We start from the raw sequence: 107,190 nt of genomic DNA, 5'->3' as shown, positions 1-107,190 counted from the left end.
CATATTGTGAGTAAATTCTGATTAATAATGTTATGGCTGGCTGCTACTGCTCTTTACATAAATACACACTGGTACTTTATAACAGTGTTAATTTCATACAAGTCTATTATAAAGAGAGAACAGGTTAAGAACCCATTGTACAGCGCTGCAGAATTTGTTGGTACATTTCAGATTGCTTGGTTGTATAGGGAGAGGTATTAGCAGTAAAAAGAGGGAAGTGCTCATGCCATTGTACAGAACACTGGTGAGACCTCACTTGGAGTATCGTACGCAGTACTGGAGACCGTATCTTCATAAGGATATTGATACTTTGGAGAGAGTTCAGAGAAGGGCTACTAAACTGGTTCCTGGATTGCAGGATAAAACTTACCAGGAAAGGTTAAAGGATCTTAACATTTATAGCTTGGAGGAAAGACGAAACAGGGGGCATATGATAGAAACATTTAAATACATAAAGGGAATCAATGCAGTAAAGGAGGAGACTATATTTGGTCTGACTAGATGGGCCGAATAGTTCTTATCTGCCGTCATATTCTGTGTTTCTATGTTTATAAATAATAATAAAAAAGGGAGATATATAGTGATTTAAAAAAGTAGCAAGCAATAAATGAAATAAAAATATTTAACCTATTTAATATTTTATGTAACAAAGTCATTCTGTCATGGTTGTCCTGTATTTAAAGTTATGCCGTCCCACTGGGTGTCTTTCCCAGCTATCTTCCTCCCACCTCTCACAACACTGGCTGACAGTCAGGATGGCGAGCCGGGTCCAGCCTGGAAGGTCCACCTTGATGTTTCAGGTGGGCAGGGAAGTGTCCTGGCAGCAATGCCACCCTTTCCTATGTGGTACAATGCTGTGAGAGGACAGTGACATCAGAAGAGGATCCAAAACTGTCCATGGGGCATAAAAAGTCAGTTTAGTGTTAGTGCTATGATAACCATTAAGGGTTACTACAGTCAGGGCCGGCCTTAGGCAATTAGGCGCCCTGTGCGAAAAGTCTTCACGGCGTCCCCCCCCCCCACCTAGTTGCCTGTATACAGTCACATACACAGGCACAGGCAGACAGTCACACAAACAGTTACAAGCAGACAGTCAGACACGCTCAGTTACAGGCAGACAGTCAGACACACTCAGTTACAGCCTGACAGTCACACACACACACACAGTTACAGGCAGACAGTCACACATGCTCAGTTACAGCAGACAATCACACGCAGTTACAGGCACACAATCACGAACAGCTACAGGCACACAGTCACACACACAGTCACAAGCAGACAGTCATACACACTCGGTTACAGGCATGCAGACACTCACGCACGCTAATAGGAACACACATACTCAGTTAAAGGCAGATCGTCACACATACAGGCACAGGCACACACAACAGCACAGCTACAATGACACACACAATTGCAGTCACACATAGTCAGACAGTCACACACACACACACACACACACACACACAGGCAGACTGTCACACACAGGCAGAAAGTCACACACACGCAGGCAGGCAGTCACACACACACACAGACAGACAGTCACACAGACACACACGCAGGCAGGCAGTCACACACACACACACAAAGACAGACAGTCTCTCTCACACACACACACACACACACACAGGCAGGCAGTCACACACATACACACAGAAAGACAGTCACACACACACACACACACACACAGGAAGGCAGACAGTCACATAGACAGACAGTCACACACACACACACACACAGGCAGGCAGTCACACAGAGAGACAGTCACACACACAGGCAGGCAGTCAGACAGTCACACACAGGCAGGCAGTCACAAAGACAGACAGACAGTCTCACACACACACACACAGGCAGGCAGACAGTCACACACACACACACACACACACACATAGGCAGGCAGTCACACACACACACAGGCAGGCAGTCACACAGACAGACAGTCACACACACACACACACACACACACACACACACACAGGCAGACAGACAGACAGTCACACACACACACACAGGCAGACACACACACAAGCAGGCAATCAGACAGACAGTCACACACACACACAGTCAGGCAGATAGTCACACATACACACACAGGCAGACAGTCACACAAACAGGCAAACAGCCACAGTCACACACACAGGCAGGCAGTCACACAGACAGACAGTCACACACACAGGCAGGAAGTCACACAGACAGACAGTCTCACACACACACACACAGGCAGGCAGTCAGATAGTCTCACACACACACACACACACACACACAGGCAGTCACACACACAGACAGTCACACACACACAGGCAGGCAGACACACAGACAGACAGTCACACACACATACAGGCAGACAGTCACACACACACACACACACACACAGGCAGACACACACACGGGCAGGCAATCAGACAAACAGTCACACACACAGTCAGGCAGACAGACAGACAGACACACACACACACGCAGGCAGACAGTCACACAAACAGGCAAACAGTCACAGTCACACACACACAGACAGACAGTCACACACAGGCAGGCAGTCACACAGACATACAGTCACACACACAGGCAGGCAGACACACACACAGGCAGGCAGTCAGACAGACAGTCACACACACAGGCAGGCAGACAGTCACACACACACACACACACACATACACACACAGGCAGGCAGGCAGTCACAGTCACACACACAGAAGACAGTCACACACACACACAGGCAGTCAGTCACACAGACAGACAGTCACACACACAGGCAGACACACACACACACAGGCAGTCAGACAGTGTCACACACAGGCAGGCAGTCACACAGACAGACAGTCACACAGGCAGGCAGGCAGACAGTCACACACACACACACACACACAGGCAGTCAGACAGACAGACAGTCACACACACAGTCAGGCAGACAGTCACACACACACACACACACAGGCAGACAGTCACACAAACAGGCAAACAGTCACAGTCACACACACAGTCAGGCAGACAGTCACACACACACACACACACACACAGGCAGACAGTCACACAAACAGGCAAACAGTCACAGTCACACACACAGACAGACAGACAGACAGTCACACACACAGACACACACGCAGGCAGGCAGTCACACACACACACACACACACAGACAGACAGTCTCTCTCTCACACACACACACACACACACAGGCAGGCAGTCACACACATACACACAGAAAGACAGTCACACACACACACACAGGAAGGCAGACAGTCACATAGACAGACAGTCACACACACACACACACAGGCAGGCAGTCACACAGAGAGACAGTCACACACACAGGCAGGCAGTCAGACAGTCACACACAGGCAGGCAGTCACAAAGACAGACAGACAGTCTCACACACACACACAGGCAGGCAGACAGTCACACACACACACACACACACACACACACATAGGCAGGCAGTCACACACACACAGGCAGGCAGTCACACATACAGTCACACACACACACACACACACACACAGGCAGACACACACACAAGCAGGCAATCAGACAGACAGTCACACACACAGTCAGGCAGATAGTCACACACACACACACACATGCAGACAGTCACACAAACAGGCAAACAGCCACAGTCACACACACAGGCAAGCAGTCACACAGACAGACAGTCACACACACAGGCATGAAGTCACACAGACAGACAGTCACACACACACACAGGCAGGCAGTCAGATAGTCTCACACACACACACACACACACACACACACAGGCAGTCACACACACACACACACACAGGCAGGCAGACACACAGACAGACAGTCACACACACATACAGGCAGGCAGACAGTCACACACACACACACAGGCAGACACACACACGGGCAGGCAATCAGACAAACAGTCACACACACAGTCAGGCAGACAGACAGACACACACACACAGGCAGACAGTCACACAAACAGGCGAACAGTCACAGTCACACACACACAGACAGACAGTCACACACAGGCAGGCAGTCACACAGACATACAGTCACACACACAGGCAGGCAGACACACACACAGGCAGGCAGTCAGACAGACAGTCACACACACAGGCAGGCAGACAGTCACACACACACACACACACACACACAGGCAGGCAGGCAGTCACAGTCACACACACAGAAGACAGTCACACACACAGGCAGTCAGTCACACAGACAGACAGTCACACACACAGGCAGACACACACACAGGCAGTCAGACAGTGTCACACACAGGCAGGCAGTCACACAGACAGACAGTCACACAGGCAGGCAGGCAGACAGTCACACACACACACACACACACACAGGCAGTCAGACAGACAGACAGTCACACACACAGTCAGGCAGACAGTCACACACACACACACACACACACACACACACAGGCAGACAGTCACACAAACAGGCAAACAGTCACAGTCACACACACAGACAGACAGTCACACACAGGCAGGCAGTCACACAGACAGACAGTCACACACACACACACAGGCAGGCAGGCAGACAGTCACACAGACAGACATGAGGTGTTGTACCCCATGTTATTATAGAGCTACAAAAAAAATCCAGAATACAGCTCAGAGTATACTGAGGTACCTGGGGTATCTATATTTGCAAATGGTGTGCAATAATGGGTGCATTTGAAATTGTGAGAAACTACAATACCCAAAATGAGACAAAGATCCAGCGCATTACTCTAAATTCCAAATTTGGGAATTAGAATTGGCAGGTATCTAATTTAGCCCAAATTAAACTGTAGCAGCGGAATACACAGTGGTATTGGTGTATGCGCATGATGTAGCCAAACAGAATTAACGATCTACTAAAATGCCCCAAAATGAGACATAGGTCCAGATAATCAATCTGTAGAAATTCAAAGACTGAAAACTAATATGGGTAGATATCAAGTTTGGCCCTGTTCTGTGGAAAATATATATATGAAGGAAATTGCTGTTATCTGGTGATGTAGCTGAGTAATATTTGTCTATATATTTGTTTAATTCAGTTGCATACATTGGATTATTTAGACACACTGCAAACATCCACAGAGTGTGTGTATATAAAAAAAGAAAAATATGCAGCATTGCAGCACAATTTAGCAGGTCTTGATGGCAAAATACCAAATGAATAGTTTACATTTAGATAAATACCCATCATTAAACTTCACCAAACATACCCTGATACTTTGACTAGCTATCATCCAATCTATCTTCTTCCCTTTGCCTCCTTGAAATAAATATTCATACTTGACTTGCAGACTATCTGAATCCCACTTCCTTATTTTACCCACTTCAGTCTGGCTTCTGCTCCAAACAGGCCCGGACTGGCCATCGGGCACACCGGGCAAATGCCCGGTGGGCCGCGGTGGCCATGGGCCGAGGCCGGCAGGGGAGGTCCCAGGATCTCCCCTGACGGTCTATGCAGGGCCGGCACTAACCGAGCGCCGGCCCGCTGTGTGCCATGAAGGGCCGGTGAGGAGATCAATGATCTCCCTCACCGGCCCACTTTAATAGACCTGCGGCTGGGGAGGGAGGGAGAGGACCCGGCGGAGCTCTATCTTGCAGCTCCGCCGGGTTCCTCTCGCGAGATCCGGCGCGTTGCCATGGCAACGACCGGATCTCGCGAGAGTGAACTCTAGCCTCGCAGGCTAGAGTTCACTCACCCACTGGACGACCAGGGAAGATACCAGCGTGCCGGGCTCTCACTCACCAGCGTGCCGGCCCCCCCCCCCCCCCCCCCCCCCACCTCCCAGGCTAAAGGTAAGAAGGGAGGAGGGGGGGGGACATAATACCTACTTATTTTATTTTATTTTACCCCCCCAACACTCAATGCCTTCTAACATGCACACACAGCACACCCAGCACTCTCACATCCATCACACCCAGCACTCTCACTCCCATCACACCCAGCACTTTCACTCCCATCACACCCAGCACTATCACTCCCATCACACACAGCACTCTCACATCCATCACACCCAGCACTCTCACTCCCATCACACACAGCACTATCACTCCCATCACACACAGCACTATCACTCCCATCACACACAGCACTCTCACTCCCATCACACACAGCACTCTCACTCCCATCACACACATCACTCTCACTCCCATCACACACATCACTCTCACTCCCATCACACACATCACTCTCACTCCCATCACACACATCACTCTCACTCCCATCACACACATCACTCTCACTCCCATCACACACAGCACTCTCACTCCCATCACACACAGCACTCTCACACCCATCACACACAGCACTCTCACACCCATCACAGCACTTTCACACACAGCACTCTCACACCCATCACAGCACTTTCACACACATCACACTCAGCACTCTCACACACATCATCCACAGCACTATCACACACAGCACTATCACACTCAGCACTCTCACACACATCACACTCAGCGCACTATCACAAAACACATCATACACAGCACTCTCACGCACATCATCCACAGCACTATCACACTCAGCACTCTCACACATCATCCACAGGACTCTCACACACATCACCCTCAGCACTCACACACATCATCCACAGCACTATTACACTCAGCACTCTCACACACATCACACTCAGGACTCACACACATCACACTCAGCACTATCACAAAACATATCATACACAGCACTCTCACACACATCATACACAGCACTCTCACACACATCATACACAGCACTATCATACACAGCACCCTCATACACAGCACCCTCATACACAGCACCCTCATACACAGCACCCTCACACACATCATACACAGCATCCATCATACACACATACTGCACCCCTCACATACACACAGAACCTCCCCAACACACTGCACCACACACATACACAATACTTCCAAACATATATATATATATACACACACACACGCACACACACACTACATTCCTGACATACACACTCTGGATCCCCTATACACACACTAGATTCCTTGTAAGCAAACACATACTACACCCCTAAACACACACTCTCTACAAACACTACATCACATATACACACACACACACTATAGCCTGCATGCACACACTTGCTACATCCCCTATACACACATTCTCTACAGCCCCTAGCCACATATGCATTAAATTACACCACAAACACAACACGACTAAGACCGACCTTATTACACAATACCACACCACAATCAGCTCACTCTATACACACACACACAATCCCACAAGCAGGCTCCAAACACAGCACAATATGCTTTCCTGGCATTTTTGTCTCCTGGTATCCATTTATAGAGACACCAGAGACAAGTTGCAAGGAAACACAGTGCAAGCATGTTATTAAATTTGCTTGCACTGTGCAGAACAAATACAGGGCTTTTTTCTCATGCTAGAGCTCTTTAGCAGAGCTCTGCGCATGGTCTGCCCTGGCCTGCACTTTGAGAAAGGGGCGTGTTTGTCGTTAGTGACGACAAAACACACCCTCTCTGCCCCGCCCCTTCTTAGTGGGCCGCTGTGATAAAAAAAATGCCCGGGCCGAATTTTTATCCCAGTCCGGCCCTGGCTCCAAACATTCCACAGTGACCACCCTGACCAGACCCCTGATCTCCTGGCTGTTAGGGTACATATGCTCCCCCTGTTCGGTAGTTTATGCCCCCCGAACACCATTCTCCTAACTGTTCGGGAAGTTGGATGGGCAGCGGTACCAGTTTCCCAGGTGTGTTCATGGGGTCGCATATCCAAAAACAGTTCCACGCTGTCGATGACTATGTACCGCTGTCCGCGTTCGGGAGACAAAATGGCCGCCAATTGTTTGAACATGTGCGTTCGGTTATACAAACGGCGGCTACACAGGGAAAACACTTGAACTAATAACCAATTTGTGGTTAACAGCCAGGGGTGGTCGGTGGTTTAAAGGTGCAAACAAGGGGCCACACAGAGAGGGGGTTTGGAAAACGAACAGGGGTGTACGGACAGCCGAATAAAGGGAATGAAAGTGTATTTGGGTTCTCCACTACAACTGCTTCATCTACTTGAGCTTTCTGTCACTTTTGACACTGTTCACATCCACTTCTTCTCCTCGCCCTTTGTACTTTGGTATTGGTGACACCACTGATTCCTGTTTTTTTTCTCTGGGGCCACTAATTAATTATCTCCTTCTCTGGTTCCTCCTACTCTTCTATACCTCTATCGGTTGGAGTTCCTCAAGGCTCTGTACTGGGACCTCTTCTTTTCTCAATTTACACTGCCTCTCTTTGTGATCTAACCTCATCCTATGGCTTTTTAAAATATCACCTGTACACTGATGATACCCAAATCTTCCTCTCATCACCTGATATTTTTCCCCGTCTGCGGGAAGATGTCACCAACTACCTATCCTCTGTCTCTTAATAAATGGATTCACGATTCCTAAAACCTAACCTCTCCAAGACCAAACTCCTTGTCTTTCCTTCCTCAAAGGCTCCATCTGTCCCTGTTTCCATTCAGGTCAGAATTTCTACCCCACAGACCCAATGTCCTGGTGTATTCTTTGACTCTGCACCAAATCTTGTTATTTTCACTTTAAAAACATTTCTCGCGGGGGGCGGGGCCTGACTACCATGGAGGACAGACGTGCTCTGGCAGAGCTCCTCTGAAAACAGAGAGACTGATGCCATTTCTAGCCCAACCAAACCTTTACCTGGAGACACCAGTCGATCTTCCTGACCCACAACAGGGCAGGGATCCAGTTCAGCGGACTGTGTCCCTCCTGAAGCCTGCTGGCCGCAGTCCTCGAAGCATGAGGCCTAGCGCGTGTCGGGCGGGAGAGGCGGCCGATCTCCCGGTCCGGCGCTGTGCGATGCCGACTCACGACAAGCAAGAGCCCCGTTACTCCCCCCCCTGGACCGACGGGGGTGATCGCGGTCCACCCCGGGGAGGCAGGCCTGGAACAGAGGGGGTCCATGGTGATACACCACCCCAAAGCTTCCGACCCAGTGTGGCACCCATCATGGCGGACGTCATGTGTCTCCCCGACCCTGCTGACTCATTGCATGGAGTCTTACAACAGCTAGACACACTATTCGCCAACTTCTGGCTTGAGCTGGAGAGCAGGACACAGCCACTCACCTCACAGCGACCAAGCAGCCATCCACCTGAGAGGCAGCCTTTAACCCGGCAGCACGCTCCACAGATCCAGCACGCGGGACAAGCCTCATCATGGCGGCGGAACACGCTGCTCACTCGACCCCAACACGGAAGGGTGAAACCATATAGGAGACAAAGGTGCAAGATACGCCGGAGAAACATAAAAACAACGCCTCATCCACCTCACTTGAAGGCGCCTGGGTCCGCAGTGCAGCGAAATTCTGCTCCTCAACAGCTCTGGACCCGACGATCAGACCGGTCTCTTACACTGTCAATCTGGCGCAGAGACCCGAAAAGCTTTGCTGGGATACAGAGGCACAGAATAACCACGGAGGGCATCAGAGGCATGCAACACCAGCCGGAGCAACCAACTCTGTCAGGGACATTTTACTTCCCACCAACACACCCCTGGCTTTTCCCGAGCCTAGGAATCGGCTGACCGGTGACTTTCTGATGGGCATAGGCCTGCTGTTTACTATTTAAGCCTCAAAAGTGTTTAGATAGCCACCATTAACTCTGATTAATGTTACTCCTCTCTTATATGCCATGCTCTAGTGTTTATGTTATCATTCATTTACTAAACCTTTTCAGCTATCATTGTGCAGGGACCAGTGATGAGATGAATTTTAAGCTTTACACCTAGCCTGTTCTCTGTCTCATATACTATATAATGCACAGGTCTGCTAGATCCTACATATTATTATATTGTTGCCCCGCGTTCTGAATGTCGCCAGCCTGGGAACTCCCTGGGGGGCCTACTCTTGTATTCAATCGTTACTTACCAATCCTATTAAATTGCCTTTGACCTTCTTAGACATAACTATATTTGACTTAACTCACTGTTGAAAGCAGGTCTTAAGATATAAACTGTTGTTCTTAACGTGTTTTCCCTATAATATAAAAACGTGCTGTTTTGATATGCCATGTAAATTATTGTTACTGCATTGCTTGCTTCAGCTGTCGTGGCGAAGTAAACCTGTTTGTTATCCTCAGCACAACAAAATAAAGAATTAAAAAAAAAAAAAAAAAAAAACATTTCTCGCATTTGCCCCTTTGTCCCTTTCTCCCTTTCTCCCTCAGGACATGACCAAAATGCTTGTCCATGCTCGCATTGTTTCCCATCTTGTTGTAACCCTCTGCTTATTATCATTAGCACATATGTTCCAGCCTGGCCTATTCACTCTGCTGAAGACCTGTTACTATAACTTTCTTGTACCTGCTCCCCAGACTCTAACCTGCAGGACTTCTCCGGGGCTGCCCCCTCCTTATAGAATGCCCTCCTCTCCCATACAACCTTCCTCCGCTGTCTGCCTTTTACCTTGCCCCCTCCTCGTAATCACATACCCTCAGATATATCCAAATCATTTGATTCTCCCACTTCCCTCCTTGTATTTGTTCATTATCCTTTTAGATTTTAAGCTTGTTTGGGCATGGCCCTCTTCACCTGCTGTTCCCACATGTCAAACATATTTCATTAGCATTGTTTGTCTTGGTTTATATATTGTACAGCACTGGGGAATATGTTGGTGTCATATTAATAATTGTAACTGGGGGGAATGAGACACATTAAGGGAACCGGGGAATGAAACAAATGGGGGAAGCTGGCGGAATGAAACTCATTTGGGGCTGGGGGAATGAGACACATGGGGAAGCTGGGGGAATGAAACTCATTTGGGGCCTGGGGGGTTGAGACAAATGGGGGGAATAGGGGAATGAGACACATGAATGGAGGGTCTGGGGGAAGAAATGAGACACGTGTAATGGAGGGGCTGTGAGGCACACAAAGAGACATAGAGAGGCTGGAGGAGAAAAAGACAATGTGCTTGGGGAAAGAGATGCACAGATGGGCTGGGAGGAGGAGAAAGAGACACACAAAAGGGGCTGTGGAGAGAAAGAAACACACAAAGTGGCTGGGGGTGCAAAAAGGCATAGAGAGACTGGGGACAGGGCAAAGGAGACAGGCTTGGGAAGGGGTAAGAGAGCCTATAGTGTCCCTTTAATATAACCCAAAAAATGCAAATGACTGTGCCATCTTTGTTGCCTAAAATACCTAGATATTTTTTCACATGTGAAAGGATGAAATTGTAGCAAAATTATTTAGATTAAAAATAAAAATAAAAGCATAGTACCCATGTGTCAAACACTCAGCTGTCATACAGAACAGGTGGAGGCACAATAGCAACTAGTCACATTCCTCCTAGCGGAACTGTGGATCCTCATCTGCCTAAAATATCTTCATTGCAAACACTAAAGCCAAACAGCAACAGCGTTAAGAGGACACGAAGGAAATGGATTTTACTGTCATACGTATAATATTCCTATTGATATCAGGTATGTTTATCAGTCACTTTCTTGTTTAATGTTTGTCTAGTATATATTATAGTAGTTATAGAGTCAGTGCATCAGCCTATAATTTCTTAAAGATTTATTGAAGAATTGCAAATAATTTTATACATTAGTGTTGAGTTTGGAAACGTAAACTGAATAAATACCTTGCACTCACAGTTCATGTAAGAAATAATGTATGTGTACTTTGTATAACACTTTAATGGGTTGTTCGTATATTTTCTTTTAGACTTGTTAGCAATATATGATATGCCACAGCTAAACAGTAAAATGTATTGTGTATATAGAGGAGTATAACAAACATAGACAATAACATGTTTTAAACATATATAGAATAAACAGTAAACAATATTATGCGCTGGTGACAAATAATCACAATGGCTGTTTTTTTGTAAACTACACAAACATCCAAACGTACAAAACTTTTGAAATCCCATGAGAGCTGAATGCAGGTATAAAATCATACTAGTTAACTTATACAAAAGCTTGGTATCTGATAGCTATTTATTATAAATCTATTACACGGTTTGCCTATGTAGATAATAATTGCAGGGATCTGCACATGCAAGTTCTTGGAAATGCACCCCCTGCAGTGACAGAGATTCACAAAGTGGATCTGGTTTATTTATGCTGAACACTGAATTTATATAGGCTATAAGTGGAGTTCAATAATGTCTAGTGCCTCTTTCATGTTGAATAACCATTTGTATTGTGGATGTGATGCTGTAAATGTAAACTATGTCTCTATTAAAGGAACACTATAGTGTTAGGAATACAAAGCTGTAATACAAAGCCCCCTCGTGTTCATGCTTACTACAGACACACTCACTGACACACACATGCTTATTGCAGAAAAGCTGGCTAACACACGCTAATTGATACACATGCACATGCTGACTACAAACAAGCTCACCGACACACACATGCTCCCTACGGACAACCTCATTGACACACACATGCTCACCACAGACAAACTCACTGAGATACCCACAAACTCACAACAGACAAGCTCACTGACACACATGCACAAGCTCACTGACACACATACTCACTAAAGAGAAGCTCACTGACACACACATGCTCACTACAAACTCACACACACAGGTTCACTTCAGACAAAGTCACTGACACACACATGCTCACTACAGAAAAGCTCACTGACACACGCATACTCACTACAAACTCACACACACAAGTTCACTACAGACAAGCTCACTGACAAAAACATGCTCACTACAAACTTACTGACACACACACACACACACACAAGCTTACTCACTATCAGGCGCACACACAAGCTCACTCACTATCAGACACACACACACACACACAAACACAAGCTCACTCACTATCAGGCACACACACACAAAATGAATCACTGTCATGGGCCTACAAGAAGGCTGTGAGAGACTGGGAGCACTGGGAGGCGAAGTCTGTCCTCTTCCTTCTGGCCAGGTCAGCAGCGTGAGTGCGGGGTGGAGCATGTGAGGGGGCAGGGCTTGAATAGGGAGGTGGGGTCTGAATGGGAAGCGGAGCATAGAGGCATCAAATTGCTTGGGGTTTGGAAGGGAGCCTCACAGTGCCCCCTGGCAGCCTAAATGTGCTCTCCCAGCACCTCCCTCCTTCTTTCCCTCAGACTGAGCTGTCACAGTCCGAGGGAAAGTTAGCTGTGGGGAGGGGGCATGTTGAAAAATGGGGGGGGGGGGTGCAAGTGCCCCTCTTGCCTCCCCCTGCGGACACCCATGCGTCCAGCGTCGTTTCACAGAGTTAAACTCTGTGAAACCGCAGGAAGCTCCTCTATTGGCCGTCTGACAGGTCTTAACTCAGGTCTTAACTCTTTACATTGGAGGGGTAAGAGGACAGGGACACTGCACACCACTGGTGTATTTAGCCCAAGGCAAACTAGGCATTTCTTGCCACTCCCAAATGCCCACTCGGGCTTCCCTGGTGTTCCCCCTGTCTCTGGGGTCCAGTGAGGCTACTGGGAGGCATCCTGCTGTGTTCGAATTAGAGGCGGCGAGGGAGCAGAGTTGATGCCGCGGGACCCCAGAATATGATGTCATTCTGGCTCCCGGCATCAGTAGACAACCCGCGAGGCGCAAGGGAGCAGAGCAGGGAGATCAGAGCTCCCTCACCACCTCTGATTCGAACACAGCCGCACGCCTCCCAGCAGCCCCACTGGACCCCAGGGACAGATCCACACCAGCTTTCCAGGTAGGGAGGCAGGGTGGAAAATGTTAATTTATAATAATTGTAATAATTTGTGAGTGTGTGTATGTGTGTATTAGTGTGTATGAGTGTATGTGTGTGTGCAGTGGTGTTTTTTGTTGAATATTTTTATTGGAGTCTAGTGATGTCCCGAACGGTTCGTCGAATAGTTCCTGGCGAACATAGCTTGTTCGCGTTCGCCAAGGATGGCGAACATATGTGATGTTCGGTCCGCCCCCTATTCGTCATCATTGAGTAAACTTTGACCCTGTACCTCACAGTCAGCAGACACATTCCTGCCAATCAGCAGCAGACCCTCCCTCCCAGACCCTCCTACCTCCTAGACAGCATACAATTTAGATAATTCTGAAGCTGCATTCATTTTTTTTTTAGTATTCTTTTTTTTTTGTGTTTGTGTTTATGATACATTATCCTCCATAGCCAGTAACCTGTGTTTATTATACATTATCCCTCCCATAGCCAGTAACCTGTGTTTATTATACATTATCCCCCCCATAGCCAGTAACCTGTGTTTATTATACATTATCCCTCCCATAGCCAGTAACCTGTGTTTATTATACATTATCCTCCCATAGCCAGTAACCTGTGTTTATTATACATTATCCTCCCCATAGCCAGTAACCTGTGTTTATTATACATTATCCTCCCATAGCCAGTAACCTGTGTTTATATTACATTATCCTTCCATAGCCAGTAACCTGTGTTTATTATACATTATCCCCCCCATAGCCAGTAACCTGTGCTTATTATACATTATCTCCCCCATAGCCAGTAACCTGTGTTAATTATACATTATCCCCCCACAACCAGTAACCTGTGTTTATTATACATTATCCCCCCACAACCAGTAACCTGTGTTTATTATACATTATCCCCCCATAGCCAGTAACCTGTGTTTATTATACATTATCCTCCCCATAGCCAGTAACCTGTGTTTATTATACATTATCCTCCCATAGCCAGTAACCTGTGTTTATTATACATTATCCCTCCATAGCCAGTAACCTGTGTTTATTATACATTATCCCCCCATAGCAGTAACCTGTGTTTATTATACATTATCCCTCCATAGCCAGTAACCTGTGTTTATTATACATTATCCCTCCATAGCCAGTAACCTGTGTTTATTATACATTATCCCCCCATAGCCAGTAACCTGTGTTTATTATACATTAACCCCCCCCCCCCATAGCCAGTAACCTGTGTTTATTATACATTATCCCTCCCACAGCCAGTAATCTGTGTTTATTATACATTATCCCTCCCATAGCCAGTAACCTGTGTTTATTATACATTATCCCCCCCATAGCCAGTAACCTGTGTTTATTATACATTATCCTCCCATAGCCAGTAACCTGTGTTTATTATACATTATCCCCCCATAGCCAGTAACCTGTGCTTATTATACATTATCCCCCATAGTCATTTATCGTTGGACCTAGGCAGCATGATGTCTTAGGCCGGCTCAGAGAGTGAGTGAGTGAGTGAATAATATAATATATATGTTCAGAAACATATTAGTAATATATGTAAATCAGGTTCATGCAAAGAGGGTGAAAAGCTATTAAAGAAAAACACACTTATTGCATCAAATTTACAAAGCCAAACTTTTAAAAGCTTTCCTCATTTCTTTCTCGAGATGAGGAACATATCGGTTGTAGACTGAGGATTTCCATCTGCCCAATCTTTTAATAATATGCACTGGAGTGTCAGTGTTGAAGGAGACCGAAGCTGCCCCTATTCTAAATGAAAGACCCGAGACATGGATACAACCCAATCTTAGGAGTATTGTTCTGATGTAGAAGATAAATTTAGCCGTAGTCAGAGGGATTCAGTGAGAGTACTGGTGAAATGTGTGTGGCATGACTGAGTGTGGGTAAGTAAGAGTCAAGTATTTTAACTGGGCACTAGTTCTAGGTGGGATAAAGTGGTATAGCGCATGGATGAGTAGTTTGGGTCGTTTTAGAGGTTTGTAGAGAAAGTATATAGTGATCATGATTTTAGCGATATCCAATATTTTTAAGGTGGTCTCAAACAAACATAAAATGCTATATAAAATTTGTGGCAATATTGAATAGTCATGTACAGTAAATCAGAGAGGGCTCAGAATATCGAACCATCGATCGGTATCCTGGATGAAGTAGGGGGTCTATCTGTTTTATTAAATACGCGGAAATATGCTTTTAATGGGATAGGACGTTAGGAAAGGTGTGTGATTGGGTAAGTGGTTGTGGCTGTATTTACCTTATCCTGGGACCGACCTGGCTCCTAAGCTTGAGCCGCGCGTGGCTGGATCACTCCTGCCTCCACACGAGCCGCATGCGGCTTGATCTCCTCTTCTGACTTAGCCGTGTGCACTGACCACAGTGATCGGTCACGTGGCCCGCCTGGCACTAGGAGCACGGCTCGAGTCACGAGCTCGCTCTTAAAGGGACAGTGGGAGCCAAAAGTTGATTCAGGCTCCCATTGGCCCACGTCATTCCAGCACCCCCACACACGAACATTTTGGGAGCGTAGACATGACGTGGGCCAATCAAATGTTAAAGGATATTTAAACGTCCCTAGCCCTATCCACTTTGTCCTATCGTGGTTTCTGTGTCAGTACCCTTTAATGCGTTCCTTGATCTATTTTGTTTATTTTGGTATTGACCATGGCTTTGTTCTTGACTCTGAATTTATCTTTAACCCTTTTCTGTCTTGTTTGCCCGTGTGACTGATTACCATCTACCTGACTCTGGCTTGTTCTCGTTTTCGTAGTCTCTCTGTTACCATGACCTCGCCTCGTTTCTGATTACGCTTTATCTCTGTCCGACGTTTAGTCTGGCCATTCTAAGTCCAGGTAATAAGTTATATCCTAGTCTTGTCCCTTGCTATCCTAAACTCTGAGTGTTGGGGTATTACATCATGACATTATGATAGGACCATGGGCCCTGCAGGTTTAGGACAGCAAATGGCCTCCTATGAGGCAAGATTTTAAGAACAGCATCACCGTATGGACCAGATTGCCCAGGCCCATCAGACACTTTTGTCCAGAAATGCTTATTTGGCCCCTGAGACACTGGTATGCGTACCATCTCAACCCGTACCTCCCATTCCAGAGGCATCTATCCTGACTAGAGATATCCCGAATAGTTCGCTGGCGAATAGTTCCTGGCGAACAGAGCTTGTTCGCGTTCGCCACGAACAGCGAACATATGCGATGTTCGGTCCGCCCCCTATTCATCATCATTGAGTAAACTTTGACCCTGTACCTCACAGACAGCAGACACATTCCAGACAATCAGCAGCAGACCCTCCCTCCCAGACCCTCCCACCTCCTGGACAGCATCCATTTTAGATTCATTCGGAAGCTGCATTCTTTTTAATTTTTTTAAATTTTTTTTTAGACAGAAGTGTGTTATATTTGAGCATGCTAGGCTGAACGTGCGTATATCATGGCTAGTTGCACTGAGGGTATGAGTATATAGCAGTACATTGTTGTGAAAGATGGCTGTCATGTTTAGGGTGTAGCTTGCACGTTATCAACTGTGTATTTATATCAGCAGCTCCACCACTAGTTATAAATCAAGTGTGAGTCGCCCCATGAGATGAGACTAGTGAATAACATAATACATGAACGGCTAAGGTAAAGGCATGTAAGGAACTACGACAATAAACTCTTTAGGAGGTGAAATAATGACATGTTTAAACGCTTGCTACTTGACGATTAGTTAATGTGCAGAGAGCAGTTCATATGATCCAAGGCATGGTGTGGAGGATCGGCTATAGTGGGACATGCTTGGCAGGCTGCTGTTTACTGCTTGTGCTCATCCGATCCCTTCTGGGCACCAGGTGCAGACCCTGGGAGTCCCTGATACCTGGAACAACAAAGGCAAGTCTCTGGCTGAGTGCCGGGTTCGCGGCTTGAGGTGGTGGAAGCTTGTTTTGTCGGGTGGTCGGATCTGTCCCGGTGGTGCTTCACGTCCGGTGCGGGATTGTGGTGGCTTAAGGTGGAGGCGAGTGCTTGATGTGGGGCAGGCTCTGCATTTCTGTTTGTGCCTCCGGTCCCGTCTCCAACGCCTTTTGCGTTGGTGGATTTTAATGGGGACTGCTTCGCTTAGCTGTGGTGGAGCTTTTTGGGGCTGTGGTGGAGCTTGTTGGGGCTTCCTGTTTGTTATTTGCTTCCAAAATTGATTAAAGAGTCTGTCCAGCTTAGACTCAATATCCTGACATGCTTTGCTGGTACCAGGAGGACACGCGGCTGCCGCCATATTGGGAGAGTCACAGATGAGTATGTCAGCCTGGGCGGCTGTGCTCTGTGCGTCCATTAGCTCCAGACAGCCTCTCAGGGGTGGACCGGGATAACCCCCACCGGTCCGAGGGGGAGGGTAACGGAGCTCTGAAGTAGCTGCTCCTGGGCATCCCAGGATCGGGAGATCGGCCGCATCTCCCGCCCGGTGAGCACCAGGCCACACTTGCCACGTGGAGGTAAGTAAGACTCTGTCGAGTTGCTGACCGCTATTAAGCATGTCGGGTCGGTCATGTAGGAGCAACATTGCTGTGTCATCCCCTTCTGGGGTGAAAATCGCTTGTTGATAGCTGCTTAAAGTGAGATATTGAGGGAGCTCACGCGAAGTGCGTCTTTCCTCCATGACAGCTAGGCCCCGCCCCCCAGAAGCTGCATTCTTAGTGAGAGGAGGGACAGTGTAGCTGCTGCTGATTTAATAGGGAAATCAGTAGCTAGGCTAGTGTATTCAGTGTCCACTACAGTCCTGAAGGACTCATCTGATCTCTGCTGTAAGGACAGCACCCCAAAAAGCCCTTTTTAGGGCTAGAACATCAGTCTGCTTTTTTTTTTCTGTGTAATCTAATTGCAGTTGCCTGCCTTGTATACTGTGCCCACTTGCCCAGTGCCACCACTCATATCTGGTGTCACACTAGCTTGCATTTAAAAAAAAAATTAACTTTTTTGACTGTAATATAATAGCAGTCAGTTTCCTTCACACGTGTGCGTTTCAGGGCCTGCCAGGGCACAGTGTCACACCAGTGCAACTCATATCTGGTGTAACAGTAGTGTACATTTAAAAAAAAAAATACAGGGGGCTTGTTGTCACCTTTCGGGGACCCTTGGTGTTGTACGTGGCTGGGTGGAGGAAGAGACCTTCAATGACATCAGTGAGGACAAGGAACGGGACATGGCTAGCTTGGTATCCAACCTTGTGCAAATGGGGAGTTTGCGGTTGTGCAAATGGACTGTTTGCGGTTGTTTGCGGTGCGTTAAACGGGGAGTTTGGTCTGTCACTGTGAAGCGGGCGTAACCCTTACACTACCTGATCGATACAACATCATACCTGATGTTTTAAAGCACGTTATTCCAAACAATTTAGGAATGTTAGGTGATTTATGCCCTTTATGGATTAAAACCAGACTCTGCATCAACTATGTAATTTTCCATGGGAGTTTTGCCATGGATCCCCCTCCGGCATGCCACAGTCCAGGTGTTAGTCCCCTTGAAACAACTTTTCCATCACTATTGTGGCCAGAAAGAGTTCCTGTGGGTTTTAAAATTCACCTGCCTATTGAAGTCGATGGCGGTTCGCCCGGTTCGCCTGTTTGCGAACATTTGCGGAAGTTCAGGTTCGCCATTCGCGAACGGAAAATTTTATGTTCGCGACAACACTATTGGAGTTGCAATAAAGTGTGAGTAGGCATATTGTGGATTCATAGAAATAGCATTTGGTTGCCTGCGCAGAGGCATAGATATCAAAATAAACAAGCAGTTAATTAAATGTAATGAACCAAAACTATGCGAGAGTTAAGATGTCATATGTATTCAACAGGCATATTTACGCATTGTGCTGGCTGTATATTCCTCCTAGTCATGCCTAGTCGTATGAGGCTCTTATTGCATAGGTTATTAAAGGTATCTTATGGTTGCCTGCGCAGAGGCCAATAATTCTCAGCAATCATGTCATGTTGTAGGTTAAACTTGTTTTAACTTTGCGAAAATGTCTAGGTTTCAGACCAAGCGTGAGAAAGCAGTATACTAGCGCTGTATTCCAACCATTATAACTATATGTAGGCCATTAGTAGCATTTATCTGGTTAATTACTCAGGCAACAACTAGAAGATGCATGCAGGCAGAATCCAGTAATCATTCGGTAAGGAGTATAAACATAGCATTAAGTCCCTGCTGCCTGGTCTGGTTCTTATCAGTCTATTTTGCGTATTTATAATCAAATCAAATATATTAACTAGTACGTTACGCTAGTTGTATTGTGATCGCCTAGTCTGTTATTAATCTGATTTAGGATCTTTTATGGAGCAGTGTACATGCGTATGTGGGCCATCTAACAGATCCTGAATTCTTTAAAGACGTGTTTATGCTAGCGGTCTAGGGAGTAAATGCTTGTAGACTGTTGCGAGCAATGTGGTGTTGGTAGTAGATTATATAAACTAACATATTGTATAACATGCTGTTTTCAGTACAGTTCAGTTAGCGTAAAACTGTAATATTAATAACTTTAAGAGTTTCAAAATGTACTTAAGAAAAAAGAAGAGAAGAGAAAAAATATATAAATAACTAAATACATTTTTTTTTCAATTGTGAGTCGCTTTACTGGAGCGGGTGATATGGCTCCCTGTGTGAGAGGACTGTCCAGTGCGAGGCTTCCAGCTGCCTAATTGGTATGTCCGCAGGCTTCTCTCCAGTACGGCTGCACCGTAGGTTATTCTGGGGTATGTGTGCGCTCAGTGGGTCAGCTGTTCCCACCTGAGTCCCCCCAGCTGATCCAGTCACGGCAGGTCCCCCTCCTTCCCACCCAAGGCTTGCGTCCATGCCTGCGGTAAGTTCCACCGTTGCTGTATTGATATGGAGCGTCCGTCGGCCATTTTAGCTCCATGTGGGCATACCTTGTGTGTCTGGCATGTCCCCATCTCCAGTTTCTGAAGCATGGACTCTTGGGCCGGAATCACCCCCCCAGGCTGGGTGGGGGGGGGGGAACGGGTCCGGGCCGTATCTGCTGCTGATACCGGAGAAACTGACGGAAGCCAAGCACAGAGAGATGGACACCGGTTTCTTCAGGAAGGAAGAGATTCTTTATTCGGTTCACCAATCGGGACTCAGAGGGACTAATGTCACCAAAATACAAGTTCTGAGCCCCGGACAATAGTGCAGGCTCCTTATATAGGCACATAACTCCTCCCATATTAAGCTCCACCCGCACATTCTCTTGACCAATCAATACAAATAAGAATTAACTTCCTGCTTGACCGCATGGCCTGTCCAGCACAATGGAGGAGGGGAATACTACATCCTGTATTCTTGCACATGCTCCGTACACTACTGATCGTATCTTGCCTCGTGCAACCAACTGATCGATACGTCAGCATATGCACGTACACATGCCACGTGGTAATCTCGGCCTACTAAATTTATTTTTACCGAGATTCCACCACATTCCCCCCTTTGATGCCTCTTGATATTTCACAATTACCATGAGGCATCACTTAACCTTGGTTTGCATACACCGCAAGTTACCATGAACCAGACCAGACTTATCTATGATGTGAATCTTCAACACTCATCTTCCTGCATTGGTTCTCCCTGATCTAGAGCCTTATATTTATAAATTGCCATTATCTGTGCAGCAGCCTTCCTCTCTGCTATATTTTCTATCAGGCTTTGCACAGACCTAACTACTAAGGGTATAAGACATGGCAGGAGTAGACACAACATTAAAATCAGTAGGACTCCACCTACCAATGCCTTAAGCCCTCCAAACCACTCATACCAGCTACCAAACCAACTACTTGGATTGTACCCTTTCCATACCTGAGTAGGCACATGTGCTAGTTTAACCATATGGCTAGTAAGCTCAGCTATTGCTTGCCCTTCGTCATCTATTTGAAGACAGCAATTGCTCAGGTTAAACTTCCCACATACACCTCCCTCTACTGCCAATAGGTAATCCAAGGCTAATCTATTTTGGTATACTGCTGTCCTCATCCTGGTATTATGCTTCGCTAGAAGATTGAGCGCTTGTGAGGTCTCATTAGTAATAATCTCAACCACTGCCTGTAATCTTATAATACGGTTGAGCATATAAATTGGGGTTCTATAACCAAAGGTACCATCCTCTGCCCACGTGGCTGGCCCATAGTAATCTATAATACGCTGGGGAGGCCATTCATCATCTTCCCAGGCGCCTATCTCTATGGGTCCCCTTTTCTTCCTATGATTCACATCATACACTTTAACACCTAAAGTCTCACCTGTTTCGATAGGTAACAAGAAGAAGGATGGTTTGAGCATACCCAACACACATGCCCCTTCCCAGTCCTGTGGCAACTCCGAATAGGCTTTCTTACCACAGATCCAGTACAAATTTGCTGGGGCTCTCCAATTAGATGTGATGGATAGATCAAACCACACATCCTTTAAATTGGCGTATCTTGCAAACGGGTTAGATGGTTCTGAGACATTTGAAGCCGACCACCAAGTTGTATTCTTTGTATCATCATCATAAGCTTTTTGCCCTAGACAAGTTAATTCTCCTACAGAAGTATTATACATCATTCCTTTCCTCGCTATGCAAACATAACCTATGATAGAGGTCTTTAATCTCCACTCAGATTTACCTCTAACACTCATATGATAATCGGCTTGTGAAGATATTAATTGGTCAACTGCCTCAGAACCGGACATTACCTCCTTTGCTTCCCAAGGCCATTGGTCTCCCATGTTAGTACCTCCACACACATAGCAGTTGGTAACATTAAGACTACCGGCAATACTTTCAGCTAAATCAATGAACAGATTTTTAGCATTATGGGGGATCTTATTATCTATACTCATTTCTTCATAGAAGGAATGATATACCTGATGAGTCTGGGAGGTTACCGTATCAGTCTCTATCCCTATAAACAATACTGTCCCAGGGTCTAAACCCGTCCCATATATTTGAAACCCAAATAAATTACCATATTTATCTAAGAACTTGTCGGGGTTATTTATAAGTATATGGATTGGATTGCATTCCATAGACTTACAATATGGATTAGTAGGCAACTTAGTCACAATCATGTCCTTGTCTGCTGTCTGTCCCCAAGTTGCCCACCCCACACAAGACCAATATGGGCAAAAGTTATAATCTCTATTTGGGCATCTAGGACTCACATACTTATTTTTACTACTGGGACAAATATATTTATCGTTAGACCCATACGTTCTCTCCCATCTAAGATCCCCACATACATTCCACGGCTTTCTACCACTTGATATCGCTTTACACGCATCAAATAGCAGAACACCTGAAGAATATACGGATTCTAACACCGTTTTATTAATTAGGGTCCCCTGAGGATCTCCATTCCTGAGAGTCAACCAAATTGTACGAGGTTGATACTCTGGACTGAAGCACTTAGGTTCTCCTACTCCTAAATGGCACACACTATATTCTATATTTAAGTATCTACATCTTGATACATCTCCTTTACACTCGTATTGCGAATGCCAAATTAGGGTCTGGGAAATATGGTTACCTGTTCTTGTAGTCTTAATGCATACCTCACAGCTAGGAGTGTCGGTACCTCTACCTTCCTGAATATAAAAATACACATATAAAAACATTATTAAAAACACATCTTTCGTCGTCATCCTCAGTCTTCGTCCGTGCTGCAGGGAATGGAGTTCTGCTCGTCTTCACAGGGGTCTCTTCGAGACTTTTCCTGACTTATATACTACACGTCGGTGAGCGGACAGGCTTTATTATGGCCTTCTCACTCACTTACCAATCTCTGAAACAATAAAATTTGTAATCCACAAGGTTCCTCGTCACTCCGACTGAGTCATGCGCTTTAACCGGATCTTGCAGGGATTCTCTGGATCTGCTGTAGCTTGCCAAGAATCGACTGCTGCTGGTTTAACCCTGGAGTGATGTATCCACGGAGTCACTTCGGCTACTTTTATCGCTGTAGGGGTAGACAAAAGAACAACATAAGGACCTCTCCACTTGGGCCCTAACGGTACATTATTCCACTCTTTAATCCACACTTGGTCTCCTGGGTGGTAACTATGAACTGGGGGATAAATATTCACAGGTAATCTATCTTGTACCCATTTCTGTACCTCCTCCATAGTCTTACCCAACTCTACAACCTGCTGCCGGGTAATTCCTTCTCCCAACTGACTCAAATCCCCCCTTAAGTTACCAAGTACGGGAGGTGGTCGCCCATACATGATTTCAAAAGGAGAGAGGCCCATCCTTCTGGTAGGTGTACTGCGGATTCGCAATAGAGCTATGGGCAAGAGAACGTTCCACTTAAGTTGGGTTTCCTGACACATTTTAGCCAACTGATTCTTAATAGTTCTATTCATTCTCTCTACCTTACCAGAACTCTGGGGTCTATATGCCGTATGAAGCCTCCACTTTATACCAAGCATATGAGTCAGTTGTTGTAGGCACTGATGAACAGAAGCTGGACCATTGTCCGATCCTATAGAGCAGGGTAGTCCATATCGGGGTATTATTTCTCGTAGTAGGAATCTCACAACTTCTCCTGCTTTCTCCGTACGAGTAGGACATGCTTCTACCCAGCCTGAATAGGTGCACACAACTACCAGTAGGTAGCGATGTCCACCAGATTTAGGCATTACTGTATAGTCAATTTGTAGATCGGACATAGGGAGTGCCCCCATAAACTGGACTCCTGGTGGCTTTACTGGTCCTTGCCTTGCATTATTTTTAGCACACGTTACACATCTTCGTACAATGGCCTGAGTCAAGTTGGACAATCTTGGTATGTAGAAATGTTTTCTGAGAGATTCTTCTGTACTATCTCTCCCAGAATGTGTCCCGTTGTGATAGTTTTGGACAATTTCTACCGCTAGTGATGCTGGAATGACTATTCTTCCATCTTCTAACTGATACCATTTGTTCTCCAAATACTTTCCAGGTTCAGTCTTTAACCACTCCTCTTCTTGAGCTGTATAAACTGGAGTCCATTGAGACAGTGGAATTTGTATAAGAGCAGCTATATGCTCCACATATTCCTGTCTTCCTGATTCAGCGGCACGCTTAGCTGCACTATCTGCCATCCGATTTCCTTTGGTTACATCACCATCTCCTCTCAGATGCGCTCGACAATGTATAATACCGACTTCTTTCGGCTCCCACACTGCTTCCAGTAGTTGTAGGATTTCAGCTGCATATTTGATTTCTTTGCCTTCTGAATTCAATAGTCCTCTTTCTTTATACAAAGCTCCGTGGGCATGAGTGGTTAAAAACGCATACTTGGAGTCCGTGTAGATGTTCACTCTTAAACCTTCAGCCAATTGTAACGCTCGTGTCAGTGCTATCAATTCTGCCTTTTGTGCTGATGTTCCTTTTGCCAGTGGCCGAGCTTCTATCACCTTGTCTATTGTTGTTACTGCATATCCTGCATAGCGGATCCCTTCTTTCACATAACTACTGCCGTCGGTGTAATATTGAACATCGGGGTTCTGGATGGGAAAATCACGAAGATCTGGTCTACTTGAAAATACTTCATCCATCACTTCCAAACAATCATGTTGACTTTCAGTAGGTTGTGGCAAAAGGGTAGCTGGATTCAAGGTATTTACAGTCTCTAAATGCACTCTTGGGTTTTCACACAACATTGCTTGATACTTGGTCATACGGCTGTTACTAAACCAATGATTTCCTTTGTAATCCAACAACGTCTGTACTGCATGTGGGACTCGTACATAAAGTTCTTGACCCAGAGTGAGTTTATCGGCTTCAGCTACTAGCAGGGCGGCTGCAGCTACGGCTCTTAGACAAGGTGGAAGTCCGCTGGCCACTGCATCCAGTTGCTTAGACATGTAGGCAACAGGTCTTTGCCATGATCCCAAGTACTGTGTCAATACTCCCACAGCCATTCTTCTTTGCTCGTGTACATACAGGTAGAATGGTCATGTGTGATCAGGTAGACCTAATGCTGGGGCACTCATCAAAGCCTTCTTCACATCTTCAAATGCCGTTTGCTGTTCTTGAGTCCATAAGAAGGGGTCGTGCTCTGTACCTTTGATAGCTGCATACAGAGGTTTTGCCAGTATCGCGTAGCTGGGAATCCATATCCTACAGAAGCCTGCTGCCCCCAAGAATTCTTGCACTTGTCTTCTATTCTTGGGTATTGGTATTTGGCACACAGCTTCTTTTCTCTCTGGCCCCATAATTCTTTGACCTTCAGAGATATGGAATCCCAGATATTTGACAGTTGGCAAACACAACTGAGCCTTCTTTCTAGACACCTTGTATCCTGCCTTCCAGAGAATGTGTAGTAGATCGTGCGTTGCTTGCTGACATATTTCCTTTGTAACTGCTGCTATCAACAAGTCATCTACATATTGTAACAATACACACTCTCCTGGGATGGACTCGAAATCCAGTAGATCTTGACTTAGAGCTGAACCAAATAGGGTAGGTGAATTTTTAAACCCTTGGGGCAGTCTTGTCCAGGTCATTTGGCGTTTTGAGCCCGTCACAGCGTTTTCCCATTGGAAAGCGAAAATACATTGACTTTCTGCTGCAATTCGGAGGCAAAAGAAGGCATCTTTGAGGTCTAAGACTGTAAAATAAGTAGCCCCGCCCCGGAATTAAAGCAAGCAGGTTATATGGATTGGGCACAACTGGATGTATACTAACAACCGCATAATTGACTGCTCTCAAGTCCTGCACAGGTCGATACTCATCTGTACCGGGCTTTTGAACAGGCAGCAATGGGGTGTTCCAGGGGGAAGTACAGAATTTTAGGATACCATACCGTATGAACTTATCCAGATAAGATTGGATGTTCTTCTTAGCCTTCTGCGGGATGTGATATTGCCGTAGGCTCACTGGATAAACCCCAAGTTTTAGTTCGATTTTAATAGGTGGAATATTGCGGGCCTGTCCTGGTGGGTTGTTCTCTGCCCAAACTCCTGGTATGTTGAATAAGGATTCATCACTCCTAGGGTTTTGGCTAGTCAACGCTGTATAAAGTCGCCACTCTTCTTCCTTTGGTACGGATAATGTCATAATACCTGAAGGTCCATTAAACTTTAAGGATGTTGTTCCATTTGGTAGGAACGTAATCTGCGCTTGTAATTTGGATAGCATATCACGTCCCAGCAATTGGACTGGACATTCAGGCATGTAAAGGAATTGATGTTTTACTACGTGGCCTTCCAATGTACAGAGTCGACTTTTAAGAACCGGTTTTGCAGCACTTCTCCCAGTTGCTCCTATTACAGTAATAGTTCTTCCAGATGGAGGAGCAACTAGATTAGTCACCACCGAATGTTCAGCACCAGTGTCGATCATGAACGCACTCCTTTTTCCCCCTATTGATACATCGACCATAGGCTCCGCTCGACCAAGGGGGATGGAGCCCGGTCGGTATCAATAGTCCTCCATGACCGTGTCAGCCAATCCTACAAAGTCCCTACCTTCTCTATCGCGGGACCTTTGCGCTGCTGGATAGTACCTGTCTTCCCTTACACTTCCTCTGTTCCCATTACTTCCTCTATTACCATTGCTCCCTCCGGGGCCTCCTCTACCTCTCGCTCTGCCTCTAAAGTTTCCATAACCTGCCCGGGGTGGGTCTCTCTCGTACTGCTCTCTTTGCGGACACTCGCTTCTCCAATGCCCTTCTTCTCTGCAATACGCGCACTGATTCCTACTCAAGGGCTCCCTATTCCACCTACTATCGCCTCTATCTGGGCCCCGTCTATCTACGCCTGCGATCGCTACCGCTAGCATATCAGCCTTTTTACGCATCTTGCGCTCTTCCTCTTTCTTACTTTCTGACTCCCTATTCATATACACCTTATTCGCTACCTCCATTAGTTGGGTGATAGACATACCTGCAAACCCTTCTAACTTTTGTAGCTTGCGCTTAATATCTCCGTAAGCTTGGCTGACAAAGGCGGAGTTTACCATTCGGGAATTATCAGCGTCTTCCGGATTAAAGGGGGTATACAAGTGGTATGCCTCCAATAATCGGTCAAAAGACACTGGGCGCTTCATCACTTTTCTGAATCACCTCAACTGTCTTCGACATATTAATGGCTTTCTTCCCTCCGGCTTTCATGCCAGCAATTATAGCATCTCTATAGGCTTTTAGTTGAACCATATCTGCGCCATTAACATTCCAGTCGGGATCGGTGTTAGGATAATGTGTTGCGGCCCATGCTGCTGGATTGGCTTGATTTAAAGCACGGGCTTCATCCTCTAGCGCTTTAATGGCCGCTTGGTTAATCCTAGTCCTTTCCTCATTATTGAACAATGTCATTAATAACTGCTGGCAATCAGCCCATGTCGGATTATGTGTCTGAACTATCGAGGTGAACAGATCGGTCATAGTTTGTGGTTTCTCAGTGTACGAGGAATTGTGGGTCTTCCAATTCAAGAGATCGGTAGTCGTGAACGGGACATATACGAAGACTGGGTCAGCATATACCATTTGACCTGCGGCATCGAGATAGGCTGACCCAGGATTCAGACGAAGAGGCATCTGGTAATGTTTGGGTCGTTGGGTACCGGTCAGTTGTCGGGTTGGTATAGGGCTACGTGAAGGGGCGTCGGTTAAAGGTTCCAGTCGGGGGGTGGTAAGGCATGAGGATGTGGGAGCTTGATTTTGGGAAAGGTCGGTGAATAGAATATTCCGAGCCGAGCTAGAAGAAGCTTGACCGGAAGTTTGAAGTGGCGCCAAACCAGGATATTCAGATCTAACTGGGGTTGGTTCCGGAAGGGAAGGTTTAGTACGACGGGGGGTGGATTCTGCACTGGAGGAGGAAGCGGAAGTGGATGGGGGCAATGGGGGAAGGGGTGTAGAACTTCCTGTACTCGTATCACTTCCTCCTAAAGGGAAGTAAGGGGGCGGCAAAGGGATCTCGGACTCAGGGGGCGTGTCCAAAATGGGCCTAACCATAGTCCTAGTGGACAAACAAGTCCAGGCCACCATGAGGCGACATTGCTCCTCGTGGCATATCCGAATCCATCTTGGCGAGTCGTTTACGGCCTGTCTCCAACAATCAATATATGGAAACTGTCCGTAAAGTTCAGGCCTACCTGATACAGTCACGTGTACACGCTGTACCAGAGTTGGATCCAAACTGCCACGTGGCGGCCATGCCGCAACCAAAGTAGGCCACTCCCTAGTGCACAAAGTGACCAAACGTATAGGGGACATTTTAACCCCAAAATCACATGTTGTAAATCCCTTTTTAAAATTCTTTACCATACAACCTAAGGGATCCAAAATCGTCGACTCCGACGCGCCCATACTTATCAATGGAGCGTCGTTGACAACGAATACTATGCACACGTTCTATTCAACAGTCACACCCGTTTCTTCCGGCAACAGCACCACGTGGTACGGTTATCAAGTGAAACGTACACAATAACACAATAACCACTCAGGGAATTCCCGTACACACACAGCTGTTACACCAGTCACTAAATAATCAATATTATGCCTTTTGGCGAAACTATACAGTCACCCACGCTATAATTCTCTATATATGAATTACCCGTCTATAACACACCCCAGTAACATCGTCTTTTACAAACAGCGGTTACAGTACGGTTAGCATAGGTCAAAGCACAATTTAAGGTCACAATACAATTATTAGTGGTTATGGTGTAAAACATGCAATAGACGACAATGATTAGTACTTATATACAGTGTCAGTAAATATACAGGGTTATGGTACCGTGCACTATAATACAGCAACACACTATTAACACTCTCGCTAGACGGCTGAGCTCGCGCTATCTAACAAGATATACACTTTACTAACAATCTTTAACACATATACAATCCCAACTAAACTATTGGCCAGTACCTTGATGGACTACCTAAAACTATCTACATCCGTTTTGGTTAGCCACACTGCCCAAGCACCACATATAGCGAACTAGAGGGCGGAATTTACAACAGAACCCTTTTAGTCTTTCTACTCTATCAATAGTCTAGTGGGTTCCAAATTTACACGCCTTCCCACTTAGCCAAGATAGGTTGAGATCTAGCAAACGATAATGTACATCAGAGTCTGCTTAGTCTCCCGGTCCCTCCGACCTAGCGAACGAATTGTACACCCTAGAACGCTAGTCTAGACAAGACACCGGTGTCCGGCTAGGGCTATTTACACCAGAACCCCGCCTGACTCCAAACCAAATCAAACGGTCTTACTAAAGAGCGTTCGATTGAGCGGTGCGCCTTCGCTCCTTCCCTCCGACAGAGGGGGCAGATTCCATACACAGATTTAAACCCCTTATGGGCCTACCGCACAATCGGTATACCCCTAGTGGGTCCGCCGTCTAAAACAGCAGTCGTCTTACCTCCTCGTTCCTGAACCTGAGTTCACACTCATCGACGGAGACACCCCAGCACTTCTTACGTAGAGGCCGATGATCTCCTGGACAACAGACCAGTGGCGCCGAGACGAAGGGAGGTCCACGCAGAAGTTCAGGGGTGCAGCCGTAGAGAACGTGGGCAAAGATAGACCGTCTCACGCCTCTGCCTCTCAGCTACCGTTGAACGATGAGCTTCCCGGCCAATGCACCAAATGATACCGGAGAAACTGACGGAAGCCAAGCACAGAGAGATGGACACAGGTTTCTTCAGGAAGGAAGAGATTCTTTATTCGGTTCACCGATCGGGACTCAGAGGGACTAATGTCACCAAAATACAACAAGTTCTGAGCCCCGGACAATAGTGCAGGCTCCTTATAAAGGCAGATAACTCCTCCCATATTAAGCTCCACCCGCACATTCTCTTGACCAATCAATACAAATAAGAATTAACTTCCTGCTTGACCGCATGGCCTGTCCAGCACAATGGAGGAGGGGAATACTACATCCTGTATTCTTGCACATGCTCCGTACACTACTGATCGTATCTTGCCTCGTGCAACCAACTGATCGATACGTCAGCATATGCACGTACACATGCCACGTGGTAATCTCGGCCTACTAAATTTATTTTTACCGAGATTCCACCACACTGCATCTCCTCTCCCTGTTGCCTGCTCGTGTAGCGTGCCTCAGGCTTCCTGGGCTTGCCGTGCTCTGATGGCGTTGCCTGTCGGGTCAGCATCACGGCTCTGTGCTCCCGGGTTCCTCACCTCTTGATTGCTCGTCTTTTCGTGGGTGTCGTGGTCGGTTTTATGCCCGTTTGCCTGCGTTTTGTATCGCTTGTTGCCGGAGCCGGCGAGGATGGCTGCGGCTCGGCGGTCCGGCCCCGCCCCCCAGTGGTGTTTTTGCATCTGTGCTGCCCTAGGCATGACGGAACTCAGGCACCCCCTAATTTAGATTTGCCCACCCCTTCCTATCAAGGCCACACCTCTTCCTGTTAAAGACTTACGCACACTTTGACTGACTCTCTCACTCACACTATCTCAATCACTCACACTCACACTCACTCTCACTATCTCACTCACCCACACTCACTCTCTCTCAATCTCACACACTCACTCTCTCTCACTCACTCTTTCTCACTCACACTATCTCAATCTCACACACTTACTCTCTCACTCACACTCTCTCTCCCACTCACACTATCTCAATCGCTCACACCCACTTTCACATTCACACTCACTCTCTCACACTCACTCTCACTATCTCACTCACCCACACTCACTCTCTCTCAATCTCACACTCACTCACTCACACTCACTCTCTCAATCTCACACACTCACTCTCTCACTCACACTCTCTCACTCACTCTCTCACACACACTCACTCTCAATCTCACACTCACTCTCTTTCTTACTCTCTCTCACTCACACTATCTCAATCTCACACACTCACTCTCTCACTCAAACTCTCTCACTCACACTCTCTCACTCACACTCACTCTCTCTGAATCTCACTTTCACACTCTCTCTCTCGCTCACACTCTCTCTCACACTCTCTCACTCACTCTCTCACCGCACTCACTCTCTCTCAATCTCACACACTCACTCTTTCACTCACACTCTCTCACTCACCCACACTCACTCTCTATCTCACTCTCTCTCACACACTTTCTCACTCACTCTCTCTCAATCTCTCACTCAATCTCTCACTCACACTCTCTCACTCAAACACTCACTCTCACTATCTCACTCACACTCTCACACTCTCTCACTGCACTCACTCTCTCTCAATCTCACACACTCACTCTTTTACTCACACTCTCTCACTCTCTCACCCACACTCACTCTCATGACAATCTCACACACTCACTCAATCTCACACACCCTCTCAATTTCACACTCTCTCTCAATCTCACTCACTCACTCACTCTCTCAATCACACTCACACTTCCTTACTCACTCTCTCACTCACACTCTCTCACTCACACTCTCACCCACACTCTCTCAATCTCACACACTCACTCTCTCTCTTAATCTCACACACTCACTCTCACTCACTCTCTCATCCACACTCTCTCAATCTCACACACTCACTCACTCACCCACCCACACTCGCTCACTCACTCTCACTCTCTCAATCTCTCAGTCACTCACTCTCTCTCGCACTCTCACCCATACTCACTCTCTTGCACACTCTCATCCATACTCACTCTCTCTCAATCTCACACTCACTCACACTCTCTCACTCACACTCTCACACTCTCTCACCCACACTCACTCACTCTCTCTCAATCTCACACACTCACTATTTCACTCACACTCTCACCCACACTCACTCTCTCTCAATCTCACACACTCACTCTCTCACTCACGCACTCTCCCTCAATCTCACACACTCAATCTCACTCACTATCTCACTCACTCTCACTAACTCTCACTCTCTCGCTCTCAATCTCTCACTCTCTCGCTCTCAATCTCTCACACACTCTCTCACTCACCCACACTCACTCTCTCTCAGTCTCACACTCACACTCTCTCACTCACGCACTCTCACTCTCTCAATCTCTCACTCTCTCACTTTCACACTCTCCAACTCTCTCATTCTCACACTCTCTCACTCTCACACACTCTCACTCTCACACTCTCTCACTCATTCTCTCACCCACACTCACTCTGTCTCAATCTCACACTCTCTCACTTGCTCTCACTCTCTCAATCTCTCACTCTCTCATTCTCACACTCTTTCACTCTCAATCCCACTCACTCTCTCACCCACACTCACTCTCTCTCAATCTCACACACTTACTCTCTCACTCACTCTCACTCACTCTCTCACACTGTGTGTGTGTCAGTGTGTGTGTCTGTCAGTGTGTGTGTGTCTGTCAGTGAGTGTGTATGTGTCTGTGTGTGTGTCAGTGAGTGTGTGTGTCTGTCAGTGTGTGTCGGTCTGCGTTGCGATGGCTGCAGCTGGACAGTGGAGTACCTGGAGGTGCCCAGAGGCATGCAGCGCCACGTCACATTCCGATGTGACGTTGACGTGCTCCACCTTCACAGAGTTTCAAGAAGTAGCGGGAGGATGCCCTTTGGCACAGGGTGTGGACGGCGACATTTGAGGTATACCAGAGGCCGGACTCTGGAGTCACATACTGGCAGCAGCAATGTGAGTAGAGTCTGCTTGGTGACTAGAGGGGGGTGCTGGAATTTAGTAGAGGGGGGGCTGGGATTTAGTGTAGGGGGAGGACTGGGGTTTAGTATATGGGGGGACTGGGCTTTAGTAGAGGGGGGGACTGGGATTTAGTAGAGGGGGATGCTGTTTTTTTTTTATACTGTATAAAAATAAACCTACGTTTCTATGAAAATTAAAGTTTGGTTTTTTTTTGCGGCCCACATAAACTTAAACCTTGTTTATTTGGCCTGTGCCAGCCTTTGAGTTTGACATGCTTGGTGTAGGTTTTCCTGCATCTGGAGCTATTTTGTTTCTCTACTTTAGAATGAGGTTGATACTAAATGTTTCCTTCTAATTAGCTCCTATGTTTCAGCTTGTTTGATGAATTGGGAATGCTGTCTATATTCCTAGATCGGTCAATGCATTGGTCGGCTAGTCTGCTCGCCAATCTTTTTTACAACAATGAACAGCCACTGGCTGCTTAAGTAGACATGTCACTACTCATGGCACAGCGGGTAGGGGAAGAATGGAGATTTTAAACTCCCTTATTTACTAATAATAAGTTTTTTTTTTTTACTGAGTATTAGTAAAGATGGTTGAAAAACCAATTTTTGTCTTTCAGCTTTTTAGTAGATAGCTCCATAACACTTATCCCACAGGGTATCAATTTAGCGGGCAATTTAGCTGCAAGATACACCCGCAGCCCGGAATTTAATTCTTCCAAATAAAATTCCGAACCAAAAATAATACAGAATATCATCCGAACACGTATGGACAAACTGTCCATTGTCCCATTCAGATGAAATGCAATAATTTCCGCGCTGTCCTTGTCTACACAACAGGACGTTTGGTTGCAGCGAAAGGAAGCAACGTGAGAATACAGACGCGGGGTGAGCATTATGGGTAAACTTTCTTTGACACAGGAAGTTCAGCTGACTAAAGCTCCTCCTTGTGTCAAAGAAAGTCAAGTGTAGAAAAACTACATAAGACAACGTAGTCTTTGTCTTATGTTTTAAAGAGAACTAGACCAGAAATAAAGAAAATAACTGATTCTGAGAGAGGAAGAGAAGAGGAAGCAATTGGGAAGAGGTCATCTCAGCATGACAGTGCCGCTTTAAGCACACAACTCTTTAAAATTCGCTGTTTCGTTTGGCCGCTGGTTATTGTAAGAAAGTAACTTCAAGGAAGAGGTATTAGACTATACATAAATATTAACCAAGGTCCATTTTAAAACCAAAATTATAAAATGTTAAACTTCTCCGGGGATGGACCATCTTCAACGATATGGATTCCTCCAATTTGCAGGAGACCATAACAAGGACCGTTTAAGAGATATTGATATACTTCCTCAAAGTCGCAATGGAATGTCTTGGAATGTAATGGAATGTCTTGTACAGAGAGTGTCTGGCCAAAGAAGGCTCACTTACAAGTGGTGTCATAAGGAAGCTATCTAAAATCTGTAAAGCTGATATATCCTGGGATTATCGATTTGGCAAATGCTCAAGTACCAGCAGAGTGAAACATTTTAGTGAGTGTATTTATATCTTTAACAGGGTGCTGTGACATTACAGGGAAACAAGTCCAGAGCTTTTATTCCATTTTATATTTTGTTTAATTTCTCATTGGTACGCAGTCTTATTTCTTTCTTACATGTCTCCATTTCAACATCATGGGAGCCAAAGAAGGGTGTTTTACTGGTCAGATAATTATATTGGCATTGACTACCCTTCTTCACCATTGCAAACTCCATTGGCTTGTTCTGTTTCCAATCACCTGAAAAGCATATATTTACACTTAGACAACGATCAACATACATTCTTAATGCAGTTTTGAAAATAACAAAACCATTAAATGACAAGTGAACAGATTAGTGAATAAAAAAAAAAAATCAATACATAAATATAAATAAATAGACAGTCCCTAAGCCTATATTCGCTCAATGCCATTCCTAGCAAAATCGGTCTATCCCCCAAATAAAAGTACCTTTGCAGTAGGTGATTTCCCAAGGTGTCTCATCCTGTACGCAACAAATAAAATACTCTCAACTGGGAAGGTCGTGACCTTAGAATTCAGGTAGGGCTTTGATGGTTTCTGTAAAAATTATTTTATATACATATTATTCTATTGCATTGTCATTTAATGTAAGGGCGTGCATCATTTTTTTGACTTTCATTTGAAATTTTGTTTCAAAGTAAATATCCACATTTCTCTAAAAACAAATGCCCTATATTTCCTACGGCAGCTGGAACTGTCCTCTCTTCTGAAGATGAATCCCGGTTGATTTTAGACCTGTTCAAAACCTACAACAAAGTTGTTCGACCTGTTCAGAAATTTAAAGATAAGGTTGTGGTAACAGTTGGACTTCAGCTTATACAACTCATTAACGTGGTATGAACAATAAAACTCCATTAATATTTTCCATGCAAGGCTTCATGTATGTGTTATATTATGTGCCAATAACATTTTTTATTTTGTTGTTTTTTTAAGGATGAAGTAAATCAAATCGTAACTACTAATGTTCGTCTGAAGCAGGTTGGTGGCATAAAGGTTTTTGAAAAAAACAGCAGACAAAGTATGTTGTTGGGCAAGGTTTAGAATTAGCTTGAATTAGCATGTTTAACAATTTAGGGCCTGACAAAAAAAGCTTAGTTAGAAGAATTTCTCTGACTGACAATGATTATACCGAGTAGTGGTTAATGTGTTATTAGTTTTTTTAGTTCTTCTGCTGTTTTAGTTCTTGGATACATATTGTGCCTTAACCATTACCAGTGCATAAAGCAGAACTGTCATTTCCCTTCCTGCACCCCATTAAATGCTTTTGAATCGCAGGGGGGAGGGGGAGGCGGTGAATACTTTTGCATAGATATGTAACAAAAATACAGAAGGGGTGTGTGATGTTAGACTGACTGACAGCCTCCTGGCCAGACACAATTCAGCACAGAGCAAGCACATTATTAAACATTTTTAAAGTGCTCTGTACGTGGTCGTAGAGCCCCCAGCACTGTGCAAGCATGTCTGACGATGCATTGGTACTGTACTGAATGACACAAGGTAAACAAGCTGAGAACAGGAGTCAAAATAGGGACTGTCCCGCTAAACTCATATTAGTTTGGATTCCTGGGAGAAGTGTCATGCAAGTGCTTGCATTCCTAAACATTAATTTAATAGTGCAATAGACACATATGCAGGCACGTTCCTCTTAAATATATTCCTAAATATACATTGTGATAATGCAAGAAATGATAAATGCAAAGCTTTAGTTATTTTATATGGGGAATGTATTTCTAAGCTCCCAGTGCTGACGGGTTGAACTCCCAGACACAAAATGTTTCCTACAGCAGCTAAGCAGACACCTGCCAGTTCCCAACTGACTCATGTAGCAGACATTGAGGGATGCCATGTGTAGAATTTCTTTGGCCACACCATGTGTTCACCGTGGCCATCTTGAAGGAGGCTGAAGTAATCTTGTGGTAATTATATCTTTTAATCTCACTGGAAATGTTATCAGTACAGAATATAGATTAAATATATACATGTAGATAAATGATGAAGATAAAGTGCATTTCATCTTCTTATTATGCTAAATTGGAAATTGCAAAAAATAAATGTTTTATTGCAATAGATTTTTGTTTAATCAAAAGAGTATTTAATTTTTCATAGGTGTTAAAAAATAGTTTTGCTCTTTTACTGATAATTTGACAAATCTGTACTATCATTTTTACAATTGCTCAGCAATGGGTGGATGTAAACCTGAAATGGAATCCAGAAGACTACGGAGGAATAAAGAAGGTTCGCATCCCTTCTAGTGAAATTTGGCGGGCAGATTTAGTTCTTTACAATAAGTAAGTCCATTGGATTCGAAGTGTAGACAGGTACTAGTGTTTATAAAGTGCAATTAATTATTAATCATAGAAAATGTGTAAAAATTAAAATACGTGAGTATATATAAGAATAGGATCACTCACAAGCAGAGAGCTATTAAACCTAGCTCAGGTTTAAATGGCATTTGGGTCCGTTAAGGCGACCCACCCCTGGTTTAGGATGTCTTGCTTCACCAGTCCTAATGTAGATATATTAAACAGGAACATAGAGTAGCGCAGTACTGTTCGATATGAATATAAGAGTAAGTCAATTAGATACTCACAAGTCTGGAGCCTATGTATGGCTCTATTATAACACCAAAGAAAAAAGTTACCTGCGCTCTTTCCACATCCCTGTGTATTTTTAAACAAATGGAGGTTTTTAGTTACCTCCAATGCCCATGAGAGGGTAAGCCCACCTGCCACATCAAGGCAGACCTCTTAGGTGGGTCCTACTCTAACCATTTGCCTTGCTTCCTTGAGCTTCTGGCAAAAAAATCTCTAATGAGACAGAAAGGGGTATTTTTTATATACATCCCTACATGCTTATTAACCCTTAATAGAGAGCACATGGGATGGGCAGCAGTGGGGGTGCTGTGAGTGTTAGGGGTGCAGTGTGTGTGTGTGTGTGTGTGTGTGTGTGAGAGTGAGGGTGCTGTAAGTGTCAGGGGTGCAGTGTGTGTGTGTGTGTGTGTGTGTGAGAGTGAGGGTGCTGTAAGTGTCAGGGGTGCAGTATGTGTGTGTGTATGTGTGTGTGTGAGTGAGGGTGCTGTGAGTGTTAGGGGTGCAGTGTGTGTGTGCGTGTGTGTGAGGGTGCTGTGAGTGTCATGGGTGCAGTATATGTGTGTGTGTGTGTGTGTGTGAGTGAGGATGCTGTGAGTGGCAGGGGTGCTGTGTGTGTGTGTGAGGGTGTGTGAGTGTCAGGGGTGCAATGTGTGAGTGATGGTGCTGTGAGTGTCAGGGGTGCAGTGCGTGTGTGTGTGTGAGTCAGGGAGCTGTGAGTGTCAGGGTTGCAGTGTGTGTGTGAGTGAGGGTGCTGTGAGTGTCAGGGATGCAGTATGTGTGTGTGTGAGGGTGCTGTGAGTTTCAGGGGTGCAGTGTGTGTGTGTGTGTGTGTGTGAGTGAGTGAGTGACTGAGTGAGTCAGGGTGCTGTGAGTGTTAGGGGTGCAGTGAGTGTGTGTGTGTGTGTGAGTGAGGGTGCTGTGAGTAATTATATCACCCCTCCCTTCTTACCTTTAGCCTGGGAGGGGGGATCGTGCTTCTGCTGCCATCCATCCCTGGTGGTCCTAGTGGTGACTCGCGAGACCCGGAGCGTTGCCATGGAATGCCCGCAATGGAATGCAGCCAGGCTGGACCCCATAGACTGTGATCTCCCCTGCCGGACTCGGCCCATGACCACCGCGTCCCACCGAGCATTTGCCCAGTGTGCACGATGGCCAGTCCGGACATGCCAGTAGGTGTTTGGTGTAGTGCAACAGTTCATCTGGTGAGATTTCTGCGTGGATGCCCTTATTTTTATGTTTGTGCGCCATTGACGTTCTTCCATGGCTGTCATCTGTGCAGTCATGGCTCTCTGGTGTGTCCAGACTTGCTGTACTGAGTCTTGGCGCACGGACAGGTGAGACAGTAGGTCCGTTATGTCTTTTTCGGATGCCTGCACTCATTCTGTGATTGCTTTCACATCCTTCTTGATGAGAGCTAGTTCCACTGCCAAAATTTTGTGAACGTCCGACAGCAATACTTTCAGGTCATGCCTGATGGTTGGTGTCATGTCAGTGTAATTTTCAGGCTGCAGTGGATGCTTTATTTGAGCGTCCAGGGAGGTCTCCGGCTCAGTATGCTCAGGTTGATGAGTGTGGGCAATGGAGAGCGGGGTTTCCGAGGGAGCCGGTTTAGGTTGAGTGGGCCTCTGTAGCATGGCCCCGATGTCCCTGCTGTCTGCCACGGTTTGCGGTTTCTGTGAGTGGCGGCCCATGGCTGGCATGTGGGCAGGCGGACCAGACTTCATAGGGGAAGATTCTTCCCTCTCTCTTTTCGCCGTGGTGCCGCTAAAGAGTGCCTCCAGGCCTGGAAGTGTCAGCATGGGGTATGCCCCGGTTTCCACCTCTGCTTAGGCTGGTTGAAAGTCGCAAAGAATGGCATCTATGCTTCAGGATGTATTGAGGAGTCTTGCTGGTAACATTTTGGAGCTTAACCCCTAAATGACCAAACTTCTAGAATAAAAGGGAATCATGACATGTCACACATGTCATGTGTCCTTAAGGGGTTAATTTGGAGATATTCAGTGGATTATGGCTTTTGCAGAGGAGCATGCAAGAATGGCGTCTTTTCAGGTTGATGGTCAAGCCAGAAAATAATTTTTAATCCTTAACAATTGTTGTTCAAAGGTTTCTATATCTGTACAATTTCCACAGACCCTTAAAAACTGTCCTCTAGGGGCATTCTCCAGCCAAGGGGCAAAATGGCAGCTGAGTCTCTCAATGAAGCTATTTGAATCAACTGGTTTAAAATGATTCTTAGTTTTAATAATCTCATTTTCCACATAAATATTTAAACTTAAAATAACTACCTATTTTGCGCTCTAAGTACTAGTTAACTAGTTAGTATTGATGAAATCCAGAAAATCATTTAATTCCTCTACATTTCCTTTCCAGATAAAAAAAAGTTTGTCAATGTAACGGCCATAGGTGACCAAGTTATGCTCCCAGTCATGGTGGATCTAAATATAAAATTCTTCCCAATGTGCCATAAAAACATTGGCATAACTGGGAGCAAACTTAATCCTCATAAACGTTCCATTGACTTGTAGAAAGAATTCTTCCTTAAATTAAAAAAAAATAAGTTAATTGGATTGTTTACGGTCAGAAAAAGTCCTGCAGCTGTAAAGGTTCTGTCAAACAGGAATAAAGTCACAGTTAATGCCAAAAATTCTCAATTAAAGGGTTACTCCAAGTACCATGACCACTTCAGTGGCATTGAAAGTCATGTTGCAGTTTTTGCGGATGGCAGAATCTGTAATGTATTAAAATGTGAGCAGGATATCACTTTAGTGCAGAGGGATTTATTATTTTTAATTTTTTTTTTCATTCAGAGGTTTTATTAAGGTCATACATTAGGTACAGGTGAGTGTGATCACACAGATTTCCGAGTACAGTGACATGAAGTTCAGGTTGGTATACAATGAAATAACAGGTTGAAAGCGTATCATGCCTACATAGTATATTACATGTCTAACATCGGTTGTTAAGGGAGGTTTTTTTTTCCAAGTAATAAGATACTGGTGAGGTTATGTTATGCGGCGGGGTCAAGTTGCAGTTCGCCGCCCTCGCGAGCGGCGGGGTTGGTCTGTCAATGAGGTTTTGGTGAGGCCGCCTGGGGCCTTTCATTCAGGGGCAAGGAGGGGGGAGGGGTTTGCAGCAGGGGGGCTGGTTGACGGGGGCCTTGCTGCGCCCGGTATGTGGGGGGGGGAGGCAGGGGGTTGGCAGTCTGTTAGCGTGTGGTGGGGGGGCCGTCTCTGGGGTGTTGTCGCGTGTGTTTGTGTGTGTGTGTGTGTGTGTTGGGTGACGTAGTTGTGTCACCGGGGATTAGTGGAGTTGTATGTATCCTTCCCATGTCCAGGGGGATAAGGTGGGGGAAGGGAGGGAATGTGTGTAGCTTGGTGCGTTGGTTGTCTAGTGCAATTACTTGGTTCGGTGTTGCTTCGTCTCTGGTGGGCTGTGTGTGGTCAGAGCCAGTCTGAGGAGGCGGGGAGGAAGTGGGGGGAGAAGGATAGGGAGGGGGTGAATGGGTTTAAGGTAAGCATGGTAAGGAATGGCGGGGTGGTGGTGGGCTAGGGGGAGGTCCGGGTCCCGGTCCCGCCCCAGCTCTCCCCGTCCCCGGTCCGGAGTCGGCGGTCGGGGCGGAGGCCAGCCATCTTAGCCAGTGGTACCAGGTGTCGTGATATCTCTGTATACGTCCCGCCGCCGAGAGGACAAGCTCCTCAATACATCTGATGTCCTCCACAGTGCAGAGAGATTTAGATAGATTGAGGAACTGGGCACTCAAATGGCAGATAAAATTTAATGTAGAAAAATGCAACGTTATGCACTTCGGGGTAAAGCAACTTACACCCTAAATAGTAGTGAATTAGGGATAAAAACACACGAGAAGGATTTGGGAATTGTTATAGGCAACAAACTAGGCAACAATGTGCAATGCAATTTGGCAGTTGCTAAGGCCAGTAAGGCATTGGCATGTATAAAAAGGGCATTCATTCTCAGGATTAAAATATAATTTTGCCTCTTTATAAGTTAATGGTAAGACCAAACATTGCTCATCCATGCAATCACATTGTAGGAAGTGTAGTTAAACAACACTGGTAGAACTCCCCGTTTCCCATCTTTGATAAGGCCCTGTAAAGAGCTCTATGTTTTGTGAAACTGTTAAGTGAAAATTGTACCTTCAGCAATAATTTCAAAGCTATTCAACACTATTTTTTGTTTTCCTGTAGCGGTGATGGTGACTTTAATATCGCCCCAGTAACTAAAGCCCTTCTGGATTACACTGGAAAAATTACATGGACACCTCCGGCCATTTTCAAAAGCTACTGTGAAATGATAGTCACACATTTCCCATTTGACCAGCAGAACTGCAGCATGAAACTCGGCACATGGACCTATGATGGCGCATTAGTGGTTATAAACCCGGTGAGTAATGTTTGGAATGATTCATGAACAAATTCCATAAATTTGCAGGAAGGGGTAAAGGAGGTCACCTCGTCAAGCTATAACTGCTACAACCACAGTTGACAATACTCCACTCCACTAGTGTAAAGTTGTAAAAGTGATTGCCATGGAAACCAATTAAATGTTCCTGTGATTGCTACACTTTTGGAACATAATTTTATACGTAATTTCCCATGTGTTGTAGAAACGATCAAGCTCTATCAACCATATTCCATGTCATTTATGATCTACCCTTTTTTAGTTGCTGGGTTGCGGTTAGGTAACTGCTTTATAAGCAGGAGATGAAGCAAGGTTACTCTCACACCTCACAGAGCCTCCAATGATGTTAGGAAGAAGGTATCATAATGGACATCATGTCCATTACAATAAAACTCAACAACTAATTTATACTAGTGACATGATGCAAGTGTTGAGTTCTACAAGTTGGATCGATTAATGTGGCTGCTTATAAGGAGAAACCAAAGAAAAACCTCATGGCAACACTAATAAATTCTAAAAAAGATATATATGAATTTTACATTGCAGGAGAGCGACCGTCCGGATCTGAGCAGCTTCATGGAGAGCGGAGAATGGCAGATGAAGGACTATCGTTGCTGGAAACACTGGGTTTATTATGATTGTTGTCCTGACAAACCTTATCTGGATATCACGTATCACTTCCTCTTACAACGTCTCCCGCTTTATTTCATTGTCAATGTTATCATACCATGTCTGCTTTTCTCATTTCTAACTGGATTGGTGTTTTATCTGCCCACTGACTCAGGTACAAAGTTTCTGGATGCGATATGTGACTCTGTATGACAAAACTGAACAAAAATATATTAAGCTGAAAGTCTCAATAATTTGAGCACCTTCTGTTACTTTTCATTACGAGATATTTTGTGTGATGTATAAACCTATATAAAAGTGATGGCCTTGCTGTGTCCACACTGGAAGGAGACCTGGGCAGCAAAAAGATTTGTCTGTAAAAAAGTTGTCGTACTCAGGTTTCATGCAAATTCACAGATTGTTTTGCTAACTATATTTTAGTACTTCAAGTGTACATAAACTTTGAATTTTTTTTTTTGTGTTTCCAAATTGTTAGGCGAGAAAATAACACTCAGCGTTTCTGTCTTGCTGTCTTTGACTGTGTTTCTTTTGGTCATTGTTGAGTTGATCCCTTCCACCTCGAGTGCGGTTCCTCTAATTGGAAAGTACATGTTATTTACCATGATGTTTGTTATTGCATCAATTGTAATAACTGTTATTGTAATCAACGCCCATCATCGCTCGCCCAGTACTCATATTATGCCTCAGTGGGTAAAAAAGGTGAGTTTCGCTCCTGTACTTCAATTGGTTTTTGTTTGATTGTTTTTTTTTAGCAATATACAGTAGCATCTGAATATATTGTAGTTCAGTAGCATCCAATGGCCAGTCAGCACAATCTTCTATAAAATCCCTGTGATACTCTTAGTGTACAATATTCAAAAAGCATGTCCCTTATAATAAGAAGCCATTAGGTGGTAACTGCATCTCCTTTTATCCACGATGAATGGTTTGAGTTACAGCTGGAGCTTGCATTGTAGAGGTCAATTTTTGATCCATGATCCACTAAAGTTTAATAAATTTACAGCATCATGAATGTTTAGGGCGCCAATGTGAATTCCACAGTAGGACATTTGTACGTATCCAATTTCAAGAAGTTAACATGGTTTTAGAAGTATATCCTGACCAGGAAAATTGGGTCGGGGGGCCAGCCTTAGGGGAATGTGACATGATCTCGTAGGATGCAGACTGAAAAGAATGGCAGCAGGTGGCTTGACATTGTGTAGTGCCTCCGATACAATGCCATGAAGTAATAACTTGGTCTTCTTTTATCCACGATGCATGGTTTGAGCTACAGCTGGTGCTTGCATTGTAGCGGTCAATTATTGATCCATGACCTAATCACATAGGGCACAAACTGAGATGTATGGCAGCAAGTGGCGTGATATTGTATAATGAGACTGTGCCTCCGACACAATGTCATGTTCCCATTCTTTAAGCTCTCCGCATGACTCCTGTTTTGTGCTGTCAAGGAAGGCATGGCCATTGTACAGTTCGGCCACACTATGAGAGGTGGAGAGATGGTGAGAGACACATGGGGTGGAGAGATATGAAGAAAGGGCATAGAGGTGGGCACTCACAATGAGGACATGAAGACTATCATACAAAGGCATATGTAGAGAAAGATTCACAAGGGGCATAGATAGGGGCACGCACAAAGGTGCCATAAAAAGAGGCACACACAAGTGGGGGCATGGAGAAGGAGAGTGAAGCACAAGACATGATGGACGGACACACACTGTGACTTCTGTCACCCTAGCAGTTTTGTTAATGCATTTTGTTAATGCATTGCTTCAAGTGCTAAACTACATATACAGTCAGGGCCGGATTAACATAGGGGCTGATGGAGCTGCAGCTCCAGGCCCAGGCCCATGGAATAGGCCCATTCTAAAAAAAAAAAAATATGTTATTGAATACAAGTACGAGTTTACTATATTTAGGGAGGCAAGAGGGGGCCATGGGGGCTAAATAGTGGTTTTAACATAATAAGGTTAGAAATACATGATTGTGTTCCTTTAAGCAAGAGTATGTGAATACCAGCCTTATACATTTGTATAATTAATTAGTTATGCGTGACATCACATGATGTAAATCAAAAGGAGTGACATAAGAGAAAATTCTGTAAAATCACCAACAAACTACTCACAGTTTGATTCTGCTGTATAGATGGACTGCTCCCAGTGGGGTCTCCCTGTCTCCCAGTGTCTCAGTCTCGCAAGTCACCCAGTCTCTCAGTGTCCCTATGTATCACAGTGTCAGTGTCCTCATGTTGCCCAGTCCCCTAGTCTCCCAGTGTCTACGTGTTCTCATTTCTCCCAGTGTCCCCATGTCTCACTGTGTCCCCATGTCACTGAGAGACCCGGAGACACTGAGACACTTGGGGACACTGGGAGACATGGGGCACAGGGAGACATGGAGACACTGAGTCACTAGGGACACTGGGCGACATGGGGAAACTGGGACTAAGGGACACATGGGGACACAGACACTAGGGGATACTGGGAGACCTGGGGACACTGAGACACTTGGGGACACTGGAAAACAGGGGGGACACTGAGACACTAGGGACACTGAGACACTAGGGACACTGAGACATGGGGACACAGACACTGGGAGACTAGGGGACACTGAGAGACTAGGGGACACTGTGTCCCTAGTGTCTCCATGTCCCAATGTCTTAGTGTCTCCAGGGCCGGCGCGTCCATAAGGCGGCACAGGCGGCCGCCTTAGGGCGCACCGGCTCTGTGGGCGCAAAATTCCAGTGACCGGCAGGAGGGAAGTGCTCCCTCCTGCCTGGTCACCTCCTGTATCCCCGGAGCTGCTGGGAGGCGTGCGGCTGAAGTTGATTAGGAGGCGGCGAGGGAGCTCTGATCTCTCTGACTGGCTCCCTCGCGCGCCTTTTGCTGATGCCGCGGGAGCCGGAATATGACGTCATATTCCGGCTCCCGCGGCATCAGAAAACAACCTGCGAGGGAGCCGGTCAGAGAGATCAGAGCTCCCTCGCCGCCTCCTAATCAACTTCAGCCGCACGCCTCCCAGCAGCCTCACTGGACCACCAATGAGAGACCCACGCCAGCACTCCAGGTAGGGAGGCTGGGTGGGACATTTAAATGTAATTTATTATTGATTACTATATTAATTACTCTGTGTGTGCGCATGTGAGTGTGAGTGTGTATGTCAGTGTGTATGTGTGTGAGTGAGTGTGTGTCTGTCAGTGTGTGTGTAAGTGTGTCTATGAGTTTGTGAGTGAGTGTGTGTGTGTGTGTCTGTCAGTGTGTGTGTAAGTGTGTCTATGAGTTTGTGTGTGAGTGAGTGTGTCTGTCGGTGTGTGTGAGAGTATGTCAGTGTGTGTGTGCGCGCATGTGAGTATGTGTCTGTGAGTTTGTGTGTGTGTGAGTATGTATTTTTCTGTATGCCTGTCTGTATGTATGTATCTGTATGACGGTATGCCTCTGTATGTATGTATGTAACTGGATGTATGTTTTTCTCTGAATGTCTGTATATATGTCTCTGTATGCATGTATGTAACTGTATGCCTTTATGTCTCTGTATGTACGTATGTGTGTGTCTGTGTGTCTCTGTTTGCCTGTATGTCTTTGTATGCATGTTGCTGTATGTTTGTATGTGTCTGTATGACGGTATGCCTCTGTATGTATGTATGTGTCTGTATGACGGTATGCCTATGTATGTATGTGTCTGTATGACGGTATGCCTCTGTATGTATGTATGTGTCTGTATGACGGTATGCCTCTGTATGTATGTATGTGTCTGTATGACGGTATGCCTCTGGATGTATGTATGTGTCTGTATGCCTGTCTATATGTATGTGTCTGTATGACGTTATGTCTCTGTATGCATGCATGTATCTGTATGTGCGTATGTCTTTGTATGCCTGTAAGTATGTATATATGTGTCTGCATGCCTGTATGTCTCTGTATGTATGTTTCTTTATGCCTGTATGTCTGTATGTATGTGCCTGAATGTCTTTGTATGTATGTTTCTGTATGTATGTGTCTGTATGACGGTATGCCTCTGTATGCATGTATGTCTTTATATGCCTGCATGTCTCTGTATGCATGTATGTCTCTGCTTGTATGTCTCTGACTGTATGTGTCTGGATGTCTCTGAATGATTATTGCTGTCTTTGTATGACAGTGTACCTGTATGACTTTGACTGTGTGACTGAAAAATTATGCCTGTGTGCCTGTGGCTTGGGAGGAAAGACACACAGGTGAAGATGAATTTATTTTTTTTTAATGAGGGTTGGGGGCACCAAAATGCATCTTCGCCTGTGTAACTAAAAATCCTAGCACCGGCCCTGAGTGTCTCCCAATGTCTCTATGTCTCAGTGTCCCCATGTGTCTCAGTGTCCCTAGTGTCTCAGTGTCCCCCTGTTTTCCAGTGTCCCCAAGTGTCTCAGTGTCCCCAGGACTCCCAGTATCCCCTAGTGTCTGTGTCCCCATGTGTCCCTTAGTGACTGTGTCCCCTAATGTCTGTGTCCCCATGTGTCCCATAGTTTCTCAGTTTCCCCTAGTGTCTTAGTGTCCCCATATCTCCCTGCTGCCTTACCCCCCACCCCTTACCTGAGCTGTAGAGCTGTTGTGTGAACTCTCTGTGCTGTGTAGCTGCTCCCCCACGGGTCAGTGAGTAGAGAGAGGCGGGGAGGGATATGCTGTTACTTCCTGACCCTGCCTCTCTCCATACACAGTGCTGGGATATACCGGTGCTGGTATTGCAGAGTAATTTCCGTTTATACAGAGAAAAATACCTGCATTTGTATTGCCGGTATTACTGCAATACTGGCACTGGCCAGGCAGCCTCAAATACCAGCTGTGCCAGTAAAATACCAGTCAGGTGGAAAACCTAAGAGTAGTGTGTGAAAAAAATAAAAAAAATAAAAATTGTAAATACATTTTTGTATTTTTTTTTAAATGGGCCTATTCCATGGGCCTGGGCCTGGAGCTGCAGCTCCATCAGCCCCTAAGTTAATCCGGCTCTGCTCATCCTGCGGTTTTAACCAGTTGGAGATAGAATCCTGCCAAATTTTATAAATGAATATACACAGGATTCTGAATGTTTATTAAATCACTCTTTTGATATAGGTTTTTATGGAGACCATCCCAAACATCATGTTCTTTTCTACAATGAAACGGCCTTCAGAACAAAAACAAAGGAAGAACATTTTTACTGAAGACATGGATATATCAGATATTTCAGGAAAGCTCGGACCTGCAGAAGTGGCTCACCAATCTCCAGTATTAAAGAGCCCAGATGTGAAGAATGCAATCGATGGAGTGAAGTACATAGCAGAGACCATGAATGCAGACAAGGAATCCAATAAGGTACAAATACAAACCTCTAGAATAAATAGGTGTCACGTACAAAGCTGGCCACATTTCTCAACTAATTAATATAACATTTTTAAACCAACTAATTTTTGCCCAACTTGTTAAAAAATAAAATAAAGCAAAAGCGTGCATTGATAAGGTTTGAAAAAGTACACATAAACACGTAATCACTCCTTTAATTAGCAGTAGTAATTTAATAACAAATAGGTAGTTTTGAGAAAAGTTTGTAACTGTGCAAATATATTCACAACAATTTTTTGGCACATGAGGTAAATTGTGTAGGTTGCTGGCCCTATATCTTAACCCCTTAAGGACCAAACTTCTGGAATAAAAGGGAATCATGACATGTCACACATGTCATGTGTCCTTAAGGGGTTAAAGAGACAATACGGACTCCTGAAGAAACTTATCTTGTTGAATGCTTTATGTGTGAAGAGTGTGTACTCTTTTTTTTCATTTTATATAAAGTGCATATTGCATTAGAAATTGGCACATTTATAAATTAACCCTGTTACACACCCCAGCTTTTAAGATTCCGTTACTTCCTGGTTGTTTAGTTCAGTGAAGCCAAACTCAAGAGACAGTAATTGTCCAGGGCACCTGCCTTGCAAAAATTTCTCATTGAGCTGCATTGGGAAGTCTGTGATTGGACAGTCACAGAAAGCCTGGGCGGGGTTAGAAGAGGAGGGCTTTCAAAGGCTGCAGACAAGAGATATGCACCATTTAAAAAAAAAATAATATTTATTTTTGGTAAGTTGTTGTGGTACATAATACATACTGTAATAACACTACCCAATACATGCATCAGTAACATAGGTACGAGCATGCTCTGTTTTACATTAGTAGGTTACTTTGCCTCTGTGGGAGGTTGCTCGCTTACTGATGACTTCAGGTTTAGATCTACACCATTTTAACCCCTTAAGGACACATGACATGTCTGACACGTCATGATTCCCTTTTATTCCAGAAGTTTGGTCCTTAAGGGGTTAAAGATGTTTTTAGATTTACTCCCAATGGAAAAAAAATGTAGGCAGTGGATTGTCCCATTAAGTACAGGAATATGTTACATAAAATATAATACAAATGACAAACTTTATTTTTTAACAAATGAACTGTATTACGTACAGTTTCAATACTTTGGGTAACAGACCTACTTATGGCCAAGAAAGCAGCCGTTTTAGAGGTCTTCAAAAATGATCCCTCATTCAGTATTTTCCGAAGTACCATATGTTATAGAAATATAACTTCTCTCTTATGTTTGATTTTAGGGTTCCGAAGAATGGAGGTTTACTGCCATGGTTCTGGATCACATCCTGCTTTTGGTATTCATGATAGTTTGTATAATTGGAACAGCGGCTGTGTTTGCTGGTCGTCTCATTGAGTTACACATGCAGGGTTAAAGTAAAACTGAACATAATAATAATAAAAAAAACATTGACAGAATTATCAATTCTTTATCATCAATTGCAATCAACATTGGATATAGACAAAAGAGTGTGTGATAGTGGATTGCTTATGTCCATGATAGTTTGTAGAATTGGAACAGCAGCTGCGTTTGCTGGTCGTCTCATTGAATTACACAGGCAGGGTTGAAGTAAAACATTGATTTTCACTAATCGCAATCACCATCAACAATTGTTGCCTTAACGACCATCACCAGCGTGACAAGGTGGTAAGAAACTGGATTCTGAGGACATTAGAAAGTGCACTCATGACCTGTTATATCACCAGGTTGCATTATTTGGTTACTAGTATATTGTTTTTGTTATGCTGTAACTCTGAACATTGTCTTCAAATACCTATTTAACCCTAATCTATCTATGTATCCATCTAATCTGCCTCTCTCTCTCTCTCTCTCTCCCCATCTTTTTAACCTTGATGTAGCTCAAGACGTTAAGAATGTTTGGTGCATATTATTGTATCTTGACATTAAATTGAACTTGACAGTAATAAATATTGCCTTACTGTTTAAAATAGTCTTCCTCTATCTTACAAACCTAGTATAAAGTTATATATGGACCATTCAATGGGAACTCATCAAGCGTCTCAATAAAAAGTATGAAGTTGAATAAACCTAAATTCTCCTTGATGAAGAATTGGATTTGCATCATATATGATGTTCCTGGATAGAATACGTATCAAAATGTAATTTACAAATGACAAAATAAACAAAAAAATTCCAAGAAAAGAAAAAGATAAATCATATATATTTCAGGATGGTGGTATTTGTATTTCCAGCCTTATATTCTAGTTTACAAAGGTTTTGGGAGGTCTGAAGCAAATTCCAATTATTTTCACCCATCAGCCACTTCTCTTTTATTCATATTTGCATATCATCAGATGAAACGTATTTTGTTATCCATCCCATGCTTAAAAATTACTGAATCTGTTTGTGGTCTTTGCCCCAAATCCTGCATACATATATTCCTACCTGCTATCATAAAATACAAATTATACCCTTTTCAAATAGTTTTATTGAAAGATTTAACATTTTACAATAAAATTAACAATCAATATGAGATAAGTCAAATATTAATACAACAAACAATTGTAGTATGGTTTTAATTGTATATTAAATTCTAAATTAATTAATAAAATGGTTCCATGTATCAGTTTATCTGCAAACCAAATCAGGTATGTGAGAGGCATTGTAAAGTGATGTGTATGATTTGTGGTGATCATTTTGCCCCTTTAATTTGAGACAATTAGAGCACACTTCCTGCATTGCCCTGCTTGTCGATGAAGATTTCCATTTTCTATAAAAAAGAAAAACAAAGTGACATGAGATTGTGCTTATTACATGTTGATTATTAATGAAGATGCAGAGGAAGCAAGAGATAGAGGGGTAGAGAATAATTTAACAAAAATAAATGGTACAGCAACATTATGACAAGAAGGTGACAAGGAAAGAGATCTCCTCTAAAATCAGGGTCTCTTTAACTAGAGGTAGAGTAATATCCAGAGGAGTTATTAGAAATGATCAGTACAAACACGACAGTGCAGAGGAAACAAGTAATAATTCTTGGAGGTTCACACTGGATGCTTATAATGAAAACAAGAAGCTGGGATCAGAGGCGTACCTGGGGAGGATTTGTGAATTGTGAAACTTTGCAATCAGTGCACAGACTGATTAAAGCAGCAATCCAATATAAAAATCGAATGTGTGTGTGTGAATGTATGTGTGTGTGTATATGTCAGTGTGTGAGAAGTGTGTGTGCATATGAATGTAAATGTGTGTTTATATGAAAGTGAGTGTATGTGTGCGAATATCCATGTGAGTGTTTGTTGGTGAATATGCATGTGTGCAGGGCCGACGCGTCCATAAGAGAGGAGTAAGTGTAAAAATCCCAATCCTCTAACTCTGGCTGAGGACTCAAATTTTTCTAATTACTGCAACATACTTCTCGCTGTCCCTGCTTCATTAAAGCAGACAGACACACAGTAGCTTGGCAGTGATGTCGGCAGGCCTCTTCTGATGATGTCAGCAGTAGGATGTGGCATCCACTGCTCTTCCCGCAAACTCCCCAGAGGAGCTGAATGGACCTGCAGGCTCTAGCTCCTGTCCTGGTTTCCCCCCTCCCTGGCCACTGGTAAGCCTCAGAGAAGGCGGAATACACTTTTATTCTTGATATCGTTTTTTTATTAAAACTTTTTCTATTGTTGTTGGTTTGTTTGTTTGTTTTTTAAGCAGCCCTTGTCTTCCCTCTGCAGCCCCTGTACCCCCTCTTCTGCCACCGTGCCAACCTCTTCTGTCCCGGTGAAAACCTCTACAGCCCCTGTGACCCATCTACTGTATTTGTGCCTCCACCACAGCCCCAGTGCACTCTCTACTGCTCCTGTCCACCCATTCTTCTCCTGTGCCAACCTCTACAGCCCCTGTACCCCATCACAACCCATGTGCACCCACTACCTCCCCTGTGCCCCACCACAGCCTTTGCACCCCCCTCTACAGCCCCTGTCATCCCTCTACAGCTCCTGTCCCAGCCCTGTTCTACAGATCCTGTCCCCTCTATGGCCCCTGTCCCCTTTTCTACAGCACATATGCCCCCTTCTACAGTCCCTGTGTCCCCCTCTACAGCCCCTGTCCCCCTTTTACAGCTCATGTGTCCTACTCTACAGCCCCTGTCCCCTCTTCTTTTTTTTTTTAATTCTTTATTTTGGTTGTGCATTTATGACAATCACATATAAGCATTCAGTATGTCACAGCATCGTAAGCAAGCTTCAGTACAATATATTTAGAGCTGGGAGTGACATTTGAGGAACATGCACATTTTTATATTAATATTTAAACAAGCTTAAACCATTTAGTTGCGAAAAGTCCCGTTAGGTATAAATTAATGATGGGTAACACAAAATGTTAACGTAGAGCTTCTTTAAATGATAAGAATAATACGGTAGCTTAAACTCTGCGGTTAGGTACAGGGGGCACATTACAGATTGCTATGCGCATAGGGAGAGAGATTATCTGGTGAGACAGTGTTATCAAGGCATATTAGGTAGGCAGACATGGACACCGGCCAAGTGGGCGACTAAACATCAAGTTGTTAACTGATCAGGCTCATATTAGTAGTACCTTTGCTTGCCATGAGATATCTATGTGCATGAAAAGATAGTATTATCTTAACCGGCATACAAATGAAAAAAAATAAATAAAAATAAAAATAAATAAATAACATGAGGCATGTGTTACAACTTTACAGGTTGTTAACAAGTGAGAGCAGTTACATAGATTGTTAGACAAGGTAATGAAGGTGTGTGCGCTCTAGTGTACAACGGCCTCTTTGTTTGTTTTTAACATGGGATACCAAGGCTGGTTGGACTACCAATGGTGGTAGCATTACGTCTGTCTGGGTACAGAGGAGAACAGAAATTACAAGAATAGCGAAATAACATTATTGCTGTACTCCTTTTTAAGCATGTAGGTTGTAGTGTAATTATACAGGTGGTGGTGTTGGTTGGGTAACATGTGTGTGAGGGTCTCTTCAGTTCTGTGTATACAAGATGGGGTGGGGGGGAGGGTGCTTTTAGGGAGAGAGTCCCCGTTGTGCTTTTTAGTGCTGGTGTTGCTTTCGCCATGAAGTGTTGCCTTGTGTGCTATATATGCTTCCTCAGGTGTGTGATGGGTGTGGGTCTGGAAGAGGGGCCTGCTTGGATATATAGGGGGGGGGGGACAAGTGCGTGTCGGTGTGGTGTGTGTGTGTCCCTTAATCTAAGGGGATCGGGGGATTTTCAGTTAATGGTGAGTGTGTTCGTGTGGAGTGCTTCACTTTCCCAAGACTTAGTGGGCAGGTGTGTCTGGTGTACGTGTGTTCAGTTGGGTGGTGTGTGTATGCACTGCAAGAGAGTAACGGCTGGTGTCTATAACAAAAACATAACTTTAACAGAACCTAAATCAGAACTGCGAGGTTATTACTAATCCGAGGTGCTCGGACATGGGAGTCTCTCTTGGTGACTATCATTCAGGTGTTGGTTCCTGGTTTCCCTCTCGTACGTGGGACAAAGGGAACAATTTGTGCTGGGTCCCAGTTGGGCGACGTGCTCTGTGTCTCAGGGGTTGCGGGTCCCATCGAGAGTCCCAGGGCTTGGAGAAAGGCTTCAGCGTCGGTTAGTGACTGGCAGCGGGTGGTAATGCCATTTTTTTCTACTGTGAGTGTTCTTGGTTGTGTCCATCTGTACTCCAAACCTGCCTCCCGAAGACTCTGGGTGACCGGGCCAAGGGATTTCCTCCATATTAGAGTGTTCTTAGTTAGGTCCTGGTAAAAGCTTAATTGTGCCGATTCAAATTCCAACGGGGTTTTTGCTCTGGCCGCGGCCATGATGTGGCTTTTGTCAGCAATGGAGTGGCATCGGACGATCACGTCCCCGGGTGCAACTGTTGGTGCTCGCCTGGGTTTACTAATACGGAAGCAGCCTCCTAGTGTGATTTTTTTGGTTAGCGTGTGGGGTAGTAGGGTGGCGAGAAGGCGTCGAAGGTAGTGTGGTAATTCAGTAGGGTCAACCGTTTCTGGGATGCCTCTGATCTTTATATTTGCCCGGCGGTTTCGGTCATCTGCTAAGTCGAGCCGTGTTGCCATCTCTTTGTGGGCAGTTTGCAGTTGCATTACTGTGTCTCTTAGCCCCTTTACCTCTTGCTGCACATCCATGATGTCCTCCTCTGAGGCCTGCACCCGGGCAGTCACCGCTTGGACTTCAGTTTTCATTAAGTCCATCTCTGCTGATGACATTTGTTTTAACTCCTGCAGCAGGTTTTTTATGTCCAGCTTAGTGGCTGGGGTCAGATCATCTGGGTCTGTAGTCATGGTGATGGCTGTCTTTAGGTTCGCAGGTTCCCCCTGTTCTCCGCATGCAGAGTCCGAGCTGGAGCCAGGCTCATGTTCTGGCGGGGCCGCCATTTTGTGAGGTGGTGGGCGCTGCAGCAAAGCTCCTATGTCCTGGGAGTCTTTAGTTACGCTGGCCTGAGCTTTTTGGGATTTTCGGCCCATCGTTTCCCCGCCCGGCGTGTGTTGTCTGGTTTTGTGTGGGTACCAGTCTGCTTCGTCCGGGAAGCCGAGGAGGGCTGTTGCGGCTTGTGAGGCCGATAGCGTGCAGTAGGCCCCGACTCTGCGGCGTACCTTTCTGCCTGTTTGTGGGAACAGAAAGGGCATCTAAACTCTGCCTGTACCGCTGGGGTGATGGGGTACGTACCCTTGTGTGTTTGTGGTAGTTTGCCTGCAGCGGTGCCCCAGTATTTCGTGGTTTTATTTGTATTTGGCAGGAGCTCGGAAGATTTGCGTCCGTCCAGTTCAAGCGTTAGGCTCCTCCCTCCCCTGTCCCCTCTTCTAAAGCCCCTGTCTCCTTCACTACTGCCACTGTGTCCCCATCTACAGCCCCTGTCCCCCCTCTACAGTCCCTGTGCCCCCTTCTACAGCCCCTGCACCCTTTTCTGCTCCTGTGCCCTCCCTACTGCCCCAGTTTAAACCTCTATAGCCCCTGTGCCTCCTCTACTGCACCTGTGCCCTCTCTTTTGCCACTGTGCCAACCTCTGCAGCTCATGTGCCCCCTCTAGTGTCACTGTGCCAACCATTAACAGTCCCTGTGCCCCCACCACAGCCCCTGTGTCCCCTCTACAGCCCCTGCCCCCCTCTTCAGCTTCTGTCCCCCTTCTAATGGCAAGTTCCCCTTTTCTACAGTCCCTGCCACCCCCTCCCCCTTCTACAGCCCCTGTTTCCACTTCTACAGCCCATGTCCACCCGGTTTTGGTGTATAGATTATCTCCATGCAGTCTAACTGCTCAATTATCTGACATGTAGGAGTTAAATCACTTTCTTTATGCAGCCCTAGTCACATCTCCCTGCATGTGACTTACACAGCCTTCCTAAACACTTCCTGTAAAGAGAAATCTAATGTTTACACTTCATTTATTCAGACATCCCAAGTCTCCCAGTAGTTCTGTGAAACTCCCGCATATTTAATGGGGCTCCCTGACACCCGCATACCATTTGTAATATCACGGAATTTAAAGATAGCCACATGGGAGGGAGGAGGCTGGTGTCAGCACCACCACAGGCAGCATGGAGAGGCTGGAGTAAGCAGCTACATGCTCACTCCCATCAGCTTCAGCCCAGACCCCAAAAGGTAGGCTAACAGATGGCTGCAATGTATGTCAGATTGTGTGTGTGTGTGTGTGTGTGTATCTGTGTGTCAGTGTGTATCTGTGTATATGTGCCAGTGTGTGCATCTGTATGTCTGTATGTATGTGTAGGTCACAGTGTGTATCTGTGTATATATGCCAGTGTGTGTATGTGGTAATAAGGAATAGTGAGTGCGCTTACAATAAATAAAATACAGTGTTAATCACACCTAAAAAATCTGAAGGGCATATAACACATTTGATTACAATGCAATAATACCAAAGTGCTATAGTGCTTTAAGAAATTTACACAATATGTGGAGTGCCAAAGTGCATATATGTGCAGACAAGGGATATCCAATATAAATAAAAAAAAGGACTGATATACTTGCAGAGCTTCTGGAACAAATAATACACGGCTCTGTAATACAACACCTAGTGCAATATGTTTGTACAGTGCAAAATTAACAATAAATAAATAGGTATCTCACTCACAATGGTGGAGTGGTTGAAGTACCACCCCAAACTATCAGGCTCCAGGGAGGATCAGCCCCCAGTGATCGTGGGATCCACTCAGTGTAGAAAGAACGTGGGCCAATCCGGATATTTGTAAACCAAGAATTTCTTTATTACCAATGCATAAAAAGATATAAAACACCAGTCTCCTGCAACCTGCTACCGATAGTCCGAGAAAGAGAGAGAAGGTCTATAATCAGAGTGTCCTCCTCGCAGCTCAATCCTCATGGATACACGGATACACGGTGTAGGTGCAAAAACTTCCGGATTGTTCAGATGCAATGCATTTCTCCCCTCCCACGGGGCTTTTTCAAGCATAATCCACGTTCCTTGGGTCTTTCTTTATATAGGCTAACTAATTATTTAATTTGGAGCAGTCCATTGCAATTAAGTCCAGGAGTATACACATAAACTCCAAACATTATAATAAAAGGAAGGAGTGAAAGAAATAAAGGAGAAATTAAAAAACCTCAAATGCAAATATTCAATAAATATATACATATCATTCCCGCACAAATACATGGTTAACTAGATGCATCGTATAGTTATATTCACCTCATCTGTTTAACACCCAATTGTGTAACAAAAGTGCAATGTGCGGTGTACATAGAATATACCTTCTTAAAATCCATTATATATCTATCAGAAGATCTAAAAAATTATTATATAACTACATATTTAAAGCTAAAAACTACATATAGAAAATGTATAGAGAAAAATTTATAGAGAAAAATATTGTTGGTTAAAGTGCAAGGCTTATTATTCCCAATTGCAAGACACAAAATGAGAAAACAATTATTTATTGTATAATCACTTATGATGGAGATATGTATCCACAGCTTCCATCTAGATACTTAGTAGTAATTTAAGTGAATTCTCTTTTAACAAAATCAGAAACTAATTATACAATTTAGGGAAAAAGCTTTCCAAGTGGTATATCCGCTAAACAACGGATTTCTCTTTCCCCTTTTTTTCTTAAAAGTTCAAAGACTATAGAGTGATATTGTGAGGATACATAGAATTCAGTATCTTATAAGATAATTAGAAAGAGATGACAATACAATAACTTAAAATTACTAAAAAACATCCTAAAAAATTACTTTTATAAAAATGTCTATAAATGTCCAAAAATGTCTATAGAAAGCTACTATAAAAAATTAAAAAGATCGAAATCAATATTTAGGCCAGTAGGGGACATAGTATCGAGGTAATAGACCCATTTCATTTCCTCTTGGCCAATTTTTCTAATGAAGTCACCTCCCCTCCAATTAGCAGTAACCTTCTTTATGGCCATGAAGGAGAGAGCCCTAGGGTCTCCGTTATGTACTTTATTAAAATGATCGGAGACGCTATGGCTTGTTACTCTTTTACGTATATTATATATATGCTCTCTAATCCTTTTGAACAGTGGTCTTGTAGTTCTACCAATATATTGCAAATTACATGTACACTGTAAGAGATATATTACATTACTACTGTGGCATGTCATATGTTCCCTGATCTTATAGGAAGTTTTCGTGCTCTCTGATTGGAACTCAAAGAACCTACCATTCCCTACTTGTTGTGTGCTTTTGCAGCCTAAACATATCTTGCATTTATAAAAACCAGAGATTTCCCCAAATGCATTAATACTTTTTTGTTTTGGTTTGTCTTTAATGTAACTATTAACCAGAGTACTCTTGAAATTGGGAGCCCCTCTAAACGTTAAGAACGGTTTTTCAGGCAACAAGGGTCCCAAATCTTTATCTGTCTTGAGTATATTCCAATATTTATTGATAATACGTCTAACGTCTCTATGACGTGAATTATAATCAAAGACTAGTGCGTCTTGGGCTGAAATAGGTGCTTTTCCCTTATCTTTGTTAAGTAGTGTATACTGGGTCATTTCTTTAACTTCTTCCCAAGCTTTTTCTAAAATATCCTCTGGGTAGTTCTTTTCTCTGAATCTATCCAAGAGTTCTTGGGACTGTATATGAAATTTCTGATCCTCTGTACAATTACGTCTAACCCTAAGAAGCTGTCCCTTAGGGATGTTATTCAGCCAGGGTGAGTAATGTCCACTACTGTACATGACATACCCATTCGTGTCGACTTTCTTAAAGAAGGTCTCTGTTTTTAACATAGTCCCCTCAGTGTATATTTTCAAATCAAGATATTCTACACTGGTGGGGCTAATATTGGAGGTGAGATGTATACCCCAGTCATTATTATTAATAAATTTAAAAAACTCATTAAAACTGTGTTCTGTGCCTTCCCAAATAAAAAACAAATCATCGATGTAACGGCGATAGGCATGTATCTGCGACGCCCAGCTATGGTTCCCATAAATAAAAATCTCCTCCCAACTAGCCATAAAAATATTAGCATAGCTGGGCGCATAGGTACTTCCCATCGCCGTACCTCTACGCTGTAAATAAAAGGAGGCATCGAACCAGAAATAATTATTACCCAATGTCCATTTTATACAATCAATTAAAAAATTAATTTGTTCCAAAGGCAATGTATTATCCTGAATTAAAAACTGCTGAACCGCCCTGCATCCTTTTTCGTGAGGAATGCAGGTGTATAGTGAGGTGACATCACAAGTGACAAGTAAAAATTCTTTTTTCCAAGTCACCCCTCTAATTAATTGTAAAACGTCTGTGGTATCTTTTAAGAAAGAGCGTGTTTTAACCACTATGGGTTGTAAAAACCCATCTATATACTTAGACAGATTGTATGAGATGGACATAATGCCCGACACTATTGGTCTTCCTGGTGGATTCTCCAGACTCTTATGTACCTTAGGAAGTACATAGAAGACCGGAGTTCTGGGAGATCTGATATTAAGAAACTCGTATTCTTTTTTGGTCAATATACCTTGCATATGACCCTTGTCTAACAAATGGGTTAGGGTTTTCTTAAAAGTCCCCAAAGGATTATTTGATAGTTTCTCATATACATCTAGATCCCCCAGTTGTCTCTTACATTCCGCAATATATTTGGTTGTGTCCATTATTACCAAGCTACCGCCCTTGTCTGCAGGCTTGATGACAATGTTCTCATTTTCTCTTAGTCCCTTAAGTGCTTTAATCTCATCACTTGTGAGATTACTCTGTCTATTTCTAGGCTTCAACTTTCTAAAATCTCTGGTTATTGCTCTTTCAAATACCTCTATGCTTCCCTGTTTCAAATAGCTTGGATAAAAATTTGATCTATTTGAGAGCTTAGAGTGTTTAAAATCATTAGCTTCTGGTACCACAGTTCCTACATCTAATTCTCTGGTCAAAAATAATTTTTTAATGCACAGTTTCCTACTGTATTTAAGGACATCTATATGTGCCGAAAAAGCATTAAAATCCCTTGAGGGTGCAAATTTAAGTCCCTTATTTAAAAGTTGAACCTCCATATTACTTAGGGGATAAACAGAAAGGTTATTAATCCAAATAGGGATTATCGATTGTATTTCCCTTCTTTTCTTATGTTTTCCTCCTCTGCACCCTCGAAACTCACATCTCTCCGTCTTTTTATTGGGAAGTCCCTCCTCTTCGGAGATTCCTCTAAAAAATCTGAGTCCTCATTTTTGTCATCTCTACTTAAAACCTGAAATCTATTCCTATATGTAGTAATTCCAGAATCTTTTGGTCGGGCTCCTTCACGATAGTATCCATTCCTATATGTCTCAGAAGGATATGTTTTGGAATCACTGGGTCTTCTAGTGTGATGTGGTCTAGGGTCATTGGGTCTTCTGCCTTTCTTGACCACCTGCGACCATCCACTATTTCGATCAATTCTATTGTCATAAAAGTAACTCCTCTGTGGTGGGTTGTCCCTCTGATTTAATGGGGATCTGTCATCACGTTTTGGGGAGCTGGGCCTCTTTCTTGTATAATCCCTGCTCCTTTGTGGAGTTCTAGGAATTACTCTGGTGTTAGTCTCACTCCTATCATTGGAATTTTTATTAAAATTCCTCACTCTCCCTTCTTCATAGTCTTTCTTATCCCTCCTAAACTTTTTAATCTTAATCTCCTTAATATCTTTCTCTATTTTGTCTAAATTCCTGGAAGTTCTTGTGGAGAGATCTTCAAAATCCCTAGACCCTATACAGGGCTCAAGCTGTTTTTGTATCGTGTTAATCTCTCCATCAATTTTCTCTAATGACTCAGTCCTACAGTTAATGAGTATATTCATACATTCAATTGAGAAGCGCTCAAGGGCTGCATCCCAGATTGCTGTATATTTTGTATTTTCCTTCTCAAAGGTAGGTCTCTTAAAAAAACGTAAACCTCTTGGAGTAATGTTTTCATTAATATACTTCTCCATTGTGGCTATCTCCCACTTGTATTTAGTTTCTTTAACCAACAATTTTTCCAAATTTCTAAAAACAAATTCAATATCATTATCATTTTCCTCATTTCTAACCGTATGTTCACTTTCCCTATCAAAAGTGCATTTCTTTTTTCTATTCTCAAAAACAGACATGTTTACTGCAGCCTTTAACCAAACACCAGGAGAAAGCAATATATATCGACGGAAGGTTAAATGGCGCACAAGGAGGAAAATATATGTATAGCGAACATACACAATATAAATCGAAACAAATAGCTGCAACTCACTGGGAGTCCTGGTGAGATCTCCTAAGTGCTAAATAGGTAATAAGGAATAGTGAGTGCGCTTACAATAAATAAAATACAGTGTTAATCACACCTAAAAAATCTGAAGGGCATATAACACATTTGATTACAATGCAATAATACCAAAGTGCTATAGTGCTTTAAGAAATTTACACAATATGTGGAGTGCCAAAGTGCATATATGTGCAGACAAGGGATATCCAATATAAATAAAAAAAAGGACTGATATACTTGCAGAGCTTCTGGAACAAATAATACACGGCTCTGTAATACAAATAATACAACACCTAGTGCAATATGTTTGTACAGTGCAAAATTAACAATAAATAAATAGGTATCTCACTCACAATGGTGGAGTGGTTGAAGTACCACCCCAAACTATCAGGCTCCAGGGAGGATCAGCCCCCAGTGATCGTGGGATCCACTCAGTGTAGAAAGAACGTGGGCCAATCCGGATATGTGTAAACCAAGAATTTCTTTATTACCAATGCATAAAAAGATATAAAACACCAGTCTCCTGCAACCTGCTACCGATAGTCCGAGAAAGAGAGAGAAGGTCTATAATCAGAGTGTCCTCCTCGCAGCTCAATCCTCATGGATACACGGATACACGGTGTAGGTGCAAAAACTTCCGGATTGTTCAGATGCAATGCATTTCTCCCCTCCCACGGGGCTTTTTCAAGCATAATCCACGTTCCTTGGGTCTTTCTTTATATAGGCTAACTAATTATTTAATTTACACTCTACACTGAGTGGATCCCACGATCACTGGGGGCTGATCCTCCCTGGAGCCTGATAGTTTGGGGTGGTACTTCAACCACTCCACCATTGTGAGTGAGATACCTATTTATTTATTGTTAATTTTGCACTGTACAAACATATTGCACTAGGTGTTGTATTATTTGTATTACAGAGCCGTGTATTATTTGTTCCAGAAGCTCTGCAAGTATATCAGTCCTTTTTTTTTATTTATATTGGATATCCCTTGTCTGCACATATATGCACTTTGGCACTCCACATATTGTGTAAATTTCTTAACGCACTATAGCACTTTGGTATTATTGCATTGTAATCAAATGTGTTATATGCCCTTCAGATTTTTTAGGTGTGATTAACACTGTATTTTATTTATTGTAAGCGCACTCACTATTCCTTATTACCTATTTAGCACTTAGGAGATCTCACCAGGACTCCCAGTGAGTTGCAGCTATTTGTTTCGATTTATATTGTGTATGTTCGCTATACATATATTTTCCTCCTTGTGCGCCATTTAACCTTCCGTCGATATACAGTGTGTGTATGTGCCAGTGTGTTTATCTGTGTGTGTACGTGCCAGTGTGTGTATCTGAGTGTGGGGGCTTGCGTTGGGGGGACGTGTGGGGCACATGGCGTGGGGGTGCAGCCAAAAAACTGAAAAGAATGTGCCAGTTTTCTCGCCTGTAATACCTAGATATTTTTTCACATATGAAAGGATGAAATTGTAGTAAACATCATTTAATCATTAAAAATAAAAGCATGGAGCCAGGGTCAAACACTCAGCTGTCGTACAGAACAGGTGGAGACACAATAGCCACTAGTTACATTCCTGTGAGTGAGGTTTCAGATCTTCATCTGCCTGAAATATCTTTAGTGCAAACACAAAAACCACACAGCAACAGAGTTAAGAGGACACGAAGGAAATGGATTTTGCTGTCATACGTCTAATATTCCTATTGATATCAGGTATGTTTGTGAGTCTCTGTCTTGTTTAATATTTGTCTAGTATTTATCATAGTAGTTACAGAATCATTGCATCAACCTAACTTTAAATCACTTTTAATTTTGAATAATTTTTACAAATTTTAAAAATGTTATACGTTAGTTAGTGTTAAACGGAATAGCTTATACCAACAGTTCATGTAACAAATAATGTGTACGTACTTTGTATAACGTTTAAATGGGTTGTTTGTATATTATTTTCTTTCATAAATTTTAGCAATACATTATATGCCACAGCTAAACAGTATAACATATTGTGTATATAGAGGAGCATATACACACAGTAAAATGTAATAAACTTTTACAGAATATACACTAAGCAATATTATGCACTGGTGACAAATAATCACAATTGCTGTTTTTTTGTAAACTACACAAACATCCAAACGTACAAAACTTTTGAAATCCCATGAGAGCTGAATGCAGGTATAAAATCATACTGGTTAATCTATACGAAAGCTTGGTATCTGATAGCTATTTATTATAAATGTATTATACGGCTTGCCTATGTAGATAATAATTGCAGGGATCTGCACATGCAAGTTCTTTTAAATGTACCTCCTGCAGTGACAGAGATTCACAAAGTGGATCTGGAATATTTATGTTAAACATTGAATTTATATAGCCTATAGGTGGAGTTTAATAATGTCTAGTGCCTCTTTCATGTTTAATACTCGTTTGTATTGTGGGTTTGATACTGCAAAATATGTTCATATTAAAGGAATACTGTGTTAGGAATACAAAGCTGTATTTCTAACATTATAGTATCCCTCTAATCCCCCTTTCCCACCACCGGCAATTAAAGGGTTAAAAACGCAGTGGCCGTATTAATGAAGGAAATTGATAATTTCTCTAATATCTCTAATTTCAAGTTAAATGTATCAAAATCAACTGCGTTAACCATCAATTTACCACTGACACAGGTAGAAAGCCTATCCCAAAAATATAAATTTATTTGGACTGACACAAAATTTAATAATAATTAATTATTTGGGTCTTAGTTTTCCTGCTAACGCCTCCGACATAGTGGAAAGGAATGTTATGCATTTAATGAAAGATATGAATCAAAATCTACAAAAATGGAAAAACTTAGAAACTCTATGGACAGGTAGAATTAATATTATTAATTCCTATATTCTTCCAAAATGGACGTACCTGTTCTCAATGGTCCCTCTCAAAATCCCTAAGACCTGGCTATTAATGATCCAATCTAATATTAATAAATTCATCTGGAAAAATAAAAAGCCTAGAATAAGTCAAAAAAATATTTCTAAAAAACTGTCTCAGGGCGGGCTAAACTATCCAAGTATTACTAATCTTTATTATGCAAACAATATACGACATATATATATTTTACAAGAACCAAATTTATTTTCTGAACCATGGTATAATATGGAATCAGAAGCTTTACATGCTTCTAGTCTCTATTCTTATATTTGGTCAGATCCTGGGAAGCTCTCAAGGGACTTGCCCAATTGCTTAATGTCGTTGGCCCAGTCTTTGGAAATATGGGCGGAAATTAGGAAAATGCTGGGCTTAACTAACTTAATTCCTAGAACATGTAAATTGAATATACTTGAAAGTAATATAGAAGATTTATCATTGAGATATTGGCCTAACAAAGACACACTAACTTTATCGGATATAATGCAGGGTGATAATATTCTACATTTTCAACAGATGGTGGACAGCCTCCATATACCATCTAAAGAATTGTTTACTTACCTCCGTATAAAACATTATATTCAGAAACATGTTGTCCAATATTCTTTTCCTTGGGCCAAAGAGTTGCAAACTATATTTTCATTTCAAACTGTCCCCAAGATTATTTCCGTCGCTAATTCGCTTCTCAAAGGTTTAGATACCTTTCCATACAAACTGGTTAAACTATGGGAAAAAGAACTCGATTTAACGATTTTACCAAATGACTGGTTTTCGTCTCTAATTTTTGTAAATAAATATGTCCATGGTTTAAACCTGACTGAGTGCCACTTCAAGGTTCTTTATAGATGGTATTACACTCCAACTAGATTGGCCAAAATGTATACTTCTCAAGACCCCATGTGCTGGAGATGTGGCACCTACTCAGGTACATATACTCATATATGGTGGTGTTGCCCAGCACTTAAACCATTATGGGCCTGGACCTTTAACATTATATCTGAAATATCTCTGAATGAGGCATCATTTAAGGATACAAATAGAAATCCAGCCTCAGCTCTTCTTCACCTGAACTGGCCCTTTAAATCAAGTAAACATATCTGCTTAGCTATTCATTGTTTTATTGCAGCTAAAATCATCATAGCAAGACAGTGGAAATCCTCTGCCCCTTTTCAGAAGATTTCCCTAATTAATCAAGTCAAATTCCAACTAACAATGGAAAATGAAATTATTAAAAGTCAGTCAGTGATCTCAAAAAAAAAAGATTGGTATACAAATTGGTTAAAAAACTGGTACCTACTCTATGGTAACTCATAAACCCTTTAGGTGAAGGGGATATGGATGATGCAACTTTAATTGGCTAGTAGAATTTACCCCACGGTCAACAAGTTTCTAAATCTCTGCTTATTCTCAGGGATATACTTCTAACTACATTCTCACAGACTCTTGTCTAAGCGATATAAATGACTTCCTGTGTTTTTTTTTTCTCTCCTCTCTCTAATAAGGACGTTTGATTGTTATATCCTAATGAATTTAATCTTTCCTTATATAATATGACTTATTGATGTCAATCGGATGTAATTTGTATGATTGTGTGTATGTATTCGTTGCTTATGAATTGTCTTGTAATATCAAAACAAAATTTATGAATAAAAAGTATTTAAAAAAATAACAAAAAAAACGCTTTAATACACTGCGCGGGGAAACCTAATGGGGCAAACGCTGTGTGCGCACTTGGCCTTGGGGAATTGGTAGATGCTGCATAGCATGAGGGAGTCTGGTAGAAAGCCACTAGAGGCAGTTTTAACCCTGCAATCTAAACTGCATTGTTTTTAAAACTGCAATGGTCTGCATTGTAGGGTTAAGGGGACAAGGAGACTGCACCCAGACCACTTATATGAGACAAAGTGGTTTGGGTGACTATAGATAGTGAATGTCTCTTGTCTGTTGCCTGCTCTTGTCTGCTCCCCCCTTCTAACCCCGTCCAGACTTCCTGTGACTGTCCAATCACAGACTTCCCAATGCAGCTCAATGAGAAGTCTTTGCAAGGCAGGTGCTCTGAGTAACTGCTGCCTCTAGAGTTTAGTTCTACTGAGCTAAATGAACCAGGAAGTAACAGGACCCGCTGTCTGCTTAAAAGCCAGGGGGTGTAACAAAGTAAAAGCACCAATTTCTATTGAAACCTGCACTTTTTTTTACATTCTAAAAAGAGGATACACTCATCACAAATCAAGCATTCTCAAGCCAAAGTACTTTAGGGATCCGTAGTTGTCCATTTAAGGGTAGAGAAGCTGAACTGGAAGTATAGCTAACTGAGAGAATTTCTCCAGTTCAGCTCTTTTGATCTTAAAGGGACACTCCAGACACCAAAATAACTTCATGTAAACCCTCTTACCTCAAGGGGTTAAACCGTTCTCGAACAGTTTAACCTCTAAGTTGCCCCCCAGTGCTGGTGTCCACTCCTCCCCTGGCAGCTTCTGAATGTTGAGATTCAGGAAGCGTGGAGTGCCGCCGGGCAGGGCGCCTCTGATTGGTTGAGAGCAGTCAACTGATTCAGCCAATCAGTGACTCCCCATTCACAAAAGTGGCAGAGAAACATACCTTTTGCAAGCCAGTCTATTGAATGGGAAGTCCCCTGAAGTGTTCCTTTAAATTTGAAATTCACTTTGAATTTGCCTTAAATTCTCACTAGCGAATAACCCAGTATGTGTTCATGGTACATAAAGAGGTTTACTCCCTAAGCAGTGAGCTCTGATCCATATGCATCCAGATTCAATGTTTGGGGCAAAAACCACTTTGGAATTTATTCACTAATCCAACACTAACTACACAATATTAATATGTTTGTAACTGTGGTAGCAAGGAACATTGCATTGACTCCAAATCAATACTCGTTAACGGAATACATAAGACATAAGTTGATATTAAACGTTTCCTTCTAATTAGTTGTTGAATTTGGAATGCTGCCTATATACTTAGATCGGTCGAAGCAAGACAAGGTAGGGCCAGATTAAGAGCCCAGTGGGCCTGGTGCTGACAATTATGATGGGGCCTAATTACAGAATCTTATCGACCAAAAACACTAAAATAGTCATACTTCTCAAGCGTCATGTATCTGATGGAGTTGGTGTTGGAGGGAAACTCAAAGGATGCAGCTATAAGAAAACACATACTCTATGCTAATCTCTTTATCTAATTTATGCTTTAATCTTTCAAGTAAATCCATACCCCCTAACAGCAATGTCCAGTGAAGCAGGAAGTCAATGGGCGGGGTAAAAGGGTGGGTCACTGACGCGAATCATGTGACCAGAACTGCCAAAAGGGCGAACATGCCCAAAAAGGGTGCATGTCTGTCCAAAGAATTGGAAGGCCAGCCTGGCTTCAGTGTCCCTATGTATCACAGTGTTAGTGTCTCCATGTCGCCCAGTCCCCTAGTCTCCCAGTATCTGTGTCCCCATTTCTCCCAATGTCCCCATGTCTCAGTGTGTCCTGTATCACTAGGATACTAGGGGACACTGAGAGACAGGGGGACACAGTGAGACATGGGGACACTGAGAGATACGGGGACACTAAGACACATGGGAGACATAGGGGCACTGAGAGACATGGGGGCACTTGTGGATACAGACATGGGAACACTGGGAGACATGGAGACACAGACATTTGGGGACACTGGGAGAAATGGGGTCACAGACACTAGGGACACAGAGACATGGGGACACAGACACTGGGAGACATGGGGACACAGACATTTGGGGAAACTAAGACACTAGAGACACTGGGAGACTAGGGGACACTGTCATAGGGAGACACATTGGGACACTGAGACACTAGGGACACTGGCTGGGAGGCATGGGGACACAGACACTTGGGGACACAGGGAAACATGGGGGCATTTGTGGACATAAACATTTGGGGACACTGGGAGACATGGGGATACTGGGGACACAGAGACATGGGGACACAGACACTTGGAGACATGGGGACACAGAGACACTAGGGACACTGGCTGGGATACATAGGGACACTGGGATACATGGGGACACTGAAACACTGGCTGGAAGACATGGGGATACAGACACTGGGAGACTTGGGGTCACTGAGACACTAGGGACACTGGCTGCGAGACAGGGGGACACTGGGAGACATGGAGACACTGTGCATCTAGTGTCTCTGTGTCCCAATGTGTCTCCCTATGACTCACAGCGTCCCCATGTGTCTCAGCGTTCCCATGTCTCACAGTGTCCCCATGTTTCCCAGTGTCCCCACATCTCCCAGTGTCCCTTAGTGTCTCAGTGTCCTCCATGTGTCCCCTATTGTTTCAGTGTCCCCATGTCTCCCTGCTGCCTTTCCCCCCATCCTTCACATACCTGAGCTGTAGTCTGTCTCTGCAGGCTCGGAGCTGCTGTCTGGACTCTCTGTGCTGTATAGCTGCTCCCCAGGGGGTCAGTAAGTAGAGAGAGGCAGGGAGATGCTGTAACTTCCTATCCCTGCCTCTCTCCACACACAGTGACCCTTACTGGCCGGCGCTGGTATTGCAGAGTAATCTCCTTTTATACTGAGGAAAATATTTGCATTTGTATTGCCGGTATTACTGCAATACCATCACGGCCAGGCAGCCTCAAATACCGGCTGTCCTTAAAATGCCAGTCAGATGGCAAGCCTAATAGTAGTGTGTAGAAAAAAAAAGGGTTTTTTTTGTTTTTGTTTTTTAAATAGGCCTATTCCATGGGCCTGGGCCTGGATCTGCAGCTCCATCAGCCCCTATGTTAATCCGGCCCTGACTGAGGTGGGCAGGTGACAAACATACAGTACATATTTTTAGCTGAATTCCCGTAGTTGTGTTTAAGATATACCAAGAATTTATGTTGTCTGAATATTTCAATGCAGATTTCCACAAACTTAAAAAAAAAAAAATCTTCGTTAATATGGAATAGTTTAATTTACCTTTAGTATAAAAAAAAATATTTGACTCTATTTGAAAACTACTCATTTATCAAATACTTTAAGTAATTACCAGTAAAAGATGCAGAAACATATACAATTTAAAAAAGGTAACCCACTGATTGTTTTTATGTAAAACGATGTAATACATCCTGCAGATGATTTTAAGCACACAGCTCCCATCTGTTATGAAATTCTCTGTTTCATTTTGCCACTGCCCGCTGGTTATTTTAATAAGGTAACTTGAAAGAAGTGGTATAATTAGACTATATACAATATTAACAGAGGTCCATTTGAAATGCAAAATTATAAAACGCTATGGACAAACCTTTATGGCACTGTGACTAGATTACTAGGTACAAGAAGTATGGCGGCAGAATTATCCATTTTTATTGAGAAAAAATTAAATCTAATTTACTGCTCAGACATACTTAGCAAGTATTGGCTCCACGTTGTACATTAACCAGCTTGCTGGCTCTACAGGTGACATTGCAAAATGTTCAGACTGTTACTACAAATTTAGCAAATTAATGTAATTTGTGATAGAGCATTTATGAACTCATCATGACAAGAACTGTGGTCTTACAACTTTTCATGGGATGAATCATGGATCATCAACTATACGGATTACTCCAATTTGCAGGAGACCATAACAATGAACTTTTAGCAGACGTATAAAGCATTGTTTATACTTTCTCAATGTCACAGGATGAAATGTCATGTCCTATACAGAGTATGTCTGGCCCAGAAAGGCTCACTTACAAGTGGTGTCATAAGGAAGCTATCTAAAATCTGTAAAGCTGATATATCCTGGGTTTATGGCCTTGGCAAATGCTCAAGTACGAACAGAGTGAAACAGTTTAGTGGGTGTATTTATATCTTTAACATGATGCTGTAACATTACAGGGAAGCAAGGCCAGAGCTTTTATTTCATATTCAAAATACATTCTATTTTGTTTTATTTCTATTGTTCCACAGTATTTTTTTCGTACGTCTCCTTCCTCGTCGTCATGTACTCCGTATTTGTATCTCACCTTATTGGAAGCCAAAGAAGGGTGTTTCACTGGACAGATAATTACATTGGCATTGACTACCCTTCTTCACCATTGCAAACTCTACTGCCACTGGCTTCTTATCTATCCAGACACATGCAAAACGTATACTAATACTCAGTCAAGTATCGACATACATTTTTAATTTAGATTTAAAAATAGCAAAACCATTAAATGACAAGTGAAAAGATTTTTGAACTTCAAATACAAAATAGTCAAGACATAAATATAAATAAATGAAAAGTCCATAAAACCACATTTACTCAATGCCATTTCTACCATAATTCTGGCCATTCCTACCAAGTAAAACTAAGTGCCCTTTCAGTAGGTGATATCCCAATTTGTCTCATTCTGTACGCAACTAATAAAATACTCTCAACTGGGAAGGTCGTGATAAATATGAAGAATTTAGGTAGGTCTGTGATGGTTTTCTGTAAAAATATATTTACCGGTATACCTAAATCTTTTATTGCATATTCATGTAATGTAAGGACATGCATCATTTTTATTGATGTCCATTTGAAATTCTGTTTCCCAGTAAACTTATCTACAAGTGACCCTTTGTTCCTTACAGCAGCTGGAACTGTCCTCTCTTCTGAAGATGAATCCCGGTTGTTTTCCGATCTATTCAAAACCTACAACAAGGTCGTTCGTCCTGTTCAGAAATTTAAAGATAAGGTTGTGGTAACAGTCGGACTTCAGCTTATACAACTCATTAATGTGGTATGAACAATAACACTCTATTAATATTTCCCCTAAAATGTTTCATGTATGTGTTACATTGTATTTTAAGTGCCACTAATATTTTTGTTTGTTCGTTTCTTAAGGATGAAGTAAATCAAATCGTAACTACTAATGTTCGTCTGAAACAGGTTGGTGGCATAAAGTTTTTGTGAAGTATGTAATTTTTCATGAAAACCTTTACATAGCTTATAAATAAAAAAACAGTAGACAAAATATTGTGTTGGACAAAGTTTAGGATTAGCATGAGTACTTTTAATAATTCAGGGCTGGAATTAAAGCTTTTTCTCTGACTGAAAATTATTATACCATTTAGTGGTTAATGTGTTATTATTTTAGTTTATTTATTTATTTTGCTATTTTAGTTCTTGGACACACATTGTGCCTAAACCATTAACAGTGCTTAGCGCGGAACTGTCATTTCACTTCCTGCACCCCGTTAAATGCTATCGAAGCGCTAACTGGAGGTGAATACTTTTGTGGAGGTATGTAAAAATAAATCACACATCCCTATGATAAAGTGATACTCTTATACGCACTCAGGCATCTACAGGGAATTGCTCTTAAAATTGTGGGTTGGCAGACCCAAGGGGTGTGCTTACCAGTGACAAACAACGAAGAAAAGGACCTACAGTGGCCACAGAAGAAGTGTGATGCTAGGCTGACTGACAGCTTCCTAGCCAGACACAATGCAGCACAATGCAAGCACATTATTACACATTGTTGAAGCTCTGTACATGGTCCTAGAGCCACCAGCACTGCACGGGCGTTTCTAATGATGCACTTGAACTGTACTGAATGACACAAGGTAAATAACCTTAGAACAGGAGCCAAAATAAGGACTGTACTGCTAAACACAGGAGAGTTTGGAGGCTTGAGACACATGTGTCGGACAAGTGCTTGCACTCTTGGGCATTATTTTAATAGTGCAACAGGAACACCTGTGCCACTTTTCATCTTAAATATTTTCCTAAACATACATTGTGATAATCAAAGCGATAATAAATGCATAGTTAAAGTTATTTTGCATGAAGAATTCAGTGCTGAGGGGTTGAACTCCCAGACACAAAATGCCTGCTACCGCAGACAAGCAGACACATGCCAGTCCCCAACTGACTCGTGTTTTAGTAGGCATTGAGGGAAGCCATGCATAGATTTTTTTTGCCCACATGCATTACAGTGGCCATCTTGAATGAGGCTAAAGTAATCTTCTGGCAATTATATATTTTAATCTCTTCAGTCACCGGAAATATTTTAAGTACAGAATATAAATGAAATATATACAGTTGTAATCCAAATTATTATTCTAACAATAGTCATTATAAATTGCACTTCCAGTTGAATTCTGGGAGACCACTTGAAACATTTGTTGTGTTGAGTACAACTGTACTTATAAATAATAGATATTGTTATGTTAAATTGGAAATTGCAAAAAATAAATGTTTTATTCTAATGGATTTTTATATAATCAAAAGAGTATTTAATTTTTCATAGCTCTAAAGATGTTTTGCTCTTATACTGATACTTTGAAAAATGTGTACTATTATTTTTATAATTGCTCAGCAATGGGTGGATGTAAACCTGAAATGGAACCCAGAAGACTACGGAGGAATAAAGAAGGTCCGCATCCCTTCTAGTGAAATTTGGCGGCCAGATTTAGTTCTTTACAATAAGTAAGTGGGTTGGAAAATGGAGGACTAAGTACACCTAACCTCTGGAAAGGTCAACTGTAAACTATACATCCTGCAGCTGTAACAGTTGTATCATACAGAATTAAAGTCACAGTAAGTGCCAAACGTTCTTAATGAAAGTATTATTCCAAGTACCATGACCACTTCAGTGGCATCGAAAGTCATGTTTCAGTGTTTGCAGATGACATAAAACTCTATAAAGTAATACAATGTGAGCAGGATTTTACTTCACTGCATAGGGATCTAGATAGATTGGGGGACTGGGCATTCAAATGTTAGATACAATTTAATGTTGATAAATGCGAAGTTATGCATATTTGGGTAAAGAATGCACAAGCTATTTACACCTTAAATGGTAGTGAATTAAGGATAACAAAACAGGAGAAGGATTTAAGAACTGTTATAGATAACAAAGCAGGCAACAATGGGCAAGGTCAATTGGCGGTTGCTAAGGCCAGTAAGATATTGTCATGTTTAAAAAGGGGCATTACATTTCAGGATGAAAATATAATTTAGCCTCTTTATAAAAAACACAGGTAAGACTACACCTTGAATATGCTGTTCAATTTTGGGCATGTGTTCTAATGAATGGTATTATGGCACGAGAAAAAGGCAGGGCTACAGAATTACTAAAAGGAAAGGAACATTTTAATTATGAAGAAAGGTTAACACATTTAGATCTGTTTAGTTTATGAAAATGGTGCCTTGGGATATGATAGCATTATACAAATATATTCGGGGGCCGATACAAACCAGTGTCTGGAAATCTATTCATACACAGGACTATGCACAGGACAAAAGGTCATGTATTTAGAGTGGAAGAAAGGAGATTTTGGCTAAGGCAAAGGAAATTATTTTTTTTTTTTACAGTAAGAACAATAAGTATGTGTAATTCTGTGCTAAAAGAGGTGGTTTTATCAGAGTCTTTACAGATGTGTAAACAGCAACTGGATGAGTACCTGCAAAACATAATATTAAAGGATGCAATTTTTATTATGTGGTGTAATAGCTTATTGATGCAGGGAGAGATCTGACTGGTATTCTAGTGTCAAAAAGGATTTTTCGACTAGTTTGTTGCAAAGTTGGAAAGCGCTTCCAACTGGGTTTTTGCCTTCTTTTGGATCAACAGCAAATGCAAATGTGAGAAAAGCTGAACTTGATGGACACATATCTCATTTCAGCCTATGTAATCATGTATGTAACTATGGTGCTTGGAGTGTGTGAGTGCAATGTTTCAGTATGAAATGCTGCACATGTGGAGTTTCCCTTGCTGCACAAAGGACGTCATTAGCCAAGAACGAGAGTTCCCGGGTGGCTAATGCCAAAAATATTCAAGTTTTCATTCATGGAGAGCCATTTCTTGCTGAGAGTGATCAGTTGATGCTCTATGCCAATGATTGGCAATTGGATTTTTGGTTTCTGCAGAACGTCACCACAAGGGAATGGAGACTCAAAGCCCAGCAGGGACCTAGGTAAAAGGGCAAACCTACTAAGTGGCTTTCCCCTATACTGGTGATCTAAGCCGGGATACTCCTGCCATCATAGCCACTATAGTGGGCTGTAGTGGTTATAAAGCTTGGAGTAACCCTTAAGTCAAGGGTAACTTTTATGGTATCATATTTTAGCAATACAGTTTGTTAGCTACAGAAACTCATATTCCATTCTAGATAGTGGTGGGTAATTTGATGTCAGCATATGCACTGTGAGTTACAGAAGAGTCTTCACTCAGTAAACCTGCTCCCTCTAAAATGCAAGATTGCATAAACCCAGCTACTGGTGATTCCTCATCCAGGTAGTCTACTATTTCTTTCAGTAAATGTGAAACTTTGACTATTCATATCTAGAACCTGGGGCTTTTAGATGGGCCCATGCAAAAACCCATTTAATTTACTCATTGTGCCATTGTGCTTGCATTCCATACAAATAAACAGCTGCATTCACACCCTAACCTTCTACAGACTTTAACTACATCAATGATTTCAAGAGACAAGATAAAGGACACAGAAATACTAGAGAGACAAGGAAAACGAGTGAAGAACGGGGCTCAAACTGGTTCCTAGACATGATCATGGCTGAATCACTTCTGCCTAATATGAATATTTTTTAACGATGCCCTGGTTTTGGTCATATGGCGGTTCGGCTCAGCTGAATTTCATTAAGGATTTGGGAAAACAAATCAGTTGAATCAAAAGAAGCAAAAATATTCCAATCAGTCTACTAAGTGTAATACAATATGTTCACTGTTAGGCGCATTTTCTCGCCATTTGGTTCACAGGTCAAGTGAATAAAAGTTACCAATACAGGGGAAAAAGGAGGAACGGTAAAAAAAAAAAATCTATGTTTATACAGTATGTATTTATGAAATATATACGATATCAATATATAATTTTTTACTGCTCTGTTAGTCTACATTGTAGGAAGTGTAGTTGAACAACACTGGTAGAACTCCCGATTTCACATCCTTGATAAGACTCGGCATAGAGCTCCGTGTTTTGTGAAACTGTTAAGTAAAAAATTTAATTTCAGCAATCATTTCAAAGCTATTTACAACTATTTTTGTTTTCCTGTAGCGGTGATGGTGACTTTAATATCGCCCCAGTAACTAAAGCCCTTCTGGATTACACTGGAAAAATTACATGGACACCTCCAGCCATTTTCAAAAGCTACTGTGAAATGATAGTCACGCATTTCCCATTTGACCAGCAGAACTGCAGCATGAAACTCGGCACATGGACCTATGATGGCGCATTAGTGGTTATAAACCCGGTGAGTAATTTGTTTGAATGTTTCACAATTAAATGTAAGATTTTTTTTTTTTTACCACAAGACAGTAAATGTCAGTAAATGTAAGTAAGCAAGTGTCACATTTTGTTCACCGAGCCATATTTGGATAATCATGGATTAAATCTGATCAGTTAGCTTTTGGCACTCCACTGGTTTTTACACATTTTGATATAAAGCATTTTGACAATACAAAAATACTCCACTCTAGCGCAAAGTTGTAAAAGTGGATTGCCATGGAATCCAAAAATGTTTTCCTGCTGATTACTCCATTATTTGTCCCTGAAGCTCATTTTATATCTACCAATCATATTCCAGGTAATTTATAATCTACTCTTTTCTAGTAACAATGTGTGAATGTATGTGGCATTATCTTGACCAGTATGGTGTTAGACATGTTTGGTAACTGTAGCATTTAGTTTATTTACACTCTTAGCACTAGAAAATAGTGTTCAATCTAACAGCCAATACCAGTTTAAGGGTTTTTCCAGAGCACTTATGTATACAGAACATATAGATAGAAAAAGAGGGCATGCTTTTTGTTTTCTCCATTATAAAAGGGTCAGACTTTATATAGCAGGAGATGAAGCAAGGTAATGCTACTCTCACAGCTCACAGAGCCTCTAATAATGTTAGGAAGAAGGTATCATAATGCACATCATGTCCATTACAATAAAAGTTAAACTCAACTAATTTATACTGACATGATGCAAGTGTTGATTTCTACAAGTTGGATCGATTAATGTGGCTGCTTATAAGGAGAAACCAAAGAAAAACCTCATGGCAACACTAATAAATTCTAAAAAAGATATATATGAATTTTACATTGCAGGAGAGCGACCGTCCGGATCTGAGCAGCTTCATGGAGAGCGGAGAATGGCTGATGAAGGACTATCGCTGCTGGAAACACTGGGTTTATTACGATTGTTGTCCTGATACACCTTATCTGGATATCACATATCACTTCCTCTTACAACGTCTCCCGCTTTATTTCATTGTCAATGTTATCATACCATGTCTGCTTTTTTCATTTCTAACTGGATTGGTGTTTTATCTGCCCACTGACTCAGGTACAAAGTTTCTGGATGCGATATGTGACTCTGTATGACAAAACTGAACCAAAATATATTAAGCTGAAAGTATCAAGAATTTTAGGGAAAAAGTGATGGTCTTGCTGTGTCCACAGTGGAAGACCAGTACACAATTTTTTGTCTGTAGAAATTTTTTGTCATACTCAGGTTTCATGCAAATTCACAGATTGTCTTGCTAACTATATGCTATGTACTAAACGTGTGCAAATGTCAACTCAGACCTACATAGCCTTTTATAATACACCTATATGTATTTAACCCATATATACTTTGAAATATTTTTTTTGTGTTTCCAAATTTGTAGGCGAGAAAATAACACTCAGCGTTTCTATCTTGCTGTCATTGACTGTGTTTCTTTTGGTCATTGTTGAGTTGATCCCTTCCACCTCGAGTGCTGTCCCTCTGATTGGAAAGTACATGTTATTTACCATGATGTTTGTGATTGCATCAATTGTAATAACTGTAATTATAATCAATACCCATCATCGCTCGCCCAGTACTCATATTATGCCTCAGTGGGTAAAAAAGGTGAGTTTCACTCCTGTACTTCAATTGGTTTTTGTTTGTTTTTTTGTTTTGTTTTTAGCAATATATGGTTGTATCTGAATATGTTTTACTTCAGTAGCAGTCAATGGCCATTCAGTACATTTTTCTATAAAATCTATGTGATACTTTTAATATCCAATGTTCATAAACCATGACCCTTATAATAAGAAGCCATGAAGTTATAATTTGGTCTTCTTTAATCCACGATGGATGGTTTAAGCTACAGCTGGAGCTTGCATTGTAGCGGTTAATTATTGATCCATTAGCCAGCAGCATGAATGTTTAGGGTGCCAATGTAAATGCCTGTTTAGGAAATTTGTAACTTATCCAACTTCAAGAAGTTAACATGGTTTTAGGAGTATATCCTGACCAGAAAAATTGGGTTGGGAGGGGCAGCCTTAGGGGTAGGTGACCTGATCTCATAGGGTGCAGACTGAAATGAATATCAGCAAGTGGCGTGACATTGTGTAGTGCCTCCGATACAGTGCCATGTTCCCATTCTTTCAGCTCTCAGCACAACTCCTGCTCTGTGCTGGCAAGAAAGGGATGGCCAGCATACAGTTCAGCCATGCTATGAGATGTGGGAAGATGGGAAAAAGAGAAAAAAAATGGGCATAGATATGGGGATTCACAAGGAGAGCAAGAAGTTGGGCATACAAAGAAATATGGAGCAAAAGATACACAATGAGAGCATGGGGGTGGGTACACGCAGGGCCGGACTGGGGATTCCAAAGCAGCCCTGGAATAAAAATCTATGCCAGCCCCATAAGTCATTGCGCCATATATTGTCGCATGTAATATGTAAGGCTATGTCTTGCCACCCCAGATGATTGATTATATATAATTAATATATATATATATATATATATATATATTGCTTTTTCCAATATAAAATATTGGTCCTTCCTGTGTCAGTGCGGATTGGCTGAGATCATCAAGCTTGATGATCTCAGCCATAGAGGCAGGGCCAGTTGAGGGGAGACCAGCACGACGTGGGGGAAAAAAAAGGTGAGTAAAAACACACATACACACACACATAGCATGACACACACACACACCGTGACACAGACAGAAACACACACACACCATGACAGACAGACACACCATGACACAGACAGACACACACACCATGACAGAGACACACACATACCATGACAGACACACACACATACCATGACAGACACACACCTTAAAAAAGACACACACACACACCTTGACACACACACCATAACACAGACAGACCGTGACACAAACACACACACACTGTGACACAGACACCCATTACATGACACATGCAGACATACACACACACACACACCACGACACAGAGAGACCGTGACACAGACACACACACACACCCTGACACAGACAGACACACATTACATGACAGACACACACACACCATGACAAACACACACACACCATGACACAGACAGACCGTGACACAGACAGACACACATTACATGACAGACACACATTGCATGACACAGACAGACACACACACCATGACAGACAGAGACACACACACACCATGACAGACAGAGACACACACACCATGATAGACAGACACATACACACACACACACACCGTGACACAGAGACACACACATACACCATGACACAGACAGACACACACACACCATGACAGACAGAGACACACACACACAATGACACAGACAGACACACCATGACAGACAGAGACACGCACACACACAATGACACAGACAGACACACACACCATGACAGACAGAGACACACACACACAATGACACAGGCAGACACACACACACCATGACAGACAGAGACACACACACACAATGACACAGACAGACACACACACACCATGACACAGACAGACACACACACCATGACAGACAGAGACACACACACACAATGACACAGGCAGACACACACACACCATGACACAGACACACACACATACACTCACACTGATACACATAATTTTTACCTTTGTGCTGGCGGCCGTATGGGGAGCTCAGTTTGATGGTGGCTGCATGGGGAAACCCTTCTGGCGGCCGCTGGCTGGGGGAGCCCTTCTGGCGGCCCCTGGCTGAGGGAGCTCTTTTGGCGGCCGCGGGGGGAGCAGGCTGTTCTGTCTCTGCTCCCCCGCCCTCGCGCGCAGCTTAATGAGACCGCGATCGGAATATGACGTCATATTCCGGCCGCGGTCTCATTAAGCTGTGCGCTGGGGCGGGGGAGCAGAGACAGAACAGCCTGCTCCCCCCGCGGCTGCCAAAAGAGCTCCCCCAGCCAGCGGCCGCAGGTCAGCCTGCTGAGCCAGCTGCCTGCCCGGCCCCAGGTGCCGACGGCCCACAAGGAAATGTCCCGGTATCCCGGTGGGCCAGTCCAGCCCTGGGTACACGAGAAGACCAAAGAGAGGGATAAGTGAAGGGGTCATGCATAGCTGTTCACAAGCGGGCATGGAGAGGGACACACACAAGTGGGGGAATGGAGAGGGAGAGTGACACACAAGACATGATGGACGGACACACACTGCAACTCCTGCCAGCTTAGTAGTTTTGTTCATGTATTTCTTAGTTATCAAAATTGCTTCCAGGGGGGGCGGGGCCGGTCCGCCGACGGGATCAGACGCTTCTGTCTGAGCTCCCGCTTTGGAGCCGAGAAAACGTCGCAAACTGGAGGCAAAACCTCCCTAACCACCCGCAACAACACCCACCTTGATCCCCAGATCCCGAGGTACGAGGGCATACCCTTCAAGCTGCCTTCAGTAACCCGACTAAGGCCCGAGGCGTGAGGAGCTTGAGCCGGGACGAGACGGCCGCTCTCCCGGGTCTCCGGCCGGGGTCCGGCGTCGCCCCCCCCCTCTGGACCGGGGGGGTCATCCCGGTCTGCACACACACATGCAGAGACTCCTGTCAAGTCACGACACGCGGGGCAGGAAACTGCTACCCTGCTACAGAAAACTCTCCAGCGGAATTCCTCAAAATGGGCGCCACACGCCAGCCACATGTGCGCCCTACCGCAGGAGCAACTATTCAGCGCATCGGATCAACACAGCAACCTGCACTGGTACTTACATGGCGCAGACCAAAGGGAAATAAAATCCAACAAAGACCTCCGCGCCAGTGGAGGACACCACTACTCACCTGGGGCCTATGGTATCTGCCTGAAGGGTGGCTTTAAGGGCTGTGCCTGCAGCCATGTTCTTCCTGTGAGGCGCAACGCAACAAGTCTTCTCCAGACTGCAACGCACCCTTAAGAACAAACAGCCTGCCAGCACTAAAATCCAAGTAGGTCCATCAAAGCACAGTCCAATCTGCCATTAGGACCTTGCAAGATCCCAACCTAAGGACTGATCCAGTAGATGTCCGGTACAACTTTACTACACCTGGAAAAATGGCACCATACAGCTTGACGGCGACACGCGCTGTAACCCCAGCATTGGGTGCCCGGCGGACATATACAGGCAATACTGGTCGTGTACACTTGGACTAGAGCACCATCATTGCTTCGGGTGTGTGTAGCACTAATGTTAACTCACTAGCCGTTAAGATTAAGTAACACTCAGTACAACCAGGGGCATACACTAAGTTTCCATGACAGACTTAGCACTCTCTCCATAGCATCATGCTCATCTCACTCACCTGACGACATACTATAGACACTAACTTTTAGATTGCCTAGCACATATTACAACCATCACACTCAGTAAGAAATGCTATAATAACCTCGCTCATTAAGCATGATTGATAACTATCCCTGCCTCTAGATTAAGCTACCGGCAATATGTACGTTTTTATGATTCTTATATTACTGCAATGCCTTACTATGACCAAGCTTGTTTTCATACAAAAATTGTGCAGCTCATCTTGACCTCCTTTGTTTAACGTTGTCATTCAACTTTTGTCTTAAGTCATGAAGTCAATACAAAAGCCTGTAACTCTACACTGCACGCAAAAATAAAGAATTAAAAAAAAAAAAATTGCTTCCAAGGTCACCCCAGCAGACCTTCACACCAGAGACAGCTCAAAATCGAACGCGTGCTGGAGATGTGGAGGAGAGACTGGGACGTTTTTACACCTATGGTTGGACTGCACTCTCATTAGACCATTCTCGGAAACAGTGGAACGAGTGATCAACGAAATTGCAGATGAATGCCTCCCAATGACACCAGCTCCCTTCTTGCTGCACCACACGACGATGCCCATGCCGGTATATTAACGATCAGTGATACCAAGGCTTCTCAACGCAGCGAAAACGACAGTCCCTATCTTTTGGATCAACCACGCACCCCTCCCCCCCGCTCAGACGATGGGTGGAGGAGGTGGAGAACACCGGGAAATTTGAATACTTGAAGGCAACCACAGCGAAGGCAAAAGAAAAATACACGAAGAAGTGGTTCTACTGGCTGAAATATGTCACCTCAGATGACTTCGTGTCCCTCTTGACTACACCAGAACTTAGGAAGGAGCAGACAAGGAACCAGTGAGATTTGACCACCGGTGATGCCGGCGGGGCGGGACAGAATGGGGATACAGATCGGTGGGACGGCAGAGATGCCCACCCGCCTTAACGCTACTCTCTCTTCTAAGCCCCTCCCACATCCCTTTCCTCCTCACTCTGTTCTGCTCTTCAGCCCATCCCTTTTGCCAAATCCCTGACCCTCACACACACGAACACACCCTAAATGGGACACACACAGACACCCAGACACCAGAATCCGAACCGAACTCTCTGCAAATATGGTCCATATGATTGTGGCACACACACAGACCCACACAGAACACACACTAAGACGCTAGCCTTCTCAGCAGGCCAACAACATTAAATACCAGACCGCATGACCATTTGTCTACAAGCAACCGGAAATATGTTGGAGCACACAACTGTGCAACGGTCTAAAATGCATAACGAAGATACACTCTTCAGTTAATAGTTTAATAGTTTTTAACTCGCTCCCTTTATTATACTAGCTCATTACAGCATGTTCTTGTTTTTGATGTCCAACTCTACAAAGCTTATGTAAACTTAATATTTGTGAATACATGCCTACAATGACTGATACGCCTCTGCGTAGGCGATTACATGATATTCAGACAAATCCGCAATATGTTTGCCCCATGTTAACTGAAACTTTAATACGCACGCCTCTGCATAGGCGACCACCCGCTTCAACCATATTATACTTGAAACGCGCATTTATATTGTGATAACAATAAAAATATTTAAAACATAAAAAAAATAATAATAATTGCTTCCAAGTGCTAAACTCCATATACAGTGCCACTGATATGATTATCATTATCTTTGGAAGTAATAAAAGGACTAGGTTTGGCTGATATGTTTTAACCAATTCCTAGTGTGGTAAGGACTCACCTAAGAAATGGTAATTTATTTATTTATTAATTTCATGCATGTTTTTAATGCATTATCTATATAAAGCCTTACAAATGTACAATAAATACAAAAATATATATATTTCCTCTTTTACATTCAAATGCAATTGATAAGTATAGTCAAAAGTTTCGCACAGAGGTCTGGGAAACATACGGTTTGGGTGTTATGGTTTTAACTAGTTGAAACTGAAATTGTGCCAATTTTTCTAAATTAATATACACAGGATTCTGAATTAAAACAAAAAAGATTATAAAAATAAACCTATGTTTATTAACTCACTCTTTTGATATAGGTTTTTATTGAGACCATCCCAAACATCATGTTCTTTTCTACAATGAAACGGCCTTCAGAACAAAAACAGAGGAAGAACATTTTTACTGAAGACATGGATATATCAGATATTTCAGGAAAGCTCGGACCCGCAGAAGTGGCTCACCAATCTCCAGTATTAAAGAGCCCAGATGTGAAGAATGCAATCGATGGAGTGAAGTACATAGCAGAGACCATGAATGCAGACAAGGAATCCAATAAGGTACAAATACAAACCTCTAGGATAAATAGGTGTCACATACAAAGCTCGCCAAATTTCAAACAAATTTTTGCTCAATTTCTTTAAAAATAAATAAAGCAAAGGCGTGCATTGATAAGGTTTGTGTAACGGATCAACTGGCACCCCGACTGGGTACCTCCGTTGAAAGATGCTCCTAGCGCTTCCAGAGGACTCCAAGCACTCCACCAGACACCATAAGCACCGCAGGCTGCAGCTATCTCCCTTCAGAACGAAGCAGGAACAAGCTCTTACAAGAGCTCAGTGATTATAGCAAGGGAATATGCCTAGCATAGCAATCCCTTGTAGCAGATTCCCCCAATAAGAGACAGGACTCAAGTTGAGGGTAAAAATAGAACTCTCTGGCTGCTAGCTTGCAGCCCTTTTTATTAGGTGCTCCCATGAAGGGGAGGGACACACACAGTAACGTACATTAACCAATCACACAATAGTTACATCCCACACATAGCCCTCCCCTCTACCTGTAAACTAATTATCTGTACACACAGGAAATACAATTATCCTAGGTAGGGAAAATACAGTTTTTACACAACATTCATAACTCCCAAAATATACATCACATTCGCATAAAAATACATATACACAATCAATCCATTCGGGGGAACAACATACTCAAAAATCATACGAATTGGACCAGGGGTTCAAAAGTTAGTACAAATGTGCATTTGACCTTCTGGAAGCATGGTTTTTAGAAGCTCAAACTAGTTCCCCAGAATCCTCTATCCTGGAGACAATGGAGAAGCTGATTTAATTATATCCAGGGACAAACACAGCCTCCATTAAGCACATGTTACCAGCAACCACCAAAAGACATAAAAATACATAACTCCTGTTATACTAAACAGAACCCCCACATTCAACCCATCCCCAGATGGCTTGGATCTGAGCGCTCAACATATCCAAACAGCGTTTAGATGCCACAAACACAGTTCAAACGCCATGGGGTTTAAGTTTCGTATGGGCTGATGAGAGGGCCCATAATCCTGGGGCAGCCCAATAACCCACAGTATGCCCAAATACCGTGCATAAAGGGCCAAATCGCCCAGGGACCGTAGTCACAGGGTAAGAGGCGGGCAAGCAGCCCCCTCCAAACCACAGTGGCGAAGTGGCTTTCGCTACAGTTTGAAAAACTAGATGTTAACTAGTATTGACTCCTTTGATTAGAAGTAGTAATTTATTAACAAACAGGGAGTTGTGAGAAAAGTTTGTAACTGTGCAAATATATCCACAACTATTTTTTGGCACATGAAGTCAATTGTGTTGGAAGCAGGCGCTATTTCTTAAAAAGACAATATGGACCCCTAAAGCACTTTAGCTTGTTGGGGAGGCAGCAGACAAGAGAACTGCAGTTTTTTTAAAATATGGTTTTAGATGTACCATCAATTAATAAATGTATAATTAAATACATGCATGTTTTCATTTGGGGTAGATTTACTAAACTGATTTCTGTTTATTTTTTGTATTTAGACGGTTTAATGTCCCATTAACGCAAGACACTTTTCATATATTGTGTCATTTCTAAAAAAAAATTCCTTGTTTTAGGAACAAGTAATGGGATTTATAAAATAAAAATAAACAAACAATTTTTCATTATATTAACTGTATTACGTACAGCTCCAGTACTTTGGGTAACAGACCTATTTATGGCCAAGAAAGCAGCAGTTCTATAGATTCTAACAAATGACCACTTGTTCAGTATTTCAATGTACCATATGTTATAGAAATATAACTTATCTCTCTTATGTTTGATTTTAGGCTTCAGAAGAATGGAGGTTTACTGCCATGGTTCTGGATCACATCCTGCTTTTGGTATTCATGATAGTTTGTATAATTGGAACAGCGGCTGTGTTTGCTGGTCGTCTCATTGAGTTACACATGCAGGGTTAAAAAAGGACATTAAATCTCATTAATCACAGTCACCATCAATAATTGCTGCCTTAACGACCATCACCAGCGTGCCAAGGTGGTAAGAAGCTGGATTCTGAGGGCAGTAGAAAGTATTTTTTCGAAAAGGTTTATTATTTATACTCTGTGTGTTATGTCCTATTACAGTGGTTCCCAACCCAGTCCTCAAGTACCCTCTAACAGTCCAAGATTTAGGGATTACCAAGCGGTGTCTAAGGTGTTTTTAGAATAAAGAAAAAAAAAACACTTTAGGCACAACAGGGAAATCCCCAAATGCAGGACTGGTACTTGATGCTATTATATCACCAGTTTGCGTTATTTGGTTACTAGTATATTGTTCTTGTTATGTTGTAACTCTGAACATTTATCTATTTAACCCTATCTATCTATCTATATCTCTCTCTATCTATATATCTATCTATCTATCTATCTATCTATATATCTATCTATCTATATATATCTATCTATCTATCTATTTATCTATCTATCTATCTATCTATATATCTATCTATATATATCTATCTATCTATCTATTTATCTATATATCTATCTATATATCTATCTATATCTCTATCTATCTATCTATCTATCTATCTATATATCTATCTATATCTCTATCTATCTATCTATTTATCTATCTATCTATCTATATATCTATCTATATCTCTATCTATCTATCTATCTATCTATATATCTGTCTATATCTCTATCTATCTATCTCTCTATCTATCTATCTATCTCTCTCTGTCTCTCTCGCTCTCTCTCTCTATCTCTCTATCTATCTATCTATCTATCTCTGTCTCTCTCGCTCTCTCTCTCTCTCTATCTATGCATCCATCTATCTATCTATCTATATATCTATCTATATCTCTCTCTATCTATCTATCTATCTCTCTCTGTCTCTCTCGCTCTCTCTCTCTCTCTATCTATCTATCTATCTATCTATATATCTATCTATATCTCTATCTATCTATCTATCTATCTATCTCTCTATCTATCTATCTATCTCTCTCTCTCTGTCTCTCTCGCTCTCTCTCTCTATCTCTCTATCTATCTATCTATCTCTGTCTCTCTCGCTCTCTCTCTCTCTCTATCTATCCATCCATCCATCTATCTATCTATCTATCTATCTATCTATATATCTATCTATATCTCTCTCTATCTATCTATCTATCTATCTCTCTCTGTCTCTCTCTCTCTCTCTCTCTCTATCTATCTATCTATCTATCTATCTAGCTATCTATCTATCTATCATGCTATCTATTTCTCTATCTCTATCTATCTATATATCTGTCTTTCTGTCTATCTATGTATCCATCTTTCTTATGTTGATGTAACTCAAGAAGTTCAGAATGTTTTTTATGAGTTCTGATGAACACTCACTCATCCCTAGCTTCCTGGTGCTTCATTATGACATAATATGACTTGGACCCCTCCAATTAGTCTCCTTTTATAGTGTCAGCACATGTGCAGGGCCGGCCTTAGGGGTGTGCGAGCTGTGCGGCCGCACAGGGCGCCATGGCAACAGTGCTCGCACTCAGTCACTCACAGGCCGGCCCGAGTCATGTGCAGAGCAAGTCAAGTGCATTGTGCTGTGCACTTGACTTGCACATTATGAAGAGAGCAGCGGCCGGGTGAGAGAGGAGGTCCTGGAGCACAGAGGAAGAGCATGCTCCACCTCCACAGTCATTCGCGGAAGGATCCGCACAGTGAGTGTGAGGGAGGAGGTCAGTGCTGGTATCAAGGTCGGCAGACTGAGACACTGTCAGGAAGGTCCAGGGAGCAGAAAGATTTAATGTGAGTCTGCTTAATCTTGTTATAACTATTGTTTTTCTTTTATTAAATAGATTGTTGGGGAAGGGGTTTTGTAGAAGGGGAGGGGTTTTGGTTTACATAGAAACATAGAAACATAGAATGTGACGGCAGATAAGAACCATTCGGCCCATCTAGTCTGCCCAGTTTTCTAAATACTTTCATTAGTCCCTGGCCTTATCTTATAGTTAGGATAGCCTTATGCCTATCCCACGCATGCTTAAACTCCTTTACTGTGTTAACCTCTACCACTTCAGCTGGAAGGCTATTCCATGCATCCACTACCCTCTCAGTAAAGTAATACTTCCTGATATTATTTTTAAACCTTTGTCCCTCTAATTTAAGACTATGTCCTCTTGTTGTGGTAGTTTTTCTTCTTTTAAATATAGTCTCCTCCTTTACTGTGTTGATTCCCTTTATGTATTTAAATGTTTCTATCATATCCCCCCTGTCTCGTCTTTCCTCCATGCTATACATGTTAAGATCCTTTAACCTTTCCTGGTAAGTTTTATCCTGCAATCCATGAACCAGTTTAGTAGCCCTTCTTTGAACTCTCTCTAAGGTATCAATATCCTTCTGAAGATAGGGTCTCCAGTACTGTGTACAGTACTCCAAGTGAGGTCTCACCAGTGTTCTGTACTGGTGAGACCTCACTTGGAGTACTGTACACAGTACTGGAGACCCTATCTTCAGAAGGATATTGATACCTTAGAGAGAGTTCAAAGAAGGGCTACTAAACTGGTTCAAGGAGGAGCAGAGGTTTTATAGAAGGGTTAGGGTTTTGGTGTAGGAAAGGGGTTTTGTAGAAGAGGGGGATGGCATTTCTGGTGAAGTGGCAGGGGAAAGGATTTTGTGGAGGGGGCATGGGTTTTGTTGAAGGGGAAGCAGGGGGTTTGTAGAGGGAACAGGGGCTTAGTATAAGGGGGGCAGGGGCTTAGTATAAGGGGGGCAGGGGCTTAGTATAAGGGGGGCAGGGGTTTAGTATAAGGGGGCATGGGTTTAGTATAAGGGGGCAGGGGTTTAGTATAAGGGGGGCAGGGGCTTAGTATAAGGGGGCAGGGGCTTAGTATAGGGGGGGGCAGGGGTTTAGTATAAGGGGGCAGGGGTTTAGTATAAGGGGGCAGGGGTTTAGTATAAGGGGTCAGGGGTTTAGTATAAGGGGGCAGGGGCTTAGTATAAGGGGGGCAGGGGCTTAGTATAAGGGGGGCAGGGGTTTAGTATAAGGGGGCAGGGGTTTAGTATAAGGGGGCAGGGGTTTAGTATAAGTGGGCAGGGGTTTAGTATAAGGGGCAGGGGTTTAGTATAAGGGGGGCAGGGGCTTAGTATAAGGGGGGCAGGGGTTTAGTATAAAGGGGCAGGAGTTTATTATAAGGGGGCAGGAGTTTATTATAAGGGGGAAGGGGTTTAGTAAAAGGGGGCAGGAGTTTAGTATAAGGGGGCAGGGGTTTAGTATAAGGGGGCAGGGGTTTAGTATAAGGGGGCAGGAGTTTAGTATAAGGGGGACAGGGGTTTAGTATAAGGGGGCAGGGGTTTAGTAGAAGGGGAGCAGGGGTTTAGTAGAAGGGGAGCAGGGGTTTAGTAGAAGGGGAGCAGAGGTTTATGTAGAATGAGTACAGGGCTTTTGTAGAGGGTGGCAGTGGTTTTGGTGGAGGGGGAAGGTTTTAGTGATATTATGTGTACATTGCTGTATAGTTGATATATATATAATGATAGCATGTGTTTTGTTAAAGGGGGAGAAAAAACTTTGTAGAAGGGTGGGCAGGGGTTTTATTAAAGGGAGAGCGTGGGTTTTGTAGACGGGGCAGGTGTTTTGTAAAAAGGAGGGCAGGGTTTTTGTAGAAAGGGAGGTTGGGGTTTTGTGGAAGGGTTTTGTAGTAGGCGGAACAGGGCTATTGTAGAAGGGGCAGGGGTTTTGCTGCGGGGGGGGAGGGGGCGCCATATGTTGGGCTCGCACAGGGCGTCTGATCACCTAAGGCCGGCCCTGCACATGTGTCACTATTTAAATGATGTATACACACTTGTGACATCATGGTTCTCTGTGACCAATCACTACCCACTATAGGGTATATATACTTCCTGGTTGTCCTTGTTTCCTTGCCTTGTCGTGGTTCATGTTACCTGATAGTGTGTTTATACTGTGTATTGGATTTCCTGGTATCTGACCTTGGCTTGTTTGACTATTCTTGCTCTCTGTTATCCTGATCTTGGCCTGGCTATCGATTCCGTGTATTTCTGTAATCCTGACCTCTGATTGCTTCTTGTTATTCTCTGTCTGCTTGCAGTCATTTCATTTATCTGTTTCAGGCACTAACCCGGTCACTCTAAGGACCGGTACGTGTACCTTTACTGTTACCTTTAGGTTTGCGTGTTAGGGTAACTCTATTCCTGACAACTTTACAGTAATAAATATTGCCTTATTGTTTAAAGCACAAATTATAAATTAATAATCAGAAAGTCATGCTGTTAAGGATTCTTCCTCCATCTTAAGAACATAGTATATATTTAAATATGGACCATTTATGTGAATTTGTTAAATGTCTCAATAAAAAGTATGTAATTGAATAAACCTAAATTCTCTTTGATGAACAAAAATATTTGTGTATATATGAATGTTCCTTGATATTTCCTGAGTACAAAATATCAAGGTATCTGATTGCATCTTGAATACTTATCAAAATGTAATTTACAAATGACAAAACGAAATAAACATTAAATTCGAAGAGAAAAAAAAGTGATAAACCATATATATTTCCGGATCGTGGTATTTTGTGTTTCTAGTCTTATATAGTCTTTACAACGTTTTTGGGAGGTCTGAAGCAAATTTCAATTATATTCATCCATCAACCACTGCTCTTTTATTCAGATTTGCATATCATTAAATGGAAATGATGTGATCATCCACCCCCATGCCTTAAAATCAGGTAATCTGTTTGTGGCCTTTGCCCAAACTCCTGTATACACATATTCCTACCTGCTATCAGAAAATACAAATGATACACTACTATTGTAGAATTGTTTTAGTTGTATGTTAATTTATAAATTAATTCATAAAATGGTTCCATATACCTGCAAACCTGTTATATTGTACAATGCCACAGAACATTTTGACACTTTTTTACAAATAAATAATACTGATGATTATTTGGGGCATTTATAATGGGTAAAGCGTATCAGAATGCTCTACATACATAGTGGGTAATTAATAATAAATAATTTCACTATGAACAAAAAGGAACGTGTAAAAGCAGGTATCACAACTGAGGAGGCACCACTATTTCAATGGGAAGTCCGCAAGTCATAACAACATTTTGTTGTTGAGGTTTGTTGAATGAATATCATCCAAAGGTAATATTCTGATGTGATTTGGGAAGATCCAACTTTTTAATCTTGTAAGGAGTTAAAGAAATATATTCTATATGCCCATTGGGAGGTACATCATCCAATAAGATTCAAGGGAAGGTACCAAGCTAAGGCGCATCAGGTATGTGAGAGGCATTGTAAAGTGTTGTATATGATTTGTGGTGACAATTTTGCCCCTTTAATTGGAGATGAAGATTCTAGTAATGAAAACCAGAAGCTGGGATCAGAGGCGTACCTGGGGAGGATTTACATGTCAGCAACCTCGATGATGGAAATGTGAAACTTTTCAATCAGTGCACAAACTGATTAAAGCAGCAATCCAATTTAAAAATCATATGTGTGTGTGTGAATGCGAGTATGTGTGTGTGTATATAAGTGAGTATGTGTGTGCATATGTGTGTGTCTGTGTGTATATAATGTGAGTGAGTGAATATGCACGTGTGTTTAAATGAATGTGAGTGTGTGTGAATATGCACGTGTGTTTAAATGAATGTGAGTGTGTGCGCATATCAATGTGAGTGTATGTAGGTGAATATGCATGTGTGTATGTAATGAATTTGAGAATGTGTAAATGAATGTGAGTGTGTGTGCACATGAATATCACTCTTCTGTTACTTGAGAATTAGTTCCTCACTGGATCCTCATTTCCTCACCCCAGTAAACACTACTGAGGTGCTGGGTGAGTAATAGTAGTATGATAAAACACACATACCACATACCTCCACCGCACTTCTGTGTTCAGGGTGACTCTCTCACCCCATGATAGCTACGACACATTCATGCGCCCATACAGGGCCAACGCTTACATTAGGCAGCACAGATGGCCACCATAGTGCGCTCTGGTCAAAGGGGCTGAGAGATGTCCGGGTGACAGACGGGAGGTGGGAGCACAGATAACCCCTCTCCTGCTGGTCACTGTCTGTAAACATGCCCAATGTTCGTGTGACTTATTTACCTGGTCGCTTTACTCTGGGGCCAACTGAGTGAGGGAAAAAAATGTGTAGCCTGAGAGGGGATAGGAGCAGCAAAGAGCGGATGCTGCCAATCTCTTTACGAGCTAAAGGCTGCAAGTGTTGTGGAGAAAGAAGGACATATTCAAATGGGCAGCATCACCTGGTCAGGGTCGGTGCAAGGATTTTTGCCGCCCTAGGCAAACAAAAAGTTGCCGCACCCCCCTCCATCACAATGCCCCATTCATATGATCTGCCATATGAGCCAATGACAGTGCTGCACACAGTGCCTTTTCTATGAAAAAGTTTACATTTAAAAGCCTGCAGGGACAGGCTATAGGCACCAGAACCACTACATCCAGCAGTAGATGGTTCTGGTGACTATAGTGGCCCTTTAATCTCAGGTAAATTATGGATTAGTGCCACTAATAATATACTGGATTGCCTACATACCACCAGATGAGGACAAGAGGATGATGATGGGCTCTGGCTGCCGCCTGGCTCCACTGGTCTGGTGTTTAAAAAGGCTCTCTGGAAGCAGTGCTCACAAAAACAACGAACAGGAAGCAGCTCCATGTTTTGGGCCCCTTACACAGATGACGGTCTGGGCCTCCAGGGCCTGACCGTGAGTATGCCTAAAGGCCTGCCTATAAGCCTGATGCCTACAAGGCCCACCCATGAGTTTGCTCACAGGGAGTGGAGTGTATGTGTGTAGGGAATGTGTTAGGTGTTACTGTAGAGGATGTAATGTGTGTGTGTTCTAATGGAATGGAATGTATAGGGATACTAGTTTGTGTAAGGGATGTAGTGGGGGTGTATAGAGGATGCAGTGTGTGTTTGTGTGTAAAGAATGCATTATTTGTTTATGTGTGGGGGGGGGATGCATTGTGTGAATCTGTGTTTGTATGTGTAAGGGATGCAAGGTGTGATTCTCTCCCCCCATCTTTCCCTTAGTGGTCACTCCCCACCCCCCTCCCCCCCACCACCACCCGGCCAAGCAGCGTGGACCGCGGTACAGGACTATTGTTTCCTGTACACGGCCAGATTGACAGGACGTGCTCACTGAGAGAGCACTTCCTTTCATTCTGACCAGGGACAGGTAACTGAGTGACTGGCAGGAGGGAGCGCATGTGGCAAAATGTTGTATAAGCAATTGTGTGTTTGGGCTTTCTTTTCATAGTGCAGTACTTACACATGTGCCCTCCACACACAAAGTGGGGGTGAAATTAATTTGCATTGTACACTCTGGCTGTGTCAGGACAAAATAACCATACAAAGTAAACAAAACAAAATTAAAATAGTTTGTTCAGTATAAAAAAAAAACATAACACAAAAAACATAACACAGCCTTATCTAGTGTTTACGTATCTCTTGGGTTGTGTATAAATCTCAAATGTGACAGTTTTACAAATTTTGGTACCATTGGAGAGGGTTTAAAATTCAGGCAACCTTAATCAAAAGAGTTACGAGAAATCCTTGCCGCACATCAGCTTCGAGTTCCAGACATTCAGCTGTCATGCAGAACAGGTGGGGTATATTAATAGATCACTAGTCGCATTCTTCTCCATGAAACCGGAAGCTGTAAACTGGGCGACACAAGGAGCTCCTCAACCATCCGAAATGTCACCATTCCAATAAAGAAACCAAAGAAGAACAGAGTCAAGAGGAGCGGAAGGAAATGGACTGCAGAATTTGGCATATTATTTTCCTGTGTCTATCAGGTATATTTTATAATTTACGCACTATTGTTTAATATCTATCTTGTATCTCTTTTATTATCAGTGTTACAGTTATGTTTATTTCTTTATTTGTATACTGATCCCTATGATTATGTAGATACCATGCACGTTCCATTGCTAGAATTAATGGAAAGCAAGATAAAAGTACTAGATTTATTGAAATCATTTTATTTTTTCAAGCTTTGCAATGGACAATTCACTCTAAAGGAAAATTAAACCACTGATGAGATGCCTTTGTTTGTTAGTATATTTAGTGTAATCTCACTGAAACAATTTGCAAAGAGCTACCTATCACATATTTTTAATAATGTCATTAAAAAATATTTTTTTGTGGATCTACAAGCCTTCTATATGTAAATGTTAGTCATTAATTCGCTATTACTCATTTAGGGATAATTTTACTTATACTAGAATAGTGGGGGGTGAAATTTGAAATGACCAAATTTACCGAATTAGTCAAATTTGAATAATAGTTAACTTTGAGAATTTTGAGAATTTTTCCAGTTTGGCTAGTTCATTAATTTTGTTTTTCTGTTCCCCACAATCCCGAGTTTAGTAAATAAACTCTGTAGTAAAACACTTTGATGGACATTTGCAAATGTATCCATACACACTCATTTGCAAACTGGTTATAGACATAAATTGCACTGTTTCTTTATCATTTAAATATGCTCTCCTCGATAGAAATCAATTAATTAATTCATCACACCTGCAGAAGAAAAATAAAGTTTTGAATTTAATTCTTGAAGCCTCCTTCTAATGATATATTTTATTTTAATGCCACCTAATTAAAAATAAACGGTAAATGTGTTTTAGTATTTTATAATAGTGTTTATTTTATTTTACATTTGAGTTAATTCTGTTGAGCATATATTTCATACGTCAGGCACAACAAAGTTACAATACCGGCACATGTGACTTAGGCATGTATCAAATATGTGCATATTTTACGTCGTCAGCAAAGGGAAGATCATTTTCTTCTCACTCCCACTGTGCAGTCCCTCCTGCCTCTGTCCATTGCTTTATCTTTGCTTGTTTTGTTTTTTTATTTCGGCTTGGTTTTCTTCAAGGAAGGGGGCCTTTGGTCCCTGGTGACCCACAGGGGGCTTAATGTAGTGGTTCTGGTGTCTAAAGCCTGTCCAAGGTGGCTTTTCAGAGAAAAGGCAGTGTTTACATTACTGGCTAGGAACACGTCTAGTGCCAGTCACTCAGATACCCACTAGAGGTGCTTCCTGTGTCAGTGCTGAACATTCCCCATAGAGATACATTGATTCACTGTATTTCTATAAGGATATGCTGATTGGCGCTCCGTTTTGCGGCACATGCGCAATAGTCTCCCAATGCTTTCCTATGAGAAATCTAACTTTTTAAGTCAAACAAATTGCTCGTCCTCCTTCTATTTACTATAAACAACCATTTTCTCTGCTGTAAATGGAATCTTTCTTCAACTCTCAGTGGATTACATCTTGTTCCCTGTACGCCTTTCCCGTCTCTGTTAGACTCTCACCCAATCTCCACTCTTTCAAAAAATCTTTGTAAAACTTACTTCTTTAAAAAAAGCGTATCAATAAAACTGTAGACAGGTTTGCCTCTCCGCACTCTGATTCCGCTCCCGCAACTGTCATCAAAACAAAACACTAAGCCCTCAATGAACACTATCCTAGCAACCTACTTTTCTATCCTACCCATAACCTTTTGTGTCACTTTACCCCACTCCCTCTAGCATGTAAGCTCATTGAGCAGGGCCCTCAATCCCTCTGTTCCTGTGCATCAAACTTGTCTGGTTACAAATACGTGTCTGTTAGTCCACACATTGTACAGCGCTACGGAACTTGTTGGCGCTTTATAAATAATAATAATAATAATAATAATGTAATGTTAAATCAGAGCATGTTTGTGCTGGTTCTGTATACATTATTATTATGTTACATTAACCCCTCTGAAGCATTTAATCTAAAGTAGATGTTTTTTGTTTTTTTTAGCAGGAACAGTTATTGCTTCTGAAGACGAAGCCCGACTTGTTGAGAACTTATTTAAGACTTATAACAAAGTGGTCCGTCCTGTTGAGACGTTCACTGATAAGGTTGTGGTAACAGTTGGACTCCAGCTTATACAACTCATCAATGTGGTATGTTTAATAAAATTCAACGCAACACTTTGAGAGGCATGTGCTAATGAAATGGAATATAAACGAGATATGAACAAATAATTACAATGTTATTTTGCCTTTAGCACTAGTAGGCCTTTATAAATGGAACACTCTAGGTACTGTAACTGGTTATGGTGACTGGAGTCCTCTAGCACCATCCTTCTAGTCAGTATTAAACCATTGTGATTGTTTTTAATGCCTATCCCCTCTGTGCTGTTCTGACTAGTGCTTCTTCTCAGCCTATCACAGCCAACCATTGCTGGAATGAACTGGTATGGATAAGGAAGAGTGTAGCCATACCTCCGATGGGAGCTAGCTGTGCCCTCTCATTCAATGTTATACTGCTATAAACTGATATAAAGGAACATTCCAGGCACCATAACAATATCATTGAAATTAAGTTGTTATGGTACCACGGTTACACCCGGGAGATCTCTTACCTGAAATCATTCTCAAACGATTTAACCCCAAAAATTGCCTCCAGCGACAGATTTCCAGTCCCCCGAACAGCATCCAGCTTTTGAAATTAAGTTTCAGGAAGTACATAGTGCCGCTGGGCAGGGGAGCCACTGATTGACTGGAGTGGTCAGGTGATACTCTAAGTCACTCAGTAACTTCCCATTCATAAAAGAGGCACGTCCCAGTGGCTCATGGGATGTAGATTGAGCACTTCTGCAATAGGGTGTCCATTACTTCGAATAATGAATTCTTAGTAAATTGTATCACTCCTCAAATAGAGTTTCACATTTTTTACAGGAAGCTGGATTTTTTTTTTAATTTTTTTTTTTTAATTATTCTTGCAGCTTGTGTCTGTCATTTCATACATTGGGGTATAATCAGTGTGCTGGCTTTTTTCCCCACACGTTTATTTTTTAAACACTTTTAGTCAGATGGTTAATACATTCCTCCTGATGCACAAATTCCAACACATTGTCTGGTTCTGAGCTGTTTTTTCTTGTTTTATTTTAAGGACGAAGTAAATCAAATTGTGTCAACAAACGTCCGGCTGAAACAGGTTTGGGAGACTTTTGATTTATTTTTGTTTTTTTATTATCTTCAAACTTTGCCAAAAAAATAAATAAATAAATAAAACGACTAAGGGGAGGTTAATTCAAATTCTAATTGTCCTGACTTGACAGTGAATTAAAAAAATGTAGACTTATGAGCCAATTTATCACAGTTGTGTGTTTAGCTGTCGGCTTTAGTCCCAACTAAATTGAGAAAACAATGATTGTCAGTATGTCCAGGTCTGAAATGGTACTTTGTCTTAAAAGGCTTGCTGCAATTTGGAGTTCTGTGAGCACTGGGGTCCTGCCTTACGGCTATCCCTGCTATAGATAAACCTCAGGATAAAACCACTGTCACGGTATTAGTATGTGCTCCTAGAAAATTTGCATTAACCAACAGTGATAACCGTTTCAATGTTACAAATTATATATTATAGACACCGTTTAGATTACCTTTTTTTTAACTATTTTTTTCTGATTATTGTTGTAAAATACTTTTGTTAAAGGGGATGTCCTGACTGAACATTTAAGAACTACTGTTTTAAGTTTGTTGGGGGATCTATCAAAGTGTCATGTTGTAAAAATTGGTACAACATACTAAAAGTGGGACGATCACATGGAAACCACTAGAACCAGGAGATACATTCCATTGGTGACTCCTCCCTTTACCATCTTTCCACCATTTTATCTTTACGGAAGTTGCATCTATAAGGATAATGCAAATTGTAGACCATTATCAATCCGAGCACAATGGACAGAGCAACCATAATTCAACGACTGACAAGAATGATACGATTCATTTTGCTATGTAATATTTCTAGTAATCTTGCCCTTGTGTATAAAGGGTACATATAGTTTGTCTGTTAAGAAGTATGCTTTTTTATCTAACCATGTGTGCTGTTGTTGTTGTGTTGTTCAGCAATGGGTGGATGTCAATCTAAAATGGAACCCATCAGACTACGGAGGGGTAGACAAGATTCGGATCCCATCTAGTGACATTTGGCGGCCAGATTTAGTTCTTTACAACAAGTATGGTTTTTTTTTATCCTTGTTTTTTCGTTTTTCTTTACAGTGTGTTTTCTATTAGGTATGCCAGATATAATCACTTTTTCTTGTTTTTTTTTTAAATTCAGTTCATTAAATAAGACCATTTGAAGTGACAATGCCTTGCTATAGATGTCCTCATATTGTTTGTTATTCATGTGCAGACTTCAAGTGTTACTTATATATATGAGCTTGACAAAGACCGTCTAGGTCGAAACGTTGTGATGGAATGGGTTCAATAAAATTGCCTTGTTGGTACCTTGGAGTGCCTGGACCGTTCTTCTATTTGTTACTTAAATATTAACATGTATTGACATCAATAGCTGATAGTTTAGGGTCTTTGTATCCATCAATCTTTAAATCACTGTGCCCATATATGTATTTCCAACTCTCTTTTGTTTCTAGTTATATAGGAGTTGTAGGTTTGTATTTGGGACCCTTTAAACCAGAGTTGTTATAGTGGTAAGAGGTTCCTTAATGTCATTATGCCACATGATTACACATAGACAATCTACTGCATCTCAAATACCGTATTTACTCAAATCTAATGCGCACCGTTTTAGGGGGAAAAAATCCAGAATTTGAATGCGCATTAGATTCGATGGTGTATTACATTCGGGTCAAAATTAAAAAATTTCCGGCAAATATACACAGGCAAATTCCATTCCGACAAATTCACACAGGCAAATTCACATATGTGAATTTAATTCTGGCAAAATCACACAGGCAAATTTAGTCCCTGAAAGAGGGCTTAAAGGGGCACTATAGTTACCAGAACAACAAGAGCTTAATGTATAGTGAGTATATTCATTGCCTTCAGGCATTTTAATGCAAACACTGCCTTTTCAGAGAAATTCATATTTACATTGCCCGTAGGGACACCTCCAAGTGACCACTCCTCAGATGGCCACTGGAGGTGCTTCCTGGGGCAGTGCTACATAGCAGGCAGCAGTGCCGTTCAGCGTCTCCACACTCTGCAAGGGAATGCTGAATTTTCCTCATAGAAATGCGAGTATTCAATGCATCTCTATGAGGAGGTGCTGATTGACCAAAATGTCGTGCCCCCTTGCTGATTTTAGCCAATCCAATACTTTCCCCATTCTGATGGTGTCACCGGGGGGGGGGGGGGGGGACTTAACATGTAACTAAAATTTAAATACCATCAATATTACTATGTTTTATGGCATTAAACATTTTTATTGTTGCACAATGTTGTATAGTAGTATCTTCTTGTATAAAAAGCGCATTACATTCGCCAGCAAAAACATGTTTCAGCTTCCAGGTTTAAAAAATTGAGGTGAGCATTAGATTTGATCGTGCATTAGATTTGAGTAAATACGGTACTCTTTTATAGTTTTTTTTTTTTTGCAGAGCCTATGATATCATGTGTAACTTAAGTCCCAAGGAAAGCAATTGCATCAGAGTCTAAAATTACAGACTTTAAAGGGACGCTCCAGGATATATATATATATGACAAATATAGTTTTACCCACTTTTTATAATGGTTCCTTTACAACTGTCTTTGATTCTTTGATATGGCTGATAAAAGAGCCATACATAAGAATAGTTACATCCATAGCCTCTTTCAGTAATGAGTATCATCATCTTGGATAGCCGTTCCATTGATATTCTCTGCTGAATATACCAAGTGCTGATCATTTATTATTAACTGGATATGGTAAGTACTCAAATTAAATATAATAGAATGGCTAGAATTGATTCCAAATTCCAAACATTGTGTAAACAATTGATCAAACAAAGGAATTTCCAAGGCTGTTATCTTTTTTGGTTTTTTTTGGCGTATTTTGAACATGTTATCTTTAAAATGTATTAAAACTAGGTCATCTTCAGCCTGGAGCATCCCTTTGATGGCTGCAATTTTAGACTCTGATGCAATTGCTTTCCTTGGGACTTAAGTTACAGATGATGTGATGGGCTCTATACAAAAAAAAAAAAAACACAACCTAAAACAAGAATATTTGAGATGGATTGTTTATCTGTAATCACGTGGCATAATGACATTAAGGGACACTCTAAACACAAAAACAACTTTAGTTTAAAGGATAACTCTCAGCTGATCAATTTCAGCCAATAACGGACATTGCCATTCAAATCAAAACGCTGCACATACAGACTCTGCTCACCATGATAACTTCAAATCGCTGAAGAGGTCATGGTGCTTGGCGTCATCCTTTAATTAAGTGTCTTTGAGTTATAGATTGTTCCACTACAGTCTCTCTACTCTATTCTCTTACATTTAGGAGTTTTAGTCACACCTCCCCTGGTTGTGTCTCATACAGCCTCTTTAAACACTTCCTGAAAATGAGATCTATTTCATTTATTTTTACAGTATGTTTAATTTAGAAGAAAATATATCCTGCTCTTGCCTGTTGAAATCTGCTGAGGCCTCCTATGTGTGATGAAAGTTTAATTAAAAAAGCAAGTGAAAATAACCTCTAAAATAAACACACCTTGCTGTTAGATCTAATTGAAAATTAAACAATTTTTTAAGGAGGCTACTTGGGGGGAGGTTTGGCCACGACTGCATAAAGAAAGTGATTTAACGCCAAAATAGTTAGAATTGAGTAGTGAGACTTCATGGACATGATCTATACACGAAAACTGTCTCATTGATAAATATGTTTAGGTGTTTAGATTATACCTTTAACTACATTGCATTCCCTTTAATATCCAACAACATTTTAAAGGAGGTAATTTCTGAATGAAATGTCATGGCTTATATTTCCATCCTCTCAAAAAAGCAAGATCTTTCAGTGTTGTCCTATCTCTTTGCATCTACTGGGGATAGCTTTGTTTATCTATCTGTCCGTCCGTCCATCCGTCTGTCTGTAGTATATGTCTGTCTCTCTGTCCATCAAACCAAAATTTATTTTGCGTATTATACGTACAATGTTACTAAACAAATGCTGCTTCAAAGTCGGGTACTGGAGTCTGTGAATACAAATGGCTATAACTGCAACATTTTTATTAATATTTGCGTCTCACCTGTAGCATTTTTGTTTTTTCATTATAGTGCAGATGGCGATTTTGCAATTGAACCGGAAACTAAAGTACTTCTGGATTATACAGGAAAGATTATATGGTCTCCCCCTGCCATCTTCAAAAGCTACTGTGAAATCATAGTCACATATTTCCCATTTGACCAGCAAAACTGCAGCATGAAGTTCGGCACTTGGACCTACGATGGCACTTTAGTGGTTATAAACCCGGTAAGGAGTCATCCATTGTAAATGCTATCCTGGAATCCACCAGGAAGATCTTATGTGTTGAGGGCGAGGCGCATGTATTTCTACAATAGTTTGAGGCTATTCTGTGGTTACCTTTGCCACAATATCATGGTTACCTTCTTATCCATATTATCATGGTTATTATCTAATCCACACATGAGTCTATTCAGATGAGGTGTGTTGACATCCATGTTGCAAAAAACAAATCTAAACGTCTAATTAGAAAACATATCCATTTCATTCTTCCAACATGCCTATTTTTCTAAATCTATTTTGAATTCATAAGAACCCTATATACAATGTTATTATATTATAATTCCCAAGCTGCCAGAGAATTATGGCTTCTGTAGTCTAATATGGGCTGGCGCTAGACCCAACTGACCTTAACAAAAATGTCTAAAAGCAGCTCCATCTTTTTAGACATTCAATCCTTGTACGGGACGAATAAATAGTAAAATAATTTCTTTAGTGTCCATTCACTAAACTTCAATGTGCAAAACGTTATGATATTCTTTCCGCACTTTTTGCCTAAATTTAGCAATTAGGTTTTCGATTCACTGCAATACAGATATTAGCGAATAAATAAGTGCTCATTGGTTCACAACATCTTTGTGACACCAAAAAACATTGTGTCGCCTAGATGGGGGGGATAACATAATAATAAAATTTATTTTAAAGGGCTGTAGTTGAGCCAACGAACCAGCAGAGGCAGCCGTTTGTGGGAATAAAGTTGCGCATATATCCTTTTCAAGCCGCGCTGCCTGAGGAGGGAGCAGCGCGGGCGCCAGTTACAGGTAAGTTCCTGACAAACCTGTAAAAAAAGGTTTTACTTACCTTGAATGCAGTGCTTTTTCACATCCCCTCCTACCTTACAGGGGCCGCACCGTAGTCCTATCACAGGTTTCTCATAGAGAAGCACATATGGGCGAGCTCTGGACCAATGAGGAGAGGGAGGGTTTAAAAAAAAACAAAAAAACACAATGCACATAGAGGAAGTGCAATGTGGGTGTGCAGAGAGCCTGTGACAACAGATTAAATGTATGCACAGAATTGGCATTAGGTAGCCCGGAACAAAGTTCTTTACTGCCTAAGCCCCGTATGCTGAAGGTGCAACTTGCCCCTGGCACATAATTGCCAATATCTCTGGACTTGTAGTGTTTCAAGATGAACCACTGGACATCCAGGCTCTTACAACCATCAGCACTTCAAATCACTTAAGTGGTCATAGTGTTTGGAGTAACCCGTTTATGCCTCATGGTCGCTTAACTAAAATTTAGAGCATTTTGATCTTCAAATGTATAATTAATTGCAACATAATGACAATTTCAGAAGACAGGGTCATATATATTTATACATTAATAATTATAATTGTGCATATTTTTTGTCAAATTTTGAATAAACGTGTGCTTAAAAAAATAGGAGAATGACCGTCCAGATCTGAGCAATTTTATGGAGAGCGGAGAATGGCTGATGAAGGACTATCGCTGCTGGAAACACTGGGTTTACTATACCTGTTGCCCTGACAAACCTTATCTGGATATCACGTATCATTTTGTCTTACTACGTCTTCCACTTTATTTCATCGTCAACGTTATCATACCATGTCTGTTTTTCTCATTTCTGACTGGATTGGTGTTTTATCTGCCTACTGATTCAGGTAAATCTGTCAGTATATTAACTTATTTTAAAATAATGTTTTAGTTATATGATATATAGTTTTTAAATAATGAGTGGGATAACTGTGCCCTGGTTGATTACAATGTATTCTGAAAGGAACACTATAGTGTTAGAAACATGTAAACGGTATAGTGACCCCCTACCTATTTAAGCACCCCAAGGGCTTGGAAACTGAGTATTACTTGCCTTTCAGCCCTTGCCTTGCTGGTCTTGCCACGGCCGCTCTGCCTCCCTGGCTGAGATCATCAAGATCAGGGCCGGCCTTAGGGGTGTGCGAGCTGTGCGGCCGCACAGGGCGCCATGGTGCAGGGGGCGCCCTGCGGACGCATAGCTCACACAGCATGTCTGTTAGCCGCAATGCTAACAAGGCATTTGCCTTGGGCGGCATTTTCCAGGGGGCGGCAAAAAAAGCCGCCCCCAAATGCCCTAGGCAAATGTCTTGTTAGCCTTGCGGCTAACAGACATCCCGGGCTGCTGGGCGGGCTGCTGGGCGGCCGGGCGGCGCTGGCGGGCGGCTGGCGAGGGAGCACTTCCTCTGAGCTGTATGCTCAGCTCCCTCGCGCGCCGCACAGTGAGGCTGGGAGACGTCATATTCCGGCTCCCAGCCTCACTCTGCGGCGCGCGAGGGAGCTGAGCAAACAGCTCAGAGGAAGTGCTCCCTCGCCAGCCGCCCGCCAGCGCTGCCCGCCCAGCCCAGCAGCCACTGGACCACCAGGGAGGAAGAGTCCCCCCCCCCCCAGCATTCCCAAAGGTAAGGAGGCTGGGGGGGGGGGGTCTAAATAAATGTTAAAAAATGTGTTAATGTGGGTGAGTGTGTGTGTGTGTGTGGGTGAGTGTGTGTGTGTGTGTGTGTGTATGTTAGTCTGTGTCTGTTAGTGTGTGTGTGTGTGTGTGTGTGTCTGTGTATGTTAGTGTGTGTCTGTGTATGTTAGTGTGTGTCTGTGTCTGTTAGTGTGTGTCTGTGTATGTTAGTGTGTGTCTGTGTATGTTAGTGTGTGTCTGTTAGTGTGTGTCTGTTAGTGTGTGTCTGTTAGTGTGTGTCTGTGAGTGTGTTTGTCTGTTAGTGAGTGTGTGTGTCTGACTGTGTGTGTGTGGCTGTCTGCCTGTGTGTGTGTGACTGTTTGCCTATGTTTGTGTGTGTGTGTGTGACTGTCTGCGCGTGTGTGTGACTGCGCGTGTGTGTGTGTGACTGTCTGCGCGTGTGTGTGTGACTGTCTGCGCGTGTGTGTGTGACTGTCTGCGCGTGTGTTTGTGTGACTGTCTACGCGTGTGTGTGTGTGACTGTCTACGCGTGTGTGTGTGTGACTGTCTGCGTGTGTGTGTGACTGTCTGCGTGTGTGTGTGTGACTGTCTACGCGTGTGTGTGTGTGACTGTCTACGCGTGTGTGTGTGTGACTGTCTACGCATGTGTGTGTGTGACTGTCTACGTGTGTGTGTGTGTGTGACTGTCTGCGTGTGTGTGTGTGACTGTCTGCCAGTGTGTGTGTGTGTGTGTCTGTGTGTGACTGTGTGTGTGTGGCTGTCTGACAGTGTGTGTTTGACTGTTTGTCTGTGTGTGTTTGACTGTCTGTGTGTGTGTGTGTGTGTGTGGCTGTTTGCCTCTGTGTGTTTGTGTGTGTGGCTGTCTGCCTGTGTGTGTGTGTGTGACAGGGTGTGTGGGAAGGGGTAAGGAGTGGGGGAGGGGGGGGCGCTGTGAAATTTTTTTGCACAGGGCACCCAAATGCCTAAGGCCGGCCCTGATCAAGATTGATGACCTCAGCCAATCCAATGCTTTCCCATAGGGAAGCATTGGGAGGCTTGTGCGCAAATGCAGCAAAACACAGCACTCTGCCAATAAAATTCTACTCTACAATGTGAGTTACAATAAAATCATGAGGTTGTTTAAAAACATTTCCTCTTGTACTTCAAATACGTTTTGAAGGAGAAATTCTGTAACAGAAGAAAATTCTTTTTTTTTTACGTTTTTCCCTTAAAAAAGAATATTGCACGATTTACATCCTATTAACAGCATGTGTTTAGACATACATACCGAATAGTTTCTTCTTTTGACTTTTAGGTGAGAAAATGACTCTTAGTATATCAGTACTGCTGTCATTGACTGTGTTCCTTCTGGTCATTGTTGAACTGATCCCTTCAACCTCAAGCGCGGTACCTTTAATCGGCAAATACATGTTGTTTACCATGGTGTTTGTCATTGCCTCAATTATTATTACAGTAATTGTCATAAATACACATCATCGTTCTCCAAGTACACACACCATGCCCCAGTGGGTAAGAAAGGTGAGTAATAAGTTAAAGACTTTCCAAAAAAAAAAAGTGCCTTCCAATTATACTGAAGTACATTTGTATATGTATAAAAAAATCTTATATTTTACAAGCTTTTTTTAAATGAAATTGTCTTATATGTACATAACCTTAGTTTTGTTAAATTCAAATTAAGACGGTCATTACCTTATTCTCTATTTAATCAGTTTTCACAAGTCAACATCAAAATTGCTAATTTTACGTTAATATTGAAGATTTGAAGATTTTGTTTTCAACTTTTTGTATTTTGGGCATAGTCAGTTGTCATTTCTTACGCTTAGCTTAAAGAAGCAACTCTAAAATGGTTCTTAAGATATATTGTATCACTTTTTTTCTAATTTCAATCCTTTTTTTGTTTTTTATTCAGATTTTTATTGAAACTATTCCAAACCTTATGTTCTTTTCTACAATGAAGCGACCTTCTCAAGAAAAGCAAGGCAAGACTCTCTTTTCAGAAGATATTGATATATCGGAAATTTCGGGAAAACTTGGACCTGCTGCTGTGGTTTACCAATCTCCAGTTTTAAAGAACCCAGAAGTCAAGAGTGCTATAGAAGGGATCAAATACATTGCAGAGACCATGAAGTCAGACGAGGAATCCAATAAGGTACATTTATAATTAACTTCTTTTACATCTGAGAAAAACGCTATTTTATTTAAGCTGCTATAATGAAGGTATAGTCATATAATTTTACAGGAACATTATGTGCCATGGCGATGCAAATAAAACACAATTTAAAGTCGTCTTTACAACAAAGTAATTTAGCAACTTGAGTTAGGTGAAATAAAATTTACAAATGATGCGGACAGTACACGATTTTGTTACTCTTACAGAATACTCAAATCTATATCCCAAACTTTTAAGGTAGCACTTTTAGCATCTGGTTGCTTTTAATGTCTACATAATATTAGGGCAACTTTATAGCAAGATTGTTAATTTTTCCATTTGCCAGATTAACATTAAAGGGACGGTATTGTCACCAATTAGTTTAATGACGCAGTTTTGGTGTATAGACCATGCCCCTGCAGTCTTACTGCTCAATTTTCTTCCATTTAGGAGTTAAATCACTTTGTTTATACAGCTCTAGCCACACCTCCCTGCATGTGACTTACACTGCCTTCCTAAACAATCCCTGTAAAGAGTCATCTAATGTTTATACTTCCTTTACTGCAAATTCTGTTTAAATTAGAATGTATTATCTCCTGCTCTGTTAATAGCTTGCTAGATCTTGAAGTCGCCTCCTGTATGTAATTAAAGATCAAATTACAGAGCAGGAGATAAAAACTATTAAAGTAAGCTACATTTGACTGAAAATGAAACAATTTGGTTTTCATGCAGGCTGTGTCAGTCACAGCCAGGGGAGGTGTGGCTAGGGCTGCATAAACAAAAACAAAAGTTATTTAACTGCTAAATGGCAGAGAATTGAGCAGTGAGACTTCATAGACGAGATCTATACACCAAATCTGCTAAAGTTGTTTTGGTGACTATATTGTCCCTATAACAATGCCTATTGAACGTTAATGTAGATGTAACACCGATGTAACAATTATTGCATTGTTGAAAGGTTGTGTGTATTCTCTATATAATAGAATGATGAAGGTCCCTCGAAGCTCCATACCTTTCAGGAGGTGGTAGGACTTCATTCTTTGTGATCTAGTATCTACAAGATCTAAGATTGTTTTTTGATCCCTTGCCATTGGTTTATAAACCCTATTGTCCCAGTTATTAAAGGACCACTCTAGTGCCAGGAAAACATACTCGTTTTCCTGGCACTAGAGTGCCCTGAGGGTGCCCCCATCCTCAGGGTCCCCTTCCCGCCCGGCTCTGGAAAGGGGTTAAAACTTACCTTTTTCCAGCGCTGGGCGGGGAGCTCTCCTCCTCCTCTCCGCCTCCGTTCCGCCCCGTCGGCTGAATGCGCAAGCGCGGCAAGAGCTGCGCGCGCATTCAGCCGGTCGAATAGGAAAGCATTTACAATGCTTTCATATGGATGCTTGCGTGCTCTCACTGTGATTTTCACAGTGAGAATCACGCAAGCGCCTCTAGCGGCTGTCAATGAGACAGCCACTAGAGGCTTTGGGGGAAGGCTTAACCAATTTATAAACATAGCAGTTTCTCTGAAACTGCTATGTTTATAAAAAAATTGGGTTAACCCTATCTGAACCTGGCACCCAGACCACTTCATTAAGCTGAAGTGGTCTGGGTGCCTAGAGTGGTCCTTTAATGTAGGCCTACATAGTTACATTTACTCTTAACCAGAGGGACATAATAAATATAATTTGAATCTTTATTAAACCCAAATTTTCACATGTAAACATAAATCTTGTTATAATTTTGGAACCTTAGATGTGACATATAATCTTGATAATAGAACACGATGTATCTCCAGCACTAGTTTTATCTCTTGTATATCCGATTTCCACAGGCATCAGAAGAATGGAAGTTTGTTGCAATGGTGCTAGATCACATCCTCCTTGCAGTCTTCATGACCGTTTGTTTTATTGGGACGTTGGCTGTCTTTGCCGGACGACTGATCGAGTTAAATATGCAGAGCTAATATGTAACTGGATAAGAAGTCTCTATTCCGCGTTTGGAACTAAAATCATTAGTGGATACTGATAGCATTCACGTCTTTTGTTTTACATGTGACCTGAATGAAGATGGTACTTTTCTTGCATCTCATTCATGTACTAGGAGTATCTGATAAACTATGAGTATACAATGTGTCAAACCAAGTATGGCTAGTTTATTTAAAGTGTAAGAAGCAGATACAAATATTCACCTCCACGTGAAAGTGATCCATGGGGCCGATGATAATGAGGAGGTCAAGGGATACTTGATAGTGTAATCTTCTCTAGAATCCTATCTGTGCATTATATTGAAAAGTGAGAGATAATTTATGATAGCACCTCCACCACCAGATTTTACCAGTAGGGGGCATTGTAGTAGTACATATTGTCTAGGTAATCCTTACCAGAAGAAGAAATTAATTAGAATAACAATCATATATGCCTGCAAAGGGATATATATATATATATATATATATATACATATATATATTCTAAATTGTAAGCACATTCTCCTAGATATTAAACTTCTTTTGAGCAGGGACCTCTTCACCTATTGTTTCATTACGAACATTACTTTGTATGTCAATACTTGTTATTTAATATCCTCTATGTATAATTGCAAAGTACTGCAGATTATGTTATAGAATAAGAATAAGAATATAGATATACTGTATGTTTACCAAGACATAAGATAAAAAAATATACATTTATGTATATGTTTAAATAACAGATTCCAGATATTTAAATAAATTATAAAAGTAATATCATTAGTAATATTTTAAATGGAAAAAGCACACAAAGAATGCTTACTCATATATTTATAACGAGCGTTCACTCTGTCACCAAGTGGTATTAATGATTGTGGGTGGTGTGGCTAGAAAGGGGTGACTTTAGGGGGAACTGATCTATGCTGGAGTGCTGTGATTGATTCGGTGGGTGAATGGTTAATATGTTTGAGTGGGTAGTAATGTACATGTGGGACAATTTGATGCTAGTTTTAGATTTTTGCCCTCTAGGGTCTGGGAAAGTACCGTTGAGACAGAGAACATGAAGCTTTTCAATATTAAAGCATTATCAGTCTGTCTTTTAGTGAATGACGGTACCCAGACTCCACACCACACTGTCGGTATGGCTAATGTGTTACTCAGCTTTAGTAAAAGACTCTTAGTCTTTCACTGCTTCCTAATCACAGGACTAATATGGAAACACACGTGCCAGGGACCCTTATTTAATTCTACTTTTTTTAATTT

The 107,190-nt window shown here is 42.4% G+C and overlaps 2 protein-coding genes across 5 annotated transcripts; both read left to right on the top strand.

Annotated features, from left to right (window-relative positions):
* Positions 1-11,251: 11,251 nt before the first annotated feature.
* Positions 11,252-84,231, top strand: LOC134571480 (acetylcholine receptor subunit alpha-1-A). 4 transcript variants are annotated; one of them, XM_063429757.1, is made up of 9 exons: positions 11,252-11,439; positions 35,452-35,597; positions 35,697-35,741; positions 36,942-37,051; positions 41,560-41,755; positions 42,320-42,557; positions 42,879-43,102; positions 47,482-47,721; positions 48,996-49,129. In XM_063429757.1, the coding sequence occupies exons 1-9, from the start codon at positions 11,397-11,399 to the stop codon at positions 49,125-49,127; spliced, it is 1,374 nt and encodes a 457-aa protein (XP_063285827.1). In that variant the 5' UTR covers positions 11,252-11,396; the 3' UTR covers positions 49,128-49,129. The 4 variants fall into 4 exon arrangements, with proteins under 4 accessions (XP_063285827.1, XP_063285828.1, XP_063285825.1 ...); XM_063429758.1 differs by lacking the exons at positions 35,452-35,597; positions 35,697-35,741; positions 36,942-37,051; ... (3 more) ...; positions 47,482-47,721; positions 48,996-49,129 and adding exons at positions 69,958-70,103; positions 70,208-70,252; positions 71,685-71,794; ... (3 more) ...; positions 81,902-82,141; positions 83,933-84,231 and having other exon boundaries at positions 11,254-11,439; XM_063429755.1 differs by lacking the exons at positions 11,252-11,439; positions 35,452-35,597; positions 35,697-35,741; ... (4 more) ...; positions 47,482-47,721; positions 48,996-49,129 and adding exons at positions 62,104-62,187; positions 69,955-70,103; positions 70,208-70,252; ... (4 more) ...; positions 81,902-82,141; positions 83,933-84,231.
* A 7,565-nt stretch (positions 84,232-91,796) lies between these two features.
* Positions 91,797-106,635, top strand: LOC134571482 (acetylcholine receptor subunit alpha-1-B). The gene is made up of 9 exons (XM_063429759.1): positions 91,797-91,925; positions 93,926-94,071; positions 95,063-95,107; positions 96,019-96,128; positions 99,178-99,373; positions 100,811-101,048; positions 103,125-103,348; positions 103,740-103,979; positions 105,796-106,635. The coding sequence occupies exons 1-9, from the start codon at positions 91,883-91,885 to the stop codon at positions 105,925-105,927; spliced, it is 1,374 nt and encodes a 457-aa protein (XP_063285829.1). The 5' UTR covers positions 91,797-91,882; the 3' UTR covers positions 105,928-106,635.
* Positions 106,636-107,190: the final 555 nt, after the last annotated feature.

Source organism: Pelobates fuscus, chromosome 8 (genome assembly GCF_036172605.1).
Source record: "Pelobates fuscus isolate aPelFus1 chromosome 8, aPelFus1.pri, whole genome shotgun sequence".
NCBI classification, from domain to species: Eukaryota; Metazoa; Chordata; class Amphibia; order Anura; family Pelobatidae; genus Pelobates; species Pelobates fuscus.
The sequence above is the reverse complement of the archived record's forward strand: the minus strand, read 5'-3'. Positions and strand labels throughout refer to the sequence as shown.

What these genes read in the sequence shown, in the direction of transcription:
- LOC134571482 (XM_063429759.1), top strand. Translation starts at nt 91,883, where the DNA reads ATGGACTGCAGAATTTGGCATATTATTTTCCTGTGTCTATCAG. An exon ending in TATTTTCCTGTGTCTATCAG is followed by an intron (nt 91,926 to 93,925) that starts GTATATTTTATA and finishes TGTTTTTTTTAG; the next exon opens with CAGGAACAGTTATTGCTTCT. An exon ending in CTTTAGTGGTTATAAACCCG is followed by an intron (nt 99,374 to 100,810) that starts GTAAGGAGTCAT and finishes TTAAAAAAATAG; the next exon opens with GAGAATGACCGTCCAGATCT.
- LOC134571480 (XM_063429755.1), top strand. Translation starts at nt 62,145, where the DNA reads ATGGATTTTGCTGTCATACGTCTAATATTCCTATTGATATCAG. An exon ending in CTAATGTTCGTCTGAAACAG is followed by an intron (nt 70,253 to 71,684) that starts GTTGGTGGCATA and finishes ATAATTGCTCAG; the next exon opens with CAATGGGTGGATGTAAACCT. An exon ending in TTATCTGCCCACTGACTCAG is followed by an intron (nt 75,664 to 75,988) that starts GTACAAAGTTTC and finishes CCAAATTTGTAG; the next exon opens with GCGAGAAAATAACACTCAGC.